Below are 137,005 nucleotides of genomic sequence, written 5' to 3' on the forward strand. Positions count from 1 at the left end.
CTAGGTTATTCCCTTGTCACGAGTCACTTCTGGCTAGAGGCAATGCTGGCACCTTTCTCACCTTCTGTGTAAAAAGACTGCTATTTTTGCTAGCTTTTCTTGGTGCTTCCACTTTTGTTCCAGACATTGAATTTTGTACAGAGGCTTCTGTATATCTACACTATCTGAAACTAAGCATTTATGCGGTCTACAATTTTGTTTCCAAGCAGAAGAAAATGAGAGGGCAAGTTACTAGTGAAGCAGCTAGTTCACACGGGGATTCTGGCACAGGAACCAGCAAGGTTTCAGCCATATCTCAAAACGAAGCAGGTCATCCATAGCAATGAATACATTACACTGGTATTATCGTGGACACTGTGTTGGTGTGCCAGCATAGTGAGAAGCTGCGTCTGTAATGTCACGTGAAAGCCATCTGTGAAGTTAATGCATGTGCATTGGAGATAATTGTAAGCATAGTTTTATGCTGCGAGGTCGGTACCATTCACGGTTATTTCAATCTTCCCAAATCATTGATTTAAAAAAGAAAATCGGTGTTTTTGAAAATTGACACAAGACCTGTTCTGATGTGGCATTGATCCTCAAATATGGACCCATCTCTTGTCAGCTATATAGAGTTAAGTAACAGTAATAAATATGTATGGTCCAGAAAATGCAATAATTTGAGCCATAAAAATACCGAGTGCAAGTGAAATGTGCAAATTACGCAGAGAATTGTTTGTACACTGGCCACACGTGGCATAGCGAAAGCCCATGCTTGCTTCAGAAGGAAAAAAAAATCTGTTATTGACACTAACAAGACCAAATTACCTCAATCTGCTACACCAAGATAGTGCATGTGAATGGCAAATTGAAAGGGTTGAAATTAAAACTAGACTAATTTTGCTGTGTTACCTTTTTTTTTTTAATTTCCAGGAGAAAGAGTCCATGTGGAGTGTTCTGAAGGCGTGTGACAAATGCAACGGGTATATTTTCAGCCAGTCCGAAGAGCAACACATGATGAATCTAGCCATGGGATCAGACACCCAATCTCAAGATGCAATTGCCAGGCTTCGCGAGCGTTTGGAGACGTCGGGAACGACTTGTATTGTTGAAGACGAGGAGGCCATGGATGACATAGACTAAAATAAGTTTTTAAATTGAAGCAAGAACTGCTGTCTTGAAGTATCACCATAAATGATGCCTGCATGTTACAGCAACTGCATTTGTGCTGGAATGGAACAGCCAGGCCATAGTCCTTTTCTGTTTGTTTCACCGCTCTAAAAAGTTCTATAGTCAAAGTTATGTAGTGCAAGAATACCAAAAAGATTAGGGAGGTTTAGCTTGAACGTATACTTCTTTACGTTACCATTACCGGATTACGTTTACCGTTTTACCGGAACTCAGAGTTTTAGTACAGTTTTTTAGCTGCCCAAACGTAAACCTTTATGTTTGCGCAAACCACTAAATGGTGATGATAACTGCATTTAAACTAATTTAATTTAGATAATATTGAATTGCGCTGCAGCAAAATCATAAGAGAGGTTTTTAGCATGTGCAGTATCCCGGTATAAGCGAAGGGGTTTAGCAATACCGGGTTACCGGGCGATGGTGTCGACATCTTGTGACGCTTCATGCAACCAGTCATGGACACGTTTGTTTTCATTTAGTGTTCTTGAGGGGAAAAAATGATTAAAAAGGCAACTCATTTGTAATTATGCCGTTGCAAGGCATTTACATTAGAAGTAGAATGCCCGATGTTTCTACAATAACAATTTTGTGCTTACCTGGTACACCTTGGCCCCGCTAGATAGCGCCACCTATCCAGCCTGTCAGCGTCTTTAGGCCTCTCACGTTAGCGGATTCGGTATTCTGGTCGCTCTAGCCTCAGTAATCCGGCTGAAATAAGGTGATCGTAAGTGGCACTCGCACTTTGGCTCATTTTGACTCGGCGACTGGAGTCTCTGTGAAGCGGATATCGCGAGTAGCCACGAAACGAAGGTGGATTTGCAAGATAGGGCCGTGAACTTAAAGCCTATCCGGCGAGTAGTTTACGTTCCATAAAGGTTCGCGCATGCGCAGATTCCATCCAGTATCTGGTAACGTAAAGAAGTATACGTTGAAGCTAAACCTCCCTATTGTTATATGTGGTACAACAGCAACTAAAGCAGTCGGCTTTTTCATTTTGTCTATTACTGCTCCAAGTTGGATGTGCAATGACATGCATTTGATATTCTGTCATTTAAACAAGTTGTGAAAACTCTTAGACTCTCAAACGGTTTTGCAACACGTGATTTCAGTAGCTCAGTAAATTGCACGTTAGCCATCGACAAACACTTTTGGCAAACCGGGCAAAAGAAAAGGATCTGAGCATATCTACCTTTACTGAGTGTTTGCATGAATAAAACCTGTACATATAAGTATATGTTCATCATTGTACAGTGAAAATAAAGTTGAAATGTTGGCAGCTTACTTTTAATGGGCTCACGTTGTTCTAATGCCAACTCTTATGAATGGACTTGTCTAGTAGGAGTAAAGCCCCGTTTGCATCGAAACATTTCAGGTCGGTGACACTTCACGATAGAGAAAAAGAACCAGTCATGCTGATTGGTCAGACCGATTTTCATTGCCAGGAAAAAAAAAGGCATCGCTTGTTGCAAGCCATTCAGAACGTGGCATCACAACAGAAGAGAAGGCGTGCATACCCGTGCTCTCCCGTGAATGCTGTCAGTGTGGCTGCACAAACAGCAGTAGTGCAGTAACACTGCTGACGTTCCAGCACAGCCATGGTGGTACTGCACGCCTTGGGTGCGTGGGCAGGCGCAGTGTGCGAGACAGCTCTGCTGTGAATGCCCCCCTTTTGTCAGCTACAGTGCCATGTCTATTTGCCCTAGAGAATGCTTCCCACTGTGAAAACTTAATTATTTGTGAGGCAACAAATAATGACCCCTGACGAAGGCGTGTAAAGCTGCGGTTTTATTAAAGCTCAAAACCTTCGGCACAGTTCAATGGTGGTTTATATAAAAGGAAAGTTTTTTTGTCTTAAGTATTCAAAAAGAATATTTGGGAACGTTCAAAGAGGTTGCCATCTAGCAGATGACAAACCACACAGGGAAAATGAAGTGCAGTCTGCTGGCTTTCATAACGTCGCTGCAGTGTATAGTGAAGTGCACTGCTTTCAACAATGTGGCCTTTCACATTTGTTTATGTGCCTTCTGCCTAAACACCAGCAGGGAAAAGCAATGCAACGCCACCCGACTGCAAACATTATGAGAAGGCAGGACCAAGGGCTTAACTTATACAAGAACACAACCCATCGCATTTTCTTAAATGGTGGGGCGTAAATATGAACATTGTACACATTTATAAAATACAGGGGAGGCGTGGTGGAATGCAGAGCTACGCCGAATCTGTGGCCTTGTAGTGCTCGTCATCCATGGTCGTGAAAATGTGTCCCTCGTTGGCAAGAAACTCCACTACGTCCCTGAAAAAGAGAAGCATTTCATAATGACGTGAGCTGTAGCTCAGTCCGCCACTAGTTGCGCTTAATCTAAAGACATTAATTACTCTAACCAAAACCAGACGGTTATTGTTACCACCACACCCGGAGACAGGAATTTTTTTCGAGAGGGAGCCCAGTGCTGAAGGCCTTGATAATTTGTGAAAGACACCCCACTCCATAAAAATTTCAAAAGAGGGAAGGGGGCTAGCACCCAGTCCCCTTTCCGGCTACGGGCCTGGCTATCACCCTCAATTCTGTGCACAGGTATATCATCACATGTAGAGCACAAACTCTCTCCTCGCATCCTGTTTCGGTTTTTGCTGCTATCAACTAGCCTAGTTGCTCACCATATTCATACTAATATTTGTATTTGTTTAAATATGAAATGCTTAAACCAGCTTGCATGTTAAGCTATGGGAGTATACAAACTTGACAAATTTCAGCAAGCGATTCTCAGAACGCATGTACTCAGCTTAGCACTTTTGTCTGATGCTCCAAAGAAAGCTTGCGCCCTTTGCGACTTTAGTAAGCCCTCAAGAAATAATTGTCACCACTTGCACGCCTATTTGCCTATTGCATGATTATTACTTTTTTCTGCATGCTCTGTACTTCCAGCTCATGAATTGCATGTGCGCTTAATGGCGTGATAGGAAAGTAGCCAAGGACACAGTTATTAAGCAAAGGGCATTCAAGGCACACAATTCTTGTTTGGGGACTAGATAAACGGCCAAGAGTGCAACCTTTTTGTAGAGCTAATGCTTTAATGATCAAATGATGCTCTTAGTTCCAAGAAGGGGCAACAGAAGTGGAAAATGACAATTATGAAGTAAGTGAACACTACTGCTATATATTCCCTACGCACGTGTGGGCCAGCACACGTGCAGTGGTGGGAATGCCTTCCAGCATTTTGGAGCAGCCATTGGAGCAGGCAAAATCTGCTTTTGGAGCAGCCACCCCTGTGTTTGGAGCAGGCACGGGCTTTTCATAAAGCACACAGAAGAAAATGTAGCTTTAATTTAGTTTAAAGTTTTCGTTTAGTTTACGTGATCATTTCTACATATGCAGCAAGCCCACAAAATAAGCACAAAAAATAAACAAAAGTAGGATTATGTACAGAAGCGGCGACACAAAATAGTGAAAGCTATTGCACCAACATGCTGGCTGCAGCATGAAAACTGTTCATAGCAACACAGTGAACGCACAAATATACCGGGTATCCCAGCTAATTTGTGCCAAGGGGCTAAAAAATGCAATACAGTAGAACCCCGCTGATACGTTTTTGAAGGGACCGCAGGAAATAAACGTAAGAGACGGGAAACGTAAGAGCCGAAAAACAGGAAAAACGGCAAAATATTTAGTGGTACAGAATTTTATTTCAATTCTTACGAGCAGCACGAAAATCGGCGCGCTCAGCCGCGATCTAGTCGATGGATAGAAACGCGGAGCTTAGGACGGCCTCATCCACAGAAATGTAATGAACGTATGTGATTTTTTTAACACCAACAGCTGTAGGTATGAAAGAACTAAGCACACGCAATCACGACCGGCGCGGCGAGTCCGACCGCGAACCGCATGCACGACCATGCGAGCTCCAACCAGCTCGAACTCCTCCTGTTCTCCGACAAATAACGATGATGATGAGTCTACGCCAACGCGATGGCAGAAGTGAATGCCAATCTCAAAGGCCTTGCTTTCGCAAGCAATTACGTCATACACGCCATGTTTGTGCAATACAAATCTCAAAGGCTATGCTTTTGTTAATAGTAAATGCCAATCTCGAAGGCCTTGCTTTCGCGAGCAGTTACGTCATAGACGCCATCTTTGCAATTTGAATCTCGAAGGCCATGCTTTTGTTTGCATCAGTTGAAAGGTTCTGTTGCTTGCGCCTCTCATGCGGCTAATATTACGGTCAAACGAGGCCAAGCTGCGTGAAAATGCACCATGGCTGCTCTCTTTGGTAGTCACTCGGTCGGCTCCGAGCGCACTTCGCGACGTATCATACGGGAACGGTCCGACAGTTATGACGTAACAGCGGGGTTCCCAATACATTGTATTCTATGGGAGCTATGCCGGGACTGGCGGAAAACGACGTAACAGCCGGGAAAACGCAGCAGTGAGGAACGTAACAGCGGGGTTCTACTGTATTAGAGGCAGGCGAGTGAAATCAGTTCCATACTGTTGACCGCCACCTTGTGCACTACAGACAATTTTTGTTTTTGTAATTAGTTTGTTAATTAAGATAATTAAACTATACTGCTAAATATTGACTTTAGGCAAGAAATGGAATTAGCAAAGTTCGAGAGCGTTTTCAGAAACTCCCAGTGCATTATTTGCGATAAAGGAAGTTTCACGTGTACCATTTTTTCCAAGCTGCAAGAAAAGCCCCCGCGAAATACAGAAAACACGTGGCTAATGCATTCACGTGCCGCGATCATGCCGCTCTCAGCAGTGGTTTGAGCGAACGAAATCAGTTGAGGCTGCGACTACTTATCGGCCTACTGCATCGACGGAGCTGGAGAGTCCCGCACTATGCCTTTGCGGGTACGCATAGAGAAAGAACAAATGCGAGGTGATGGCCACCGACGAACGCGCCAGTATGACTTATCGATGACAACCTTATCGCAATAAGCATCTTCAGCTGCATTCTTGGGCACGCGTGTCGCGTAGCGCTACTTCAAGTCTACTGCACGCTTTTAGCCGCCGATCGCTGCTGCCTCGTTGTGCGGGACCGCGTTCAAGCGCGCACCGCTTTGTAGAAACGAAAGCAGCTCGCTGTTGCGGAGCTAAGCGTTGCGGGTCGTGCACCTAGAAACCTTTTAAATGTGAACATATTCGACAGAGATCTGTCTGGCTGGGTGAAAATTCACACGAAAAAATAATAAACTCTCCAGCCACTTATAGTGCAAAGTTGCTAAAGTTAAAATTTGAAAACTATAACCTTGCTGCATTGACGCTATTACGATAAACACACGCACATGGCACAGCAAGCGTAGCGCTGTTGTAACCATAATGCACGTTTTTATTAGGCGACAACCTAAACTCACCTCCGTCCACGGCTAGTACACGCTGTGCATCGCTTGCAGAAAGCTAACGTTGCGGCGTGGTTGCGACGTTGCAAGTGATATTGAATTGGACTGCGTCGGCTGTCACAACGGCTGGGGCTCTAGTGGCACCATTAACAAATGCAGCAGCGCAAATGTACAACATGGCGACCATGACGTACTTCTGCTCACGAAGCGCGCTGTCCGCGAAACATTATTTTTGGCTACAAAACCATGTGGCGCAGCAATGGCGCAAATTAGGCAAAAAGGACCCTTTTGGAGCAGTCTGGAGCAGTAATTTCCAGTTGGTGCAGATTGGCGCAATTTGCGCACGTGGAGTCTTAAAGGAGTGGTGACACAAAAATTTGGACAGAATTTGACTGTTGAATCACACTAATGGCATATAGGCCCCATCTCTACAATATTAGCCACAAATGCAGCCTAAAAAGCATTTTAATTGAGTTTTGAAGTTTGTGAAAGTGCGGAATCAGGAATAGAAGCAAAAGACGATGAGGTCATCGAGCGGATACCACGTACGTCACGAGTTCTGGCCGGGTTACCGGAGGCGTGTACGAGACGGACAACGCTGGTAGCGACACCTGATGATGCATAGCCTAACCAGAGACCTACAATATAACATCGCAGCGACTTACCCGCTTACTGATTCTATGTAAAGCATTAGCGGTGAGATAATTAGCAACTCACAGTATTCTCATTGCTTTTTTTTCCCGACAAGAACAGCAACGTGACGGAAAAAAGAGGAAAAAAATTACTGTAATGGACAAAACACCACAAGATGTCGCTACAGGCTCCGCAGTTGCTGCTACTGCTGCAGCCGTCAACAGCTCCGGTAACCAGGTACCCGCAAATGTTAGGAAGTCTACAGACGAACTAAAGCACTCTGCTGCCGGGATCATATTGCGTAGTGGACAAATAACTGCTTCGGCCCTCCGACATGCGTACGTGTGATTGGTATGCCTTGAGAACGCGGCGTTGCGTGATGTAAATACGAGTCACTAAAGCGTACATCACGTCACTTGCATGTTACGCATAAACACTGTTACAGAGCTCCAATGTTGTGATTTCACTGCTTCCTTTGTCACTTCTCATCATGCTACTTTACGAATGATCGGAACGAAAATGTTTCAGCGTCTAATGCTGCGGCTACTCCAAGCCTGGCGGGAAACGTTGCCTCAGTTGGACGACGACGACAAGAACAAAATCGCAGCTACCGGTGAGATTCGCAAAGTGAATCGAGCTTTTCTTACAGATTTTTACACTCCTCCCAGCTCTTTCGTCCATCACTGTACTAAATAAGCAACATAGTTTGACGATCGAGGAAACATGCACTCGCAACGTCCAACACCTGCTCAACACAGCAGACGAAACAGCAGCGCTGACAACATGGCAGAAGCTGGTCACTGGCTCTCGCGATCACCTGATCGAGTAGGCTGGCTACGTCACGGGGCCACCGAGTGCTCTTCGAAATCGAAACTGCCTCCGGTCGTAACATACGAGCATATAATTAAACATTCGCCTCATGCTGGGGCAAATGAGTTTCGATACCGCTATTATCGAGTCAGTAGGCATTGATTAAGAGGAAATAACAGAGGTTCACAAATTTTCTGTCACCACTCCTTTAACGCACCACACAGTATGCACATGCATGGTCTCCTTGCTCAAAGGTTTACTATGGATTTAAATGTTTCCATATATTATGAGAGGAGAGGAAGAATTAAAAAAAGGGGTCGAAGATACCTTATTGTGTTCTTGGGCATAGACTTCAGTCTGGAGCAAACTTCATCGAAGCCGATCCCAATGTTTGTTGTGCACTCCCGGATCACTTCGTACACCTGAAAGATGGGGGCATATCGATGTGGTCACATTCATCATCTCTATACCTATTTGTTGGGTATACGGCTGACTTTCATTAGTTCAACCCTGAAAGGACTGACAAAACTGGTTGAATTACTATTAGACAGATTGAAAAGCAAGACGCAACAAAAAAACACACAGCTGACATATTTGTAAGCACCATTTGCCACAACTGTAATGCGCTCCCAAACCGAACACCGGTCAGAAAACAATGCCAAGTGGTAGTTGAGACTCCTGTGAACATGTCAGCCAAATATTACAACACTGCATGCGCCAGGGGATTCACAATTAGGTTCCAAAGACAGCTAAAAATTGCTCACTCTTCTCGACAAATTACGTCGTGGTAGTCCCGACTGTGTCACTGAGTGGTGGGCTCAGCCACAGGCTAATTTGAGCATTCCTGTGCTGCATAGTTACTGTGGCTGCAACAGCGCTGCCCTCTGTAGTGTCAGAATTACACACCAAAGAATTACATAAGCGATCACACTGTAAGTGAGCACACGCATTCAAACAAACAAACAAAAAAAGTGCTCAGGGTCATGACACGCACAGACTTAGCTTCTTGCCCCTTTGTCACCTCCCCTCCCCCCCCACCTTCCTGAGTAGATTTGAGTACACTTGTTGGGTCAGAAGGAGAGAGAAGCGCTTAAAGCGTATGAGAAATCTCTGTAACTCTGCTCGTACTTAAGGGACCCGAAAAACTTCTCCGGCAATTGATTCGCGAGGCAATAAGCTCTGATAGTGAGGTCATTCAGTGATTAACTTGAAAAATTGTTGCAGGACCCCGTTAATGGGCTCAAAATATAAAATAACATACATAGGAGTGCCTAAACTCCATCGAAATCTAACACACACCCAAATTCTTAGCTAGAAAAACATATATCCCTAATTCTGGCAAAGGGAATAAATATGCAACACCGGTATAATTTATCTGCACAGAATGAAACATTATTTGTTTAACGTCTGTCATCATCACACTCTGCAACACTTTGCCACTATGAAGAACAAACATGTTGTCTTCCATACAGTTGTTCGTATATTTTGTGTCCTGCATTTTTACTGCTTAGCAACCGCTACGGGATTCTGGCCCAAGCCAGACCAACCACTTTGCTGGCCTGTCCTGCAACGTGTGTGATTCTACCAAACAAGAACATATGATACAACTCATTGTTGCCAGCAGAACAAGTAAAATAACTCGTCATTCGAAAGTGTGCACTCGTAACTGGACTGAAAGCAGCATGTCACAGTTGTTATACTGTACAGACTCATCACCCATAGACTATAGTCGCCATGTTGTGATGGCAATGGTGATGACACTGACTAGGCTGCTGCAAATGCAGTTTCGGTATCATACTGCATTGTAATGCTTGAGGAATTAAGCGAAGCTTTAATGAGTTACAGATTTCTGTGGTGGTGGCATCATTCACAAAAAACCCAGCACCAGTCACATGCATATTTGTATGCAGCATTTTCCAATAATTGATTCTCTCTCAATTGTGGGCTTGTCGGTGATCAGCCATTTCTGATATGGCAATGTAGTCATTTATCGAGGTAACTTGCAATTTCACACTGCCACATTTCATTGCAGCCTTTCATTGTTTCACGAATGACTGTCATAATTTTCTGTAGCAACAGAAGTGTTGTGCCGCTAAGCATGCAGTTGAAGGTCCATTGCCAGCATGGAAGAAGGAAAAAACTTAGGAGGATGCACTGCGCAATGCGACAGAAAGAAAGAAAAGAACGTTGGCATATGCCAGGCACGCACACGCCAAGGTTCGCTTGCCCCCATTTTTCTAATCGGGGAAGGGCTCCTATTAGGGGCGAAGCACCTTAGGGTCTCGGCATGTCGGCGTGCATCATGCATTGTCGTCTGCTGCCGCGGCGTGCATCGTCGACGCTGTCGGGATGGTCCATTTGCTTGAGCGCAAGAGAGGGCACCACTGCCTCAGCGCTTGCTGTGTGGCGAGAGACAGCGAACGGCGCGCGTTGACTATGAAAACGCTCTTTCTGCGATGAACGCTGAACTACCAGCTCGCAAGGAACGATAACGCGCCCTTGCCCGCGAAAGACAACACCGACGCAGGCAGTGTCTGCTAGTGAGTTTCTTGATTAAAAAAAAAACCGACTGCTGACGCTGCACAACCGTTCACCGGCCACCCTGTATATATAGGCACTGGATCTTGACCTGCAATGATGCGCCAGCGGGAGATTTCTCTGGTGCGTAGTTGAAAAATAAAGATTCGCAGCATGCACGTTAACTAAAAGCGGACTGTGGGTCTCTGTGTCTAATCTTTCTTCCGTCTCTCATTGCCCATTTGAAGTAATTTTGCTGTGGGAAACACCAGCGCACACTGCATGCTCCGCCCCTCCACAGGTTTCACATTACAGTGAAATCTCGGTATAACGAACTTCAGGGGACCGCGCAAAAATGTTCGTTATTCTGAAAGGTCGTAATAGTGAAAGCCCAAAAATTTACCATAACAATAGAATTTCAGTAACGCAAACGCCCTACCTTTGCAACAGTACGTCCTTGAACTCGTTTCTCACAACAATGCACACGTGAACGTCAGACAAGGCACGTTTATTTGAAATAGTCCGTGACCGTTTTTTGACGGGTGCAGCACAAACTCTGCGTCACGAACGATTCTAGACCGTCCGCATTTTTATGCGCCGCTTCGGTCGCTGTTCCGCTTTTTTCTATGAATAAGCGGAGTTTCCTCAAGTAGTCCAACGCATCTGTGGCCGACACGGACTCGTCGCGACCTTCGGGTGCTACCGTGACATCGTCGTACATGTCATCGCTGCAATCCTTTAAGGCCCAACTGCATGCACACGAGTTTTGAGCGACAGCCGACAGGATTTGCTGCCGTGGAGGGCCATCCATCGCCGTCGCTTGTCGCCCTGAAGTGAGCATGATGATGTCGGCAAAATGGCGGCATCTCCGACCCTCGCTTCAGTTGCAATTTGCTCGTGATGCTTCCAATCGGCGCGTACTTCAAGAAATGCAAGTTATAGACTACCTTCTTTACAGCCCCATCTCACGCGGAGAGCGAGGCAGCGGCCGTATTTTGTCGTTAATATTGATCGACGGATCGTTTTGATGTTTCGTTGGTAGCTTGCTGCATTGGTGGTAGCTTGCTGCAATGTCAACATCGTCGTCGTGTGAGGTAGCCCTTCTCCCTGCGAAGCAACGATGTGAGGCGCTGCGGCTTTTCTTAAACGTTCTATGACAGCGAGAGGAAACGTTGTCGAGATGCGCCTCGTGGACTAACCCCAACATAACGCAGTTTGCAAAGTACGACGTAGCGTAGGCAGCGTACGCTTCCGGGCGCCCCATGGGATCACAGCAGATACTACTGTCGCGGTTAAACATAAGATTGCGAAAAAAGAAAGTCACGAAACGCTTTTATGGCATCCTTATCTCAAACAAGACAATAATAAATTTGGCATGTCGTCATTCATCTACTCTGTAATTCTTTTTCGTAATTTGCCTGCGCGCACGCAATAGTTTTCAATTGAGCAACCGTGACACTTCGTCGCGAACATGTGGGTGCTCCCGTCGCGATGGAGCCCGTTTGTCGCAGCCGCCTTCGCTCGAAAGTTGCGTGCAATGCATGCGGTTGGGCCTTTACAAAACCTGATGCGTTGTCGCCTCCTCAACAGAGGGGAAAAAAAAAAGTTCTCCGCCCGCGTCTTTCTCCTCCCGCGCCATCAGGTTTTTGCGGGAGGGCGTCCGCTCTTCACGCTGTGTCGTCTGCTACCTTACAGCTCCGACTGCCATGACCGATACACTGAAATCTAAGAATCCCCGCATTTCGGGATATAAGTTCGTAGTAATGAGGTGTTGTTAAGATTACACGGGAATTAAATAACGATCGTTATTCTGAAATGTTCGTTATTCTGAAGTTCGTAGTAGTGAAATATTTTTACATTGAAACTATAAGCAGTCGGCACGGGAATTCTTAAAAGTTTGTTAATTTGAAATGTTCGTTAATGTGGTGTTCATTGTAACGAGGTTTGACTGTAGTGGTGGAGCTGAAACACCGTTCCATACATGCTTCGACCCTCCCCCAATTTTTTTTTGATGAATTTTCTCAGGGAAGAAAAGAAGAATAATAATAATATCTGGGCTTTAACGTCCCAAAACCACAATATGATTATGAGAGACGCCGTAGTGGAGGGCTCCGGAAATTTCGACCGCCTGGGGTTCTTTAACGTGCACCTAAATCGAAGTACACGGGCCTCAAACATTTTCGCCAGGGAAGAAAAGAAGGCATGTTAGAATTGTCAGTCCTTTTAGGGTCAAATTAATCAAACTAAACTCATAAAGGAAAGAAAAATACTAGGGATGTGCGAATATTCGAAATTTCGAATATTTTTCGAATAGTGTTTGCTATTCGATTCGCACTGGAATTTTACTATTCGAACTTCCCAAAAACAAATACAGTCAACGTCCAATTTAAAGTGACCCCTTCAGAGTTTTAATATGCTTCACCTGATTACGCTCTCGTATTGCGGCAAAGCTGCCTTTCAAGCTCTGTTGCGGTCGAACTTCCCTTACAAAAATAGATTTAGACAGTCTATAGATAGCCTAAACCCATTTTTAGACAGTCTATAGACTCTCTACATACATTTTTGTACGGGTTGGCCAAAAGACAGTCAACGTCAAATTAAAAGTGACCCCTTCAAATTTTCAATATACTTCACCTCATTACACTCTCGTATTGCGGCAAAGCTGCCTTTCAAGCTCCGTTACGGTTGAACTTGGCTAAGACACAGTCAACGCCCGATGGTAAGTGGTCCCTAGATTTTCAATATGCTTCACCTCATTACACCCCGGTATTGCGGCAAAGCTGCCTTTCAAGCTCCGCTACGGTCGCCAATGTATTAACTCAAGAAAACGCTGGTTCCAACTTAGAGATGAAAGATGTGGCAGAGGTGGGGGCTCAATTAATGCTGTTTTGGACCTGAAATTTGGGCAGGAAGTCTGAAAAATCGGAAGCCGAAGCTTTTTAGCATCCAAAATTTCAGACGTTCTTATATGTCGACGTCTACGAGGTAGATTTGGAACTCCGGACTTGAAGGGAGCACACCCTTGTCCGCCTGATCAGTTGGGCTTCCACAGAAGTTGAAAGAGGAGAGGCTGAGGACATAGGCGTGCGCACAGGGGGGGGCAGGGAGGGCGGCCGCCCCCCCTAATCATCTAAGAGGGGGGGGGGGGGGGGGCGCAAAATCCGACCCGTACATTGACCCTTCTAGTCACCTAGGAGTGGGAGGGGGCGCAAAATCTTCCCCATACATTGACTTAGTAGGGTGGGGGGGCGCTGCGATGAACCTTTGCCCCCCCTAATGGGGAACCCTGCGCACGCCTATGGCTGAGGAAATGGCATCTTTGCCTATCACGTGTGAAGTGTTGTCGGCAACACTTTGGTTGCACCAAATCATGTACATAAATACAATTCGACCTCTACATTGCCTCATTCTTGATAAGACAACTATGAAACGCCAGCGCTTCATCAACCTAGCAAAAAGAAACACTTTCATGTTGCTATCTCATAAGAATATGCTTAGGAATCCTCTCTAACTTTTTTTCTGCAATTACGCTTCGAAGTATTCGAAAAAATATTCTAGAAATATTCGAAAAATATTCGATTCGCACTCACACTCCAATATTCGAATTCGCTTCGCACCCAAAATTTTGCTATTCGCACAGCTCTAAAAAATACACAGCAATATACTTTTAAAACAGATGATGCTTCATTGCACATGGAAAGAAATGTCACACACCAGTTTCTGCTGCTGGTTCAAACCAAGATTGCCAGCACCAGCACCAAGAAATGAATTAGTGCTTGTGTCCATTGGCTCAAATTTCACTGAACTGGGACCAGTAAAGCCCTGTTGGGAGAGGAGCACAATCAAGAATTAAGAGAAAGGAAAACACGTTACACAGACTATATACACTGTTAGGGTTTCCCTAAGGAAAAACATGCGGCTACTGCAGTTACATTTTAAATGTTTGTAACAGCAAGTGGGAAATGTCGAGTCTGCAATGAATGCACTCATGACAACTGTGTAGTAAACAGGCACTGAACACGTCTTCCCAATCATACTTTCTGTAAGATCTCCATAGCTGTCAACGAAAAATCCTGCAGACGTGACAATTAGAGGAGTGAGCACAAGTTTATCGTTAAAAGTGTGCCTTGCAGCACACATTTCATAAGAAACATTTCCACTTCATTCATGGATATTTCACTTTGTTAAGCTACAGTCGCCGACCGATAAAACGGACACTGATAATTCGGACATGCTCGGTAATTTGGAAAGTCGCACGGCACCGCCGATGATCCCATAGAAGTAATGTGTGAAGACGACCGATATTTCGGACAGCTGCGAGATCTACATTCGATAATCCGGACCCTGTCCGAGACTGTCGCGCACGCCGAATCGCCAGCCATTATCTCCCTCGGCACCCGTACCATACAAAGTATGGCCTCAGAGATCAAAACGAAAGCTAATTGGTGATCTATGAGGCTTTATTTCGATCGCTACTTTATGCCTCAGAGATTTAAGATTGGAAATGCCGATCTTGGAGGCACTGGTCAACTGTGGGAAATCGTATCGACATCGCAAACATCCTACATTCCGGTTCCTGTATCCCCGCGCTGCATTGCTATTGCTGCCATTCTGCCGAATGTGTCTGCGGTAAAGTGGTTTGCGCGCGCATTCATTTTTATCTTGAGACTTGCTTTATTTTACGCTCTGCTGTCTCAAAAGATCCGAGTTAAATAGCGCCAACGGTGCCCTCACAGCCAGCGCCGAAGGCCGCGCCGACGACAATGAAACACTGCAGATACAGTCAACTGCGTTTTTTTCGGACGCCCGATTTTCCGGACATGCTCGAAAATTCGGACGCTTTCGCGGCACCGTCACCAGCCCCATAGATGTCAATGGTCAAGAACGTCGGAAATTTCGGACGGTAGAACTCTTCGGCATCCGATTTTTCGGACTTTCTGCCCAAATTGCAGGTCCGAAAGGCGATAATTGAAGCCCCCACCTCTGCCTCGTCTATCATCTCATAGGTTTGAACCAGCGCTTTCGCGAGTCGACCTGTTTGCGACAGTAGCAGAGTCCGAAAGTCAGCTTTGTTGCGATGCCGAAGTGTTATGGGGTGAAGCGGACCGGAAATTCAAAGGGGCCGCTATCACGGCACCGTGCGGCGATATCTTTACGGATAAGCAGTGGAAATGCATGGAGGCGTGATGGCGGCAGGTGGCAAACGCGTCAGTACGGCTCAATCGCTGACAAGCCTTACGATCAACTGCTCGATAGTGCATGTGGCCTGGTGCAGTTGCATGCGTAGTGCACGCGTTTAATAGGCGAGAACCCAAATGCGCCGCGCTGCCATTCATGCTGCCTCTTTGTGCGACCGCTAAGTGCACCGCACAGACGCGTTGCCTTCACGAACGAAACCAGCTCGTCATCGTACAGCGATCACATCACACTGGCGGAGATACAGGCAGACTTGGTTGCACGTAAGCGGAAGTGCGGGCAGCAACGCATTGACAACTTTTTTCGGCCACCGGGACCCTGAAGTGTCAATAAAAGTATTTTTTTTCCTGACGCATTCGTTCTTTTTTCGAACATTCGATAATTCGGACTTATTTACGTTCCCCGTGGAGTCCGAATTATCGGTCGTCGACTGTACTCTGTGTAGGCTAAGATTTCAAGGTAATGACCATTGAATTGGCAGACAATTGAGGCCTATCCAGAAATGGATCAGAGAACCTGGGTTACAGACGAAAAAGGAACTTCCCAGAAAATAAATTTCCCATTTTGTGGAGGTCAATTGCACTTGTATCTCTTTTTTTTTCTTCCCCCAATTGTTAACATAGGTGCATGTCAAGAAATCTAGTCAACATTAAACCTAGGTGCACTTTTACTTCCATACTTTGAACTTGTGAAAGTTGGGTATGCGTTGTGGTTGTGTAGATATGGTAGCATGTTTCGAGCTGCATAGCAGTGAAGCTTACTAAAGCAAATCCGTTATTATGGAGTGCAAATAAAACATTTGCTGCAGGAGCCATCTATACATCGAGACATGCCCATTTTTCCTTCCCTTCAGATTCAGTGCCTTGTTTAACAGAACCTGACAAAAACTGCCATCTTGTTGGCACGACTATAGTTAGAAGAGACTTAGAATGCCATATAGTTAGGAAAAGCACAGTTGCAAGGGAACAGCTTTTGATATAATGAAAATAACGGTGAATGTCTTTCGCATTACACACAGTACCGTCCCATACTGTAGCATGAGATTTCCGAGGGGATGTTGCAATTGTTTGATATATTCAGGCTTGACTTTGTAGCGAAGCGTTGCATGGAAAAATAAAAAGCAATGAGGGCAAACAACACAGAGAAAGAATGTGTGCCAGACGTACCACACGCAGAGCCATGCCGGCATGCACCACTTCGGCAAGGTGGAGAGTTAGCTCATTCAGATCAGTCACCGGGAAAACCTTGAAGGCCTTGAGCTGGCGCTTTCCCTCAGCAGAACGCACCGGGCCCACCACACGAACGTAGCTACCTTCCACGAGGTGGCTCAGGACACGCAACTGCTCCTGCATTTATGAAGACGACAGCTGAGAGCAGAGCTTTCAAAGTGATGCTACCGTTAATACAGTCATCTGAAAAATCGTGCAGCTTCAAAAAACGAATGAATGCCTTTTTACTAGGGGTGTGCGAATATTCGAAATTTCGAATATTTTTCGAATAGTGTTTGCTATTCGATTCGATTCGCACTGAAATTGTACTATTCGAGCTATTCGAACTTCCCAAAGACAAAAGCAGTCAACGTCCGGTCGAAAGTGACCCCTTCAGATTTTCAATATGCTTCACCTCATTACACTCTCGTATTGCGGCAAAGCTGCCTTTCAAGCTCAGTTACGGTCGAACTTAGCCAAGAGACAGTCCGGTTGGAAATGGTCCCTAGATTTTCAATATGCTTCACCTCATCACACCCCCGTATTGCGGCAAAGCTGCCTTTCAAGCTCCGTTACGGTCGAACTTAGCCAAGAGAGAGTCAACGTCCGATTGGAAGTGGTTCCTTGATTTTCAATATGCTTCACTCCATCACACCCCGGTATTGCGGAAAAGCTGCATTTTAAGCTCCGTTACGGTCAAACTTTGCTAAGACACAGTCAACGTCCGTTTGAAAGTGGTCCCTAGATTTTCAATATGCTTCACCTCATCACACCCCCGTATTGCGGCAAAGCTGCCTTTCAAGCTCCGCTACGGTCGCAAATGTATTAACTCAAGAAAACGCTGGTTCCAACATGGAGATGAAAGATGTGGCAGAGTTGGGGGCTCATTTAATGCTGTTTTGGACCTGAAATTTGGGCAGGAAGTCTGAAAAATCGGACGCCGAAGCTTTTTAGCATCCAAAAATTTCAGATGTTCTTATATATCGACATCTACGAGGCAGATTTGGAACTCCAAACTTGAAGGGAGCACACCCTTGTCCGCCACATCAGTTGGCCTTCCACAGCAGTTGAAAGAGGAGGAGAGGCTGAGGAAATGGCATCTCTGCCTATCACGTGTAAAGTGTTGTCGGCAACACTTTGGTTGCACCAAATCATGTACATAAATACAATTCGGCCTCTACATTGCCTCACTCTTCATAAGAAAGACAACTGTGAAATATGACCCCACCAGAGCTTCATCAACCTAGCGAAAAGAAGCACTTTCATGTTGCGATCTCACAAGAACATACTTAGGGATTCTCTGCAACTTTTTCTGTAATTTCACTTCGAATTATTCGAAAAATGTTTGAGAAATATTCGAAAATTATTCGAAATTATTCGATTCGATTCGCACTCAATCTTTATTATTCGAATTCGCTTCGCACCCAAAATTTTGCTATTCGCACAGCTCTACTTTTTACTTGTTGATACTGTTCGTAGATTTAAAGTGTGAATGTACTATTAGTGATATTTTTATGACAGAAGAGGTGGGAGCGTGCGTGTATAATTAAGGAGCACGCATGTCCCATAATGGTGGCCCCTTCCAAGTAAGTCCTGGTATGATCTACTGCAATATGTTGAGTATACTTCACAGCGTAACACCTGTGTATTGCAGCAGCGCTGTCTTTTGAAAAGTGCTTTGAACAGAACAATGCACAAGAGCACTGGTTTGAGGCTGTGAGATAATCAACATGGCGGTGGTGGCTTCAAATACTAATGCCATCAGATGTGAAAGTAGAGCAGAAAGACTGAAGGATCTGAAGTTGAAGGGTTTCAGCATCCGTAGAATCAGTTCCACAACGATTCCATAGAAAGCACCATAGCTCAAAACTGAAATGAACTAAAGCATTAGTCTATCGATTTACGATGACTAAACAAATGTTCTTTAACTCCTGCCTGCCTGTGCAGGAGCGTGCACAGGTGCATCAGAGACTTGCCTCTTCCTGGGCAAAGATCAGTCCTTCAATTGGTGGCCCCGTCCGATCATCCAGGGTGAAGTTCACACGAGTACTCTGCTGGTCAACACTTGTTACCAGTCCCACCAATGACACCTGTTGCAGAGAAAAAACAAAAACAATGAGCTACATCTAACGGCAAAACGGCAACGACTTGGCACGCGGTGCAAAATGTAGCCCTACGAAAACTTTCATGTTAACAAAATTCAAGAGAGAGAGAGAAAATTATTAGAAGAAGGTGGAGAGGTTGGCTTGCACTAGTACGCACTGGCCTGCTACTCTGCAAAAAGGAAAAAGGCATTTCAGAAAGTAACGTAGCGCTATTTCTTTAAGTGCCCTCAGCAACCTGCGTTTAAAAAGATGCCTTGCAGGACAATCTTTTATTAGTAAATACGTGCATTAGGCATCAATGCTGAATAATTTGTTCTCACAAATGTGAAAGCCACAAAGCTTTCAAGCACTGGAAGATTGAACTTAACATCACATCAAAAAATGGGCAGACCCCACGTACCGTGGGAATCGATGTTATGCGAAGCATGTGCTTTATGGTGACTGTGGCGTAATTTTTCACATTGAGCGAAACGTTACAGAATGACGCTAGAGAAACATGGAAGTGGCATACGCACGCTAATATGTTGAGGAGTCGCATATCTCTTATATAAACAGTTGTTTATAATTGCGTAACGATGGTAACAACAACATGGGTGTTACCAACAGCAGACGCGGTAAGCTGATATGCAGTGCTTATATTCTTCATTACTGGATAGCGCGAATCCGAACAGGCCAAAGAAGAAACAGATGCACAGGACAGGCGTTACTGGCAACTAAGCTTCATTCAAGAAAGTTTCTCTAGATATAGGCACAGCCGAGTGGCACGTGCAGGCACACTGCACCTACGTTACAGTCACAGAGTTGTTATGCTTATACTTGTCCGTTATGACGGAGAGCGCACACACGTTTTACGAACCCGAGTGTATGTGTTGAAGGGGTTCTTGACAGTTCTTGAACAAGGTCATCATCACCGTGATCAGTGAGCATCAGCAGCTAGACGAGATTTGTTAATCGTATCCATTGTTACTTTCGTGTTACTTTCGTGATCGCGTCTATGAGGAGTCTAAGTGTAGTGAAGTGCGAGGTATAGTGCAGCTGGTGGAAATCCTGGATGCCTCTTACGATGAAATGATCTATGATGCCTCTTGTCGTGGACGTGGCAGCGAGGTCTTTTGATGCCCTCTCCACATCCAATCCGTCTATCACGCAGTATAAGGACCAAGCGTTGTTGGGTCTTGATAAATCAATGTTGATGTCACCGGTAGTGATGAGAGGCCTGGTTCTCTCAGCAGATTTATTGTAGGAAGCATTCACGCCGGTTTTTGCGTAATCCACGTGGTCCCCGTTGCGGACCACGTGGACGAGTGGATGGTAGTTGAGCGTCTTTCAGGGTTGTTCTGTCTTCAGTTTCCTCACTTTCTTTGTGTCCGCCGCGGTGGTGTAGCGGTTAAGGTGTTCGGCTGCTGACCCGAAGGTCGCGGGTTCGATCCCGGCAGGGCGGTCGCATTTCGATGGAGGCAAAATGCTAAATGGCCGTGTTCTGTGCGATCTCGCACACGTTAAAGAATACCCGGTGGTCAAAATTTCTAGAGCCCTTCGCTACGGCGTCTCTCATATCATATCGTGGTTTTCGGAAATAAAACCTCAATATTATTATTAGCACTCCTCTGCGTGTCAACGTATTGCGCTCGTTGGTTCTGTGTTGGTTGAGACTTGCATCCCGGTGGAACATACCGCATACATTAATCTGGGTCTCGGGTATGTGCCAACGTGACGAGAGAAAGCGGTTTCAGGAAGTTAAGGCGACATCTTATTTGAGTTATCATCCTATGACAGGAATATGTCGTCTACCTGATCCCTGCTGTGCCAATTTTGGTACATACAAGATGGAGACGACAGGAGACCACCCAGACTTAGGCGGGATAGATAGACTAGAGAAGATAAGATAGATAGAAGATAGATAGATAGATAGATAGATAGATAGATCGATAGATAGATAGATAGATAGATAGATAGATAGATAGATAGATAGATAGATAGATAGATAGATAGATAGATAGATAGATAGATAGATAGATAGATAGATAGATAGATAGATAGATAGATAGATAGATAGATAGATAGATAGATAGATAGATAGATAGATAGATAGATAGATAGATAGATAGATAGATAGATAGATAGATAGATAGATAGATAGATAGATAGATAGATAGATAGATAGATAGATAGATAGATAGATAGATAGATAGATAGATAGATAGATAGATAGATAGATAGATAGATAGATAGATAGATAGATAGATAGATAGATAGATAGATAGATAGATAGATAGATAGATAGATAGATAGATAGATAGATAGATAGATAGATAGATAGATAGATAGATAGATAGATAGATAGATAGATAGATAGATAGATAGATAGATAGATAGATAGATAGATAGATAGATAGATAGATAGATAGATAGATAGATAGATAGATAGATAGATAGATAGATAGATAGATAGATAGATAGATAGATAGATAGATAGATAGATAGATAGATAGATAGATAGATAGATAGATAGATAGATAGATAGATAGATAGATAGATAGATAGATAGATAGATAGATAGATAGATAGATAGATAGATAGATAGATAGATAGATAGATAGATAGATAGATAGATAGATAGATAGATAGATAGATAGATAGATAGATAGATAGATAGATAGATAGATAGATAGATAGATAGATAGATAGATAGATAGATAGATAGATAGATAGATAGATAGATAGATAGATAGATAGATAGATAGATAGATAGATAGATAGATAGAGATAGATAGATAGATAGATAGATAGATAGATAGATAGATAGATAGATAGATAGATAGATAGATAGATAGATAGATAGATAGATAGATAGATAGATAGATAGATAGATAGATAGATAGATAGATAGATAGATAGATAGATAGATAGATAGATAGATAGATAGATAGATAGATAGATAGATAGATAGATAGATAGATAGATAGATAGATAGATAGATAGATAGATAGATAGATAGATAGATAGATAGATAGATAGATAGATAGATAGATAGATAGATAGATAGATAGATAGATAGATAGATAGATAGATAGATAGATAGATAGATAGATAGATAGATAGATAGATAGATAGATAGATAGATAGATAGATAGATAGATAGATAGATAGATAGATAGATAGATAGATAGATAGATAGATAGATAGATAGATAGATAGATAGATAGATAGATAGATAGATAGATAGATAGATAGATAGATAGATAGATAGATAGATAGATAGATAGATAGATAGATAGATAGATAGATAGATAGATAGATAGATAGATAGATAGATAGATAGATAGATAGATAGATAGATAGATACGTAGATAGAAACGCCCAAAGTGCCTGAGGTTCGCTAAGAAATGCTTCGCATTTAAAAGTGTCAAGTGCTGCTGCATTTCTTACAAATGGAATGCCTTTCATGTCTGTTCAACTTTTTCTCTCTCTCTTTCTCCTTTTTCCAAGCTGTTTCCCAATCCCTGCGGCGGGTAACAAACTGGAAACACATCTGGTTAACCTTCCTGTCTTTTCCTTTTCTAAAAAGAACGATAATTGGGCTAGCGGGTACATATTCATTCAGTGAATTGGGAGCGCGGAAACAGACAAAGGTAGTTCTTCGTCGTCCTTTGTCTGTTTCCGCACTCCCAGTTCCCTGGATGAGTTTTCCTTTTCTCCCCTATGAATGGATTGTGTTGTACATGGAGGGAGAGAGGATGCCTTTTATTAGCCCAGTATTGTTGTAAATGTAAATGTGTGTAAATTTTGATAATTAGTTTCTTGAGTTAAAAATATAATAATGATTAATTAATAAAACCTCATCAACAAAAATTTGTTAGTCGCTACTCCAGTCTGCTGGGAACAATATGTACTAGGTTTGCTTCGCGTAAGACCGTTCCTCGCTTTTAAAGGGACACTAAAGGCAAATAGCAATTTATGTCAGAGTGAAAGCTCAATGTATGACAACGTCTAAAATGGCAGTATTATCGACAGCAGGGCCCTACTTACCGAGAAATTAAGGTAAATGTATCACACGATGAGCGCCACGACTGGGACATTTTGGAAGTGATCCCGATGACGTGGGAGAGTCTGAATACAATTAATCACTCGTAATCAAACTAGCTGCAATAAAAAAAGAACCTTCCGTGCATCAAGACACGTAATAAAATGCAGCTTGTTTGTTTCTGTTTGATTCATGGAAAAAAGAACCCCTTTGGCGTTGCCATGGGGAACGGCGCGCGTGGTTCAAAGGTTCCATTTTCCCCGAACTGCGCTTCGCCCGGCGCCCTGCTTCGCTCACGCAGTCGCATCTCAGTGGTAGTTTCGGGATCGCGTACTGCCGCGTGTTTTGCATGCTCGTGAAAGTCGCTCTGACAGAAAGTTCGACAAAATACCACATGCATGTGATGTTGCCGGATGCCCGAATGGTGCACGCTGCCGCGCAGTAAAGGCGGGCAACGCTGGGCACGGCAACAGTGACGTGCGAAATACTGCTTTCAGGCGGGTGATTTGAAGTGCGCTAATGTGATGCGGACCACTAAAACGTGATTTTATTTCAAAATAAGCACTTCCTTGGCAAAAAAGTAGCACTACGAGGTTTCTGGACCGCTATTTCAACAATCAACGTCGACTTAATATTTGCCTTTAGTGTTCCTTTAAATATCTTGCTGCATGATAATTGGGATACCCTGTACATAAGGTACTCAATTGTGGAAGATGCAAGAGTGAAGGATTTAGAAAAAAATTGGGGACCCTTAAAGGGGTCATGAAGCACCCCTTGGGCTTGTTGAAAAAACACATCCTGCGGAAAGCTGACACGGCTATGAACTGCTCTGCCAAATACTACAGTCGTGCGCGCCGCGTAAAGGCCACAAGCGGAGCGCGAAGTTGCCGTTTTCCCAGGCGCCCTCTTTTCAAACAGAGGCCGGTTCTCACTCTCGTCGGTGGGAGGTGCGTCTGTCAGTTTACGTCGCGGATCTGTCAGTTTACGTCGCAAGAGACATAGCATGCTTATTGGCCGATAGCCGACATAAATCGAGAGCGGCGTTCGGATCAAATGCGCTTCTTGCCGTGGGGTGCCGCCACTTGCCGGCGCTGCACTCCTCAGTACACGGTAGCCGCACTCGCGCAAGCGAATCACAGCGGGAGAGCGATCGCGTTCCATGACGCACACTGACGTAACTTCTTTCCCCCGTGTCATCCCTCCCTGTCTAGCTTCGAGTGCGCTCGTCGGCACGAGAAAAGAGAGAAAGCGCTGGGAGCGTGCGCCAAACCCCCGTAACTCCGCTGATTCTTGGCGGATTCGAGAAATTTTTGCGGCAATTGATTCGGGAGGCAGTAAACTCCGATACTAAGGTCATTATATCATTACTTGGAAAAGTGGTTCATGACCCCTATAAGCTTCGCCTTTAAGAGTTGAACGCAATAGCGAATTCCGGCCCCTAGTGCGCACTTCAACCACTAATGTGCATACTTATTAATGTGTGTTGTTACACACACACGCACACAGACACACACAGGCGCGCGCGTTGTATCTATAGTAATGGTACAGGTTTTCGATCTAAAGCACTTCCCTGTGCTAGAGTGGAGACATATTTCTCACAATGCCTCACAGATGGCAGCACATTATCAATCTTTGTTGTTTGCTTGATCAATGCCTCCTCTAGAAAGGAAGCGTTGGCTTGATGTTTTCCACTAGATGGACATAGTTGTCCGTTGTTGGAGCTGTTTGAAAGTTCGTGTGTTTTTAGGAGCGATGGCTGCACTATCCCGGCTTTTTTCGAAGCATGGCGTTGCACATAAAACGTAGTTTGATGGCCTCACCAATGCGCCTACAAATCGCCGAATGGGCTCATTTTCGTCGTGACACCTGCCGAACAAAATGCGTCGAGACTCCTTCCACTACATGGCTTATATGTAGCGTTTTTTTCCGAAGCAATTGCGAGTAACATCGTGGCTTTGTGGCAGGACATTTGCTTGCCACTCAAGCGGCCCGGGTTCGGTCCTCAATGGGACCGAAGATTTTTATTGTTTATTTTATTTGCATATTTCTTGATTTTTCGGTCACGGATGATTTTTCGCTCACAAGCAACGCCGACACCAACGGCGGAATTTCTGCGAAATGAGCTCTCTAACGCTATCGTGTTAATAAAGAAACGTGGCTCGCAGTCTTCTGTAACACTGTAAGAAATGGGAGGGTAACTGATGAAAAGAACAATGTCAGACTCAGCTGCTAGCCACACCAGCTTCTTGGTGGCGATCTTTGTGATCTCTCATTTCGACTAGCCTTCATTTATATTCGCAACAATATAAGAAAAGAGAGTGAGTGCATTATAGACATCATCAGACACTACGATGCCTAGAGACCACACTGCCATGCCTTCTTACATAACCTCTTTGCTCACAACTGAACAGAGCCACGAAGAATACAACACATGACAATGCAAATAAATTTCGTTTTGAAAATACTTACATATTGCACCTCAAGATCTCCTATAGTCAGTGTGTCCTGACCCATCATGTGGATCTGGGCTATTGTGCATGGAACGACATTGTCATGACGGCTTGCCTGTGAGTGCAAACATAGAAAAAGAAAGGCACCAGTTCATCTGGAGAACAAGTGGCTTTTCAAAAAGAAAAACACATCCTGATCATTCAGTTTCCGAGGCAAGCAATACACATAATGCTACATGATGGCAGAGACATGTTAACATGGCTTTGTGTCAGAATACCGCAGCTTGTACGCCAGGAACAACAGTGCAGGTAGGTGGGAACATTTTAGGGAGATTAATATTTTCTGCCTTTGAGCTGCCTGACGGGCCTTTTCGTACTCAAAACCCCACACCCCGTTCATGGTCTGTAAACTTGTCGAGTCCGCCTGTACGCCTGCTGGCTTGTGTACGCAAACTTGCGGTACCCATGATCGCTCTAAGGGCAGTGTACACAACAAAATCAAGCAGAACTTTCACTTTGCTGACCGGTCGTGCTCACCGTCTCTGCTTTCGTAAATGTCTCAGCTGCGATGAAATAATCATGGATGTCTCCCTGTCTTTCTTTTCATAATGAGAATAAGAGTGCAACAAAGGAGCGTTACAATGTTGACACGAGTGCCAAAATATACTGCGCTGCTGTTCTTCGATCTCTCTTCCCGTATGCATCTCTGCTCTATAGCTTTGGTGGTCGTATGAAACAAGTATGAGCCAGCTTTCTTTGGAAAAAAAGAAAAAAAGCATGCTTAGTGTTGGTTTACACTGCAGATATCTATTTTGTCGTTTGCTGGTTTTAGCATGGCCTTTGTCAACACCTCATTGCACCGGATTCGAGTGTAAAGTGACATATTTTCAAACGTACGAAAGTAAGGGAATGGTCCGAGGGGCTCGTTTTCACAACTAATGAAACCGACAGACAAATAAGCCAAGGAGAGGAAGCTTTCCTTGGCTTAATTGTCTGTCGCTTTCATATTAGTCGTGTATAATATTTACAAATGAGAAATTTATCGTCGACACTCACAAACTTGCGCTGAGGCGTGTCCTGCTGAGAGTCCGGTGGCATGAAGCCTCCACCTGCAAGATAAGCGAATGTAATGGGCTTTGCATTAGTTGCGATATCGTTGGTAGATGAAGTCCGCTGGCTGAACCAAAACTTTAGATTCACCTACCATCGCCCCACGCTGCCATCGTAAGATAGGGCGACACAACACAGTTAATGGTTCCTAGAGGCGTCTATCGTAACTTCAAGGCCTTTCAGCCAATTAAGTTGGCGTGCTTTTAATAAAAAGATACTCCGGCAACACAAGACGAGCTCACAGACAAGCACAGACAGGAGCGCGCCAGAATGTATCAAAGCCATGGAGAAATGAACTGCGAAATCGAGGCGGTGTTGGTGTTCTGTGGTTGTTCCTTCTTATCAGTTCTTATGCCTCAAAAAGAAAACCAAGGACGTCGACGATAAAGTAAGATGTAACAGTTAAGCTGGAGACTAATAGCGTCAAGTATTTTAAAATTCTGGTAATTAGAAAGAGCGCAATAAGCACGAAGAAAAAAGGAGAATTTCGTAAAATAGCCGCTAGTCGGCAGCACTAAACATTTAATGCAAGGTTATTGTTTTTATTCGTTTGTCTAGAGCCGTAGTGCCCATTGAAAAATGGCGCTGTAAGCTGTCGTCGTGTGTGGTTTCTCTGGTCAACGTCCGTAGGCCTTTCCTCGAAGGTGCCGCAGACACTCGCCGCCAGTGATCGTGGTGGGCTCGTCGGGCGCCTTCGAGGAAAACCCCCCACAATGCCAAAAGTCGTCGAGAATATGCAACTTGGCTTTGCTGGCTGTCGCACCGCTTTCCGAAGGGTCAGTGTGCTTCTTCGGAGAAACAAACCTGTATCAACACAGTTGCGTTGTCGTACAAGAGTTTGAGCTCTTCCTGCTTTACGGAGAGTAACTTGCTGCTGCCTTCGGTGTGATGTGAACTGCGAAACGTGAAACCGACGTCGATGACTTCCATTTTTGCGAGCAGTTTCTTTTTTTGTCTTATCAAAGGTCGCGGCCGTCGACCTTTCAGTGTCACGGTGCGAAGGTTGTTTATATATTGCCGGTTTGATATAACTTCCGTGTCGGCGGCGCTTGATACACGCGGCAACAATTTGTTTTGCTTGTTCAGCTTTAAATGGACTGATTTTGCGCACTTTGTAGTCACGATCACGGCTTTTCTTGGCGTTCATACGAAGCGTGCGTTGGTTTCCCATTGTAAGCTTGTTTACATCTGTACACTACTGCCAAAGAACGGTGTACTACTCATCCGAATCTCGTTTTTTAATTGGGAGGTGGTGGCGGTGAAAGAAAACAAAGCACACCTGTTGCTTTCTGCTGTTCCCGGTTTTTTAGAAACATTTAATACAAAAAGGATCATAAAGTGTGCAAGATTAGCTAGAGCCCCAGTAAGTTCGTGGACTCTCTCTGTTGCATGTGCTTGTGTAAGACTTTTGTTTGGACTAGTCTCACTCGGTTTTTACGCATTGCACCGTGAGCGTACTGACAGCGCATCATTTCATATCATGGCTCATACCCACTAATGGGAACTTCCTATTAATTGAGTGGATAAAGCAAAATGAGTATAGAATTTTAAACGGAATCGTAGTCGCTAAACTTTAAATGAGAAAGTATGCACTATGACAGAATCAATAATATGTTATTTGTCAAAAATGGACGACAGAAAGAAAATGAATGGCTAAGCATCAATTGTAATGTATGAAAAAAAAAGAGGAAGAAAACTTGCCAGGTCAGTTCGTTTGAACTGGTAAGAAAATTCTAGTTTAGTTGGCCGAGCAATGATCCATGTAAATGAATCCAGGTGCTCCCCCACCCCCCCAGAAAAAAAGAGGAAAAGTTCATAACTATTCTATGTTTTGCAGTTTACTCTCATTTGATACATTTCATTAAACATGGGGGTGGGGGAGATCTTCATAAATGAAAAGTAATATTTGATGCAACCAATTAAACAAGTACTGTGCACAAACTGTTGTAGGAACGCTCTAAAACTGGTTATAGAAAAATAATCAGAAAAGTAAGGGTTTGAGTGAAGGATAGCCAATTGCAGTTCACATAGTTGGTTAAGGGTAACTGAATGAACTCATGCTGTAATAATAAGTGGATCTTTATAGACTGAAGAAGCTGTAATTGTTTATAAATAGCTCAACGAGTTAAATATGTCATTGTAAGACCTTTTACAAAAACTTGCCTGGTGACCCAAATTGTTCATCTTATCCTTGCATCATTGCACCAAACACTGACCACAACTCTTGGGCTACCGTTGTAGTTTCCATTGAGAGTCACTGATATATGCGAGTTCTCTTGTGCTGTTCACCAGGAAACTTTGCCATGCAAGAATCCTTATGAATGTGGGAGTAACACTTCGTTAATTGTTTTTTTTTTACTAGGTAAGTTGATGTCCAGTAAGCAACGAAGTGACTAAACGATACATTAAGTGGCATTGAAAAATGAAAAAGACAACACGTATTTGTAGCATGTACCACTGGATCCCAACTCGACATGTTACAGTTTGCGTACAATTTTGCGCAGGTTGGATAGATGCATAAGTTGTGTATGTGATGGTGTGCTCTGCTTGCAGTTGCTTCTTGCGTGACCTTGTTGATAAGTACTTCGAAATGATCAAACAAATACTGAGGAAAGAATCAAATCAACTAGACTTGGTAGCTCTTGAACTTAGAACGTGGCATATAGGTTAGCACTAATTTCTCTTTCTTTTTCAAGAAGTAAGCATTTGAACCCCGCTTTCATTCACTCAGCCTTGATAAGTCTTTGTCTTAAAATCATTCTGCAACCTTTCAGTCTTGTTTAAATCACCGCTGAAGAAAGTATTGATCCCACGGCTACCTTTTTGTGCATTGCAGTGTTGCCGGTGGCTAACGTGCAGCGGGAGTGTTCCGGGTCGAGAGCCACGTGACCAGTACGAAGTGCTCTGCTTGGGTCTCACGGGTGCAGGCAAGTCAACAGCCTTGGCCACACTGGTAGGGGAGCCCTGGGATGCTCTCGAACCCACCACAGGGCTTCAACATCAAGACGCTGCCAGTCAATGACACTGTGCTCAATATCAAGGAACTGGGTGGTACGCGTCACTTCACTGGCTTTTGTTGTCTGCCAAGCAGCAGTAGTTTACACTGAAGCAGCAAAAACACAAGTTCTGCCAAGGTTAAACCTGTATTGTGCAATCATCTCACCCTCTCCTGATCTTATACTTATTGTACACCTCCCTTACATTGGCATACCCAGCAGGGAGGTCAGTGGTCGTCAACTACCCCCCTCTCTGCCTCTGCACAAATGTTCACAGTTTTAAGTATATAAACGTACAAATTCAAGCACACATCAACATACATGTAGAAGAGTCTGACTCCCCTCCTTCTCCCTTTTGTGAGATGAAATCCAGACTGCATACCTGCTCCAGGCATCAGTAGCCTTTTAACTGCATTAATATGCGCCTAAACCATTTTGAGTGAGAATAGCTGTTATATAAGGCCACATGTTTACTCATCCACTGTGGACTTAGTCACAATAACTTTTCAAAGTGGTGCTGTAATAGGAAAGTCACCAGTGTTTCACGATTCACAATGCATGTGCTGCTGTTTCTTGCTTGCATTCATTACCCTCACCAAAGGTATGCTTTGGTCCTCACTGCATACTGTTTTAAGACATGTAGCGTTAAGACATGTAGTCATTATAATCAGCCAAAAGAAGACTAACCTCAATTATCTACCTCCGACCACCATTTGTGCAAAACCGACCAAAGAGAAATTTTGCAAAAAATCAGCATAGCACACACGGCAAGCTCCTGTCCCTAGTCAGTCACTGAACCAACAGCATTTACCTATGTAGCACCATGCATGTCTGCTGGTGTCACAATGTGCAAAGCAGAGACCAGAAGAACTAAAAAAAAAAAAAAAACAAGAAAAACAATGTAGATTAATTGAATTTGCAGTTTCTCCACATTGCATGGTGCTGCCATGTTTGCCAAAGGTTGCCATCATGGCATTCTGTACCCAATAAACAGGTTTGCTTAAGATGTATTCAATATGTCAGGTGATCTCGGGGCCCTTCATTACTGGCAAATAATAAGTGGTGCTTGATGCCTTGTCATGCAGGCTCGGTACGTCCATTTTGGCAGGAGTATTTTGGGGATGCACACGGAGTGCTGTTTGTGCTGGATGCTGCCGCCGGAGAAGCCTCAATACAGGCGTCTCGTCAGACTTTGGCAGAAGTGCTGCCGCACCTGAAAGGGCGCCCCTGTGTTGTGCTGGCCACTCATGCTGATCTTTCAGGCTGCGCCACTCAAGCACAGGTGGGCCTGCTTGTTGTTATACATGGGGCCATAATTTACTTGTTCCTAAAGGAGCACTTGGTGTGTGGGAGAAAATAAAAAAAAAATGTTAATGGATATCTTAGAAAACTGCGACAAAGCCTTGAACTAAAGTCACATATGCAGTGTGCAGTGATTCCACTCCTGCGCCAAAGTGCGCCAAATTGTATTTACTGCGCCATCCTGATAATATCGACGAAATTTGCGCCAAACTGCGCCAAAGTCTCGGGTTTGGGGGCGTCTATCACCGGCAATCGCACCGCCGGCGCGTCAGAACATGTGCAGCTCGATCTTGGGGCTGCCAATAAATCGCAATCATGGACCAAGAATTATTCCGCTGAATAAATAGCGCTCGCGCGTGCGTTCCGAGTAAGCCACGATGCCATGCACGGTGCCGACGCAGCTTCTGTTCTGGAAGTCGGCTCGACAGCAAAACGCGCTCTCCGCAGAGGCTCGTGACGTCTAGGCCTATCGGTAGCGAGGAAGTCCGACGGCGATTCATCGGCGGACGTCGTCTGTTCCAGAAACGCTGCTGATAGCTCGTTTAAAAGCGTCGCATGTCACATAAGGAAAGCAATTTTCAGTAATAACTACATGAGTGCCGCTAAATTGTCTGTCACTTCTGTTCCGGACATCGCGGAATGAAATCTGGGATCGCTCGCAGTAGATATATGGGACATTATCGAATTTTCCTTGCTTCGCGTTATGGAAGAGCACGCGAACGGTGGAAACGCGTTGACACTTTTCCTCAGATATACTTTATCCATGGATCTTCATCCAGAACAGCTTTTTCCCTTCCGCCAGCACGCGTCCGAGTTTCTGATCACTCTGCGGTAAATACCCCCTAAAGGCCCTGCCCTTTCGAGCTCACGTGCTAGGGTTCCAATTCGAATTTTTTGCTTGCTTTTTTAAAAATGTCATCTCATTAGTAAAATCATACCTCCTGGTCGGAGCAGCCGCAAATGCGCAGCTGTCAGTAGCGGGCCCGTCGCTGACTGCCCACAGTGAAGCGGCTAGGCCATGTTACACGTCCGCCCCTCGCTTTCGCGGGTCAATAGCTAATGGTTAAAAAAATTCAGTTTCGCTTAAGAGCGAAGCAATGAATGCGATACCAAAAAATTGTATTGTGAAACGAAGTAAGACTAGCAGCGAACTCTTTTGGATCCGATCTCGCGAGCTCGACAAAACGCTTGTTTAAGCGAATATGGCCCCTCCAGGAACCGAAGCGTTTTCTTGCTCTGAGTTCTCTAAACGCGAAGTAAGCGTTGAGAACACAGCAAGTTTACGAGCCGTCTCCTGATGCCTCGAGATAGCGCGCGCGCAAGCGACTGCGCCCTTCGAACGATGCGCTCGCCCCCCCCCCCGCCGCTCCCCTGGCGTCCCTTCATGCTTCTTACGAAAGACGGGCAGGGCGTTTCCTCTCTGTTTGATGAGCAATCGACGGCAGGCCCGCACGCGGGAAGATGTTATCTCATGCGCTGTCCGTGCGGCGGAGACAGACGGCCGGCTAGTTTAATCTCCGCTTCAGCCGCGTTCGTCGCCAGCGCTCGCGAGCTTTTACCTGCGGCTAGAATGCGCGTGATGATGTTATTAATTTGGACTTTATACGAAAATTACAGCAACGGCGACGGCAAAAATCCGCCGAGAGTGTCCATATAATTGATATCGCAGCGGTCAATGTACCCCCTGCCCCCCCTGTGCGCACGCCTATGCTCCTGAGTTGATTTTTTCCATGAGATTTGCAATGAATCGAAATATTTGTAGCCTTCATAAGAGCCCCATAATAATACTCAGGTGCTTGAATGTTAATGCAATATGCTTCTGTATTGCACTCCAGGATGTAAAATTCGCTGCTCCAAAGTGCTCCCAGATACAAAATTATCTGCTCCAAAGTGCTCCAAAATGAAAATTTTGCTGCTCCAAAGTGCTCCAAAACGGAAATTTCGCTGCTCCGAAAATTGCTCCAAATCAGAAGTCCTCGGTAGCATCACTGAGTGTGCAAGATCCAGTGTGAAGGTGTAATTTCTAAGAGCTTGCAAATTAAGCATGCGTTTCTGAGCTCTCGATTTCTGTGCACAGAAGCAGTCAACCATCCGCAGGCTTTCCTCAAAGGCATTAAGAAAAGACCGAGCTCTTACATGGCACTGTCGTTGCCTTGGGCTTTATATCTTGAGCCGCCATGATTTAACTGGAAGTCTTGAATATGTTATATAATAGAAGCTGCTAGCTTAGTGTATGGTACCTTTTGCAGTACGTTGTATTAACTGTACATGTGTTTCAACAGGTGGAGCAACTGTTTGAAGGCCTGATGCATGGTCGGAAATCAGCGGTGTTGTCTTGTTCCCGGGGCCAGCGTCAGGAGGTGCTCAAGGCGCTTGAAATGCTTACCGGCTACATGACAGCATCCATCAAGTAGCATCAAGCCACAGGCGCACCTGCATGAAATGCTCAAGGGCGGTGCTTGGCCTTACCCCCACCGTACCGACAGATGTGTTGCGGACAGATGTATTCCTCACCACCCTGACCATCATCCTCCGGCACAGTTGTGTTTTCCGTGGCAAAACTCACTGGTAGTTTCTTTTTATACAACTTACCTATCGAGAAATGACACTTAGGGTCTCCTTACCGACACATGGAGTGCCCCCTGACTCCAGGGCGACTTGCCTGGTTTTCTTCTGAACAGACTTCATGCGATCAGTGCTGCCAAAGCTTGGCATCTCATCTGCCTGTCGAAACATGTGCGGGCGTTGACAAGACATATGCAACGAGATTAACAGGGTGCACACGGCGAGCCTTTGTTACAAACAGCACCTTCTGTCCGCTGCCACTGGGGACAGACTAGACACGATGTTGGTACCTGTAAGCACTCACTAGCAAGTGCTTCAGTAGTATTTACCAATATACTGTTGGGGAGAGATGGGCAGCCATGCAAGGCAGATATAGTCCGACCTAAATGGCTTTGTTGTCATGGTGACTGTACTGGGTCTTACCGTGAATGCCTCATTGGAGCACTATATTGCTCTGCATGGCGTTCGGCATTGCAGTGAACGTTAGACTATGGTTGGGAGAGTGGTAATGGATAGCTGTGCATTGACAATGATGTGTTAGGAGCGAGACATTTTTAAATATGTTTGTACCAAATCAACAGACAGTGAAAAATGCCACATTGTAACCATTTCCTCAATGCGGTCAGTCAAGCTTAGTCGCAGATGGCCGTTTGCGCCCCTCATGAGCTCAACGTGTTCCCACCACCTCCTGAAGCTGAACGCTTTTCAAAAAGCCTGGTGTCATTGTTTTGAGCAGTGAACATTGTTTGAGTGGTCTTAATGTTGTACTCGGTAATAGCTACGGCATGCAGTTGTGATAGTCCCATTTGAAGGCCCTACAGACATCGGCATTAATGACACGTCACTGTGTGTGTCGGTGCGGCTGTAGCGTTTTCTTCCTGGCATGTTCCGGTGAAGAGTCCACATGCAAGCACATGTTACTAGCCAACCCAAAATGCGTGCTCACATGTCCCGCACTGCAGGCATTCCTCTGCTCTTGAAGCAAGCCTGCAGGTTTGGCTTGTTGTATGCTCTTGACCTGCAGCTCACTGTTTGTTGTCACGCACACTGTTTTGTCATTGCACAAACCTGACCTGGCTTGCATGCCTGCCCTGTGTATTGTGTTCATGCTGTGTGGTAAAACAGCGCACCAAAGATTGCAACTGGGTGTACTTACTACTGCCATGGGAAAGCAGTGCTAACAGTTTTCTTGCGTGTGTGTGTGTGTGTAAAGCTTGTATGTCACAGTTTTGTTGTTTGGAGCTCAAAATTCATTTAGCCTTGGCACGCACAAACTAAATATTAAAGCACTGAGCTTTCATCCTGGTTATTGCTACAAGCCAAAATACTCTCTAGGGCTCACGGATATTGCTAAGAAGCCTGCTATTGGACCTGTGCCCTTCCAGGCTTATTCGTTAAATTGTGAGTGTTTGGGCACTCAGACTAGCACTTGAGAATGGCTCTGTGCAATGTTTTCTCAGAAGCTTATATTTCTGCTTCGTGGCAACGTCAGGTATGTTCATTGAAAGTGAAAACTAGGCTAGTTGGTATGCATTGTGCATCTTGCAGAAACCAACGATTTACATGTCACAGAGAGAGCGGAGCGTTGTAATATTTCACTTCAAGATCCCTTGTTGGCTTCCTATTTTTCTTCACAAGTGGAGATGGCACATTAAAAGACAGAGATAATACTGTGCAGATACTGTGCAAGGATTTTCTTTTGGTTTCCTTCACTTCTTGCCACTCAGTGCACCGAATGGCCTGTACCAGCAATAAAGGTGCAACATTATTGCAACGCATAACAGAAAGTATGAAAAACAAAAAGAAACATTACATAACAGCAGTGAATGGCCTGTTTCAGTTATACAGTATAGACCGCTTATAACGTAAGTCGCCGGAGTCGCGAATATCCGCACTATAAGCGGTACCGCACTATAACCAAAACAACCTTCTTCAAAGTCTGCACTAGCGCAAAACGTGTTGAGCATGTGGCCTCGCGTGTCCGATTATCGACATATGCGATTTGGGGCGCTTACAACCACTTAAATCTCCGAATGTTCAAAAATTAACCGCCAAAGACCCGCATTGCCAACGAAATGAACACGGGGGAAAAAAGCAAACAAAACAAAGTGCCATCGCGGAAATTCGCCGACTACGTTTCAGGCCACCTCGAGGTATGCGCATTACACAGAAACCATGTCGAATCGCGACCGAAATTTCACGTGCTGAGCGGTACCGATCGTTCGATTTCACGGGCGCGCACGCGATGCCCAAGACATAGCAATCGAAATCCGGAACCACCATTCGAGAGTTGCATGTGCCAACCATGCCCTCGTTTTCATTAACGATATGATTCCCTTCCCTTCAAGTGCAGCCATCGGAAAAAGTTTCGTTGATTCCGCACCAAACCGCAACTTTTATCGCACGCGACCGCTACCGAAAAGCAACCAACGTTGATTAGGCCTAGCCTGCGGTTCAGCATGTTGTCGCGGGAAGTTTGTCCAAGACAACAAGAAGATCGGAGGTCGAAAAGATCGCACTCAAGCACTAACCCAAGAACAGCGCGCGTGATACGAAGTATGTGTTCGCGGCCGGGAGATCAACGGCGACAAAAGCCCGCCAAGCTCGTTTAAGTCCGCGCACTGGCAGAAAAGGCGAAAGCTCGCGTCATGAAGCCGCAAAACTTTTCAATTTGCGGACGAGGTAGCAAAACGCGATATCTACAGAAAGTGTGATAAGCGTGATAACGACGAGTCGACGGCGCTTTTCCCGACAGGAAACTTACTTTTAAGTGCACTTGATGAGGGCGCGATCGTCGACAAAAGCCCGCCAAGCTCGTTTAAGTCCGCGCACTGGCAGAAAAGGCGAAAGCTCGCGTCATGAAGCCGCAAAACTTTTCAATTTGCGGACGAGGTAGCAACGCGATATCTACAGAAAGTGTGATAAGCGTGATAACGACGAGTCGACGGCGCTTTTCCCGACAGGAAACTTACTTTTAAGTGCACTTGATGAGGGCGCGATCGTACGTTCCACGCGGAACGCGCTGCCGGCAAGCGGGCCGCGGAGCGGCGGAGCCTTGCCGCCGCCGGTGCAAAGGCTACTCCGTCGCCTAGGCAACCACCATCCTTCCCCACTCGGCGAGCCCGCGCAGCGCTGCCGCCGTCTTTTTCCTCCCTCCGCCCCTCGTTCGTTCACTGTGCGTGCCCTCGCCCTTCGTAACGACCTCGTCGCTCCCTCCCCAGCGGCGTACCTCCTTTGAGAACCGCACTCGCTACCGCGTTTGTCAGAAATATTTTCCCGCAACCGCATTATAAACGGTATTTCATCTTGGAGGACTGCACAATAAGCGGTATGCGTATACATGCGGTTCTATGGGAGGGTAAACGGGAGTCGAAAAAGACCGCATTATAACCGGTCCTGCACTATATGCGGTTACGTTATAAGTGGTCTGCACTGTAGTGAATATGATATTATGTCAGCTAATGACTCGTCATAAAAGATAAAAATCTTTACAATGCATGGCCTCTCTAGATTCACATCATTTGCCTTCATTTATTTTACTGCACAACTATGTAGAATTTATCAGCATGGTGAAAGCCTTAATGGTTCACGTTCGTTTTTGGTTGTTCTACAGTATAGCTTAATTGCAGTTTCTTTCTCTTAGCACACTGTTACCTTAGTAGCACCTAATTACGTTGAAAAGTCCACACTTTAATTGGTGATATGCCCAGAAAGTGTTGTTTTCATAGGGGTCTTTGAAGAATAGAGGCAGTCTTCACTTCCAACAGTAGCAAATTGCAACAGAAAGAAACACATGAACCACGCATTCTGTTAAACACCCTCTCTTCTTTTTTGTGTTAATCACCAAGCGTGACAACTTGCACCTGGCCCAAAACAGCATTACATACTTTCACAACATTTCTATTACAAGTATGCATTCCATTATTGGAAGGTGGTTGAGAAAGACAAGGTGCACTTTGAGAGGCACTAAAATTTTGAATTTTTTTTTGCAGCGTTTCATGCCATGAAAAATTGGGCAGCACTTGGATATATGCTGTCTGGAATAGATATTCCCTAGACTGCACAATCGATAAAGAAGTCTTTCTGCGTGTGCTCGCACAAGCTGAAGTCAAAAACCCATTGTTCTTTTTGCTCTGCCATTTGAACCGAGAGTCTGTGCCCTTATGCACATATTTATGATTCAGAGTTCGTACTTGTATTAATTGGTTCGGGTTTGCAAGGAACATATATTAATAAATAATAATATTTCTGGGGCCTTACGTGCCAAAACCATGATAGGATTATGAGGCACGCTGTAGCGGTGGACTCCGGATTAATTTTGACTGCCTGGGGTTCTTTAACACAAAACTGCTAAGTACACGCGTGTTCTTGGGTTTTGCTTCCATCAAAACGCAGCCACCGTGGCTATGAACCGAACCCACACCCTTAAGCTTAGCAGTGGAACACTATCTCCTTGGCTCTCAGGTTGGGTGCAAGGCACACAGAAGCCATATGACCTCCATTTTGTATGATGGACAATTGGTGCAGCTTTTTTCCTTTTTTTTTTACCTAAATGAGATCTGAGTTTTGCACAATGGTGCGTACATGCGTAGTTGTCTACCATTTCAAACTGCTGCAATCCTTTTCTGTCATTGCATGCAATTTGGGTAGTGCCCTTCATTTTCTTTAGAAACCAGCCACCACAGCAGGCTTTAAGAAACAGCTATACTGTAATACCTTTGGATGCTTTGAAGCTTAATTGCCATGTGAGCAGATGATGTGAGACGAGAGTAGCTTTATTCATGACAGTATTCACGGTGTATTTACAGCTTGATTTATCATTTCTGTTTAATTAAGCTGTGATTTTCTCTGTGAATATTTGTGACAGGCCACTTAATGTCACAAGGGTGAGTGAATACACAATCTGTGTAGCAGTTCAATTCTCCGTAAGCAGACGTGGTTGTTCACACTTTTGTTCCACAGAACACCTCTGATGCACGTTTCATGGGGAGATTTAATAGCCCTCTCTCTGACGTTTCCGGACCAATCTTCTGCACCTGGAGGCCGATGCATAGCTGCATTCTGCACTTCTTGCTACGCGACTTAAGCAGCCAGGATTTGAAACCTCAACATTGTGCCCCGCAACGAGTACGCTGTCGCCACTTAGCCCCCATCGTAGTCACACGACAAGCCATAAGAATACGGTGCGCTGACCTGAAAACATCTTGTGTGAACACGTTAGTGTCATGGGAACCTGTTGCAACCATAAAGTGTATTAGTGGGGCACTAATGTGAACCGACTCCACCTGTTGATTAATGTGAAACCAAAAAGATGTTTTCTCGCGCAGAAGGTGCCAAAACGTCGGTGCCCAACGTGGCAACGCTTCAAGGGATGCTGCATTACGCATGCGTGATGCTTTTAAATTTTGCGTGGACAATACTACGCAGGCAAGAGGAATCACATACGTGCTTACTTGCATGGCACTGTTTTAAAAGGTAGCGAGTTACTAAGGGCAGCATCGTGTCTAGTCTAGTCTTCTTTTTATGCTCTGTTGCTGCAGAAGCAGCCTTTTGTTGGCTACTTTTCTTGGCATTTATTTTAACATTCTCGTGTTGAATGGATTGAACCTCTCTTGTCTACTGCATGGTCCTGTTTTACATGAATACCCTTGCAATTTTTAAACCCCAAGTGTGCTGAGCTGAAACATGCTGCAAAGATACTGCATATTATTCTCAGATGAAGTAGGTCGCGATGCAACACTTGCATCCAAGCCATTGACCTGCCCATCACTTGTAAGGCTTTATTTGGATGCTGCTGAAGATTCTGTCAGCGTGTTGAACATGCTGCCATATTTTGTGCGATAAGCCATTTATTTACTATGATATACCAGGTTGTCTTCCCCTGCCCAAATGTATGATAGAAAAAGAAATTATGATTGTGGCATAGAGAAACATAATGGTGATGCTTCCCAAGCTACTGCCATTTGTGTTCTCGGAAAAGTTTTGTTTTACGTCACCATATTGAAGGCTTCACTCAAGAGGTCGTCATTTGAATGAAAAACTACGCAGGCAAGAAAAGAGAGACATCAGTATTTTGGAATACTCGGGGTATTTCATGCTAATAAAAATTAGGCATATTTGACTGAAAAGACTCTTAAATAAACTCCTTGTGACTTCCGATTTGTCAAAGCGGGTGTCAGCGTGAAAGCTGCAAGTTGGAGACTTCGGTGAAATGGCCTCCAACGTCATGTAAATGACTTGGGTATGTCGTTTCTTTTCACATCTGTTAGAAGAACTGAACCTGTACGTATACAAGATCATGTGCAGTGACATTGGAGCCGTCTAAGGAACTACTTTTGACAGTGTTCTCATCAAACTGAGCCAGGTTTTACTTGGCACCGACATATCGCCATAGACTGAAATAAAGCATAACTGCATCTCCTCTAATCTGACTTTCCAAGTTTAACCGTTTTATTTGCAGAGTCCATACGAACACTGGACCAAGACCTTGTTTATGAAAATCACTTATTTCTCCATGGCATGTTCTCATCTCCTGCATTTATGCCTTCAGTCCGTTGTGGTCAAGACCTGGACAGAGTCTGCTTGTTAAGCACAGTGTACCTGCAAGCTTTTTTTTTCTTCTGCTCTAAAGAATAGCTGTCACTGTGTTGTGTGGTGCCTAGCTTTGATTAATAGTAATTTCTGCATTTCCTCTCCGCTGGCATTGTGTTTCTAAGAGGATAAACTGGGATACGACAGTTGTCAGTTGTTAAAAACCTACAGGCTTCATCGTGTTCAAATAAAAATGCCAATCAAGACTCCTCCTATGATGTTCTTCCCTCTGACATTGTCATTTGTGAATATTGGTGTATAGTTCTTAAAGCAATGCCTTGAACCAAAACAAGGAATGGGGGTTGGGTTAAACACAATCCGTTTCACGCAGATTCAGTTCCGCCAGAAAGACTCTGGTTTCTTGTTCGAGAAATAGGATCTACAACAGTTCCCGACACTGAAATGGTCCGGCGCGGTAAACTGCATCTTCAATAATTTATGCAGTGCTGTTGACTTAAACGTACCAAGCTGAAACACTACACGCAGCAGAGCTCAAGAGACTGCACTCACAAATACAAGCATTCTTTAATTTTCCATTTAAATTCCTTCTTGTTTCCAATCATGTGCCGAGCGCATGAGGCATCTGCAAGTTTTGTCAGGAGTTGGGAGAAATCGGCCTGTTGGCAGATTAGAAACCGCGACCAGTGTTTTTAATGAAAATTTAACGAAAATAGCTACAGCAGGCACACTCGTAAACAAGGCCATTATGAGTACTGTGCACATGGGTGTGGCCCTTTAATGTGTCCATCAGTGAGCTTTTTTTTTTCGCCAAGTGTTTCTCTATTGCTAATTGTACTGAGAGCCGGTAAAACAGTAGAAATTTATACAGATAAACGAAAAGCTACATTTTTCGATTCGTGTTGCATTGCAACATAGACAAAAGCGAATTTTGAATATTGATTGAAGTAATAAATGAAAAGTTTTGCAGTCTGCTTGGCAACAAAACTTTTCATATAATTTGATACGTGTATGCTACACGTGACATGACAGAATTACATATGGTGCTTACTCGCTGCTAGGTAACTAATTTGCTTAAAGGGACACTAAAGGCAAATAACAATTTATGTCAGAGTGAAAGTTCAATGTATGACAACGTCTAAAACGGCAATATTATCAACAGCAGTGCCCTACCTACCGAGAAATTAAGCGAAATGTATCACACGATGAGCGCCACGAGCGGGACATTTTGGAAATGATCCTGATGACGTGAGAGAGTCTGACTACAATTAATCACTCGTAATCAAACTAGCTACAATAAAAAAAGAACCTTCCGTGCATCAAGGGACGTAATAAAATGCTGCTTGTTCGTTTCTGTTTGATTCATGGAAAAAAGAACCTCTTTGGAGTTGCCATGGGGAATGGCGCGCGTGGTTCAAAGGTTCCGTTTTTGCCGAACTGCGCTTGGCCCGGCGCCCTGCTTCGCTCACGTGGTCGCGTCTCAGTGGTAGTTTAGGTATCGCATACTGCCGCGTGTGTTTTGCGCGCTCATGAAAGTCTCTCTGACAGAAAGTTCGACAAAGTGCCGCATGCATGTGATGTTGCCGGATGCCCGAATGGTGCACGCTGCCGCGCAGTAAAGGCGGGCAACGTTGGGCACGGCAACAGTGACGTGAGAAAGACCGCTTTCAGGCGGGTGATTTGAAGTGCGCTAACGCGATGCAGACCACTAAAACATGATTTTTATTTCAAAATAAGCACTTCCTTGGCACAAACGTAGCACTACGAGGTTTCTGGACCGCTATTTCAACAATCAACGTCGACTTAATATTTGCCTCTAGTGTCCCTTTAAGCGATGGCCTTTGTTCGGGAACTTGGTTGTCTGTGCAACATCGATACACCAGAACCTACTACACGAACCTCCATTCCAAACAGCCTCTCTGTGTGGACTGTAATTGTTGTTTATGCTATGAACCACCTCCGTTCGAAGCTATATATTTTTTTTTTTTACTTGAGATTTGGTCCGGGTTTAGGCACATTCATAGAATATCGCTTCAGGTTTAAGTATAGAAGACTAGTCTGCTACTGAAGGTGTGTTAGCATTTTGAAAAGCACAAAGCAAATATTGGATGTGTAGAACTTGTACTATGCTACAACTCTTTCAATAGAGCACAGCAACCAGCTCATTGGATAGACACAGCTATGAAATCACCAGTGCAAGCAATAACTTTCACCCCATTGCTGCAATACTGTCATTTTGCACTAGCAGCAACACTCCCAACCCATAGCTGGAAGTAAAAGAAAGCGGATACCAACAGTTACCTTTTTGTAAGTTACGTGTAAATGTTGGTGCCATCTGCAACGCCATGCTCATAGATCTTGACACTAAATCATTTTAAACTGATATTCTTTCAAAACTCTACCTTAAATAATTTTGCAGAAAGAGATCCTCCACTAGAAGGGGAAGTCAAACTTCCACTTTTGAGTGTCGCATGGAAACCCCCGTGCCAGTAAGTCAATGTGACATCATGAATTTCGAAGTGTTTTCTTGAATTTGGGCCATGGCAGCCCGGAAACTTCACTTGTTGCTTCTTTTGTAATGTAACATGACGGTTGCTCATAACGAAACTTGCTTTGCAATTGGCTTCTCTAGCAACCCAGTATGATGCTGCCATCTGTAATAAGAGTGACAAACAGATTGGGCGAGCTATTCAAATCAAGCACTTAACAGCACATATAACCTGTAGCCGCACAAAACATGAAACGTGCAAAACAACTTGCACAGCAAACATGAGACGTTAAACCCTGCCAGTTGCTATTACTTAAAGGGCCCCTAAGCCACCTCCGTCATTTTTTTAACACGCGTGCATAGAGTTCAGAATGCTATCATGATGAACAATGCCGAACGCGGCAGCGCTATGAGCCGTGGGCGCCCCACCAATTCCAAGAGACAATCCCTTCTTTACTCCGTGCCTTTCGGCATTCCTCGTCCCCTCATTGTTCGCCGTGACGTCAACATGTCGTCTGCTCGTCATCTACAACACCTGTTTACCTGCTCGCAGGTATACGTCCGCTTGCTGCTCTTCCTCTTCGCATGGGGAGGAGGAACACTCGACCAGGAGGAGAGACGAGCCGACGAACGGAGCATAGCGAAGGAAAAAGTGAAAGGAGCGAGGGCATCTTTCTTATCATCAAACACACGCGCGTGTAACTCCGCTATTACGGCGCCGTTCTGAAAAATTCTTGCGGCTTCGTGTTCAGTGTAGACTCGTGCATGACTGCAACACAACTAAATTTTGACCTCTGGGTGGTTTAGGGGTCCTTTAACAGCAACAATAATGGCTTAATATCTTCGAATCACTCATTTTAATAATAATTAGAACTAACAGACAATAATGCCAAGGAAAGTATAGGGGATGTTATTTGTAGGAATTAGGATATAAATGTGAAGCAAGTGAAGTGGACGAAAAGAGAACCTGCCGCCGGCAGGGACCGAACCTGCAACCTTCGACGGCAGGTCACCTTTTCGTCCACTTTACTTTCCTCAATTATATCACAATTACTACAAACAACATCCCCTATACTTATTGTCCGTTACAAGGGGATACCCAGGAGTAACTGGAACAGCGTTGCATTGGGCGGACTTACCATAGCCCACAATCCTCCCACTAGGCGAGCATCGTGCTCCACTTTGCAAGCTCATTGCATCCGGTGAATTCACCCAGAAGCTTTTGTCTAGATAAAGTGATTTTTTTCATGAAATCAGTTTCGTGCTCTCGGCATTTTTTGTGATGGCTGATTTAAGTGAACTGTGTTCGGTTGTGAAATTTTGTTTTGGGGTGGTAACAATAGCACACTGACTGGCCACGAGTGGCAAGCTTGAGGCGAAAGTCTGGGTTGCTTAGGAGCTGTTTTTTCAAAGCATGGCCTGTTTTAACTCAACCTTCTCTTTGCATGTTTGTCGAAATTCGAGGCAGAAATTTCTCAACGGCACTTCTCATCCCCAAATCTTCTGTTAAAGTTAGCTGAACCGAGCTCCATGCTCTGCCAGATAACATCTCCAAGTCTTCAATGGTCCGTCGTCACTGTTCAAGCATAAGTGCACAAAATTGTTTGATATTTTATGTTAAAGAGACAAAGAGAGAAGTCAAGACACCACAATAGTTTGTGGTGTCTTGACCTCTCCCTTGTGTCCGTGTTTGCACACACCGTTTCTTTAACATGAATACTTACCAACTAGCTCATCTCTCTGTTGTTTTGATATTTTAGTCCGTTCGTGAAGTTGATGGACATCCAGAATGAGGTTTGTCATGAATGGATTTTTCCCCCGTTTTTAAAAAAAAACAAAATTACTCTTAGCCTTAAGTCTTTTCCATCGCAGCGTCCTTGTAAAGTGTTTATTATCACAATAGTTGCCGAGTCATTTTGCTGGAGCATGAAACAAAATTTCACAGCCACCCGCAGTTCACTTCAATCGGTCATCACGAAAAAAAAAAAAACACCGAGCGCACGAAACCGATTCCACGAAAAAAACGCTGTACCCAGAGAAAACCTTCCTGGGAGAAGCCAACGGATGCAATTTATTTGAAAGGAGTTGCGTGACGCTCGCCTAGCGGGAGATTTGCGTACCATGCGCCGAGCGGCTAGCGCAGCGCTATTCCACTAGCTTTTGGGTACCCCCTCGTAGTTCTCATTAATATTGTGCCTAACAAAGAAAAATGAGCCCTTGAAATTCCCCTTCTTTCACTCATTTTAATAATGCAGGTTAAAATGGATAGAAAGTTCACTGGTTATGTACAGAAGAGCCAAAGTCCCTCCTCCCCTTCTTCCCAGAACTACTCAGTCATCAGCCCAGTGTCACCCAGTGTCACCCAGTGTCATCATCTGTTGTGTCATAGAAGATGTCAGTGAGGTCGGTTGATGTCTCCACTGGCTTTGGTTGTTGGGGCTTGACAACGTAGTCATCCACAGTTGTTGGGATCCGCACGCCATCCTTCTCTGCCTCTAACCGGCTGTCGGCCACACACTTCCTGAGGAAGTGAAAAACAGTCAGTGTCCGAGGCCTCCCTCTCCAAGCCAAGCTATTGAGTAGCTAAGGTTGCACTGTAGCTCGAGCCACACTGCAAGGTAGCTCTACGTAGCTTGAGTAGCTAAGGTAGCACTAAGTAGCTTGAGTAGCACTGCAGCTATTGAGTAGCTATTGAGTAACAAGATGACAAGCGCCAATAAAGCTTTAGAAAAATTGGTTCTGCCAGGAACAATAAGGGAAGGGTGTTGAAAGAATTTCAGTTACCGAGATTCGCCCCTTGGGAACACAACCTACTCTGACAGCCTCGATCTAACAATGCATGGCACTTAAATGTCGCAAGACTATGTGCAACCCTGTTCCTAGCGCTGCAGTCCAAGTATATAACAGGGGGACACCGTAAGAACACCATGAGTCTAAGGCCCTTGCCCACATTTCAACCTTCTGATCACTTGTCACTCTTGTTCCATAAGCGAATTGTACACACTCTTGAATGTGCGAGCAAAGTGCATTTGCCCAATGCTGGGCAAAAGTTGTAGGAAGGATTGTGCGCGATCCAAACATAGCAAACATTGCACTGACCGGATTAACTTGCTTACGGTAATGAAAAGTGGCGATAGCAAAAGCGAAAAAAAAGAATAATGGTTGTGTCAGTACGTGGCATCGCAGGAACCAGATTAGGAAACAGTCAATACCCATTAAATTATGCAAAACTGTAGTAATTTTGATGCCTAGAAACGGACTGTTTCACATTATCTTGGAGTAAAAAGTGTGCAATATTTGTTCAGGGCATACACAAGAAAGCCTGGTCTCAGTGATACTCTATCGCTTACCCTCAACATTTTCGCACAGGATCTTCAAGCAGGCAGATGTTATATGCAGGGTAGTAAGAAAAACAACTTTCTATTCATTGCTGATAACTTCTATAATATTTAACCAATTGTAATAAAACAAGCATCTTGTTCCTTGCACACTCAGCATTTATTACATATTCCATTGATGTCATTGAAGGTACTAGTGACACGACCCCCTCAAGGGTCGCGGGCCCATACGTTATTCAGGACACATTTTCCAGGACACTGATTCATTGGGACGATGTGGACCCCTAAGATGGCCTACGACTTCTTCCTCTGGGCTTGGGCTAAAAAGCAAGTTTACTGCGCAACACCAAAAAGTGTTGATGAATTAGAGAGATGAATCAGCAAGTTTTTAGAAATGCACCGCAGCGATATCTAACGAAGTCAGTCACAAACATCTCCAGTCGTTTACAAAAACTAGCGAATAATGGTGATGCTTATGTGGAATTTTAGCAATGCTTAATGAAAGGAACAAAATGCTTTTTGTTTCGTAAAAAATGGCTAAGTACTTAAAAAGCTACACATTTTTAATAGTGAGTTCATTTCCACCCAACCTGTGTGTGTGTGTATGCGTGCGTGTATTATATATATATATATTATTGGAATTCAAAGGCTCCAAAAGGAAGTATAGCTCAGCTTTTGCTGCTTCTACAGCATTCCCTCCGTGGCATGAAATGATGTGAATCATAATTTTGCTGAACTGTTTTACAAGCATGGATCATTGTTTTAATGGTCCAAGTTTGAGATAAGACTTAAAAAAGAAGTAATTTGGCCCTTCTTTAAGATTTGAAACACTTTGAAACGAGTGAAGTACCTAAAGGAAATATATTAAACAAATAAAATTTGAAGAAAAAAAAGGAGACTTAGTAGAAGGTGTGACATTATGAAAACATTTCTCTTTCCCATCAGTGCTCAGCATTTTCCATTCTATAGGTACTGCATTTCATTCTTATTGAGCAGACACAGTCAAGCGCAAGACAGAGCAATACGTTTCTCTTCATCGTCGTCACTAACAGCCAATGTGATGTCCACTGCAGCAAGATCCCCAACAATCTCCAATTCGACTTCCCCTGCGCGAGCGGATTCTGTTCTATTCCTGCAAATTCCTTTATTCCATCGCCCCACCTTTGCCATTTTCACCCACGCTTCTCGTCTGTTGTTATCCATCACATTGCTCCAAATGACTATGTATCCGTTTGCAGTGATGGAAGCGACATTTTGATTTTTGGAGCACATTCTGGAGCAGAAAAAATGCTAGTTTGGAGCAGCTATTGGCATTTTTGGAGCAGATGGCAAAATATTCCATACTACTCCTGGAGTTTAAAGCATTATTTAAGCGTCTCATAAGTATTAATACTTATTATTGAACATATTGCACATACAGTTATCCCTGCAAATTGCATAAACAAATAATTAAGCAGATGGGTGGCCACTGAACACTAAGTAAGATGAGCTATATGCTTAAATTTTTGGGTACTTGTGGCAGAAATAATATAAAACCAATAAAGCTAAGCCGAAACGATAAAAGAAACCACAATCACGTACAGCAATTTATAATTGGTAATAGAGCAAAGCAATCTATTATTTTCATAATTGACCAAAATAGCCTGCATTTAAAACTAAAAAAAAAAAACAACAAGAAACTAAGTGCAGATAGGTTGAAAAAACAGCCTTGCCATTTCTTGTGGCAAAAATGAGGCCGGAGCTGACAAAGTGACAAGTGTGACAATGCAACTACTTGTGGCATTGTTGATATGCTAGTATGGAGCTAGTACAGAAACTCCATACTAGCATACTACACATACTATACTCGCAGACTTTTCTTGGCAATGAAGGAAAGGCTACGAGGGCGGAGGTACTGCACATGTACTGCTCCACGAAGTAGTCCGGTTTGGCACGCGTTTAGAATTTAGTTTCAGTTTGTGAACCATCCGTATCTCCTGTGACGGCTGTTCGATTATTCGAGTGGCCATGGTCGAATAGTAACATTGCATACTATTTGCTTCGTCTGCTTAGACAGCCATTTGTTAGTGAAATTTATCACAAGCTCCTTTGGCGAGTCATTGGGAAAGCTAGAGGGTGACAAGTGCTCAACTGAAGAAGAAGACGCTATTTTGATTGTGAGGTGCACGTAAAAGGTGCAACGTTTTCACACGTGCAAAAACATGAAATGACACTGCGTCAAGTAAAACAAATATAAATTTTATATCTCCTTGGTGCGTGCTGCGCCTCCTTTCAAACAGTGTCCCGTATAAAATAGAGCAATGTTGTTGTTTTTAATTCTCACGCAGAAAACGTGGACGCAATTGTGGGACTATATTCTTCAGTGGTAGCATACGCGTAGTTTGGCTCTGCAGCCTTCTCTTCATTGCCAAGAAAAGTTGTCCACGAGTATACAATGATAGTAGACAGCTCGTTTTTTGTTTCGTTCAGGCTCGCTGGATGATCATGTGCTTAAAGTTCATTGTTTTCAGTTTACCAAGACCATTTCGGAGCAGGTCCGGAGCAGTTACTAACAATAATTACGGTTTGGAGCAGCATGGAGCAGCATTTCTCTTTTGGAGCAGTTTGGAGCAATTGGAGCAGCACTTCCACACTGGTTTGTTTCCTGATGCACTCTGCTGTCTTCCAATCTCTTAATGTTACGCCTATCATTTTTCATTCCATTGGCTGCTGGGTGGTTCTTAGTGTCTTCTTGAGTTTCTTCATTGTTCTCCAAGTTTCTGCCCCATGTGTTGGTACTGGCAAAAGCAAAATGGTTGCACACTTTCTGCTATAGCGCGAGTGGCAAATTGCCCGTTACTAGTTGAGAATGTCTACTGTATGTGCACCAGTTCATCTTTATTTTTTGGTGAATTCCTTTTATATGAGTGGGCTCCCTTTAAGTATTTAACCATTCTAGAGTCTGGCTGTCTATTGGGAACTTTCACCCTTTTGTTGGACCACCTATCATTGTCTTTGTCTTCAGTATATTCTTCAACCTTACCTAATGCATTCTCAGTTTATGTCTTCAAACATTTTTTTGCGAACTCCCGCCGTTTCCCTTGGAAGCGCACAATTAAGATAAAAATTCTACACGCAGATGTTTTGCTACCACAGCCTGTTAACAGCGTCGGTTAAATATACGCAGCAACAGTAAGAAGGGATGCACCAATTTAAATGTCCTGCCTGCTTCCAGTAGACTATTGACCAATTGCAGCCCTCTACGCGAAACTGCTGTACAGCCAATGTGACTCAGCCGAGAACAGCCACCACCAAGTGTATGCTTCTACTCAGAAAGAAGGTGTCTATGAAGAAGTCAACTCCGCACACTGCGTATGACAATGAAATTTTGCTGAGATGTCCTCCGCAGCTCCATTTTCCACCTGCTGAATGTGCTTAGTCCACTCAAGACCGACCGGTGGTTGAGGGCCCCTTTAATTAATGAGACTCCAATCCAGCTGTGTGCAGATGTACTGACCACTGCACTACACCAAAGGAGTTTTCTAGGATTTTGGGAAAGGGCAAACAAAAATGCCAACTTTTCAAACGTTACGACAATTCTGTACCTTCCGTCTCTCCCCCTTAACTTTTCCACAGAAACTCTGTAAACACCTACATGAACATTGTACCCGGTTAAAGCCAAGATGCTATGCCAAAAGCTGCACATGCTCAGCCTTAAGGATGTTGGTTTGCTTGTTATACAATGAAGTGCAGTGCGCAAGCAACAGTGAGTGCCCAAGCTGGAATGGCATCAATACTATAAGATTTGAAAGGTGCTACTCCTGTCTTGTTCACTGGGGAAAATGTTTGTCCTCTATGCAACCACTGTGTGCACACTGCATGCACTTCTGGGCACGATCGCTGCTGTTTGTACCTTCCAATCTCTGAAAACTTGCGGTGAATCCACAATGTTATGTTTCAACTGGTCAGGTGGTGAGAAGACTACATGCATTTCAGTGAAAAATTTCTGCCCTTTTCACTGTGCACACGAGTATTATATCTTGCAGACAAGTGTGCTGTGCCTGTGGAACACATCCGTCGAAATTCACTATCAGACATTGAATCCTGGCAAGGTGCTCTTTTATGCATAAATTTAACGGGCTCCTGAAGCTAAACATAATCAAGGCAAAAGCATGACAAGTCCACTTTTGCATTAAACAAGTGAGAGATGTATCCATGGTGAGTCTACTAAGGATAATTGAGAGCTGTTGTCATTCAACTTTCAGTGCTTTCAAGTGCCGATGATATAAATCGACCTATGCGGTTGCTGCTTTGCCAGATGTTCCCAGCTTTAATGGTGGCAGAGCAGAAATAATGTTTGAGACATACACATGAGCACGTCTTTCACCACTTTATTCTTAAGTCACTGCCTTCATCTGTGTCTTCATGAAACTTGCAGCCAACTAACACACCTTAGCACTTTCTTGCATCACGCGCACCGGCAGCATATGTGCGTTTGAAAAGACGGCAGAAAGCATTCAGACAGGTTCCACTCACAAACAAAATAAAAGACAAGAGAAAAGTTAACGAAACACTCTAGCTGGTACTTGCACACACAGGCGTGGCGTCATGTCTATAAATAGTCCTTAAATAGCTCAGAACCAAACCGACACAACAAGAAACAAGTAAAATGGCTTGAGAAAACCTCAGTCTCGCAGACGCATGATCGATGGACGTTGTGGCCTGCGTGACGGTCTACAGCAGCAGTGGATTGGGCTGGCCAGACTGACTGTGCAACCTTGTCAAAAGCGCTGACACCACTGCCCTCGCGGCAAACACTGTGTGTACCACATGTACTCAAGTATTAAAATTAAAAGCGGACAACACAGAAGACAGGTGTTGACAGAGGCGCAATGTGACGACCGACCCTTCTTGCCTGCGCACACGTGGGGCAGGGGATGGTGCCCACCTCAAGTGCGACCCATGTCCCGAAAAACGAAATGTCATCCCTGAACGGAAAACACAATCCCCTGCTGGCTGCTGCACTGGCGACTGCTCTTGGAGACAGTTGGACACCTCTGCAGGAACCTCTCACCAGTGCCGGCAGCAACGGTGGCGCCTTCAGGTCGTTGTTGTTGGTGTCGCCGTGGGGCAGGCAATCAGGACTCACCGTTGCCCGAGTCATCGTCATCCTTGTAATGAGGCGGTCCTGTGCTACGGCGCCCAACCTGGTGGCCGTCACCGCGACCCGCGTCTTCTTCCTCTTCTACTTCTTCATCTTCCTCGTCGTCTTCCAAGTCATCGTCGTAGTCGTCATCATAAAAGTCAGTCATGTCGGCTTCGGCAGACATCGCAGAGTCGTCGGTCACTTTCTGCCTATGCTTGACACAATACTCGTCGATGGTAGTTGGCACGGTCACGTTGTCACGATCAGCCTCGAGTCGCGTGGCTGACACTTGCTTCCTGTGGGCGAGCACGTGCGCAGGTGGCACATAGAATAAGGCCAACATGGAAGGGAGAGGTAAAGGTGGGACCAGGAGGTGGAAGGAGAAGAAGGGAGGGAGGGGCACCATTAGCAATCATCACAACGCAGGCACGCCAGGTGCTATAACATGGCTGCAAAATGTGCTTTGAGCACAGCAGACCAATCAAAAGAGCCATGCAGGGATAGGATTTGGATGATAGCTCCTGCAAGCGCTAGAGAGCAATTTCAAAGACAGAAGGAGAACTTAGAGGTAACTCTTGCAGAGAATATCAATGCACAAGGCAACCAGCACAGATGGGGCTCAAGCCTTCAACAAGTATTCTTTTCTACCGTATATGGGCCTCTAGCATTCTGCCTTCATTGAAATGTGACCGCCGCAGCTAGGATCGAACCTATGCCTTTTGGATCACAAGCCTAGCACTGTAACTACTGAGCCACCACAACGGTGCGCCAGCCCAAATGCAATACCAATGCACGTCAGTTACAACCCCATTGATTTCTCTGGCATTCCTCTTTATATAAAATAACAGCACAATGAAAACACTATTACAGCAAAGCCGAAACTGTCGCTCACAAGATTGTCCCAACACTGAATGCAAGCTTGTATCATCAGAGAGTATGAATAATTAGAACAGTTTATGAGCCACCGCCATTTCACTTTACAGGTCGCTGCCAACATTATTGGTAGCTGAAGAAACATAAAAACCTAGTTCTAGCCATTGACAGCTCTGCACGTCCAGAAGATACTGGCAACACTTTGGCCAACAATACAGTTGTTGCATTGAGTGCACTGAATTTCTGCCACACCTCACTGGCCCATTATTGTAGAGAGGTGGTTAAATGGCAAGGCAGCCACCATCCTGTTATCTTATTGACTAACTCAAGTTTGCTCAGTATTAGCAGAGTCATTCAATTCTCTTTATGGTCACGAAACTGCACCGTCACGCTATGGGCGAGCTTCATACGCTGCTCGAAAATGCCGCAACGCGCCGCCGCTGCGCCACAGAGGCGATCGTCTGCGCCGTCCGCGTATTGAAATACTCGCGCAGTGCGAGACAAGCTGCTGGATATCATATGTTCAAGTTTGAGGAAACGCTGTCGCAGGACTAGGATGCCTAACAGATGTTGCGTGCCGGGGTGCCATTCCGGCTACAAGGGAAGCAAAAAGGTGTCGTTTTGTTTGCCGTTAGACAAGCAGCAGCGCGAGAAATGGAAGCGGGCCATACCGCTGCAAAAAAGCGGTGATAATTAACATTGAGTCGAAGTATACACGTGTGTGTGCGAACCATTTCGACGCCTCGGACATTATCACGGCGTACGATTTTAACATCAACGGCGACTCCGTGTCGCAGAAACGCGACAAACCAACGCTGAAGGCTGACACCGTTCAAAGGATTTTTGAGGACTTCCTTCGTATCTCACAAAGCGCAAACCTCGATCTCGCTCATCTACAGTGCGACCACCATGCAAACGACCACGTGAGTCACCCTGAGAAGAGCTACGAGCGTAGCCAACGTCCTGTTTAGACCGCACCGTAGTGCGTGTCGTGCGGAAACGCCTGGCAAGAAAGGGACCAACGGGGAGTGTAACTGCGTGCCGATCACCTGCTAAGTGCTGCACTGCTCGGCCCTGTCGGCTAGACGAAAACAAGTCATATCGGTTGTACGCCAGAATGAAAGCGAAGCACTAATACAACGAATAGAAGCTGTTATGAGAGTCAAGTGCAACTCTCGCTGGCGCACGCAGCGAGCGAGCGAGCGTGTTCACCCACGTTTCTTCACTATCGAGCTTCCGGACCCAAACAAATGCAAGCCTTCGAGCCCGGACGCCACGGATAACTCGCTTCAATGTGCCGAATGTGCAGAACTACGAAGAACACTGCCAGCTTTAACAAAAGTAAGCTGTTCGTCAGCGGTTGTATTCCCGCAGAGTTACCTGCCACAACTACGAAGCGATACGAAGTAGGCTTCGCTACGTCGTCGGCACCAAGCCGGCCGGCGGCCGGTGTGAGTGCGTTGCCGGTGCAGGTGAAAGAAACGTTGCGTAGAATATGCTTCACAGAGAATAATGTCTTCTGGAATAAAGTACAGGTCAAACTGTGTCTTTCTCTGCATGCCACAACTGTTGTCAAACATCTAGCATGAAGGCGAGACGAAGCAACTTGCGGCCGGCGGCGTACAGCGAGCGAATTACGAGCATGGTGAAACAGCTGTGCCTGCAGGTGCCAAAAGTCATACAGAAGTCCCCTGCTACGGCGTTCGTAATTATATATCTTGGTATTCTGTCGTTAATCCCCGAATTTTTGTATTTTTTCTGCTGATACCACCGCGAGCTGCATGTTTTAATTGAGCTGGTTTTTTTCCTCCCGGGTGCTCATTTTAAAACAGAAAACGCGTTCAGAAATGTATTTATGCATGCTGAGTGCTAGAAGTAAAAGCGTGAAAGCAAAGCGACCGTTGCGGAAGTTTAGAAAGTTTAAACACCGAGGCTTCCCACACACAACCCCAGCGATAGCAGCGTTCGCATCGCCTCTCAAGCACAGCTGCGCTTCTGGCGGCGGCCGCTGGCTCCATATGAAACTGACGCGGCAGTTTCGTGACCATAAGAAGCATTGAATGACTCTGGTATTAGCTACTAGCTATACAAGACATCTCAAACAGTGTTCACAGAAACTGCACTTAATAAAAATATTTTCCCACCAACAATGCTTACCAACCTTGGCATAGATCACTCTTTTATACGAAGTTTTGATAATGCAGTGTCATTACAAATGGACTGTAATGTGTCAAGACGCAGCAGACTCACCGTATGATGTTTTCATACTCTTTATCAGCACCCTTAGAATCTTTCCAGCGCCGATACATGACTGAGGCATCTACGTTGGCTGGAGAGAAAGTGTTGGGCTCGTTCAACAGTGAGATGACGCTGAGCAAGATAGTCCTGGAAATAAAATAATAATAAATAAATAAAAAAGAAACGAGAATAATGCAACATCCTTTAGTTTTCACTTTGGAGCCTAGTGATGACTAGCTTTACACCGTACTTCTAACCCAAGTAACTGCTCTATAAAACTGCATGCTACTGCTTGCCTCCGCAAAAAAAGTTACAAAGGAAAGTTCACGCTACTTTCCTGAAAATACTGGTTTGTATGTGTTTGTCCGTTTACACTAAGAATACAGTGGTTTATGTTCCAGTTTTTCCATGTGTTAAAACCAAGATATATTGTATTTCCTGGTCTAGTCTGTGGGCTATACTCTTAGGATGCTGTATTTCTACTTCCTACAACGCGATCACCACACAGTAGATGACCATGCAAAATAAATCCTCCAACATTGTGATGAAAACTTCGAACTTTATGCAAGGTTCATTCCAGCAGTATACTACACGACTAGAGAAAAATGCAGCTGGTGATGGGGCTGCTACGGTATGTGGTCCAAGAAGGGGTCCGACGGCTGTTCACTGTGAAAATACTAATACACACTTACACCTGTCTTGTGGCAATCTGCAATATGCGGTTATTCAGTGGAAGCACAATGCAGAAACTAACTCCACAGAACATCATTTTATTAATACCACAAAATAGGCTCGCGTAGTGGCTACACAGCTCATGACTTCCTGTAATTTGGAAAGCCAAACTGGAAAGCCATCCCAACAGGTGTGCCCTAAGAGTCAAGTTAAAAAGGCGCATGTGCATGATTTCCGGGAAGTGATACCATGCACACAATGTCCTGTTACATGTATTCTCAGCATGTAGCTTTCTTCAGTGGACTTAATCTGTTCCAAATACTTGCCTGACATTCTGTGTGGGATTCCAACGTTCACAGGGCAGCTCACCACTCTGAGGGTCGTCAATGGGCGGATGAAGAATAGAGATGCACAGGTCCCCATTCTGCATTAAATCAGAGGATGCCATGCAAGCTACTTAACCATTACAGCAGCAATTTGCAACAAGAACACAGCTCTATCACACAACATGAACATTGTGAGCTCAGTCTCACTCAATAGACCTATCCAATATCAGAAGCTAGAAAGTGGCAAATGCTCCTTTTAAAAATACACAAATCTGTAAGCTAAGTCAACACATCAAATTGCTGCACACAAACAATCTAATGTAGCACAAGGTCTGTAACTTCGTACGGAAATTTATATTTAAAGAAATTTTGTGCAGACTCCACACAATGTGGAAAACCAGTGCACGTGATGCTGTCACGAGCCAGCATGGTGAGATGATGTGTTAGAAGAGACATACTGCAGACAGATTTCAGTGATGAACCCATCTCTCAGCCACTGTGGTAAACACTGTGCATGTTTAGTATTATGCCCTGTTGAAACACGATGGGCAACCTTCCGCTGCCTATCCTCTTCTTCCAACTTTAGTGATGAGAGGATAGTCCACCAAGCTCCAGCAAATATCTGATGCCAAAAACACAATATATATACTAATGTTACAATATGGACTGAACCAGGGGCTCCCTTAAATATGACTGAGGAGTGCCACACCACGACAGGCAGTTGACACAATAGACAACTATCTGACTGCCACTGGAAGGCAACCCATTCTGGAGAAGACCTAGTTAATTTTCCTTGGAGGTGTACCACAACAAAACAGGGTGGCATTGAAGCTCGACTGCAATGACAAACTAACTTCGAACAGACAGCTAAGAATACACTACACGAGGGGAAGGAGCCAAGCCTTCCCCTCGTGTAGTGTATTATGCACAGACGTGGAGGAGCCAGTATGTACTGTATCGTGCAGACTACGCATGCGTTGTACGTATCTACTAGTTTACAGTGATGGACTGCAAAGATTAGCCAGCACGTGCCTGTAATGTCGACGGCTATATATGCTGCGGGTGTTCCTAAATAAACTGCTTTTTGGTTCTTGCATCCCGGCTGAATGATACATGGTGTCAGAAGTGTGTTCGCTCGATGAGGGTACGACAGGTTGTCGTTGTCGTACGTATTTGAGGCAATGGAACTAGTTAAGCCACCGGAGCACCTGCTACTTTCCGGCAACATCGCGAAGAATTGGGACTTGTTCATCCAGAAGTTCGAGCTGTTTCTTCAGGCGACAGCATCTGCGAAAGAGCCAAGGTCAGAAGCTGTGAAGGCTGCGCTACTTCCGAGTGTGGCTGGCGACGATGCACCTTGAAGTGTTTCAACAACTTCACCTTCCTGGAAGCGGAACGCAAGGATGACTACGCGACGGTTGTGCGGAAGTTTAAGGAATACTGTCAAGAACAAGTGAACGAAGTTTATGAAAGGTACATATTCCGCTCAAGAACCCAGGACGAAGCTGAGCCCTTTGAGCATTTCCTGCGCGACCTGCGAAAATTGTCCCGGAGCTGCAACTTCGTTGAATTGACCGAGTCAATGATTATTGATACGAGACCAGGTTGTGTTCGGTATACATCACCCAAAGTTGCGGGAGAAGCTCCTGAAAGTGAAAAGTCTTACGTTAGACAAGGCGGAACAAATTTGCAAAGCCGCTGAGCTGGCCAGTCAAGAGAACGAGGCGTGGGCTCAGGCCGAGAAACATGTCGCGTCGGTAAAAAAGCGCCCGTTTAAGTGCATGAAATGCAACCGGCTGCATGAGCGAAGCAGGTGCCCAGCGTTTGGAAAGAAGTGTTTTGTCTGTGGAGGTGCAAATCACTTTGCAGTGTGTTGCAAGAAAGGGCCTACAGTAGGCGAAGTGGTCAATGCGCAAGACACCTTCGACATCCTCGACGTAAAAACTTGCAGTGTGAGAAGTTCGACGGACTGGATCGTAAACACTAAAGTTGCCGACCAGGATGCCTTCTTGAAGGTGGACACAGGCTCCCAAGCAAACTTGCTGCCCTACTCGATCTATCGGAAGTGCAAAGGTAAACACATTTTGAGGCCAAGCAGCTCCACTCTACGGTCATATAGCGGTGACGCTATCAAACACTTCGGTGTCGCGACCTTGCCAGTGGCCATTAAGAATCAGTCCGGTCAGTTCGACTTCTTTATAGTCAAGAAAGGTAACCAAGCTATACTCGGACTGTGTGCAAGTGAGACGCTGGGATTGGTCGTGAGAACGGTGGATGCAGTCGAAGTTGGCACTAATGAAGTACTGGAGGAATTTCCTCACCTGTTCCAAGGAACGGGCTGTGTAGGGCGTCAGTATCGGATGGTATTACGTACTGGTTCGGTACCTGTAGTCCAGCCAGCACGACGCGTACCCTTGACACTGCAAGAACTGCTGCGGGAGGAGCTGGACCGCATGGAACGGGGCGCTATCATCACGAAAGTGACGGAACCAACGGACTGGGCGAGTCCCCTCGTTATTGTACGTAAAAAGTACGGCACACTACTGGTATGCATTGATCCAAGGCATATCAATGCATGCCAGAAACGTGAGCACTATCAGATGCCTAAACGTGAAGATATTGAGGCCGAGCTCGCTGGCGCTAAATACTTTTCCCGCCTCGATGCTAATTCCGGATTCCACCAAATTCTTTTGGATGACACCACATCAAAAATCTGCACATTTGGTACGCCTTTTGGTCGCTACCGCTTTCTGAGGCTGCCCTTCGGTATTGCATCGGCTCCGGAAGTGTTTCAAAAAACACTGAGCGAGGTTTTTGACAGGGCTCCTGGGGTACGGGTGTATGTAGATGACATCCTCATCTGGGGCGCAACTAAAGAAGAACACGACACGCGCCTTCGGAATGCATTGCAACTGGCGAAAAACGCCGGCTTGACCTTTAACGCGAGCAAGTGCAGGTTCGGGCTAACTGAAGTCGATTTTTTGGGTGACGTAATCAGCCATGATGGAATAAGGCCAAATGGCACACTGAGTATGTCCCTAGCCAAAATGTCGCAGCCAACGGACAAAGCTGCGGTGCACAGGATGTTAGGCATTGCGAATTATTTTGGGAAATACATTCCGCATTTGGCAGAAAGGACGAAACTCTTGCGCAGCCTCATCAAAAAAGACACCAAGTTTGAATGGTCCGGGAACCACGCTAACGAATGGACAGCTATTTGCACATGGCTCAGCAGCGCACCTTTGTTGGCCGTTTTCGATGCTGCCACGAAAACAAAAATTTCTGCGGATGCTTCTAAACATGGACTGGGCGCCGCACTTCTACAGCGGCACGGTGACAGTTGGCGGCCTGCTGCGTATGCATCGCGCGTGATGAATGAAACTGAACAAAGGTACTCGCAAATTGAGAAAGAGGCGATGGGAACAACATTCGGTTGTGAAAAATTTCATCGTTTTGTATACGGGCGCAAGATAGTCATAGAGACAGATCACCGCCCACTGTTAGCCATTGCATCCAAAGGAATCGGTGATATGCCGCCACGTCTTCAGCGTTTCTTCCTGCGCTTATTGAACTACGACTATGTGCTTGAATTTGTACCAGGGAAAGAATTGCTGCTGGCCGACATGTTCTCGAGGTGGAAAAACTGAGCGATACCACGTCTAGCACAGTCATTGAAAAATTGAGCTGCATTTTTGCGCTATATGGAATCCCAGTCGAGGTTTGCAGTGACAATGGCCCTCAGTTCACATCTCATGAGTTTGCTACCTTTGCATCCAGGTACGACTTCAGGCACGTGACATCTAGTCCTGGCTTTCCGCAGTCCAATGGATTGGCGGAAAAGGGTGTCCAAATAGTAAGACGGATTATGAAAAAGACACAAGAGAATCGCGACGACTTCTGGCTGGGCATTCTCAGTTACCGATCTACACTACTGGAAGACGGCCGCTCCCCGGACGAGCTGCTGCAAGGCCGGAGGCTACGAACCAGGCTTCCCGACTTCAGCCCGCAAATGAAAAATTCTGTGTTCAAGCGTAGGCAAGTCGACAACCGAAGGACCTACCAGTGCTCAAGAAAGGAGAAGTGGTGAGGATTCGAGATAAAGCATGGACCTGCAAAGCACAGGTCGTGGAACCTGTAGCGCCAAGGTCCTATCGCGTCATTACCGAAGATGACAAAGTGCGTCGTCGGAACCGGAGACACCTGATTCCAACGCATGAACCCTTTCGACACGATGGCCTCGACAGCGACGAGCCGGAAAGCGAGGACGACCAGCCGGAGGTGACAGCACCAACTGGGATGCACGCAAACACGGCTCCAACCCCTACACTGTTCCCAAGACGGTCTCAGAGGGCAACTTGCCAGCCAAGACGTCTGCAGTACGACCATAACTTCCATCAAGTTCATTGTGTATCTCGGCTTTAAGAAACTGTTAAAGAGAGGAAGGTGTATCGTGCAGACTACGCATGCGTCGTACGTATCTACTAGTTTACAGTGACGGACTGCAAAGATTAGCCAGCACGTGCCTGTAATGTCGATGGCTATATATGCTGGGGGTGTTCCTAAATAAACTGCTTTTTGGTTCTTGCATCCCGGCTGAATGATACAACATCAACATCAAATGAAACCCGAACAGCGGCAAGCCTTTGCAATGGTATGGTGCGCGCCGTCCTGTCATTACCATTGACAGGCGCGCGTCTGGTTTCACCGCAGTGCGCATATGCGCGCCTGTCCATCGTGATGACTGGACAGCATGAACTATACCACTGCGAAGGCTTGCAGCTGTTCGGGTTTCATTTGACACCGATAGTACACTTTATGTACCCTGGTATAAGCTGTGCAATCTTGCAAAGCTTGCTTATGGTGCAGTTGGCTTCACTATGTCAAGACAATGAGGACAATGACATGTTTGCCAACTTGCCACCGATCAAGCAGATTTTGCATTGCAAGAATGAAGGACACGAAGTCAGACAGGCACTGTCTGACTTTGTGCAGTCTTGAGCTGGATGAATGACAAATGGACGGCGTACCACATGGAGACGTGAACGTTTGAATACCCCTAAAAAGATCAGCGGCCCCAATCCTATTCCTCAAAATAGTAGCAGGAACCACAATGACAAGATCAGGGCAGTCCTCTCAAAAATTGTGCAAACGATGACCCAAATGGTGTTTACACCGACACCCCTTGCAATGGCTGTGTGAGCTCAGGAGAAGGCCTCTTTTAGTATGAGCAAACTACGCTGACATGCCACAAGAGTCAAATGCAATTCACCTTGCAGCTGAAGCATAGGCGTGCGCAGGGTTCCCCTTCAGGGGGATGGGGCGAAGGTTCGTTGCAGCACCCCCCCTCCCAATTATGTCAATTTATAGCGCTGACATTGCCCCCCCTCCCTATTATGTCAATGTGTGGGGCTGACTTTGCACCCCCCCCCCCCCTTAAGGTGAATAGGGGGGGAGCTGCTTTGCTTCACTCGTCCTCTCGTAAAATATTGTGGGCCCCGAGGGACTTTGGGCTTTCTCTTGTTGTTGGGTCACGGCCACATAATAGAAAACGAGGTAATTAAATATGTCCACATAGGTCGTGGCGGGCAACAAGCCGGAGTCCGCGGAGGCATCTCTGCTGATGGAAATCCGGTACGGGTCGATGTGTCACACATCTTTATCCTATAGTCTCATATCGAGCGAACAATCGAGGTCTTCCTGGTCCGATGAGCTGGTCGAAGTAAGACAACAAAAAACCGCACTGCTTGATTTTCAATATCGCGCACAGCAACAGCCGACAACCCCTCAACACATTGCGCTGCAGCACGTGAACTGCAGTAGGTACCAAGCAAGAGATGGTGGCAGACGGCGGAAGTGACGTCACATGAACACTATGTATAGTGAAGGAAGCGCCCAGTTCTAGCCCATCAGTTCCTGTGCTACTACAGCAACAATGCCTCTCTCCTGTGGGAACATCTGGGGCTTGAAAGGTCTGTGCCAGAGATATAAACCTGAACAGCTTAATTTTCTAAATGAATGCATCTGCTCTCAGGCACACCTGAACACCCCTTCTGTTATTCGCTCCCTGTGGGAATTTGTGAAAGTTACACACCTACATTGATCACTTTTACCCATGGAGGCCCGTGTGACAGCGTTTATAACGAAGATTTTCTCTCGTGCCCTCAAGATTAAATTTTCAACCTTGTAGACACAGGCAAGGTGACAGAATAGTGAAATTTCGCGACAAACGTATTCCATAACTTCCATTTTTATCATTGTCCTCACTGGTGCCCTTATTTTGCTATAACAATGCAAGTTCTGAAACATGTGGCAGTGTTTTTCCATCAATATCACAAGAATGATGGCAACGATTTGTCATCTGGTACTCTGGGACCCTCGTCAGTATACATTATGCATTGTAATTAACATGTTATATAATAATAAAACTGATTGAATAGAATTATGGTGGTGCCTAATATTTACCTATTTCATTCCTGCGTCTGAGATGCACTCCCGAAAGGGTTGCAGTAAACAACGCCTTTTACACTCCGCAATAACTTTTTTCGCACTCGCTCTTGGGTGTAAAGGAAACCGGCGCGCGCCGGTGTGCTTCCTCGCACCCGGACTACGCAATGTGAGAAACGCAACGGCGTATATCTCAAAAAGATAGCTGGCGTTACAAGACAGAAACAAATTTTATTTCTAAAAAATGCTACCGTGGTCGGGGGATACCGGACGGAGCACTGCGCAAGGGCACGGGAAGCTCGATCCCACCACCGATCAAGGAATTCAGGAAAGCCGCACGGTCAGTCCGAAACATTCGCTGAACAAGCTTCACGTAAACTGCACACCAGCGATACTTCTTGCTCCCGTCGGAACCACGCATCGTCCATGTAGCAACGATATCATTTGGAACGTTTACACTTTATCTTGCCGGTTTTATAATATTTCTGGGGGGTCTAGAAGTGATACGCGAAACGCTAATAAACGCTCTACCTAGGGGAAGTTTACATTACACGAACTTCACTAAGGTCATTCGGATGAAAATTGGCAACGAGTTGACAAGCGGAAGGGAGAGAGGGCAAAAAAAAAAGATGACCTGCACACAAGGCCATCAGCTAAAGCAGGTTACTGCTTTCGTTTACGCAGTACAAATATTTACACGTAAGGCATTATTCGTCGATCAAACCTGCAGGTTCACCACATTTAACGAAACAAACCAAGGAATTCCGTCGAAACTTACTTCGTAGACGTTGGGATGCCAAACTTTGGTGAGGAAGCGTACCGTTGGAGGAGAGTACGGGTAGTCTGGTGGAAACTTCATGTGTGCCTGCGCATTTGACGACGGCAAGGTTTTATTCATACGCATCGCTAGACAGCGTGCCGCTTATCTAGACGGTCATGCGCTGCGTCCATGCAGACGCGCAATTTACTACTACACACACTGATCGACTAAACAAAGCCCCGCCGTTTCTAGTTCATTGTGCAAGAGCACCGCACTGTACTGCAGTTAAAGTACCCTTGTATCGCAGATCGCGTCACCCCTCACAGCTGACACAATCCCGTACAGCGAGGCTTTCGCAAAAAAGACGCGCTTCCCAAAAATAGAGGCGCGTGATGCAGCGTGGCGTAGGCCTATTTAAGCAAGTCCCGTTGGATGCAAAGAAGTGCTGGCGACCGCTGAGTTAGCGGTCAAGCTCACCTTGAAATATCCACCCTCGTAGAGCGTGTCGGGCGGGCCGAAGATGGCCACTTCCCATTCGAAGAGATTGTCATCGTTGACCAGTTTTACCCGAAAACCTTCAACGGGTTCCTCCTGGAGGCTCTTGAATTCTAGGCCCAGGGCTCGTAGTGCACTACTCGTTGGCTGCTGTGCCATACTACCGAGCCTAAGGTCTGCGGCACAAGGAAGGAGAGCTCGGGCCGGCAGACCTCGCGGTCACTACCTATCCTCGCAAGAACTACAATGAAAAAGCAGCGAACTCGCTGCTAGCTATGTCAAAACACCACAAAGATGGTTGCCCGTGACGTCAACAACCGGAACAACAGCTGGAAACAGTAATGAGAAACCGCAAGCGTTTGAGATAAGTCGCAAATAAAACAACCCGTAAAGTGACGGAACGCAAAGCTAGTGTAATTAGAGTTCCAACAGAGTCAAATAACGATAGTTAAGAACCTGTGTCTTTTTTATAACGGGATCGACATCGGGTTTGATGTCACGTGGAGTCGTGCGTGCTGCAAGCGAACGCGTAGCACGTCTTCTTTAAACGCACAACTCGCGAATGTTTTTGCAGTGGAAGCAGCGAAATCTCCCGTGCATCACGCCATAGACGTTGTTTCTTCGGGTGCAACTTGCAGCGCCATGGATTCGATTCACGAACCCGAGAACCGGCCTTGGATCGGCGAGGTGATGTCACCGGTAGACTTCAAGAGAAAGTGGACGGACGCTTTGAAAAACGAGCAACAAGCCGACGATCAGAAAATGCGAGAAGCTCTCATGAAAATTATGAACGTGCCAGATGCGGTGTTAAAAACTATAGAGGCTGACTGCAGGTGAGAACACTACGCAGCGTCATTCCCCTGAGGACTTTTGGAATGGTATTCTGGGCTATAATCGCGCGTTTGACTCGCGAATTCTGGCGCGTTTAAGTGAACGGCAGTGTGCCTTTAGAAAGAATGCCGATCTCTGCAACCGATAAGGGAGCACGGCGCAGCGTCGTGTGGTTGTAGGGGGGAGGGGAGTGAAAAGGACGGCCGTTTTTCAAGATGAGTGCGCGTACACTAATGAGTGCCAAGACGTAGTGCCTGACTCCCCATTATAAAACCGGTGGGTGCCCGGTTGCACTGGGAGTCGAACCCAGTACCTCTTGCATTGGAGCCGGAAGCTCTATCACCTCACCACTGCTGCGACGCCGTTACCGACGCAGCGTTCACTGCATTCTATTGCGGTTTACAAGCGTTCGAAAAGTTCAGTACATTTGAAACCGGCATAAACCGGTTTCAGTATGTTACTTCGCCAACTAGCTCGGAGCCAGACTCTAGTTCAGTACCTTTCATAGGCGCGCGCAATAGAGCTTCTGTGGCCTTGTGCATGAATGTGTTGGCCGTCTCAGGATCTTTTCCTCTGAGAACGATCCCTCATCTGAGAAGGGATTGAGTCTAGGTTCCGCAGTTGAGCGTAGAAGTTTCACGCCGCACTACTTATCATTCCTGTTGAGCATGAATATGTGACACCCAACTACGTCATGCCATAAAGCAAAGTCGTTTCGCGACGGTAAAAGCTGATGGTAGGCAAAGTCACATGGTAATTTCAAGAGGACACAGTAGAGAGCTGGAGAAATGTCACAAATAAGTGTCATTAAGCGTGGCCCAAGTGGGGATGCTGAGGGGGCAGGATTCTGACTGGTGTTGTAGAAGTCCCAGAGGGCTCTTTAAATTGCATACATACACTCTCCCCAAACACCATGTTTCACATCCTAAGAACTTGGCACGAGTAAATCGAGCTGTCATTTTCATCTGACAGGCTGTGAGGGAAGCAAGAATTTGTGCTAGTAGTAATTGTAGATAACATGCTTTTATTTGTTGCTTTAGCAGTGCCTCCAGGACACCAGAGGGACAACACCAAGGTCTCCATGTGTTGGGGATGTATAAGCTCACAAACAGCCAATCTTGTATATGAACGGCCCCTGGCATACTCAGGCATAAGTGGTGTCCATCCAATACTTGCTATACAATGACAGTGGCAAGCATGGTCATTTGTTGATGAAACACGTCTTTTATACATGTGTGATCAAACATTTCAGCATTATGACTGGTGCTTGCATCAGTTCTAGAATAAACACCATCATATGTGTTGTGCGTACAATGGCCCTGAATGCAGCAATAACACCTAGCAATAACATGTGTCCGAGCTTTAAAAATGAAAGCGGTTCACAATAAAAGGAAAGTCGAGAACACATGCCAATACATTTGCTTTCATGATATTTAAAGAAATTGGCACATTACTGTAGAGGCCATGCTCTTTGCTTGTGTAGTTGATCACTGTGCCACCACATCTGGTGCCACAAACCCACTGCTCATGTAATCTCCTCCATTACAAATGCTAAAAAGGCAATCAAATCAGTTGCACAAGGACACAAAACACGCTACGTCCCAAATTTAATGCAGGGGCTGCTGAAAACTCTGTGTCTGATCAGGTGAGATGCAAGTATTTAAAACCTTATAATAAATTACTTTATGCAGATCACTTAAATAGGTGTGGTAATAGCCCAAGGTACTTATGCTACCGGCTCAGTCGGTTTGTACACAATCGTCAAGGCTGTTTCAGAGTCCCTTAAGGAAAAAAAAAGTTCAGCAGCATGTTGCCTCATATGTAACGCTGGAAGGCAAAAGCCTGCTCCACACTCGATAATGCATTATGTTTTAGAATCGAGGACCAGACTTTTTGCGAGATGTAGTGAGCCGCAGTATGAGAGACGCCAATTAAGTTACCTTTATGTTTTAAGTCAATTGAATTGTTCCTTCCCACTCCCCTGAAGATTTCTGCACCTTGCATGGTGTTGCACTACCTATGGGATTGGCCCACCTTTGACAATGCGACGATGTCATGTGGTGACATCGTCATATGGCGTCACTAATTGTGGTGACCTGTGACATCATAATGTCAAATCAGGCCAATCCATCTCTCCACACCGCTCGCTTGGAGGTCACGTAGGTTTGTACCACTTCATTCGCCTGTTGTGTTTCATTGAAGGTCACCACACAACGAGGTGTTTAAGGCTTTTAACTTAGAAGTGTGACTGGTTGTGCGATCAAAGCTATAAAAGGTCTTTCACCGCAACAGCCTGAGGTTTTAACGATTAGGCCGAGATTTCATAGGTACTTCTTTCATGTCAAAGCAGCTCTTTGGGAAATTGGTCTGTGCACTGGATAGCCAGTTGCATGCTAAGTGCTTTGCTTTGCATTGATTCTCACAGTCTTTAAGAACTGCATAACTTTGTGGTAATTACATTCCCTGTGTCAGTTATAGGCTGAGAATTTCGTTTTCTTTTCCAGCCCATCTACTCTGTGTTGTGGAGAAGAAAGCATGGATACAGCAAAGCTCCCTAACCATGATGATCTTGTTACCTTGAGGCAAGTCCACATGTTCCTTCAGTTCCATATACTTAAAAACCTGTGCAATTGTGATAGCTGTGCAAGTGCAGTTGTACATGTAGATTGACACGTTTGGATAAATAACAAAGAATGGCCACTCCTTCTTCAGTGGTGAAGTCGGCTCATGCGCTCTTTGTCTGCAGGCTGCAAAGACAGGACCTTGAGAAGCGAAAATCTGACGAAGCGTATCGCATGAAGATGTTCCATCACTTTCGCAAGATTTGCTTCCTTTCAAAAGTGGTGAGCACGTGAATCCTAATTGCATCTGCTTTTCTAGAGCCACACCACATAACTAAAGTATTTCAGCATATACATGAGATTAATTATGTAAATTATAAACTACTTTCTTGCGCACATGCCTATGCTTTAGAAGTTACATAATTTTATATGGCACAACTCTGGGTACCGAGAGGGAAGTATTGTAGTAATAAGAAAATCCAGAAAGCTCAGGTGGTCTTTTTGCGATCAGAGCATTACTTTTGTACTCTGTAGTTCTTGTTACTATGAACAAAACTCTAATCATATGAAGGCAAGTCAGAAATAAATAGTATTTATACGTTCACACTATGTTGCATTTATGAAACCAGAAAATAATTATGAATTTATCGGTGCCCTTGCGCATAGCTACAGTACCACCATGACCTTTGAAACTGCAGGCTTGTCCTACTTTTCACTTGTGTAAGTCAGTGTCAAAATGCAAATGAAGCGTAACCTAAGAATGCACCGTATCGTATTGTACACTCTGTCATTAAGTAGCTGTCACCCTGTGGTTCTGAGCATGAGGTCAATGGTGCGATTGCTGGCTGTGGCGGCCTCATTCTCGTGGAGTCAAGGTGCACTGGGGGCGCATATTGTAGAAGCTTGTGTGGTTGAAATTAACTTGGAGCTCTCCTCTACAGCGTCAACTGTCACAGGCCCTTTAAAGGGACACTAAAGGCAAATATTAAGTCGACGTTGATTGTTGAAATAGTGGTCCAGAAACCTCGTAGTGCTACTTTTATGCCAAGGAAGTGCTTATTTTGATATAAAATCACGTTTTAGTGGTCCGCATCGCGTTAGCGCACTTCAAATCACCCGCCTGAAATCAGACTTTCATACGTCGCTGCTGCCGTGCCCAACATTGCCCGCCTTTACTGCGTGGCCGCCGACACTAGTAGCAGCAGAGCGAAAGTAGCGGGACCCACAGCAGCAACAAGGGCCATCGAAGCCATCGAAGCTTGCAGCAATCGCCGCAATGGATGTGGACAGAGACCTTGACAACGAGACATTGGCTCGCGACGCTGGGCTCCAATTCAGCGACTTGAGCCCCGATGAACGCGGTATGCTGCTGAGGGCTCGTTGTACTGGCGTCATTGCATGTGGCATTTTGTCCAACTTTCTGTCAGAGCGACTTTCACGATCGCGCAAAACACACGCGGCAGTACGTGATCCCGAAACTACCACTGAGACACGTCCGCGTGAGCGAAGCAGGGCGCTGAGCGAAGCGCAGTTCGGCGAAAACGGAACCTTTGAACCACGCGCGCCGTTCCCCATGGCAACGCCACAGAGGTTCTTTTTTCCATTAATCAAACGGAAACGAACAAACGGCATTTTATTACATCTTTTGATGCACGGAAGGTTCTTTTTTTATTGCCGCTAGTTTGATTACTAGTGATTTATTGTAGGCAGACTCTCATACGTCATCGGGATCACTTCAAAAATGTCCCACTTGTGGCACTCATCATGTGATACATTTAGCTTAATTTCTCGGTAAGTAGGGCACTGCTGTTGATAATATTGCCGTTTTAGAAGTTGTCATACATTGAGCTATCACTCTGACATAAATTGTTATTTGCCTTTAGTGTCCCTTTAATGCTTTGGAGTGGTAGAATTATCAGTCGTACTTGTTCACTAATTAGCACGTGTGGTGTGCGAGTTCTGTTTGCTTTTGTAAGATTGTACAACTAAACGTTGACTGCCTGTGTGCCACTTTCTTTTTTTTTTCTGTTCCGAAGAACTGTACAAAACGGGGAGGTCTGGTGAAATTCCAAAAAGAAGACCGTGCTCCTAGCAACGAGGTGGTACTGATAGTACAGGTCTTCAAGCCCATCAAAATGCCTGTAGGAATGAGGAAAGTGCGCTTGGGTGCTCAGAACTTTTCTTTCAAGGCAAGTGTTTTCGTTATGTGCGCCTGTTCGAATTAAAGAGGATTTGCATTTATTTTGGTCCGTGAGTGAAAATCGTGCAGTATTGTATGTAGGCCACCAGCATTGCTTAGTGCGAACGCCAGAATTCCGGCAGAAAAAGAAAAGCGGGATTTGTGTGCTCAGGAGGCGTGATGATTTTATCAAGCAGGAAATCTTTTCGTTCAACTTTGTAATAGGCATATTTTCTGAAGAAAAGCTGCCTTGAGGCTGATCGCCATTATTTGTAAACAATACCATGGCGGCGCCTATAGTAAAATACTGGTAGTGCAGAGTGTCTGTGCATATGTTCTCACTCATCCAACATTTTGTTTGCGTGATTACCTGTTTGATGGCATGCAACTTCTGCAGCTCCCAGTATGTTAGTTATTTGATCTATCTCCTTTTCTAAAAAAAATTTAGCTGCACAAAGATTGTTTACCTGCATAGCTACTTATAAAATAATGCAAAAACCTATCACCACCTGTTTATTCAAAGTTCGTAGTGCACCGTATGGTTTTCTTAAAACTCAGCACTGGGAGGTACATGAAAACCATCTTTGCAGATAAGTTATGTATCCAGGGGGACACAAAATGAGACAATACTTTTTTCTGTCAGCTGCCCAATAATGTTAAATAATGAAATTTTTAGTGACTGCAGCAAGCGGGCATGTTTGTATTGAAAAGCTGGAGGCAGTTGCATTTCTGCACAGTTCCACTTGGAAGAACTCTTCTAGCATGTCTGTGCTCCGAGTTTATCCCACTGTAAAGTTTAATTGCACTTTGCATGATTACACGTGCAAGGTGGTGAGGATTGGCACAATGTTCCTCTCTAATGTGACAACCAGTCGTTCCTTGCTTTCACGAGCCAATAGTAAAGGGTAACCGTTATCATCTTTGCCTATGCCTTCGACCCATTAAACGCCGCATGCAACTGGCGCGGCACATCAGGGAGGAGCTTTGCGTCAATCTTCACTCTCTTGTATGTGTAATCATTCGAACCGCAATGAAATTTTGCAGCCAGATAACTCGAAGCACAGACATGCTAGAATAATCCTTCCAAGTGGAACTGTGCAGAAATGTGACTGCCTCCAACTTTTCAATACAAACATGGCCGTTTACTGCAGTCACTAGAAAGTTGATTATTCAACCTTAGTTAATTGGATGGCTGACAGCGATAATTATCGTTTCACTATGTGTCACCCAGGATACATAACTTATCTGCAAAGGTGGTTTTCACGTACCTCCCATTGCTGAATTTTAAGAAAACCATAAAGCTTAATTTTGGACACCCAGTATGTACCCCAGAACACATTTTGAAACAAGCTTGCTGCATTCTTTGTAAGAATTCCCGAGTTTCATTATATGATATTCAGCAGTGGATGTATATAGTCAAACTGCACCACGTAGTGCTTTCACAACTGCTTGGGCCAGCTGTTGGTAGTGTTAATACTATAGCTGAACTGTAGCAGTGTCAGAGAACGAAGTATAGCAAGTAACAAAGTCAGTGTAGAAGTGCGATCAGCTGGGCTAGATAAGCTTACTTCTATAGTTCATATTTAGCACAGCAAGGATGTGTGGGAGCAGAATTTAGAATGGAAATATTTGCACCAGAACTTTGATATACCGAGCCAGCAAAACATATTTCTTTAGTTGTTTTTATAGACACAGGTGTACAAGGCAAGGAGCGGGGCAGATGGGCAACAACACAGATTTTATTCATGCTTCACTACACTTTTATTGCAATCAGCAAATATATTTTCCTTACCTGATGACGTGAACACCATTTTCTACATTGTTGTTTCTTAATGGGCAGATTAATGCTACATGTTTCTAGTGTGCCTTGGTATAGTACGCCACCACAAGGCGTTGTAACCAATTCCAGTACACGTGTAGCACATGCCTAGGCTGTACATGATAAGTTCAGTATCATGTTACCTAAGCCTTTACATGATCATGGTCACTCTTGTATTCTTTCTTTTCTTTTTCAGATTCAAGTTGAGCTGGCAATGCTCAGTTCCCAGTCATTGCGCAGCTTGCGTGAAAAAATTACTTGCATATCAGATGCTGCTATCGTTGGAGACTTCAGTGAAAACCCAGACAGAACATCAGACCAACGAGCTATTGTAAGACTATAGTTGACTTTGCCTACTACTGCTCTCTTGCCAAATAGGCACTTACTCCATGTTGCATTGTCTGTACACATATGCTGGTTTCCATATGGTAGGAATGGAGCAGAAAACACATTTAGCCAGGCTTACATTCATCTTTCGTGCCTTATACCTGTCCTCACCATTCTTTTATCTAGAAACATCGCATCTGTCCTCATGACATCACTGCATCGATGTCTCACAGTGTGTACTTGCATTAAATACTATTTGTACTTCAGCTTATCTTGCGAACTGTTCAGTGCATAAACATAAACAATACATGAGAAGACATGTTTCATAGATTACAGTAGAGACAACTGTGTATATTGCATTTAGTTTTATATAAGCATTCTACTCGCCACTTCATGAAAGCAGCACTTTGCATAAATTCAAATATTCACATTGAATCAGTATAGTAACCTGTTTTTATTTTGACAAGTGAGCCCAAGCATGCCATTACTGCCGACATTTTTCTTGTGGCACATCAATGTGGTGAACAGTTCAGAGCATTGTGCAAATAGACTGGCCAGGTATACATGGCTTTTCCAGCTCAACGGCTGTCAACAAGAGTAGCAACGTACGGTTGTTGGTATTGCGTAACTTCGATACTGGTTCTAGTGCTAAAAAGGGGCATAGAAGAAGAACCAGGTGGATACATAACATAGACGGTGCTGTGTGTGTGTGTGTCTCTCTGGTTCTCACAATTTGCTGCTGCTAGGCACGAAGTCACCACATACGTGATGTCATGGCCTCTGAGACTCAATCACACGATTGTGGAGGCCATGGTGATTCCATCAGGGCAGGCTTGGCGATCAAATGCCACAGTAGCCCCTATATAATATCAATGGCCCGTGGCCGTTGGGCACTGCAGTTCTGTACCATCGATAAGTGAAACATGATATCTAGAGCTGCAAATATTTGAGTCAAGGCCCTCAGGTAGCTCATTTTGCCTGTACATACTTTTGAAGTTTATGCAACCCAAAGCTTGGTTTAGTATGCACTTACAGTCGAAGACCATTCGTAACAATACTCAAGTGCCATGAAAATTTCATTGTTATAACCGATAATTGCTATAAACGGGTTGCATGAAAAAAAGCAAGATAGAGGGATGGCAGGCTCTTGTGAAAAAGCTATAATATCGGATGGGATATGCCAACAGACATCAGTGATAAGGATGACGAAGCTGCCAATTTTTCAGACATACTTGAAAATTCTAGTGCTTTCACAGTACCACCACAAGCCCCATAGAGCCAATGTATGACGTCTAAAGTTTCAGATGCTGAAACTCTTCTAAGTCTCAACCTTTTACTCAAATTGTATGTCCGAAAGTGCATTAACAGAAGCCACCTCCGCTCCTGCGCCATAGTGCATTGCAAGAGTCAGCTTTGCCGCAATGCCACATTGCTATGCGGTGAAGCATATTGTGAATCTGAAGGGGCGCTGAAAAAAAAAAAGGACATTGGGGTTGTAGGTGGGGCTTCAGCAGCTTGAATTTCTCGTTTTCTTATTTCTTTTCAAGGTTATGACGTTCCGTTACCGTTCAGCACGGACACCCAGCAGCCAGAATTCATTGTTATAACTGATAATGCAGCAGACAGGCATCACTGTAAGCAGGTTATTTCACCATAGAAAACATACAAAATTTGACGGTGCAGCAGCTTCTCATTGTTCTAACTGGTATATTGTTAAAACCAGTATCGTTATAAGTGGTTCTTATAATAATCTTTCCTCTTCTTTATCATGCTGGCTTTAATGTGATGTAGTAAACATGCTTAAATGCTGTAATGCTTGTGTGTGTCTACTTGCTCTTGTCTGTGCACATCACTGCCCTTAAACATTCCTTACCAAGAAGGGCCGAAGCTCAGTGCTTGTTAAGCATTTCTTCTTTGACTCTCCTGCAGGAGCTGTACAAGTCGGGCTTTTTTTACATAGGAAACACATTCTACAACGACATGAGCGACCCATCATGCAGAGACTACAGCGAGTAAGTGTGCAATTTTTGTTAGTAAGACAGCTGGGGTTCTTTTTGGTTAGGTGGTTGACATTGGCAGAAGAAAAGGTCTCAGGGCTATAGCTTCCACTTCTGAAAGCAGCAGTGCATGTTACAGCTGTAGGTTTCACTAGTGATTATTTCATTATGTTCGTAGGCACGTGCACTGTGCGGGCTAGGGGGCCATGGCCCCCCTAATAAGATGAAGGGGGAGTAGGAGGGGAGGTGTCTGATGTTGCTGCATGGACGTCTTGTGGTCGTGTAGAAACTATTCAACATGTCACCGCTGTTTCTTAAAGGCTGGCATCTTTCCTCCTTAGTGCACCATGTTGTTACGATATCATAGACTGCACACAGAAGAATAAACCTTGGGACTCTAGGTTTTGTCCTTCAAAAGTGGTGTGAGTGTATACTCCATTTCATACGTCAGATGCAACACTGTGGAAGCTATGCGAGAAGTTCGGTCGGCAAAATGTGCAAGTCCGCGCGACTTGCACTTGGAGTTCGTCGTTGTAAACATGGCCTCCGCGATTGGCCCCGGCTGTGCGCTACCATAACTAATCGCGGAGGCCCCAATACGAAAATAATGAAACACTAAGCGATCCAGAACGACCTATTTACAAGCACACAAATAACAGGGTTTGTTCATTCCTAAGGCACGCAGCATTTTCGTTTATTACTCAGTCTAAAAACAAAAAAAATGTTGCAGTGGCTTAGCTCGGCTATGCTAGGATAATGTAGCGTTAGCAAAGGTTCAGCTGATTATTCTTAGCTTTCCTGATTGTCTAGGATTAGCTTGATTATCATGCTTACTGCTGCTCCAATAACACACACACGGTATACGTATTATGTGGCACATGTATATTTATTTTGCCTGGCAACTACTTCGGGATCCGATGAGTTAAGCTTCTCCGCTCTTCTGCGTCGTTGAGCAGCATTTGCACTCTCCTTCTCCATGGCTATACCACACTGGCAAACGCCAGTCAGAGGCGCTATCAAGCGGCTCCAGCGCAGTGTCAGACGGCGACTGCACAGTGAAGGCGAATAGCTGCGCGCGCGCCGACGCCAATATGTCTGCCATGGCTACAACGTCACTCCTCTGGAAAGCGCAGACCGGCGGCGGCGACTGCACAACGAAGGTGAATAGCTGTGTGTGCGTCGGCGCCAATACGTCTGCCATGGCTATGACGTCACTCCTTTGGAAAGCGCAGACCGGCGGCGGCGGAGTGCGCAGGAGGTGCCGGCTCCGGTGCGTGACATCACTGATCCTTGCACATGCGCAGCACGGCTCTTGAGGAAGCACACGAAACTGGCTCGATCGGCTAGGCCAGTGTAGCTAATGCTACAAAAAAAAAGTGACATTACGGGTGGTAAAATCATTGAACTATTTCTTGGTGCAAATGCATCTACTGCAAGAAGTCTTGCTAGCTTCCATAGCGTTGCACCTGATGCATGAAACGGAGTATAGACATTCTAGCAATGAACAGCAGATGGGAAAATGCAAGGACACCAACACTTCAGTGCATGGAAGTCAAGATTCTGTAAAGTGACTGAAGACCCAGTGCCACATCTTGTCCTATCCCTTTATCAAAGTTCCCCAGAAGACGAAACAAATTCGTTCTCTAAAAGTTCACACGAACATGCACTGTCAACCATTGGACGTATAATGAATGCATGTAACGAAGCAAATATCAAGACCTATATTGACAATACCAGCAGGCACTGAATACACGCTTACAACAAATATCTGATTATGAAAGTAATATTATGTTTGAATGACTTAATTATAACAAGTTTAGACTACATTACCTTGCTGGTTACACTGGCAGATGGTGCAATAATCACTGCAAAATAGCCTTACATTGAATCTTCTCTCTAAAAAATATACCCATTTAAAAGACACAAGCGGTGATAAAAGGCAGCTTACAGGAAAAAAATGAAGCACACTTGATTGTAAGCCTATGAGGGCTTTGGTGTCATGTGCTGTTTACTGAACTGACACGAAAGCATATTGCTTCTCTGCTGCAACTTTTCCTGTTGCTTGAAATAGCTCTTTGCTTCTGTCAATAGATAGCAATATCTTTCTTAAAGGGACCGACAACCAATTTTCATGGTACCTATTTTCTTCAGCGCAATGGAAAGCTCACCGGTCAGAGTGCCTAATCACGGAATGGTAACGTGGAAAACGCCGCGAAACATTTGTAATCAGAATTTTTCAATCTGTGGCGAATATGAAGTCATTACACACACGAGATAACATATGCTGAAAAACTCGTGCATGAGTGGTTCGTGTTCGAGCGCGGTGAGTTACTGCGCATGCGTCCTTTTACCTCGTAAGCAGCACAGAATTGAGTGGGGCTGGATAATAATATACATACTCTAACTTTGAAGTTTAATTATGGCACTCATGATAGCATCAGACTACGTTCAGCAAAGTGATAGGCTTCATATTCTAGCTTCAAGGCTCTTCCGCTAGGCTGTGTGACCTACTGGTTTTTGTTACTTTTACTCACAATTTAAAAATATAAATCCTACTCGCAACGCGAAAAGGATGCTGGAATTGGTCACTATATTTTATGGTCTTTTCATTTATACCAAGATCTAATCCCACGTTCTGGCCAGTTGTCGGTCCCTTTAACAGTTTTTCAAAGCAAATTTTCTCTAACCGTTTACCTTAAGAACTAGTTTTGGAAAAACATTACCATATTACCTTTTCTTTCAGAACTTTTTAGATGCATCGTATGACATAAACTCAAGAAATGCATTAAAAACAAGAGCTTTTTTTTTTTCTTGGAGAATGTAGAGGAAAGAAGTTGTGTACTGGAAGAAAGTTATGTACAGGGAACGGTAGCTTCACTACATTGCTTAATTAGTATTTTTCGTGATATATTTTATATTAATATATTACGAGTTGTGGAAAATTACAGTATAGTATGTAGACTCCTCTGTGCATGAAAAAGAGAACTTCAGTTGGGTACAACTTAAAAAAAATTGCAGTGGCTTAGCTTGGCTATGCCAGGATGTATGTAGCGTTAGCAAAGGTTCAGCTGATTATTCTGAGCTTTCCAGATTGTCTAGGATTAGCTTGATTGTCATGCTTACTGCTGCTCCAATGACACACACACGGTATGCGTATTATGTGGCACATGCTTATTTATTTTTGCTCAACGTCAGGTTGCTTCTCTATTGCCACAAAGACGGCTCGGTGGTCAGTGAAGTAACACGCTGCCATCGCTCAGCATCCTGGCGACGCCGCTTTGCTAGACGTTCCTCCCTTTCCTCCAGTGTCTCCGCAGCACATTTAGCCTCCTTCTGGTCATTCTTCGTACTCTGAACCGCTAATTACCAGGCAACTACTTCAAGATGCGATGAGATAAGCTTCTCGGCTCTTCTGCGCCGTCGAGCAGCATTTGCGCTCTTCTTCTCCATGGCGTTACCCACCTGCAAACGCCAGTCAGAGGCGCTATCAAGCGGCTCCAGCGCGGTGTCAGACGGCGACTGCACAGCGAAGGCGAATAGCTGCGCGCGCGCTGGCGCCACTCTGTCTACGACGTCACTCCTCTCGAATGCGGCGAGTCGCGCGCGGCGGTGTCTGAAAGCGCATGAGATGCCAGCTCCGGTGACCCACCTGTGTGACATCACTGATCCTCGCGCATGCGCAGCACGGCTCATGACCCTCCACGCGAAATCAGCTCCAGCTAGGCAAGTGTAGCTAACGCTACAAAATCAGTAGAGACCCCGCTGAGATGACCGAAGTGTGGCAGCCAATCACCTCCACACTAAAGAAGACCCCCCCCCCCCCTCATGCAATTGGCAATGTTCTCCAAAGGTGGGGTCATCGGCCATCTGGTTCATGCTGTCAGTCTGGAGTGCGCGCCCATTGGTGCAGGCTTGTGTGCATCCGTCATTGAGGAGTGAATGCCGTGGACTTCTCAAGTTGTACCTGAATGTGGATGCATGGACTTGCTCAGATCGTCTTTGGTAGAATGAATGGGAACCTTTTTCTGTGAATGTGCTGAGCTCATCCGCCGGAGGTAAAATACTAAAACCCTTTTCCTTTCTTCTTCAGAGTGATAATAAAATGGGCTAAGGACCCCAGACGAGAAATAGGCCCCTTTAATGTCGCGGACATGGAAGACACCAAACTTTCAGACCTGGAGCTGCGTCTGGGATACCCCTACGTCTACGTCCACCAGGGATACTGTGAACACCTGGTGGTCTTCTCCGACATGAGGTTGGTACTAGACTTCGGCGATTCCGTTTACTTCACCAGTAAAATGGCTCTTCCAAGTTTTTTTTCCATTCATGAAGTGAAAACCAGCATTACTTCTTAAGGGAACACTAAAATCAATCATTAAATCAGTTTAGACACACAGCCCAAGACTGGAATTGCCTTCTTTTCGACATCGCTCTTATCACTGACTTTTCTCGTTTAAAAGTTGCCTTTGAAGACCATCTTTAAATTCATGCCTCATCACCTTACCAGCCATTTTTCCGCGTGCCCATGCCTCATTTGATATCCTGTTGGGACCTTTGAGCTATTATGAACAATGACCGAGCCATACAACATACTGCTAAATTATTCTTTGAGAACTTCGATTTCATAATTAGGTGTAAGAGAAAACGAAGGTCTAAGTTCTGTTTTTGAATGCTGCGCTGAAACCCCAGCGCATAAGTGTTAGTGTGGTGTCATAAATTTGTCTTTTTCATTTCCCCCAAATTTTGGTTACATTGGCTTAATAAAATTTTCTAAAATGTCTTTGGCCCTCTTAGAAGACAGTGTAATTTATTCTTAGGGATTAAAAGTTATGTAGACCCTAAGAAACGCTCTCGAAAATCTATATGAAATGAGAAACAACACAAACTACAGGACAGAGACGGACTAAGCACTTTGTCCTATTGTATGCGCTGTTTCTCGTTTTCTATGGACATGTACCAACCGGCCCAAATAAGCACTCTAGTGAAAAAATCTAAGTTGTCGTAAAGAGTTGGTGCTGGAAAGTGCATTTGGTGCATTTTTTTAGCATGTTTTCAGGCTTATTATCGAGGGTCTTGTGGCAAGAATGGTGTTTTGGTGAGTTTTGTGGAAGGGCTATTAATACAAGCGGAATAGTTTTTTTTTTCTCTTTAGTGTCCCTTTAATGTGACCGGTCCAGAATACAGTCCACAGGCTTTCTTAAGAAATGCTTGTAACTGCTTTTGTAGCCACAAGCATAAGTGGTGACTGCAGGCCTGTAGCCAGGAATTTTTTTCTGGGGGCGGGGGGACTTGCTGAAAACCATGACTATTTGAGAAAAAACACCTATTTTCATTATTTATTTTTGGTAAAATCACCTACTTCGCGAAAATTTCGGGGGGGGGGTGGGGTGGGGGGCGAGCCCTTAGCCCCCCCCCCCCCCCGGCTACGGGCCTGGGTGACTGTGAATGCAGTGACAAAAAAAGAAAAAGAAAGCTTGTGCATTGCAGCCTAGGCATCAGGCACGTAGCCAGAATTTTTTTTTTTTTTGGGGTGGGGGTGGGCAGGTTCAGCCATGCTTTATGTTACTACGTGCATTTGTATGTGTGTGTATATGTACACACGCAAAATTGGAAAATTTTAGAGGTTTTGAACCCCGCACCCTTTCGGCTACGCCAGTGCTAGGCATGCATGCTAGAATCAAGTGGTGCTGTCCAAGTCCACCTGTTGAGACAGTGTGATGCAGCAAGACAGTTCTAGGTGCATCGTGGCACTAATAAAACAGACTATGGCATGGTGTTTAGATGTTATGTCCCTATTGTACTTGACTAATTTTAACTCGTAGTGTACAATTAAACCTCGAGCCCTCAAGACTCTAGTACTGTCAGTGTCCGTATACATGTGAAAGTCGTACATGCATGCTCTGCACCCGTTCTCTTGACAGGATGCTTCATCCGCACGACAGCCAATGCATATCGGACTACCCCATAGCATTGAAAACCTTCCCGTGTGGCAAGAGGGTGTTCTGCATGCTCTGCCACCAGAATACAGCCAAGTAAGCATTTGCGGGTCGCATCATTTTTAAGGCAAAAACCTTAGATGCCTCATCAGACGCGAAAATTGACTATTGGCAGCATCAACACAAGTGCTGCAAAAAAGTCATGATGTCACATGATGCCGTCATCACTTGACATTTGTCACTCGGTCAAAGGTGGTCTGATATGGAGGTAGTGCAAAACCAGGTTAGGAGCAGAAAACTTTTGGAGGGTGGGGGAGTATCAATGCATAAAAAGAAGATGGCTTTTGTTTTTGTGTCATCTTAGGTGAGTGCATAGGGAACCCAGTGAGTTTTTAAAGTAAACCAGTGGGATTACAACGATAAACAGACAAGCTGATTTCCAGTAGACGTGGTCGGCGGACACCGACATGTGGCATTTTTCTACCACCGTAACCTGAATTGGCACAAGATAAAAATGTCCGGGCTGAATGATTTCTGACAACTCCCATTTCTGCCCCTAATCTTGGAATATAAATGGGACTCCCCCGCATTACAAGATAATTGCATTACCTCAAATTTTGCATAGGTGTAGATAAGGTGTACTTTGGGCTTGTGCGAGTACCAATTTTTTTGGTTCAAAGAGAACAGTATTTCCTATTGAAGAATTTTGAGGCGAATTCAAATAGTAGCTGGAATTGGATAGTAGTATTGTGCAAGTTGTATGTGGCAAAATATGTTGCATTTTAAAAGTTGCCATACTTAGCCTATATAACACACTTTTAAACTGAAAAGTTAATCAGGGTGCAGGTAATATATGCATACTTAGCCTTGAAGTGTGGCTTCGCTGCAGTGCAGATTTCCCTTGAAGAGTCAGTTTCACAGCATAGCGGCTGTCCGCTGCAGTGAAACCACTTTTTCAGCAGGTTACCTGTGGTAGTCTGCATTCGTTTCGAATACTTCGAAAATCTTAAATTCACGTCATAGCGGATTCGGATACTATAACATTCGTGCGGGCCTAGTGTGTAAATATTTGAAAATTTCCAGAGATTGAAGTGAATTGGGTGGGGGTCACTACACCAGAAAAAGAAACACATACTGGTGCAAAACTACAATAAGCTTCATCCCCAAGTGCACAGCACAAGACAAAAGAGCAGTTTTGCAGCAGGCTGTATGTCGCTCGGGGAGGCAGGCTTTACCATTTACAAGGGCAGAAGCTTGGACAAAGTGGTTGTGGTTCACAATGGTGTAAAGCACAGCACATGAATACGCTGTTATACTATCAACATTACGGGCATTTGCACGCAAGCAAGAAGTATGTTCATTTGTTTCTAATGCTAGACACCAGGATGTGAACATTTTTTTTACAGGTTGTAAAAAATGGGAATATTCCAAAAACTATTTGATGTGCAATTAGATGTGCTTCTGGCACTGTCTATCCCTTAAGCGACAAAGGTGCTTTTTAAGATATGGAACTTGATGTGCCACTTGCACAGTTGCAGCATAGCAGGATCCATTCCTGATGTTTAACTGAAATGATGTGATTTAACTTAAAAAGCTCAGCGACGATTGTTTTTAATCTCTCAAGCTTTGCATTCTCAAGAATTTTGCTTCTCAGCTTATAAACAATTAGTATTTTGTGCATGCTGTGGCCACTGCCATTTACCAGCACACGGAGTACAGGTGCAAACTTTATTTTTCTAGGTGGGTGACATACGAGAACGAGCGCGTCCTCTGCGACCCATACTTTTTCTGCGACGCCTGTTTTCGGTCGTACAACTACACTGCCAACCATAAGAAGATTGGCAAATTTCGTGCGGCCCCTTTCCTGGACTGGAATACAGTGATCTGATGTGTACTAGTCTTTTTTTTCTTTTTCTTGAATGTGGAACTATGTGTCGCACTGTAGGAATATGTGCTCCAATAATAAATCGTGTATAACCAGTGTGCTCGTTTTTCTTAGCAAAGCAAACGAATAAATTAATCACTTCAATGTGTAGGTCTACACAAACTTAATTCAGCTCTAGAATTCAAATGGTATGCCCAATTTCCTAGCCTTTTGGTCACTGTTACACAGTTTCTTTAAGTCAATTAAGTCCAAGGGTTTTATGTGTCAAAACCACAATTTGATTGCGAGGCAATAGGGGTGAGGAATTCCAACGTAATTCTCACTGCTGAGTGACTGTGTCGATAGCAACCATGGTTTCGTCTGCAACGGTTGAGGCAAACAATAGTTTACTTTTGAGGTGGCACCCGTTGGCTGCATGATCCTTATCACAAATTCACTAATGCATGATCCTCGTCAACGATCATGTCCATGGCAACCACACGATTTTGTTCAGTGCTTGCAGCGAGTAGCGGGGCTTGAAACAGGAAAACTGGACGATTCTGGAGTCTAATCTGGTTGCTTCTAGGTTGTTGCTAGGCCTCAGTTAGGTTAGTCACGACACAGATGTCCAAACTCCAGAACCGAGAGTTCGCACCTCTCATAGAACGACCCTTTCTTTCTCTCTTGATCTATTATTTTTCTATTTTTTTGTCCTTTATTCCCATTATTTTTCTATATTTTTCTCTTTTTCTTTCCCTTTCTTAGTGAACCAGTGGCGAGTACAGTAAAACCTCGTTAATTCGAACTCTGTTATTTCAAAATCCCGCTTAATTCGAAGAGTTTCTGCGGTCCCGTATTTCGCAATGTAAATCTGAGTGGATAATTTGAAGCGGCGGTCATCGCCAGCCCGGTTAATTCAAAAACTTTGGGTGCCATGTGCCAATTCCCGATCCCGATTTCGCCGCAAATCCACGGAAGCGATGGCCCTTAGGACCACAGGGCAATGCAATGTAGCGATATTAATGAGTGACAGTTGAAGCAACCCAGCCTCGTTGCTGCTAGCGCAAAAAAGAAAGAAAAAAGAAAGAAACACGGTCTCGTGGTCAGCTAAAACGTGCGCCTGCGGAAAAGACGTGCTTCACTGCAGCACAGCGGTGACACGCGGGCAGCATGTCGCATGCTTCTTGCAACGTCGGCGCGTCACGATTTACCCATTCTTTTTGGGAAAAGAAAAGATAATAAAGTACGGTCTGCCGGAATTCATGATGTATGCGAACCTCCGATTGGCGGTTGCTCCGGCAATTTGCGCACTTGCACTGCTGGCGGAGTTCTTGCCTGTAACGCCTACTTCGAAAACTCAGTTCGAAAACTTAGTGATCATGTTTTCCAGCCAGAACACATTGCGGATTCCGTCAAACTGGCCATTATCACATTCTTTATTTTACCAGAAAGAATGGGCGAATGGTCGCATCATGACGCGCTGAGGCTACGAGCAGGTGACATGGTGCCTGTGTGTCACCACTGTGCTGCAGTGAAGCACGCCTTCTTTTCCGCAGGCACGCATTTCAGCTGACAAGACTTTTTTTTTTTTTTTTCGCTGACAGCAGCGAGGCCTGCCGTTTTCCCGGGTTTGCGGCAAAAATGGGACCGGGTATTGCTAGAAAACAACCCTTGGAGCCGCAATCTAAAAGGCCAAACGACCACCTCCGATTACTTTCAGTAATTTAAAGTTCCTTGTATCCCGCTTTTTGTATGTTCTGTTAATTCGAAAGTTTTTCACAGTCCCAGTGACTTTGAATTAACGAGGTTTTACTGTAGTGGGATTTGCTCAATTTCTGTGGCACATACCCTTGATTATAACCATTTCTGGGGCTAATTGTTGCCTCCATTTTTAGTGGACCATTTGTGAGCAGTGGGATTTACCCAATGCCTGTGGCACATACCTGTTTCATGATAGTTGTCTGATAGGACGCACAAATCATGGCTAGTTTAACACTTCACTGTTAAAAACTTGAGAGGATGCTTGAGCTTTGCCTTCAAGAGTAGAACGTGATAGCGTAATCGGACCCTGTTCCCATTGCCTTCTCAATCGCTTGCCTGATTTGGCTTCCCGATGGACACCCAAGCCTGGCCACAAAGAAAGGAACATCTGTGCACCTGTAAATCGGCTCTTTCAAACCATTCTAGAATGCCTATTGCAAGTACAGTTGCGAAGTGCGCACTACAACATAATTATTCCTTTTGCGAGTTGGTGAGGTACCCACTACATGTCCGTAGGGCGTGTTCAGCTGCGCAGCTGCACACGTTGACCGATTGTGAATTACGACTGTGTGCTTTGCAATTTGTGGGCCTTTAAACTAACCACTCGTAGCTGAATTCACATGTTGTGATTCTATGCTTCTGCCACGCAATATTATGCGTTAATGATACTCCTCGCACTGCACAAGTTCTGGGTCCGATTCCTGCTTGAACCAAAGATTTTTATTATTTCTTTGTTTGGATCTATCCCAAATTTTCGCTCACAACCAATGACACAGATGCCGGAATTTCTGCGAAATGAACACTTAGAGAATAAATTTATTAAAATAAAGCAGTAGATGGCCCCGCTGGCTACTGGGTGCCTCTTTGTCCCACAACAATAATAGGCATCTGGCAGCCTTTTCTTTCTTGAAAACCCTCCGCTCATTTTTAATGCTATATCACGCTGATGGTGCACACATTGTTCGTGATCTCCAAGTACAGGGCATGCGACGATAATGCAAAATTTAAAAATGTAGTTTTCTTTTTTTCGACTCTGCAACGCACATGCAGTATCACAAACACGGCAGAAGCTGTAGTGAATGAAGAGATCCCATTGACCCAATGTGTTTGCTCCCACTGGCAATATAGTAGCTATACATGGATACACAAGCTGTGTCTGGCGAGGCTGATGATGGAAAAATAAGCGGTAATGAAAAGTACTACGTCTCAAGTGACAAGGATCTAGCACTGCAGCCGCACTGCGGAGGAAGTCACGAGGCCTCCGCCACTGCAAGTGCTAATCTGTCGCCAAATGAAGAGTATTGTAGCTACTGCACTGCTTTTGCTTAAAGTAAAAATGGGAATGCAGTCGCTTTTGCCACAATGGATAACGAGAACCAGCAGCGCTATCTATAGCATGGCCAGGCTTGGCTTGCCGCGTGCGGCGAGATTAGCGTAGCTCCAGCGATGCCCCTTTCAATACAAATAGTGCTCGAAGAGTCAGCTTTGTTCCCGAGAGCTGGAGCACACACTTCAGCGTACAGTGGGTGCAGATTTGCCATATTTTGAATAAATGTAGCAGGGCGTGCACTTCGGCACAGTCTAGAGCAAATGGCACAGCCATTTCAACTGCTTGTTCACATTACATGTTTCATTTCCTCCCCCATGATTCCATGAAGAACACATGAGCGGGGTTCTTCAGCTTATGTCAACGTGGACAATGAACACCAGTCGAACAAGAGATTGTGTACACAGGAGACACCTGGCAGTGCCCAAAACATATTTAAAGAGCTTTTATTCCTTTTTCTTCTTTTTGTACACAGCATCGAAGATAAACTGCAGCACCTTGGAAACAACTAAAACAGTCTGGTAAAATAAAAAAAAAAAGCATATTTGCACTGGAAAGGTGCCATGCTGCAACAAGTGGGCGGATGACATTTTGACGGCTTCAATTCGCTCTGAATGGTGTGAAGAATCTGCTGATCGGCTGTAACTCCACTCTGTCAATACTTATGAGGTGTGCAATGAAGAAAGAAAGAACAAAAACTAACAAAAAAAAAAAAAGGAAACAATGATGATCCCTCCAGCTGCCAGCCAATACCCCCTGGGTGTGAACAGGCATGTAAGTCTGCTTGTTTAAGTGAACGACACTGCAAAACAACGGGCAGGCAGGCAGGCAGGCATCCCGAGGTGGAAATATTCTCAGTGCCAAAACCTGTAACAAGACAGAAAAACAAGGGGGCAGAGCAAAGAGCATTACATGTGGCTATAGGTGTACAGAAAGCTCTGAACAGGCTATTCAAACAACTGTACATAATTATGAATTTTACGTGGATTGAGTCAAAATCTTGCCATGCAATTGCTCCCTGACAAAGAATTTAAATAGGAGGAAAGCTAGAGCAAACTGCACTGCACAATCTTAACAATCCAACATGAATGCACATTATTAAAAATGGTTCCACAGTAACTTCTGCTGCCTCAAGCACATACGAAAACCATATTCACATCTTAGAGAGCAACATAATACATGCAACATAAGAGGCGGTGCCAACAACGCAATGTCAAATTGCATGAGCAACTTACTGTGCAATGTGGCTGTTTTTCTCTGTACTTACTTCCCACTAAAAAACGTTAAATAAAAGACACTTGGCGAGGTGTTGCCAGCAAGCTGCGCAACTCATGACACCATCTTCATATTACGGCAATATACCAACATGTGTTTAAGCTAATGCTTCTTATTGTTAAGGTATGTTTCTAGACTGCTGCTTCAATTGGTGAAAACAAACATTCAAGCAATATCACTTAAGCAAGCAATATTTAGCAATACTTAATCGAGAGCCTTGGACATGATTAGGTTCTGCAATCTTACTGCCTGTGTAATGAGCGTGTACCAAGTGTACCAAGCGAAATGAATTTATTACGAGCAACAATATTTGCATGCAGGATAGCTTACAAACAACTTCGGAAAGGGCACACATTAGTCAACTGCACGTATAGTTTCCCTAAGCTTTGCGACGAGGACTGTAGTCGAAGAAGGGGCAGCCCACTGTCCGAAGATAGTGATTTCTTGTTTCCCACATAACAGAACAACAAAATCACTAGTCTTCCAGACAGGAAGTGCCGCAGAAGACGTGGCCGGACCTTCGACGAGGCGATGGCAAAAAAAAAAAAAACTTGTAAAGGAGGCGGCTCCTTCCAAATCCAGCAGATAGAAAGCACGACAATAGCTAATGCACATACATTCACACATGTGGAACAAAACAACAGCAATGTTTTTTTGTAAAAGAAGAAAGCGTCATTTGAGAGGCATGCTCCTCACCTTTTATACCAACAACACCAGCCCAATTTTTTTTCCCGGTTCCTGCCACAGGTCTTTTTTATCTTCCTGCATAGACAAGAAATTAAAAAATATATATATATTAGTGTACATATACTTCAGTAATTATAGCTATGAGGCAAAGTGTCACTTCACAAATATGCAGCGGCACAATCTCTACGCGCAGGTAGAATACTTTTGTGGCTGAAAAACAGTGTATGAAAATGGACACACACGACGAGGTGGCACAACAAGGTGCCGACTGTTCACTGAACTTTACTGGCATATGCACCAATGTGTGCAACTGACTAGATTAATCTGACCCTGAAGGAACGGACGAAATTTCTCTAATTAAACAGTAGGCAGAAACGCGCATAACTCATCTGGCAGCATTTGCCCCAATGGCAACATGACCCCGAACCAAACAGGAACCCAAATTTTATGGTTCAAAAGTTAACACAAAATGGCATTGGAGCACCTAAGCTACGTATCTGTGGAGAAACACTTGGCATATCTCCTATTGTGGCGATAAGACAAATCCAGCTAATGTTATCTTGAAGGAAAAAGATTATTTAATGTCTATTATCACCACTCCTGAGCAGCAATTCACTATGAAAAATACATTGTCCTCACTGTCAACAGTGCCTTTTAGGCTATCAAACAACTACTCAACAATTTCTAATGAGACGATGGCTAGAGGCCGGACCCCCCCCCCCCCCCCGCCGAAACTTTTCGGTTTTGCATGCGTATATATGCACGCATGCATACAAGTGCACTCGCGAACATACATAGAGTATGGTTAAACCCCCCCTCCCTTCAGAAAAAAAATTTTGGGCTACGCTGATGCAGTGAACACCTTACAAGTTAACTTACAAAAACAAAAGCCCCGTGCACATCATATTTTCCTTTCTTTTTTTTGCTCTTCACTCTCCTTTCTGCTCCACGGTCTCGCATTCGCAAACCGCGCACGCCATGTCTCTGCGGGGGCGAATGTGCGTGTCCCACTTCACGGCTGCTAGCAGTTGTTTCCGGGAGTTAATTGAACTACAGGACTAGGTTGAACCCCATAGTTCCGAACAGTCAGTCTTGTGCGGTAGCATGAATAACGGTCTCAAACTGCTCCCGGGTGCGCAACTTGAGGCTAAATAGTGTTAATACAAGCGCCAATTTTGAAAATAGGCATTTATAGGCTTTGTGAGCATTTAGGCACAAACGCCAAAAATAGGCATTTATAGGCACTCTAAAAACACCATAAAAGCCTTTCTTAACCTCTAATTCATGCTCATATATCAAAGTGGCACGATAGGAGCGCAAGGAACAAAATAGGCATTTGCCTAAAATCCAGTCTCTAATGATGGCCCACGCTAAACAATCCACTTTACTGTTCTGTCCCATGATGGCTGCAATTTTCTGGAATGCCGAGAACACCACCGCGAATATTTCCGCTCCAAATATATACAGTGGTACAAGAGATTAAAAACCACGTTGCTGTGGCTTTGTCAGATGAACCTTGCTATCAACTTTACCGTAATTAAGAAAAAAAAAGGGGGGTTCTGCTGTTGCACATACATACACGCACACCTAAGGCAAGGTCAGTAGTGCGAGTGTTAGTATTTTCAACAGGGAATAACAGGAGAGGAACAGTGGATTTGCACGGAAAGGCAGATGCAGCAGTATGCAAAATGTAGTATGACACTGCAAAGGTATGGGTTTGAGGAATTCTTTAATACACTCAAACCTCGATATAACGAACACTGATATAACATATTATTGGTTATAACGTAGTAAAGATGAATAATCTTGTCGTAGATACAGTGTTATGACTATACGTTTATAACGAATTTTTGGATGTAACGAAGCTATTTTCGTGCCAGATGTCACTTCGTTATAATGAGGTATGAGTGTATTATTTTCTTTTGATCTGTCAGCTATCATGAGGAGGAAGTCCCTACCCTTCCGACATGCGTGCACATTTTATGTCAGGTCATAAGAATGCACAATAACGAATCACCATTGTAGTTTCCCCTGCCGTAGTTGCCAGTCCTTGGCATGCCTCCTCCTCCCCGGTACGAGCGCTGCAGGTCCCTGCAAGAATAAAATTGAAATAAAATTGGATTCATAACAGCACAGCTTGAAAGCCACATAAGTCTCCTCTGAAACCTAAGCTTTACTATCCATGGTAATTTTACGGCATACAAAGAGCAATTGAGGTGACCGAAAATACAAAGATGGAATTCTTGAAGTGCCAATGGCTGGAAATCGGTAGAAACAGCATTCCATTAAAGTACATGTCATTCTCATCGCCGCACTTCTTCACGAAAGAATTGCAGTTGTCCTTCTGAAGGGCTCCTGTTTTCTTCTGTACTGCATGCTGGCTACTGTCCTGTCAGTAATATTTCAACATGCACCATCTGCACTGCATGTCATTGAGAAGTACAAGCTATCAAACAACACCGTTCAGAAACAAAGGTATAAAATCAGTATAAAGGTATAAACATATGAAATCAAAGGTAACCATTATAGACCTAATCTTTGTGACTAGAACAACATGGCTCCTCTAAACTCACTACAATTGCCAACAAAGTGCATGGCACCCTGGCCTTTGATGCAAGTTCATGCCCGTTGCTTTGAGCATTTGAAGCATTCAAAATGGTGTGCCTCTGTGCTATTGTAATGATGAAAATTTTCATGGCGCTAGCTAGCTAATTACTAAGCATGGGCACGTCCCTGTATTAGGATACAGTAGACTCTCGACAATTCAAACTTTTCGTTCATTCAGATGAATTTTAAATCTTTGGTTGGCACGCTACGTTGTAAGTGTATTTTAGAACTGCTCCATTGCATAAATTCAGGTAATTTACATTGTTATGTCACTAACATTCAGAAATAAAGTCGATTGCCTGCCTGCAATATGACCAAACTATCCAAACCATGTGCACCAACGATTGCACGTGGACTAAGGAAGGAGGGAGAGGGGAAAAAAACCAAGGTCTTGGTCTATCGTGTGCCAAATGCTTCTTGGATAACTGAGCTGCACTGGTGTCATGCGGAAAAGCGCACCAAGATTGGGAAGGGGCCACCAGGTGTCGCACAATGCGGCACATTTTGTCCCTTAATCATACACGCGCTGTCTTATTAAGAATTCCAGTACAACTGCTGATGTCTGAAAACATTACTGGAAGTCATGCAGAGCTGTCTATGATGTTGCTGCGGCCCTGAGACACAATAGATGGCAACACAAGTTGGTATGTAGCCCCGAGTCATACTTATGAGAAGTTCTGATAATTCAAACAAAATCCTGGGGCCCTTCGAGTTTGAATTATCGAGTGCCCACTGTATAAACAAGTGCTGCCAAGGATGTACCAACAATGTTAGGAAGTGGCCAAACACAGCACACATCTAGGGAAAGAGAGAGAAAAAAAGACAAAGGTCAAGCCAAAGAACAGAAGTACAGGCGTGCAGCGGCATGCTGTGACACCACTCCCAGAAGCACATGCACTTAGTTTCCCAAGACACATTAAGTTTCTTTTGTCACATATATAGACAGTGCAGATAAATATATATACATACGCATAGCCCTTGGCATCAGCAAGGCAAGCGTAAGCAGAAGACGGTGCATGTATATGCTGCACTGTCATTTGGGGAGGGCCTCGTCAAATTTAAAAACTGCCTGGTATGAGAGCAACTGTGCCTTTGATGCAGCTGTTTGATAAAAATGTCATACCTCATTACGCATACTAAAGCTGACACAGTATCGTTTACCATAAAGTCACATGGAAAAAAAAATGCAGGGGCCAAAATTTAATGGCTGTCATGCGTTGGTGCAAGTGTGACAAGCGGCGTGAAACTGCCATGTGAAAGCAGGGGGGAGCAGTGGAAGGGTGTAGGTCAAGTTGTGCTGGTCCTCTGTGGGGCGGAGGGGTGTAACAGCATACCTGTGCATGCCACCAGAGCTAAGCGATGGCGGCGAGTGCCAGGGGCGCGTTGGCTCGTCCGCGAAGGCGTGAGGAGGAAGCTGTGGGCTAGCCTCCCCCCAAGGTCCGCGCTTGGGGCCTCTGCCTCCTCGGGCAAAGGCGTCCACAGGCTCATCACGCCAGAAGGACATACTGCCACCACTTCTGCTGCTGCTGCTGCTGCCACCGGTGACCACAAAAGTGGTGGAAGGAGACGAAAAAAAAAAGAAAAAAATGGGGGGGGGGCACGAGAGAGAGATAGTGAAACATCACAGCAATGCACATTTATCGTAACTTCGATGCACTTGGAGGACACCTCATCTAGTGTTAAACCTTCAGTGAAATATTGTATTTACACGATTGTAATTCTTATTTATTCATTCATTCAATTAAAAAACTAAAGTGGGCAGGCAGCCTTACAATTAAAATGAAAGCACAGCAGTGCCAACAAAGGGGACAAACACAAAAGCGTGGTTACATTTTATGTTTGTTTCTGGAGGCTTTTCGTTTCTTTTTTTGTTAGCCGTAATTTTCCGTATGAAGTCCAAATTAATAACATCACCACACGCATTCTAGCCGCGGGTAAAAGCTCGCGAGCGCTGGCGACGAACGCGGCTGAAGCGGAGATTAAGCTAGCCGGCCGTCTCTCTCCGTCGCACGGAGAGCGCATGAGATAACATCTTCCCGCGTGCAGGCCTGCCGCCGATTGCTCGTCAAACAGAGAGGAAACGCCCCGCCCGTCTTTCGTAAGGAGCATGAAGGTACGCCAGGGGAGTGGAGGGGAACCGCATCGTTCGAAGGGCGCAGTCGCTTGCATGCGCGCGCTATCTCGAGGCATCAGGAGACTGCTCGCAAACTTGCTGTGCTCTCAACGCTTACTTCGCGTTTAGAGAACTCAGAGCACGAAAACGCTTCGGTTCCTGGAGCGGCCATATTTGTTTTGTTGAGTTACGCGAGATCGGATCCAAAAGAGTTAGCTGCTAGCCTTACTTCGTTTAACAATATAATTTGTTGGTATCGCATTCATTGTTTCGCCCTTAAAGGGACCGACAACTGATTTTTCTCGACCCAGTTTCTTACGGCGCGACAGGAAGCTCACCCTTCGTAGCGTTTGTAGCTGCAGTGGTTTATCCGAAAAGCACGTAGTTATTTTATAAGCAGTATTTTTCGATCTGAAAGGCTCCAAACACGCATGCAGGCTTGCTCCAGCAACGCTGAGAATCGATAGCGATGCCGCTAGCCCTTGTGAAAGCTGTCGTTCTCCTTTCGCAGGAGTTACTGTAACTATGCTTAACCACCTTTATTTTGAGCTTTCCAACCATTTTTGAAAATAGCAAGCTGTTACAACGAGATGTGTGGCTTTATACACCTTCCCGGTATTTGTACAGCATTGTGTGCGCCTGCACCCAAGGTTGCCTGCGCCTGTGTCATGGATGGCTTGTCCCGGCGTCGTTACTCTCTCGATACACGAGCAAAGCCAGGTAATCGAAAACGTAACTGTGCATATGCACGGCCGCACAGAGTAGCAGTGCGCGTCATTTCTGCGACGAAGTGTAGGTAGCAAAACTATGCCGCTCCAAAATCTTAGCGACCTGGAAACTGCGTGCACGGTTGCATGAGCACGCTGAAAAGTTGCTCAAGACGCGCTGACGAGCATGGGATCATTACGTCACGCGAAAGCAGCGCCACTTTCATGCATACTACTAACACAGGCCTATATGTACATTATTATGGAGTAATACCTTTTAATATAAAGAAACGAACGATATTTCAATACTAACAAAAAAATCGTCGACCGTGTACAGCAATCAACGGTCACGTGGCCGTCTTCATCGGATGATTGATGTTTTTGCCGCCAGAGGCGCCACAGGTCATTTTTCGCGACTTTCAATTAAGAAATAAAAATATAAATCCATCTCTCACGAAAAAAAGAGGATTGATTTGAGTCAGTGCAACGGACAATCTTTATATCAGTGGAGTCAGCTCATTTCATATTCTGGGCAGTTGTCGGTCCCTTTAAGCGAAACTGAGTTTTTTTAACCGTCAGCTATTGACCCTCGAAAGCGAGGGGCGGACGTGTAACATGGTGCAGCCACTTCACTGTGGGCCGTGAGCGACGGGCCCGCTACTGACAGCTGCGCATTTGCGACTGCTCCGACCAGGAGATATGCTTTTATTAATGAGATGACATTTTTAAAAATGCAAACAAAAATTCGAATTGGAACCCTAGCTCGTGAGCTCGAAATGGCAGGGCCTTTTAGGGAGTATTTACTGCAGAGTGATTACAAACTCGGATGCGCCGGTGGAAGGAATTACGGAAAAGCTCTTCTGGATGAAGATCCATGGATAAAGTATATCTGAGGAAAAGTGTCAACGCGTTCCCACCGTTCGCGTGCTCTTCCATAAACGCGAAGCAAGGAAAATTCCATATTGTTCCATTTCTACTGCTAGCGATCCCAGATTTCATTCCGCGATGTCCTGAAACAGAAGTGACAGACATTTTAGCGGCACGCATGTAGTTATTACTGAACACTGCTTTCCTTAAGTGCTGTGCGACGCTTGAAACGAGCTATCAGCAGCGTTTCTGGAACAGACGACGTCCGCCGATGAATCGCCGTCGCACTTTCTCGCTACCGATAGGCTTAGACGTCACGAGCCTCTGCGGAGAGCGCGTTTTGCTGTCGAGCGGACTTGCAGAACAGAAGCTGCGTCGGCACCGTGCATGGCATCATGGCTTACTCGGGACACACACACGAGCGCTATTTATTCAACGGAGTAACTTTTGGTCCATGGTTGCGACTTTGGCAGCCCCAAGATCAAGCTGCACATGTTTTAACGCGCCGGCGGTGCGATTGCCGGTGATAGATGCCCCGAAATCCGAGACTTTGGTGCAGTTTGGCGCAATTTTCGTCGATATTATCAGGATGGCGCAGTAAATACAATTTGGCGCACTTTGGCGCAGAAGTGGAATCACTGATAATAGCAACACTTTGCAGTTGCCAAACTGTTTATGCTACCTCTTGATATACCTGCTTGATATACCACACCTCACGTATAAGCTGCCCTTAAAATACAGAAAGTTCAGAGCTAAAGTCGGGGTGCGAGTTATACGCTAACTTTGCTGCAAAAATTAGCTTCATGGCACGGTTTCACAGTAATGTAGAGAAGGTGACCTCACATCAATACACAAAATCTTTTTCTAATTTCTATTTTTTTCAAGGTTAGCAGTTAGGAGGGTTATGTGCATGGGCGGGTTATACATGAGAAAATATGGTATGTCATATCTTGAACAGAGCAGCACAGCAAAAAATCTTGGGTGAATGTCTTCTCACAGTAGAATGATTGTAGACCTCATAGAAGCAAGATGATCAGTACAGTAAACCACTATTTTCCAAACTTTTTTCTCTCCTTTTCTTGCCTTTCTTTACATCGCTCATTACAGCAAAACAGTAGCAGGATCCCCACAACTACCAGCACTGGGAACATGAGGGGGGGAGGGACAGTAAGCATATGAAAATTTGTAAAAAAGGAGCGAAGTTCACTAATATGTGTTCGCAGAAAACATTCTAAACTGGCACATCAAAACCACCACATATTTCACAATAAGTGAACTGCTAATGTTAAATGGCAGATACGGTTGGTTGGTTGGCTTACGGAGTTTGACATCCCAAGGAGACTCGGGCTATAAGACATGCTGTAGTAGAAGAAGGCTCCAGATAATTCTGACTACCCGGGGTTCTTTATTTACCCAGGCTTCCGATGTTGCACAGTACACAGGCCTCTATCCTTTTACTTCCACCAAAATAAGACTCCTGCGACTGGGATTGAACCCACGCCTTCTGGGTCAGCAGCCGTAAATGCCAGATCTATTCTTCAACTTAAGAGCACGAGTCAGTAAAGAGTCAACTTACCCGCGAGTTGGACCCACGGACATCCCAGAAAGTGATCCACCACCTCCAGAGGCCCCACCTGTGGCTCCCTCAGGAAAGCCACCATACTCCTGGGCAAACTCAGGGTCAAAGTTGTGGGGGTCATACGGCTTGTTCAGACCCTTGATAGGAGCCTGCGAGTGGAATGGTGCACACAATGTTCAAGTGGGGTTCAGCATGGAATGAAGAAATTCAAAGCACAAACAATCTCCAGGCAACTTTTCATTTCTTTCATATTTAGTGGTGTATGCTAAACCTTGATACAACAAAGATGGTAAAATTGCCATTTCCTTGATTATACACAGCAGACTCTCATTAAACGAAATCTGAAGGGACCAGGAAAATATGTCCCGTTTAACAGGAGTTCCGTTTACCGAGAGACGAACTGGGGTGCAGAATTCGGATACAAAACCAATCATATCAGAGGCAGTTGTTCCATTTAAGCAGCAGTTCTGTTTAACAGATTTCCGTTTACTGATATACTGTATTTAAATTCACCCTTTTATGTAAAATATAGTTGCCTATGGATTCTTTTTCTCGCATCTGGGGTTTTACGTGCCAAAACGAAGTTATAATTATGAGGCTCGCCGTAACTGGGGCACTAACGAGAGAGTAACTAGCCTTTTCGTTGACATCTGTTTCCTGAACCATCGGGTTAGCTTGCAAGATAAAAGAGAGGTCATGGTGGTAAGTACCACCACCTCTATGGCTGGCTACTCATGCTTGTCACTTGCCACACGGCGACAACAAAAACACCAAATCTTGGCACCTTTCCCACAATACCGACGGTTTCCTCAAGAATTTCCTTCATGCAAGTTGGCACACTTGGTATGTTTTTCATAACACTGAAGGAGTGTCGTCGAGTTCATGGCGTTATAACTATGGGGGTGCGAATATTCGAAATTTCGAATATTTTTTCGAATAGTGCTTGCTATTTGATTCAATTCGCACTGGAATTTTACTATTCGAACTTCGCAAACACAAGTACAGTCAACGCCCAATTGAAAGCGACCCCTTCAGATTTTTATTATGCTTCACCACATTATATTCTCGTACTGCGGCAAAGCTGCCTTTCAAGCTCCGTTACGGTCGCACTTTGCCAAAAGACGTCCGATTGAAAGTGGTCCCTAGATTTTTTCAATATGCTTCACCTCATCACACCCCGGTATTGTGGCAAAGCTGCCTTTCAAGCTCCGTTACGGTCGAATTTTGCTAAGACACAGTCAATGTCCGATCAGTGGTGCGATCTTGTACGCGTTACAAAATAACCACGGAGGCGTGGCATTACATCCAGCCGCACGTGACCGCACATGCCGCACGCGAATGGCCCATTTGAACCGCGACAGACGTCACGGCTCTGCATTGACCAATCGCGTGCGGTCACGTGCGGCTGGTTGTCATGCCACGCCTCCGTGTTTATTTTTGTAACGCGTACAAGATCGCACCACAGAAGTGGTCCCTAGATTTTTAATATGCTTCACCTCATCACACCCCCGTATTGCGGCAAAGCTGCCTTTCAAGCCCTGCTACGGTCGCAAATGTATTAACTCAAGAAAACGCTGGTTCCAACATGGAGATGAAAGATGTGGTAGAGGTGGAGGCTCAATTAATGCTATTTTGGACATGAAGTTGGGGCAGGAAGTCCGAAAAATCGGAAGCCGAAACTTTTCAGCATCCAAAATTTCAGATGTTCTTATATATCGATGTCTACGAGGCATATTTGGAAATCCGGACTTGAAGGGAGCACACCCTTGTCCGCCACATCAGTTGGGCTTCCACAGAAGTTGAAAGAGGAGGAGAGGCTGAGGAAATGGCATGTTTGCCTATCACGTGTAAAGTGTTGTCGGCAACACTTTGGTTGCACCAAATCATGTACATTAATACAATTCGGCCTCTACATTGCCTCATTCTTGATAAGACAACTCTGAAACACCACCTCGCCAGCGCTTCATCAGCCTAGCGAAACGAACCACTTTCATGTTGCTATCTCATAAGAATATGCTTAGGAATTCTCTCTAACTTTCTTTTTCTGCAAGTTCACTTCGAAGTATTCGAAAAATATTCTAGAAATATTCTAGAAATATTCGAAAAATATTCGATTCGATCCGCACTCACCACTTCAATACAGTAGAACCCCGCTGTTACGTTCCTCACTGCTGCGTTTTCCCGGCTGTTACGTCGTTTTCCGCCGGTCCCGGCATAGCTCCCATAGGATACAATGTATTGGGAACCCCGCTGTTACGTCGTAACTGTCGGACTGTTCCCGTATGATACGTCGCGAAGTGCGCCCGGAGCCGACCGAGTGACTACCAAAGAGAGCGGCCATGGTGCATTTTCACGCAGCTTGGCCTCGTTTGACCGTAATATTAGCCGCATGAGAGGCGCAAGCAACAGAATCTTTCAATTGATGCAAACAAAAGCATGGCCTTCGAGATTCAAATTGCAAAGATGGCGTCTATGACGTAACTGCTCGCGAAAGCAAGGCCTTCGAGATTGGCATTTACTATTGACAAAAGCATAGCCTCTGAGATTTGCATTGCACAAACATGGCGTGTATGACGTAATTGCTTGCGAAAGCAAGGCCTTCGAGATTGGCATTCACTTCTGCCATCGCGTTGGCGTAGACTCATCATCATCGTTATTTGTCGGAGAACGGGAGGAGTTCGAGCTGGTTGGAGCTCGCATGGTCGTGCGTGCGGTTCGCGGTCGGACTCGCCGCGCCGGTTGTGATTGCGTGTGCTTAGTTCTTTCATGCCTACAGCTGTTGGTGTTAAAAAAATCACATACGTTGATTACCATTTCTGTGGATAAGGCCGTCCTAAGCTCCGCGTTTCTATCCATCGACTAGATCGCGGCTGAGCGCGCCAATTTTCGTGCTGCTCGTAAGAATTGAAATAAAATTCTGTACCACTAAATATTTTGCCGTTTTTCCTGTTTTTCGGCTCTTACGTTTCCAGTCTCTTACGTTTATTTCCTACGGTCCCTTCAAAAACGTATCAGCGGGGTTCTACTGTATTCGAATTCGCTTCGCACCCAAAATTTTGCTATTCGCACAGCTCTAGTCATAACAATTATCGTAACGTGGTTTTTGCCGCAAGGTATTTCTTACCACTCCAACGATGTCGCATATCTGCTTGATGCAATCCACCACCACTGAAGGTGAGCCAGTGACTTTGACGATGCGCTCGGTGGATCCAGGACAGCAGCTGCCATGGACTTTGATGTTGGCACCTGTGGACTGCAATGTTACAAAGAAAAAGAGAAAAGAAACTCGTCAGGCAGACTTGCAGGTGAGAATAGCTTTACAGTACGTTCAGAGGTTTTAAGAAACCTTCCAGTGTTTTGCATACAGCAAAAATTACTGCTCTAATGTTCATTACACTTTATGAGGACACAATCGAACAACTGCACCGCTTTTACGTGGCAGGCAACGATGTGTTGAGGAAAATGCCGTGTAGCACACAAGCTGTTTTTCCTACGTACTGTTAGTTGTACTTGCCCTTTGTATGCTGTAAGGCGAGCCAGGGAAAGATTAACTGTAGTTGATTTTACCAAAACATTGCAGAATACTCTACTGCTGTGCATGAGTAGATTGTTAGTCCTTACTAAGAGTATCAGCTGCCGACTCTACTGCTGCATGTGAGCGGTACAGTAACCCTTTGCAACATGGTGTCCTCATTCAGAGACGCGACTTACTTTTGCCATTTATGTGTGCTAGAGGCAGGGAAGAGATCGCAAAAACTGAGCTAGTCGCAAATAAACATTCTTGTTGCATGATCTTCCTTTATATTACTTCCGGTTGAAATATTTTGCTACACATGATTGCTCTGGTGAAGGCAGTGCAGTGTTTAACGATACATTGGATGTGGGGCGGTTCGGCAAGAAACATTGTTACCATTTTACGAATGCTCGCTGCCACCAGGTAACTATCGCATGTAATTTGAAGCGCGAATAGCAAAATTTTGGGTGCGAAGCGAATTCGAATAATAAAGATTGAGTGCGAATCGAATCGAATAATTTCGAATAATATTCGAATATTTCTTAAACATTTTTCGAATAATTCGAAGTGAAATTACAGAAAAAGTTGCAGAGAATCCCTAAGTATGTTCTTGTGAGATCGCAACATGTAAGTGTTTCTTTTCGCTAGGTTGATGAAGCGCCGGTGGGCTCATATTTCATAGTTGTCTTTCTTATCAAAAGTGAGGCAATGTAGAGGCCGAATTGCATTTATGTACATGATTTGGTGCAACCAAAGTGCTGCCGACAACACTTTACACGTGATAGGCAGAGATGCCATTTCCTCAGCCTCTCCTCCTCTTTCAACTGCTGTGGAAGGCCAACTGATGTGGCGGACAAGGGTGTGCTCCCTTCAAGTCCAAAGTTCCAAATCTGTCTCGTAAACGTCGATATATAAGAACATCTGAAGTTTTGGATGCTAAAAAGCTTCGGCGTCCGATTTTTCGGACTTCCTGCCCAAATTTCAGGTCCAAAACAGCATTAATTGAGCCCCCAACTCTGCCACATCTTTCATCTCCATATTGGAACCAGCGTTTTCTTGAGTTAATACATTTGCGACTGTAACGGAGCTTGAAAGGCAGCTTTGCCGCAATACGGGGGTGTGATGAGGTGAAGCATATTGAAAATCTAGGGACCATTTCCAACCGGACTTTGTCTCTTGGCTAAGTTCGACCGTAACGGAGCTTGAAAGGCAGCTCTGCCGCAATACGAGAGTAATGAGGTGAAGCATATTGAAAATCTGAAGGGGTCACTTTCAATCGGACGTTGACTGCATTTGTCTTTGGGAAGTTCGAATAGTTCGAATAGCAAAATTTCAGTGCGAATCGAATCGAATAGCAAACACTATTCGAAAAATATTCGAAATTTCGAATATTCGCACACCCCTAAATTTGAAGTGTGTTGAACTCTGTGAAGAAATATGGCGTGACTGAGAGTGCAATTATTAGATTGTTATTTACATTGTATTTACAATTAATTGCAGTAATTGCAGTAAAACACGCTAAAATTTATTCGAACACTTCTGCTTGCTTGGTCTCCTGAACCCTGGCATCAAATTATGAAAATTTCACGCATTTATAGATAGTCGATCACATTGCGTATTGCAGGGGGGCAAGATGCGATGCCGACCTAGTAAGAATGAATGGTCTACTTTTATACCATATAAGCATGCCTACTTCTTTTCCATACTATGAACAAGTTGACCAACCTCACGAAGTTCCTTGATGCGGCATCCTGCGCGACCGATAATGCAGCCGGCATGGCTCTGATGCATGAGCAGGCGCATTTCGCTTTCCGACCCTCCATTCTGGCCGGTGTGTTGAGCAAACTGCATGGAACGCTATGCAAACATAGACAAAAACGGTCACAGCACTGGTTTGTTCGAAAACAAGACATCAACAGAGATGCCACGGTGGCGTGCTCGGCATTCATTTCAATCAGCTGATGCTAGTTATTACTCGAGCCTTTTTGTTCTCTGCTGCTATCAAAATATGGCTGTCACAGATGGGGAATGTAATTTATGGTCTCAATTTCAAAAATCCATGCAACGTACAAAAACAATAGAAAAAATGAAACCCGTAAAAATGAGAAAGCAATTTGCATCCTATGTTCACACGATGGCCTGCAATGACTTTCGACGAAATAATATTTATGCCGTGTGGTTAGACAAATCTAGCAAAAACAAACTTTTGTCATGCTTGCCCAGCACTTGTGGCTTTGTTTATTTGAGAGGCTACTGACAAAGGCAATAATAAAAACGTTCTACATAGTTATGCCATTGCAAGGCCAAGTAAGCTAACTGTACAGGTTGTTTTCTGTATTATGAAACTTGATTCCCTTCTAGTGAAAAAAAAAAAAAACAATGCTACATTTTGGCAGGATGACTTATTTATAATGAAGTTTTGAGATTTAAATTTTTGTTTCAGTTAGATAAAAGTTATTTTAAGTTAGCCGTATCACAGATACTTCATTTCTCTAAATATATGCCACAAGGCAGGGAGACGCCTTTACACTCCCCCCCGTAATAACACTTTTAAATACTTCTTTTTCCCTAGGACAATTACCATATGGAATAAACTTACTAACAAAGTTGTTTCACAACCATCCTTAAACCTTTTTGCTGTGCACCTCCTGTAGCGATTATCCGAATTACATTTCATGTGCTTGCACTTGTTTATTTTAATTAGTGTAGCGATTATCCTCCAGTAGCGATTATCTTGTAGGTAGTGCTGATTTCCTTAATGCCCTTGGGCCTGTTCCTTGCGAGCCATTTCTTTTTTTTTTTCGAAAGCGTATACTTACCTCTCCTGCATTTATTTTTACTTGCTTGCCAATTTGTAAATTCAGCAAATGTATATCCACTTAGCTAAAGCCCTAAGTAAGGGTTGCATTATACATAAATAAATAAGAGTGTTTGTACCACACTCTCCAGCCAAGGATGATGTCATCAGCTGGAGCAGTTGGTATGTACAAGGATAATGAAACACTGCTGCTTCTCCGCATGAACTATTAAGCACACTGCAACGTCCACTGCACGTGCCAAACAGTACTCACGTCGTCCAACTTGGGAATGATGTTGAGCAGAATTTCTCCGAGAGTGTCCAGGTCAGCCACGATGGAAAGGATCCTGGTGTCGCAGGAAGGGCAGCACCCGGGGCAAGAGGGTACAAGACACACAAAGGGATGCAAGGACAAGGACACAGAGGCAGAGAAAAAGAAAACACCAGCCGCCACACGGGTGCTACAGGAAAAACAGCCTGCCTTTCCGCCTACTACTGATAAGACCACCCTCCCTGTTCACTCCACGAAGGCCTGCATAACCTTTTTTTTTTTCTCCCCTACTTTATTTTTCTTCCACAAAAGCTAGTTCACTAACCTGTTCATCCTGATGTTTAATTAATCATTTTTCATAATGCACAGAGGGTCTTACTCACGACCAAACAAATTCTTACTTATTGCAGTCAAAATGCAAGCTACCACCCACAACTATTGTGACCTTGACAAGATTCTATCCCTGAGGTTACATTAAAACACAGTATTCGTTAGGGCTACCGCTTTACATGTCCTAATTTACAGCCTGCTATCAGTGCAGAGTCCTTTGGGTATTAAAAAAAAAATGCTATCACCCGAGCGCCTCCTGCATAATGCTTGGATTTAAATAATGCACAAAAAATGCCTTACAAAACTGAGAACTACAAAACGCTGCAAAGACTACAGGCCTGATGCACCACAGGAGCAGAGTCCCCATCCTCGTCCCTGTTTTGTTAGTAAGCTTGGGGCACACATAAGAAAGGATTGTAAGACACCTCGATATTGAGAATTGGTTAGTCTTTCTTAACCCTTTCCACTTCTACAGAAAGGAAAGCAGTGGCAAGTAAAACATTCTGGGCTAAAAATTAGACTTGTCTTTGCTTCAAGTAGAAGTTAAGATTATGGCAAGTACAACTGCTAGACAGCTACTACTAAAAAAAAAAAAAAATTCACATTTGCTCAATAGTGCCGCCAAGCTACACATGGTAATATGAATGTCCAAAAGGGAGAGCGCGGGGGCATATCCACCGTTATGGTAACAGGATTGATAAGATGATACGATCAAATCTAACAATGGATATGATACTCGCTGTGCCTATCTTACAAGTATCTGATATGTATCTACCCTATACTATGCTGTGCTTTATGAAACAGTGTGCATTGGGAAAATATGAACCACAACAATTTCTGCAGGCAAGGTGCTATATAGGCGTTACATTCAACAGGTCCAATATCTTGTAACTATTATTCAACTGGAGTGAACTTGTGTGTCTTCTGAAAGCAGTATAATAATAACACAGTGCATGGATGGGCGGCACTGCAATGCTGTTAAAAAAAAAAAGTGCTTTTTATCAAGCCTCAAAGAGGAGCTCGTCAAGCCGGCGGCCCGAGTGGGGGGCTCCGCCGGTGGGAGATAGCGCAAGAAGGGAAACGGATGAGTTCCTACCGTTCTGGGCCGGGGCAGTCTGGCACGGATATGCTTGCTTTGAACTGCCCCCCGAGGGCAGGGGAGGACAGAGGACAGATCGGCACAGGGGCACGTTCGGCGTGTTTGATTTTCGGGGTCAGAGGGGCGCAACCGAGAAGAGGGGGTCCGCCATGGAGAAACGGGGAGGGAGAGAACACAACACGTTGCAGGGGAAACGGGGGACTCGGCACCTGCTCCCACCTTTTTGTTATTCACTACACACGCGCGCGCTACATCTCAACTCTTTCCACCTCCTGTTCACTTTTGTCTCACATCTCTCAAGACATGAACTGTGCCCAACTCCCTCCTCCTTCCAACCGTTAAAACTCGGCCACACCACTTACACCACCAATGCTGCCACCACAACCACCACCGCTGCCATCACCACAAGCACCACCACACTTTTTTTAAGCACACGGCCAACTGCCACACACGATCACTGCCTGCAAGCAGTTGCACTGTTTCCACGAGGCTTTGGCTCGTATAAATTCAGAATGAAGCAAATATATCAAGCTGTGGAATGGTGCATGCTACTTGCAAACAGCAGAGTTCCCCAACAGAGCTGCCAACTGGCTGGAACCCTCGACCCGCCCGCTCGCAATCGGGCCACAAAACTGTAAGGAGTGTTCTACAAGCACAGAAATCATCTCGCTGCTCCACACTAAACATCCACAAAATGAGAGCGAGGCTCTTAATAGCACTGCCATTGTCCTTCAATGGTCAGGCTAAGTACAAAGTGAATGCAGCAGCAAGTTGACAGCTCAGAGGGACCAAACCTAGCACTGCATGTCTGAGCTCTCTCGCAATGCCCGTAGACAATCCGTTGCATCGAGTATGCATGCAATTCTAGGCAAAAAGGCTAGCCACTTCATTTATGCAATAGCCAACAACACCATTGTTACTGGCACAGAGCCCAAAGCTAAACATGTTCACTTGGGTAGTGCGCCCAAGCCTGTTCCTAAAAGGTGGTTAGAATGCTACGAGATGCCATAGCTAGTGTGTTATTACTAACACAAGGCAACCTAGCACTACATAGAGCACAAAGAGCAAGTGCATAGAGAAAAACAAATGCATCACAACAGGCAGTGACGGCCTTGTTACTGCAGAAGCGTGCTGTTAAAGTACTAAAGGAAACTCCTTAGCAGCCTTCAAATTGATCCTGCAAACCCATGCAGCTCTTCCCACTGCATTTAAGGCTTTCGTACTCACAAATTTTCTGCAATTTATAAACAGTATACGACTTGCAACAACTCAAACTCAAATTGGACAAATTTCAGAACTGTGATTGGCAACAATAACGAGCATTCTGTGCTTTCAGCAGTTTCCTCTACATAAGCACAGTAACATAGTTATAGCTAGCCATTTTAAGGAGCTGATATATCTCAATATGTAAGGTGATAAGATGGCCTCACAGCGCATTCTTAGCCATAATAACTGACGTTTATGTCTAGGTACTTATCTTCTGTGCCGTAAAGTATCTTTTGGCTTTTCCATCAAGTAGGAAATTTCTTTCGAAAGTTGTCAAATTGGTTGCATGCTTACCTTCGTTGTACAATGGCTAGTAATCTTGTTTTAGAGCTTATCTTATACAAGTATGCATAATTTAAAAAAAAACATGCACTCCCAAAAGTTTGAACTGGCATGAGCAGACTGTGACTTAACAAAACAAGAACAAATACGAGCTAAAATTCAGCTTTAGTAATGCAAGCAATGCTAAGAGTGCATATAACAGCTAAGCGATAAAAGTTGCGATTCTGCTTCTTTTATCACGACTTAACTAAGCAACAAGGTGCGCCGCAGTCTTTAGCTGCACAGTGTTCAAACCAAAACAAAATTTTGCAAGTCTCAATCATTCTGATGGCTGTCATGAGAACTTTCCAAGCATGCTACCATAATCCACTACTATTATCAGCAACCATAAAATGTCATGCACATTGCAAAAATACATGCAGGCATGCAATGTCGTCAATGGGCAGACTACACACACACAGCTCGACGGATACAGTCAAGGACAAACCACTGTTTGCTTCTGCGGCAACATGAAGTATTAAGAGGGAGTTTGCTGTATCTTATACAAGGAATGCTACTACTTAAGGGTCCTTAAGGCGATCCTCCTCACCTCTCAGTGAACACCTATTAAAAGGTCATTAAATAAGTCTACCATTGTACTAATTTATTCTTGAAAAAATTAGATTAACTAGCAGAGAAAACATTCAATTTCGCTTTTTAAAATTCTCCTGCACCCAAATGTCAGAGTGTAGTCTCAGATTTCAAAGGACCTTCTCACATATGAGGCACACTGCAGTGAACAAGGGTTTTTGACACTTGCTATGTTGAGCCGAATTCTTTATGACACAATGTAGCCTTCCTTTACAATTACACAATTGGCAAGAATTAAGCGGACACAGTCAAGATCCCTGACGTAATGGTAATACACTGCAGGAACCTCATGAAGGCAGTGCCACCTGTCTTTCGTTATGTTATGGCTTGACGAGCCTCCTGTTGCTGTTACGAGTGGCTCTTTTCTCAATGCTTAAGTGTAACTCTGATACAGCCAGACCCCACAATACTATTTAGTGTCCTTAGAAGGTTTCACCATATAGCACTTAGGTTCTGCATGTGTATAACAAGTACCAGTGCCTTTGGCATTGGTTTAATTCACTGCGAGTGCACACGATGCGATAATGACTAATTAGGTTACACGCATGTGCCAGTGCAGTTATTTCCTATTGTTGCCTGAAAATTTCTTGGCACAGGTAATTACGAGGGCTGAGCATAGAGTGACATCGAGTTAATTAGTAAACGAGAACGAAAAACTGTTATGCAATCGGCAGTTGGTACTGAGTGAGTGAGTGAGTGAAACAACTTTATTCGGTCCACAATAGACGCAAGTAAACTCAACGTCACCTGGCTAGGCCCGCTCGGGGACCATCAGGTTAAACCCGACGGCCCTCGCGCGGGCCCTCTGGACGGCCAGGTAACACAAAGTAGTTCCCATTTGTGTACGAACAACCGCGTTCCGTCAAGGGTGCATGGTAAGGTGCCCAAGTGGCCATGCAATACAGGCAGCCAAGATGCATGCCAACTGGAAAGCCAGCAAGAATGAATGAAGAAACGCAATACAAAAGTGAGCTCACCTCTTTCCTCAGGCTGTTGATGTTGGAACCACCTTTGCCAATGATGGCACCGGCATTCTGCAGAGAATATGTAAAGAGAAATACAGTTAACTTCTGCCTAATGTATGTAAACTCATATAGCAATAAGCTGAGCATGCGTGAGAAACTACTATTCTGCTTCATGTACGGTGACGACATCAAGTACGTTAAGCATGTTGCAACAAGTGGGAGGAGAGACCTCGTCTGCATTGTGCTGAAGTAATAATAAAATTCCCAATCAACTGATGACATTACTATGCACAGGTGACATAACGTACATATTACCATTGTGTAATTGTTTCTAAGGTAGACGCTTTAGGCTTACATGTTGAAGGAATAAGTAAAATACTAAATTATGGTCAGGAGTCTTGACGAAATTCCACCTGGTCGGGGAAAAGCATAGTGAAATTTAAAAAAAAAAAGCCGACCAAGGTAAAAGAGGATTTTAAGATTGCTAACAAGGTTCCTGTGTGGGTGCCGAAATGTCATAATATATTGTGTCTTTTAGCTAGGTTGGCGTTTTCTTTTATTTTACAAAATTATGGAGTAACATTTTTCAAGCTGCACATTATGTTATACCTTTGTGGAGAGCTTTATGCAAACTTTGACCTCCTGGGTTTCTTTTATAAGAAAATGTGGACACTAAGTGACATTTCACTGCCATTGGAATGCTGCTGCAGCAACCAGAAATCGAACCTGCAACACCTTGCTCAGTAGCAGAACGTGCCCAGCAGTCACCATGGCAAGTATTGGTAGTAAGTGCCACGCCTAAATGTCTGCATACATGCTCGATCCAACACAACATAAAAGCCAAACAGCAAAGTGATGGACGTCTTACTCTGCTCTGGAGCAGAAAGCGCACATCAACAGCACGGCCTCCGCCAGTGTTCCTTGGACGCTTGCTCGGAGCCTCACCATCAGCTCGCCCGTCATCAGTCGACTCCCGTTTGTTGCTTCCACTTCCTGCATTAAGCAATGCGAAGTCTCCACTGCATTGCCAGACATCTGACCAACAAAGCACACCAGAGCCAGAACAGACACTAACAACTTTCTTAACCCCTTAACTGCTTTGGACGAGCAGAGCTCGTCCTGCCCAAACTGTCCCCAAAGTGCTTTGGACGAGCAGAGCTCGTCCTAGCGGAATAGGTACTCCCCTCTAGCGTTCAGGACAAGAGGCGCTCTTCTATAGCTTAGATTGCATGTAATCCACCAGATGGCAGCATTTACTTGGCAATTTATATTTTTCTCCTGCGGAAAGAGCGCGGTTTTTGTATGAAAAGATGGCTTGTGGTGGCGGCCACCCATCCATAGCTGGCTCGTCAACACGAAAAGGAATCTTTTCATTTTCTGTCTTCTTCGAGTGATGATGATTCGGTACAGATGTTTATCTTGTGTCCGGGAGCGAAGACAGCGATGGTGGTGAATTGTGCATCTCCTCCGGTGATGATGAAAACAGCTCGGAAGCGAACATCGCGATGCTCGCCAGTGGATCCTGCGTGATGCGGACAATCCCCCTGTGAAGCCTCCTGGCTTTCCATTCTTGGCCATTCCAGACAAGACTTTCCACTTGTCATCGCCAGATGACCTTATGGAATATATTCAGCAGTTTCTTCAAAAGTGCTTCATTTGGTCTCGGAAGCGAGAAGAAAACGGGAAAAAGTTGAGAAAGGAAACGCGCTTTTGGTGCAGCAGCTGCAACAGGTCTCCTTGCGTTATTCCGTGTTTCGATTTGACTAAGTATGTGGTACAAATATTTTTTCAACATCGACTAGCTATTTTTTAGAACAATCAGATTTGAAATCAGGAATTAAAAAAATAGGCACTTTCGGTTGGGAAATTTTCAAAAAAATAAAGCACTTAAGGGGTTAATGCAATGACTGACACACTGTATTTCTTGAATCTATTTAGCCACATGTCTAGAACGAATGAATGGTTCTGGTGGGGGGTGACAGAGTTTTTCCAGCTGTCTGTGCATGTACAGTACTCACGGATTCAAACGTGACATCAAATTTTTTTAGTATAACCACTAGTATGTACAATTGCTCGAGATAACCACGCCATGTTGAGACGAATCTGCTCTCTAAAGATAACGTTGCCTGTGAAATACACGTTGGAGTCAAAATTATGCCAATATGACCCGAACTGAAGACGGTGGAAACAAAAGAATGTGCGTTACTTAGCCCTAAATTGTCCTGTTTCAATCCGTGAGTACTGTACATAAGTCTAAGAAGATGCGAGTTTTTGCCTTTCAACCTCGCCAAAATGCAGCCACAGCAACCAATATAACCCACGATCTCAAAGCATAGCGGTGCAGTCTCACAGCTAGATACACCATAGCTTTAGCAGTTAAGCCAGGTGTTTAACCCTACAGCAGCACTCTACTGGAGGGTTTCAGAAACAATGTTCTCCAGTTGAGTGCTGCCACAGCCATAGTGAGACCGGAGTTTCCCACACGTCACAGCTGTCTTCATCCCAGGATGTTCTGTCAAGAGTAGTGTCAGGTGATTGCTACGAAATAAAAAGGTGCCAGCAGTACAAGGCACAATGCTTACGTGATCATTTTATTTACATTTTCAAACAAAAGTGGTTTCAGTAGACACGTCATGGTGTAGTAAATTGCATATGCTGGTATGCTATGCAAGAAACCTGGTCTCGGTTGTGTTCTGCCACCAAGCCTTTTGCCTGGCATTTAATGGGTTATAGAACTAACAAAGACACAGGCTCACATGAAAAATAACTCGCATGGTCCCGCAGCAGACATTACATACAGTAGAAGAGGTTTCCAGTCAGACCAACACTAGGCCCTCTTCCACATATTAGTCATATTACTTTACCATTAATGACACTAGTGGAGGCAAGACAAAAGACAAGGCTGTTAAAGGGGTAATGCACTGCACGTAAACTGAAAAGAGATGACCCCTAGTGTGGGGGTTCTATCACCCCCGTAGAGCCGTTTCTCATGGCGCACTCGCGTAGCACGGAGAGGGCACAGTTAGGTTAAACGGCCGGCGAGTGAGCAGTGGCACTGTGCTCAGGGGTGTTAGGGTTAGCGCGATGGTGCCAGCAGCACCGCCTGCGGGAAAAGCTAGGCTGGCAGACAGAAAGCACCAGTGAGCTCTTTGGGGTTTGGTAGTGCGCGTGGGGGACAATATTGCGGCTCGTTTCCCGCGGGCCACTCGTGGTGAGTCGAACATCGGCGACTCCGCATTCGCGGTACCTTGGATGTGCGTTATGTTGTGTTTGTTATGTTTTCTGTGTATTGAATTGACATTGCATAAGGTTACTTAGCATGCTACTAGTTGTGTATTAGATTTGGCCTGGGCGAGCTCGCCGTGATGAAAAAGAGGTTAATAAATGTGTACGTGTTTGTTGTTGCCCGACGGCGTGAACTGTCTCCGTGTGTTCTGAGAGCGGCTCATATCATGAGACCCCACACTAGAAAAACTGCTTGAACAGGCCCTCTAACACTTTTTCAAGCCCCTATTTTTATTCATGGATTTGATAGACTGAAGACTAAATTTTAATATACAAGGAAAAAGAGAGACTGCCCTCAACCCGAATTTCACAAAATCGCATGCCTCTACTTCTCTCAGCGCTGCCAATGGCAGAGCTGGAAGGGCATGTGTAGTGCAAGTTAGCGCCCCATGGTTGCCTGTTTCATCCAGTGCATTGCACCCAAGGGAAAGGGTGAGACAAGTACAGAGCGCTGATGTGAGAAACATTTGCCTGTCAAAAGGACCCTGCAACACTTTTGAACATGGCCCGAAAATGCTCTGATCGGTAGCCTAGGCTCCTGTGAACATTTGAGCCAAGCATTATAGCACAGCATGGAACTTACAATCAAGTGTGGCTTACAGACATTGCCTGATTTGAGCATCGTAAGCTGCATAGTTACCGCAGCCGCCGTGCGTTCCGCAATGTGCTCGTGCTGCTATGTGCTCGTGCTGCTCTCTATATAGCGCTAGAATTACACCTGTGCGCTCGTGATCACACTGAAGTGAGCTGCACGTTGGAAAAAAAAAAAAAGAGGCAAGTGCTCAAGTTCATGACTATGCTGCCGTACGGACGTAGCTTCTTGTCCTATTCTCATGTTCGTCTTATCCTCTTGTCACAAGTTTATTAATGTTATTAAACACAGCTACCCTTCACACCACTGTCTATTAACAAACATTTTGTCGGTGCCTAGAGTACAGACTCGAAAGAAGTAACTACACTTAACCCTTTCAGGCCCAAATTATTTCTTTGCAGTGTAAGCAACTGGTTTTTCCAATATTAGACGCACATGATCGTGGTAGTCCAAAAAATGAAAAAAAAAAAAATATTGTGATCACACTTTTCTTCCATGAAGAGTAATTAGTAACTGAACTAATTTATGAATTAATTATTTCAACTCAAATGTTCGATATACAACTAAAACCCTACTTGTGGTGAAAGAAGAAGCTGCCTCAGATAATTCAGGGAAAAGCGCAACCGCTTCTGCAACTTCTTCGCACAAACATGACCTAACTTTCTTGTGTGTACCAGGTTGACAGCATAATTAGAGGAGATGCTAAATATGAGTTCTGGCAAAAGAGAACCCCCCCCCCCCCTTTTTTTTACCAGGTGGTTGCTGGCTGACCTATAAAATTGACGATTCCAATTGGAATCATTGGGTCTGAACAGGTTAACCAGACCGGATTTCCAACACGTCAAAACGTCTTACACCTAGAGGAAGCCAATCCAGTTAGACCACAATGTCTGGCTCGGAACAGGATTCAAAATGGGAACTCATCCTCTTTTTGCTGAAAGAAGTGGGCCAGTATTTTAGCTTTCAAGATGGGACAACAAGATCCTATCTGCACCAGACATCTCAGCAGTGGGCATTGCACAAGAAACCAATTTGAATTCAAGTTGTGTCTGAACGTTATGCTAATCAATTCCAACAGAGAAACTTGCTCGCATCTGCTCAGGCTTTTTCTTTCAACTCTGAACACTTCAAAGAGGAGGAGGACATAGCTCATTTGCATAACAGCGCATAAATGGTATATGTTATGCAAGGCTAATTTAACAAGATTCAACTTTATTGCTTTGCCAACTTATACATTAAGACTCTGCTTTAAGCAAGAGAAACTGGCCCAGGGTAATATTCCTGATATGCTAGATTGAGTTTATAGTTTTCTATAGTTTAGTCAACAATTGACTATTAACACTTCACTGCTCTACTTTTGTGTGGATGCATTCTCCATTGTCAGAATTAAAGGTAAGCAACATGTTCCAATTTTTATCAATGTGGAATGACACTTAGGCTTTGTGCTGTGAAAATTTTGATTTAAAGCACCCCGAAGAAGCTGAAATAACCTCGACTGAACATTTAAAGATAGAAGATTCCTCCGAGTCTGCCTTACAAATTCCAATTTTCTAGAAAGACCTTTACTATGGCTCACCCTGAAGAAATCACATGGCAAGCACATAAACCTACACACCAAGTTTTCAATGCCACGAATCAACAAATTTCTTATCGGATCGGACACAGGGGTCTATTAGCAAAAGGTGCAGAGAAGCTGGTTCAAAAAGACCTGTTGCTGGACTAGTAGTCCAGCCCGTTCCCAAGTGGGAATAAGTTGTTTCAGCCATGTCTTGAATGACGAAAATGTAAGACCACGTTCATATGGCTCCTCTACAGGTAGTGGGGATCTATCAGATTACACAAGCAAAGTCAGGAGCAGTGTATGAGGAGGGAATGAGAGGGACGAAACCGTGGTTCTGTCAGGGAGAGCCCGGCACTCACCGTCTGTGTGATCCATGGCTTGTGGTCACTGTGCTGCTGCCTCCGCAGGTCGTATGAAGGCTCAACGGCGATGACCCCTGCACACACGCACGCACAAGATCGGGGTGCTCAGTCCAGTTACCGTCTGAGAACGCGAACACGCGTAAGTTCGGCAATACGCCCCAGAAAGGATCGCGCACGAAAATAGGGGGTATCCGAAGGAAAAAGGGGGTCCGCGAAAAGGGGAGACCCGAGAGCGCGCGGGGAGGGGCGGCCGACCCGCGCGCCAGCGACCACCTGTTGTGCCCCCCGCGGCCGCCGCGTCGAAAAAAGCCGAGAGCCGTTGCCGCGGGCGACGGCGGCCAAAACAAAAAGGGCACCCCGCGCGTTGCCCAGGGATGGCCGCTCAATAAGCAACAGTGCCACAATCGATGTTGGGGGCCACAGCCACCCGCCTCCACCGGCGCTCGGGACGCCCGAGCGGCTGCGGGCGGCGGCGACGAGGGAGGGGTGGGGTGAGATGACCGTCCTGGTACGAAGTACCACCGATGTCCCGCTAGCGGGAGCGAGACCGCGCACTGCCTGGCAGAGACCGCTGCCACGGGAACGGTACCGCGTCCCCAGCGCGACCAATAAGCGACCCAGGGTGGTACCTCAAGCGCCGTGCGCGGCCAATGATGGTACAGGACCGTACCGCGCCTGGTAGACGGCGCACAGTAAGACAATGCGGAGGCAAAGAGGCATCAAATATTCGATTAGCAAATAAAAAAGAAAGAGAAAGGTTAGAAACATACACGCGCGTACTACAGCTGTCAGAAGTGCACCTCGTAACAGTAGGCAAGGCGCCACTGTCATGACGACCAGCGAGAGTGGTTTGAAATGTGGGAAAAAAGGAAAAAGAAAAGTCGAGTTGCTAGGCACGATCGGTCGCCTTCTTCGTACACTTACGCACGCGCGAACACCACACGCACCATTTTTTTTCGTTACCCCTTCTCTCAAGTTACCGACAAATAAAACGAGGATGCGCCTAGCGTACCGCGCAATGGAAGAACACACACACCGATCCAAGTCATTTTTTCGGCGTCGTATCGAGCCGAGCATACGCCACGCGACGGCACACGCACACACCGAGCTAAGTCATTTCGCGTCGTATCGAGCGGAGGCACAAGCTTCCTGCACAGTTTTCTGTTTTCGCCGCGACAAACCGACTAGAAGATCGAGTCGAAACTCGCAGTGGTTCCCAACACTACCAACAGCGACGCCAGACCGAGTGCCACCCTCCACAGCCGCTCACGCCGGCGGAAGGCGCATGCACGATCTCGTCACGATCAGAAACTGGCGTGACAGCAGTAGCGGCAGCACGCCACGCGCGCTATACACAACAAACGCATTTGCTGCTGCTGCTGCTGCCTGCGAAGGGGGCTTTACTGCAAAGAGCCCTGCGCGGTGGAAGTATTGGCTTGCACTCATCAGCGTTTGGCAAAAGCGGATTGATCCTTCCATGACGAGTCCCATAGCGACGACGACGGCAGAACGGTGGCAAAGATAAGCACAGACGAATAAAATCAATCCTAGCAGCCGGGACGACAAAAAGAGAGAACATGACAAAATGCTTCGCCTTCCTTTTCGTTAATTGCGCTTATACGTGATGCTGCCATACACGCTAGTCAAAGCCAAGGCCGTGGAAGATACACATATACTGCTAACCTTAATCGGGATATCGGCTCACCTTGTTCGAAGAGCTCGTTAGACGAAAGAAAACCAAAAGCTAACGACGGAGGCCGACGACTAAATGGATTAATGCCGGCATGTGTTAAGGTTGACCAAACGGCTTTATTTCGTCGCCATCTTGTCACACGCAAGGCGGAACACGGATCGAGACGTGAGAAGGAGGCGCTACGGTGTACTGGAATATACGGTGCCGGAACGTCCACGGATCGCGTGTACAAGGTATAAATACAACAGCAGCATACTCCAGTGATCGGGTACAAGTTTTTGTTTCACTTGCGCTTATACCCGCGATACTGAACGTTTCAAAACGCATCACGTAGCTTGAAGAGAATACGGAAGCGACGTCGTACGCAATGCTCACACCCCCACTTAGCCAGTGCTCAGCGCCTGCTGCTATGATCTCTAGTACACCTTTTTATATGTGCTTCTTTAGAGCAAAAACGGACAACGTAACAGACAAAGACTGGGCGCTACCAACTGACTCGTGCTTGTTGCTCGGTTATACAGAATATGTAGGCCTAAGTAACACATTCCTGCACCTATTCGTCTATAAACATAGCTGTGAAGTTAGTGAAGCGATAATGGCAGCCGTTAGACGGTCCTCTATATTGGCATTGTATATGTTACGCGCTAAATTTAGTTATTGGTTCCACAGACATACCTTGATTATACTTCACAGCTACGCTTGCAAGCATTAAAATAGGAATCTCATGTTAGTGCTGTGCACCCGTCAGGGCCGTAACTAGGGAGGGGGCGGGGGGTTGAAGGGGTTTTGACACCCCCCGAAATTTTTTCACGCTTAACTTTTCGGGTGACACTAAAATACTTGCACGCCTTCACAGCGACCACTAGTTGCCAAAGTGAGCCGTTGTACACAGAAACACCCCCCGAAAAAAATTCATGGGTACGGCCCTGGCACCCGTTGGTCCTGATGCTGGTTCTACCGACGGCCAATCTACCGTTCCAAGATCCCAGCAAGGAGTAAGCATGTAAAACTGCTGGAATAACTTCCTTTTGAGAACCCAGAGACCCAGATTCCATCCTTCCTTAACGCTGCTCCCCAAACACATCACCGAAAAAAACGACAGCCTCCTCAACGTCCCTGACATTTAAAGAAAGACAGCCAACCACGAATCGTTTTCATTACAACCGACGACGGAAAGGCGTATACCTCGGACCAACACGCTGATCGAACTCGGGCTGGGCCACCGCCGGGATTTCCTTTCCCTCTACTCCGTTTGCCAGGGCGAATGTCGAAAATGTGAGGACCGAAGGGTCACTCCACCAGCGTCACATCTCGCCACCATCTTTCGGGAAACAAACAGATCGGCGAACACTTGCATTATGCGCGTTCAACGAGATGCAATATCATTGTGCTGTAAATGCTAAAACGAAGTTTTTCAAACCACGTCTGTGAGGCGATTCGCATATCACTTTCGATGGAAGCCGCCGCGGTGGCTCAGTGTGGTTACGGTGCTCGGCTGCTGACCCTAATGATGCGGGTACGATCCCGGCCGCGGCGGTCGCATTTCGATGGAGGCGAAATGCGAGAGGCCCATGTACTGTGCCATGACAGTGCACGTCAACTAAAGAACCCCGTGTAGTCGAATTATCCGAAACCCTTCAATACGGCGTCTCTCATAGCCTGAGTCGCTTTGGGACGATAAGCCCCATAAACCAACCATGAAACCAACTTTCGATGGAACGGCACCTTGCGTTCTTCCATCCGTCTACACAGCATCTAGGGCACGAATCCACAGGCGTTACACCGCTCGCCCATCTCTTCGCTTGCACCTTATCGCCTGCGCTCGTTTTTCATATGTCTTGTTGTCTCACTCTGCTCATCTCACGACATCCTCTGTCGGTTTTTTTGTGCTCCGGTGGCCTGAATTCGGTCCCTTGTCGGCATTTGCCTGAGCCGCCTGTAAGCGCTCCCGTAAGTCCCCGCTTGTCCCTTGTTTTCCTAGACCGCTAATACGTAGAAGGAATATGCTTTAAGCGGGGTTCTTGCGAGCACCCTCGTATAAAGAAAGTATACAGGCAAGGGGCCCCAACCCCAGCAGGGTTGGGACCCTTTCCAACATACTTCCAAGTGCACGTATACACGTGCGTTCGGATGAACCATCAAGAGAATCAGCCTCAAATTTGTGAACGAATGAAGAGGCAGGCGTTTTGATGACAGCGATATGATTATGAGGTACGCGGCAGCGGGAATCTCCAGACTTCAGAAGGAGTTCCTTTTGGGAGAGTTGGTGTTTAGATTGCTTCACAATTTGCAGATTTACATTCGTTTACATTCGAACACCTGAGCTTAATTAAAAATGGCCCTGCAACACCTTTTGAACCTGGTCAGAAAACGCTGCCGATCGGTAGTCAAGGCTCCTGTGAACGTATGAACCAAATATTGTGGCAATGCACGAGGCAGGGAAGTTACAATTTTGATTTAGAGATAGCTAAAATAGCTCGCTCTTCTTTCGGCACATTACCTTATGGAAAAGCCCGACTACGTCAATGGAGGGAAGGACGCCGCCATTGGCTGATTTGAGCATTCTTGCGCTGCATAGTTGTGCAACCTTGCGCTCAGCAGCACCAACGCCGAGTACAAAGCTATATGAAATATGTTGAGAACTTGTTGAATGTGGATGTTGCTTACGCAAAGTAGAACGCTGAATCGAACCACGTGCCTTGCAGACAAGTGCGACTATCATAAACTAACAAATTCTATATGCGAAAGCAACTTAAAGATAGGCTTAGCTGATAAAACGAGCGCTAGCTGGGAGACGGTCGCTGTGGATTCAATCTCCGCGGAGGAGCTTCGACGTTTTTTTCGACTGGCTTTCACTTTCCGAGGAAACCGCATCGGCTTCCTTTGTGAGCTTCGTCACATGCTCAGGCTGACGCTATCTTTCGCCTTTTTCCCGTTCCTCGTATGCCGCTTTCCCCAAAGCCGACAAGTTTTTCCTAACGTGCGCACGTCGCCTTACTGCGATCGGCTATCTCTCTATAAATGCGAGAAACACGCCTCAACAAGCACCAATTTTCTCTTCTTTAAAAAAAACCACCTCACGCAACGCAGCCCTCATTTAACCCGAAAGGCTGCCGTCGCCGCATGTACCCAAAGCTACGCTTTTTCAGTTCTTGTACGCGAACCCTGAAGGGGGCAACGTCACGCTGTACCTCGCAGAAAAACAAGGGAAATAAAAGCAAAACACAACACTATAACCTCACTTGCGCCGGGGTATGTAATAATAAGGGCCACCGCGCTAAGCAAGCTCCCGCGAGTGATACTACTGCGGAGAAATAAACAAATATCGCCAAAACCGGAAGCTAACAACGAAGCGCGGTACACAAAGATGGAAGAAGAAGAGGCCCGAAAGCCGTGCGTGTGGCCAAGGCGTAAAAAGGGGATGTGGAGCGATGACCGCGGCGATGAAACAGCCCCGGGGGCTGTTGCTCTTTCGCCACAGCGCTGCAGGCAGCAGCAGTCGTGGCCGCGTGTGACGCGGCGATATTGACAAACCGCCGGCGAGGCTATCCCCAGGCGGGAGCAGCCGAATGAAAAAGCAGGCAACAGAAACAAATTGGGAAGGGCCAGCCTTCTTTCCCGCCTTCCTCCTCCTTTCTCAGCTTCCCTCGCGTCGAAACACACACACAAGCACGCTTGCCGAGCGGCCCAAACAAGGCGCAAAACACGCGCGTTGCCCCGGGAGACCGCAAGCGAGCGACAGACGCGTCCGCTGAACCACACCGCCAAGCTTGCTCAAAGTACTCGGTAGTGACGAAAACAGGCGAGAAAAAAAAAAAAAGTGATGAGGAAGCAGAAGAAGAAAAACGCGTGACAGCGAAAAAAGACGCGCAAAAGCGGGCGGCAGTCGGTGTGGCACACCCGGCTTCTTCACGGGCCACTGCGAGCAGCAGACCACAAGTATACACGTACAACAGCCATAGGACAATGTCGAACACGACGACAGCCGATACGCCTGGTTACGTTGTAATCGCATATAAAAATAAGGGGCGGAGAACCCTACAGAGTCGTGTATCTCGATCGATTACCCTGAGAGAGCTTTCTCTCGAGGCGCGCAGACTGCGCCTACAAAACCACAGGAAGATTGACAAACCTCCCTTTTATCACTCTTAACAGCGTCGATGCCCAACACTTTGGTGAGGCTGGATCTCGTTACGTCGAGCAAAATTTAAAGGGCCATGACACTGTCAGGCAACGACTTGCGGTTCTCAGCTAAAAATAGAAGCAGAGGGTCTATTGTGTCTATGCACATATGAAAGATAGACTCCAGAATAACGTTTCAGTGCAAAATAAGCTCTGGATGTCGCCAGCTATAAACCCCGTCCACCGCCGGCGACCGACATTTGGCCATGGCGTATGTGGCGTGATGTGCTGCATGGAACACAGCCGTCGGCGCCTACGAAACCTTCAGCCACTGTAAATCGTTCAATTTCAATGTCAAGCTGAACAAAGCTGAAATAGCTGGATTGCACGCGCAGCTGATCACGGAACAAAATCGTTCACCGGAGTGCAGACGCTCGCAAAACATGCAGCTCGTTACGTCACGACTAGCGAGTGCGCCAGTGTTGCCGGATTCTAAGGCCGCTCGCATGTTTATATAAAAAAAAACATTCAATTATTAATTCACTGCTCCACCAAACACGCTAAAATTTCGCCAGCTTGTCTGTGAACGCACGAAGAATAACCCACACATAATAAAGATAATGCCTAAAGAATGGGTGTCGTGGCTCCTTTAAAAGAATGCCTGAAGGTAACCGATCAAAATCGTGGTCACCCCCGAACTTTCATATATGATGATTATGATAATCATCAGCCTATTATTCCCTGTGCACCACGAAGACGCGTCCCAGCAAGCTCACACCGTGCTTTGCATGCAAGTTTCCTTACATGATAAAACCACCTAATTATTAGCCATTCTTAACCTGCGTTTCCCTTCTCTTGGCCCCCATTCTGTAACTCTTAGCAGACCAATGTTTCTGCCCCACGCTTTGCATGGCCTGCCCACCTCTACTCGATCCTTTTAATGGCAGCTAGAACAAAAATCACTTGCGTCTGCTCTTTGACTCAAACCGTTTTCTTCCCGTCTCACCGCCACGCGTGATGAGCATGCGAAGCCTTGCAAGCCAGCGCGGAACAGTCGGCCGTGCAAGCATCCTGCGGTTTCCCGTTATTGGCGTATCGCGGAAGCAGCCGCCGGCCACGCCATCACGTGACCGCCAGTTCAAGACCACGGGGAAAGAGGCGTCGGAGGAAGTGACTAAGAACGGAAAGCAAGGAGATCAGCCAGACGCCAGCCATTTCCCACAGGAGTATATAAGAGCAAATTTGCACGAGCACGAAGGAAACATTACGTCACGCAGCCAGCCTTGTCGAGAGCACTCTACGTGAAGCCATTATCTTCGCTTCTTTATTTTTTTCTCGTAGTACAAGCCCAACGTAGGACCCCTCGAGAGCTTACTGGCCGGGAATGTTTGCTCGGCTGCTTTGCCGAAGCTCTTCTTTCACTGCACGCGAGCTCTGACGTGGCGGTCACGTGCTATGCCGACATTTTGTCTTTCTATGCGTGTGTGTATATCCAAATCGTTTTTTCGTTCATTCTTGGCGCGAAAATAGTTTCCGGGCAGCACCGCTAGATTGGCAGATTCGCATCGAGATCGAACTTGCGACACGAGCGCGCATAACGCCACCATCGGCTGGCGATGGCGGCTTCGCTGTAGGCCGCCAGGGTGGCCAAAGCCACGCAACAATGTGTGCGAGAGGCTATTAAAAGCTGCAATACAGCTCGATACTCCGGGGCTTGGCGAGAAAGGAGCCGGAAACGGTAGGGGCCATTAAGTGAAAGATAGAATCCCTAACGACGACCTGAGAGACGATTCCTTTGTACAGACAAGCATGCATAATGACCGCGTGCCTCAGCCGTCGCCCAAAGTCGCACAATGACGAGAACTAGACATTATTTTCCCGTTCATCAATAGTGCAGCCATTTAACGCGTCTATCTCTGAGCAGCGCGCGTCACTCGCTCTCGACGCAACGCGCGCAGGTAGCTAGCGCGTGCATCGATCCCACAGCTGCGAGCATTTCTTTGTCCGGACGCGCTAATTCCCCAAGCGACGCCACAGCCGCGCTGCGAGTTCGCTTGAACGCTATTCATTTATTTTTTTTTTCCCTTAAATGGAACATGAAAGCTTTCTAAAACAGCCGTGAATTTTTAAAATGATTCGCATAGCGCAGATATGCTTTCGCATTCCCGCTACACGCGCACGTGGCTGGCACAGCTACGCAGGTAGATGTAGAATTAGCGGAGCCATACGACCTGATAGACACACGCACATTGCCGAGATGGATTAAGTTTGGGGCCAGTGTTTTTTTATGTATAATCCCAGGTTCCGGAGGTCTGCGGACTCTAAAGCCTAAAACTGGGGAACTCCGATACTCCTTTCAGCGCGGCTGTGACCGCCATGTACAGCGAGTGACGTCACACACCACGGCGAGTCCGTGCGTAAACTGCAATTATTGACGAACTGGTTACACTGAACTGTTTGCACAGCACCTAAAAGTAACTATCATAATTCTTCCCGGCAAACTGCTGAGTCGGACCATGTTGGCCTTGTGTGAAAAGTGCGACTGCTGCCATTCAACTTGACGCTGCCGCCAACCGCGGGGCACAGTGGTCGCTTTTGTGAAGGAAACACAGCCGAAGTGTTTTTCTGCATTCATCGAACGCTATACACAGGCGTGTCGCTACGATGACAGTTATTAACGACCCCTTTCATACGGGGCGGTAACCAGTATTCACCTAGCCTGTTTGTTACTATTTGTCGCTCCATATAGTGCAGCATTTTTTTGTTTTCTTCGAAGCTTGTCTTTATAGTCTATCATTATCTACGCCTGTAACGACTAATGTTCTATAGATCCTATTTGCTCACTATGCTCAATGAGTCACTACGTGAACAGTGAACGTATATGGAAACGGAAGCGCAAATGGCGGCACTCTGACATTTACCTCATTCACAGTCAACAATGTGGCCACAGTCGAGCGATCACATGAACGAAATGAGCAGCTATAGGGCGCGAGCGCTACCACTGGACGCGCTGGCGCTGCTGTCGTTGTGACGCGGAAAGTTGGATTACGCGACGCCGCCTCTACTCAGTAGCGCTCCCACGACTTGCAGCAGTCCTTTCGCGCGGTTTATTGGCGGCATGCTTTCGCGTTTTGTGTTTTCCCCTCTTGTAGTTTATGAGCGCTGGCCAGATCATACTCGTAGCAAAGGCTGCTTTGGCACCCTCAGAACGCTACATCCCATATGTAGTACGCGACGATACAATTCAGACCGACCGTGACAATTTCACATCAAATAAAATTGTCACACACGCGCACACACACACACACATTGTTATTTGAGTCATAACTTAATAAATATTAATTATTAGTTTTCTTTTTTAACTACCCAAAATTGAGATGCATCCCTAGCGTTATCAGAAACAGCACTATAGGTTATGCGTTGTCTCCCGTGCTGAAATCAGAATTTGGAGCTCTCAAAACAGCTAACATACCATACCTTAGACAATACAGAGATACACTCAGTTGCCGTAGACCCATAGCGTCAAAGTTACCTCTATAGGTTTTTTACAGCGAAAGCTGTTATGAGATCATTTCAACGGCCGTTTATGGCGCCGCAGTTGTCCGCCGCCGCCGCCACCGCCGTCACCGATGTCCGTAACCACTATCGCTCAAAATTAGAAAAAAAAAAAAACGAAATAAGAAAAAAAATTCCAGGATGGAACGGCGTTCGAACCTGGGTCCTCTGCGGGGAGCCCAGTGTTCTACCTCAGAGCCGTGCCGGTGCTTGAAACTGCCTTGCATAAAGACGCTACACAAGCTTCATGTCCGGAAGGAACCACATTAACATATGTAATTTAGTGTGGTAGAAGAGTGAAATAACAACCACGCATCACACAACGCGAATTCTGTAACCGGGCATCACACAATGCCAACTGCACAACGAGTGGGCTGTTGGATGCTTCCAACCCATTACAAAGAGCTCTGCAATAATTCATTGTCATCAGGCACAACACCAACAAAGTGCGCATAATGTCTTACATGTTTTTAGCGGTTACCACGGCTCTCCGTTGAACGACGAAAAATGGCATAGTGGCTGCTTCCCTACTTCACAGAAATTATGATTTATAGCGTAGTGGGTTCCTCGCAAGTGCACTTGCATTGGTTGCCAAGGAAGCCCATAAGCTCATGATCCATTTCCTCAGGGTCCCAATAAAGTTTCCCCGCCCCCTCTCGCTGTCTCTCTTTCTCACGTCAACGTATGTTATATTGCATGGTGGGAGAGTGCAATAGTGACCAGCCGTCACAGAATGCGAATTACTTAACTGGTGAGTCGTTTAAAGCTTCCAACCCGTTACAAAGGGCTGAGCCACAATTCTTCGTCATCAGTCGTCAGTAAACAAAGTACACATAATGCCTTACAGATGTGTAGCTTGAACCTCGCTTCTGCGCAGAATGACGAATAATGGCCGTGTAGGTGCTTCTCAACTTCACGAATATTGTGATTTATGGCGTAGTGGGTACCTGGGCTGCGTACTTGTATTAGTAGCCCCGAGAGAGTTTACAACGGGCTCTAGAAATACCGCTCTTCCAGCTTTCGCTGTGACTGTGCTGCGCTTTCCGCGCAGGCCTGGCGTTTTTTTTTTTTTTTCTTCGCATGAGGTTTAGTGCTTCCGATGACGTAGCTCTCCACGCAGCTGGCTGGACATGAGCGACATTCGATTCGAATAGCCTTCTCTCGAGCACGAAAAGGCGCTCTGCACAGCACATAATAGCAAAAGAAGAAAGGGAAGAAGGTCGGCTGACTCACTCCCGGCTCAAGCGCGCTGACAGAAAAGTCGACGGAGAAGACAGCGCGGTGCAAGGCTAGAGACGTCCGCCGATTTGCTGCCGCTTCGAGCTGTCTCTGGCCGCACATCGCGCCGCCAAAGGGCACACACCAATGCACTTACAAAACGCGATGCGGTACGAGCGTCCGATGCGTGGGTAGACGTAATTAATGCACGGGCAGCGTCGTCAACAGAATACGAAGGCAAGATTCGACGGCCCTACTGCGATCTTGACCTTCTTCCCTGATATGCCTAGCGTACAATTTTATATAACGCTCAGTTCAGGTTGCAGGCACAACCTAAAACGCTGCCGCGTGCACGTACTACGTGAAAACAATTTATTGGAAGAGGTTTCGCAAAAGCAGCCGCGTAGCGTCGACAGGGAAATCTTATCAGCCGAGCGTCTCGGGCAAAGCCTTCTCACGAGCTTTTTTTTTTTTTTTTACTCTTTTAAAAACAATGTCTTGCTGGGGCTCTTCCACCCACACTCTGTAACGATCGCAATGATGACCTCCGATAACGATAATTGCTATTCCAATGCAAGTACCCTACGTACTCGCGCACTAGTGGCACTGGCTCATGTCGACATAACAGCAGCAAGATTGTCTCAGTTTCAATCCAATATATGAGTTCTATTTGTTTTCTTTTGTCGCCAAATTGAGGAAAATAAGTTTAAGAATTTTCACTAAAATAGGAAGCAATGTGGCAAGAAATTGTCGCTTGAAGTTGACTCGAGAAATTAATGCAATGCAGAGGCGTTCGGAACGCTAAATGGCGCTAAGTCGTGCGCGCGTAAAGAATAATCAGCAAATTTACTGCAAGGTGTATGAGGATGTTGTTTTACCAATATATTCACGCTGCAGGCGGGACGAAAGCGGCAAAGCGCCGAAGGGTCCTTGAAGAGATACTGAAGCGAAATAATTAGTTTTGCGCCGCAGATTATTTTTTATAAACAATATTACGCCAAGTTCGTCATCATAGCTTCACTATTACTATTGTGAGATAAAATAATGATCAAATTTCGCGCGAGAACCCCGTATTCGGCCACATGACAATAAAATTTCCTGGCACTTGCAGCGTTAAGTGCCTCGATCCTTCAGAACACAACGTGATCAAATATTTTTACCAATCGAGAACTACGCAAGCCCTATAGCAGACACGCAATCAGAACCTATGACCTCATGTCGAGTTGATGCGGAAACTTCAAGGTGGCGTCGCCACCTGTGTTTTATTTCAGCGCTTCCTCAAAGATTACCAAGCGTCTTGTCGCGGCAAAGAGTGGTGCTCTTGGTATTGTGGAAGTATAGTTCACTAATACAAGATACATCGTTGTTTCCTTTGTCCTTTTAAAAATGTGAAAGTGTAAAAAAAAAAAAAGCGGCGCACTGGGGTAATTGAACCGACTTCAGGCTGCTGTCGCACGAGTGGTCTCTTCGCACAAAGCTCCAATGGCGGCGTCATGTTTGACAGCGTCCACGACTGTTTTTCCGATTAAAAAAGGCTGACGAAGATGAAAGACCAGAGAAGGAGAAAAGGGCGGGGGGGGGGGGGGGGGGCGTACACACGCGCTAGAAATTCGACGAGAACAAATTAGGCGTCACTGACATCTTCAAGGAGGCCTCGCGTTACCGATGTTTGCAAAAGGTCGCGGTACGCGGAAGGAAACCGGGAACCCCACCTCGCAAAATCTCCGTCCGCGAGTCCTTTTTCCCTCAAACTTTTTTTCTGGATCAGCGTGGAGGCGAAAAGTTGAACGCTGCGCTCCTTCGCCACGATCTTCCAAGACTTTCCCCGGCTCATTTATCAAGCCCCGCGACAAAACAAGCGCGCGGCTGCTGTTCGGAGATGATTCATCTTATAGTAACTAAGATCAGCAAGAAAACAGACCAGTCCGACGACGGGTGTCAGAACTCCCTTTATACACAGCTTTGATATCTTTTGATGTTATCAGTTGTTCAGAACGACCCACATCTGCGAAAGGCTTTCATTTTCTTTTTCTTTCTTTTTTTTCCCCTGTAATGGGGCCTAAACGAGCGGTGGCCCCGACCTTAATGCGACGGCGAAGGAGAGGAGCCCTTCAGCGTTGTGTCGCAGTGTGTTCGCGGAGGTTCGGTAACGACACAACGTTCACGAAACTGTTATTCTACTCTTGTTAATAAACTACAGCTAGGCAACTAGAGAATGACGATGACGCAAAAGTGCCCGCTCCGCCTACACCGATTCGAGCCAGATAAAGCTCAGGGTTGCGTGCACAAATGTGGCCAATTAAGGCCTCCGGTTTCCCCAGATCGCGACTGATGTGCCAAATGGCCCGAATAGATAGGCGGCTCATAAACCCAACGGCGACATAACGCGAGCAACGGGGAGTTACTCCGGCAGATGAAGCAAACAACAGCTGTCGACGGCGCCCGTGTAGTTTGATACGCCAGCTGTGTCATCCGTTTCGCTACGCGGCGCGTATTTGCGCACGGTGCGCAAGTGCATCGCGCTGGGTGCTGCGCATCTGTGCATACCGCGCACGGTCTTTCCGAGGGTGTCGAGAGAGAGAGAGAGAGCGCTGGCGTGGAAACGCCGAAGTGCAATGAACTTTTTGCAGCTTTGCTGGCCAGATACCAATTCGGAGCAGTTGCAACTCGAATGCATATATTAGACGACACAGTCCGTGACGTGTGCTGCCGCGCAGAAGCCGGCATAATGTCACGATTCGCATCCAATGCTATATGCCTAAACTCGCACCTCAGCGTGGGTTTCCTTTCCTCTAGCAGCCACGATCTCGAAGGCTCTGCTTTTGGGTACCGCAAGCGCCGGATTCGATTGCGGAAGCCGAAGCATTCAATGCCCACCTAATCATTCGTAGGTGGTCCGAGCGGCGCCCCATCCACATTAACAATGGACCCAACCCGCAATACACAGTACGAAACAGAACAGAGGGAAATGATTCTGCGAAATTCAGCAAATTCAATTAATCAAACGAATCAGTGTCATTCCGACTATGGACCCGACCACTTCCTATGCATGAAGCCCACATCAGGGACCCAAGAAATACCACAAAATGGCCCGCTTCACGGCGAATGCTATACAATAAGCAGCAACGCTTGGCATTACGTCAATAACCTAACCCCAGTGCCAGAACCTTGAATGTAAAGGATTAAGAAACCAGCGTTGCTTCCGAATGCACGGAAATCGCGCATTCCCCGGTTCCAATCAGTCTTCTGTGACATACCTAGCTTCGTTCTCTACAACATAACGTATGCTTGCACCGAACCACACCTCGTGCAGAGAAGGCGTTACTCGTGCTGAGGGCTGTGCAAGCGCCTCCGTTTTTGAATGCGCTACGCCGTGGCGACGCGGTTGATACTACAAGAACGCTCTTGGTTCGTCACCACAGACACGGACGGCAAAAATATTCAACTGTAAGCCGTCTTTCTCAAGCAACCCATGAATAAAAACTGCAAAAAACGGACCTCCCTTTACTTGGCATCCGCGTTCCTACCTATACACTTGATGAAACACTGTAAAACCACTAAGCGCCGGCAAGCGTTACGACGGAGTGGCCACTAAACAGGTACAGCGGATTCGGCGATCGGATGGCACAGCGCGTGCACCGTCCACGAGGTATGCGCATGGGACATGGTACATAAAGTTATGCACAGCGCAGTTTTCCTGTTGTGCAGTCGGCCAAGCGGAACGCTGGGTTTTTCGGCGCGATCCCGCTCGCGCTTTCGAATACACACGGGCGTTCACTGTCGGCAAAAAGGTTTCGTGCTGCCACGCACAGTGGAATCCCCTATCCGCGGTGTGCCCTAAAGTGAAGCCAACACTCACTTTACAACGAAAATTGTGAAGAGGACGTACGTGGGAACTGTGAGAAACCTCTTGAACACTTGAACCTGCGGTGCAGTGGCGTATGTGCAACAGCGGGGGCAACTCGCGCGCTGCTGCCACGCGCACGGTATAGGAAGCTCATTACAATAAACACACATTTTCTAGACAAGCCGAGCCCCGCGTCGAGGATTCAATACATGCACGAACAGTGCCAGTGTGCGATGAGTGTGTGCACAACCGCTTAGCCGAAATGACAACACAAGCGAACTATGCCTTGTTACATTTGTATAGGCACTTGACCGCTTACTCTATTGTACAATATGTAACTACATAGTCATAAATACTGGACAGCGCAGATACGACACGGGACAAAGAAAGAAAGAACACTGAAGCACAGACAAGCTCTATAGTCGCAACTAAGGGCTTAGCTGCGAGTAGCGCTTGTCCTGTGCTTCAGTGTTCTTTGTCCCGTGTCACATCTGTGAACCAACTACCACAGCAACGAATTTTGTTAAAGGGACACTAAAGAGAAACAATGAATTGGTTTAGATTGATAAAGTGTGCTTGGAGAACTCTTGTGTAGTTTATTTCACCAACATAGGTTTATTATTAGAGGAGAAAACCAAGTTCAAAGTTTCATTTTAAAATTTCGCGCCGAACTTTGTAATTCGTGACGTAAAAGATGTCAAAGAGCATTTAACGTATTTTGGCGCCACTGACTCGACGAAATTTCCACAAACTCGCTATGTCAAGTCTCTAGCCCCCTCACAGGACATTGTACATCGATTTAACCGATTAGGAACTACGTAGGCCCAAGCAGGCGCCGGCAAAAATATGTGACGTCACGGCAAATGGTGCGGGAATTCCAAGGTGGCGTCGCCACCTGTATTTTTACAGCGAAAGCTGTTATGAGATCATTTCACCGGCCGTTTTTGGCGCCGTAGTTGTCCGCCGCCGCCGCCGCCGCCGGTGTCCGTAACCAGTATCGCTCGAAATAAGAAAAAAAACTAAATAAGAAAAAAATTCCAGGATGGAGCGAGGTTCGAACCTGGGTCCTCTGCGTGGGAGCCCAGTATTCAACCTCTGAGCCATGCCGGTGCTTGAAACTGCTTTGCTAAAAGGTCCTATACAGGCTTCATGTCGGGAAGGAACCACATTAGCATATGCAATATAGCGTGGTAGAAGAGTAAAATAAGCACCGAGCGTAGCACAACGCGAATTCTGTAACCAGGCGTCACACAATGCGAATTGCGCAACGAGCAGGTTGTTGAATGCTTCCAACCCATTACAAAGGACCCTGCCATAATTCTTCATCATCAGGCACAGCATCAACAAAGTGCGCATAATGCCTTACATGGGTTTAGCAGGTACCAACGCTCTCCGTAGAATGACAAAAAATGGCAGAGTGCCTGCTGGCCTACTTCTCAAAAATTACAATTATTTATAGCGTAGTGGGTTCCTCGCAAGTGCACTTGGATTGGTTGCCAAGGAAGCCCATAAGCGCATGATACACTTCCTCTGGGTCTCAGTAAAATTACAATGATTTATAGCGTAGTGGGTTCCTCGCAAGGGCACTTGTATTGGTTGCCAAGGAAGCCCATAAGCGTATGATCCATTTCCTCGGGGTCTCAGTAAAGTTCTTCGCTCCCCCCCCCCCCCCGTCTCTTTCCCACGTCAACGTATGTTATACAGCATGACGGGAGAGGGAAATAGCGACCGGGCGTCACCCAATGCAAATTACATAACTGGTGGGCCGTTTAAAGATTCCAACCCATTACAAAGGGCTGAGCCATAATTCTTCATCGTCATCAGTCGTCGCGTGAACAAAGTGCACATAATGCCTTACAGACGTGTAGCTGGTGCCTCGCTTCTCCGCAGAATGACGAATAATGGCTTAGTAGGTGCTTCCAAACTTCACAAAAATTGTGATTTATGGCGTAGTGGGTACCTTTCTAGTGTACTTGTATTGTAGCCCCAAGAGAGCTTAACGGGCTCTAGAAACGCCACTCTTCCAGCTTTCGCTGTGACTGTGCTGCGGTTTTAGCGCAGGCCTGGCGTTTTCTTTTTGCGCGTTTTCTCGCTTATTAAGCGTCTTCTCGCAGCAAGCGCGGTGTTTTCGGTATCGTGGAAGACAACTTTACTAATGCGAGACAAAAATCGTTTTGCTCTTTAGTGTCCCTTTAAGCTATGTAGCTAAATAATTTCCTTTCCGCTACTGAATCCTCCATCACTTCTGCGGGACGTGGAAACTTGCCCGAGATGAACGAGTGTTTCACACAAGGGCATCGCGAATACGTAACGTCTCTGACAAAAGACGCCTTGTCCGACCGCTACGGGTTATGCGCGGTCTGAAAGCAGCCCTCACTTGACGGATGCCCCACAACGAAACTCTACACGGAAACGTGGCTCGCGACGCATGGAGAAACCGAGCGATGCCGATTAATGTTCCAAGGCTGAAGAAAGCTCGGCTAGCGAAGAGACGGGATGTGGCACGCCCCAAACGTCACGCGAGTGATAAGCGAAAGGCACACACGAGGAAAAGGGCCCTCCAGTCCTTACGCAAATTGCTCGCCGCTTCTGAATTTCGCAACGGCTGCTAGGGAGAAGAGCATTCACGGCGCGACTGACCGAGCGAAACACGAGCTATATCGTACACTAGCGTATATACTACATAAGACACTCGTGCCTGACACGGCATTATATGCACGGACACGGCGCGGTCCGCCCGGCACGAACGATCAGATACGATAGAACGGCCGGTATAATATTACGCGCAGTGGCGAGTCGAGGCAAGGCACGCGAAATGGAAGGGCGCACGTACTCGCAATTTCTTCTCGTGTTCCGAAGAAAAAGCCCAACACTACTCGCCATGCCAGGCTGGCAGGAGGAACGAGAAATACGGAAGAGTCCACGCCTTGCATATATAACAGCGAGCTTTTCGTCTTTATGCATGCACTTGTATATTGCTATGTTTAGGGCCGCGGAGTCTAGCATTCCGATTTACACACACACACACACACACACACACACACACACACACACACACACACACACACACACACACACACACACGAACATTAATTACGGCGACAATGACCTAATGTTGAGATTCTCGCCCGCGCTTTGCTAAGAAGGAATCGAGTATTTGGAGAGTATTTCTGCTACGCAAAAATAATGTCAGTTCGCGTTTCCTTCTTAGAAAACTCGGCTCTCGCAACTTGCCAATCAAGAACTATATGTCATGCTGATAGCGTGCGCGCTGTTCGTGACCGAGAAGTACCGGGACCGCGGTGATAACGCAAGGAAAGCACACGAGGTAAATGACGATTATAGTTGCGAGGCAGAAATACTCCCCAAATACTCGTTTTATTTCTGAAGTGTATAGCCAGCAACCGGTTACTATGGGATACTGAAAGTGATCGAAGTGATGAGCCGCAAGTCCAAACACAGACGACCGCCGTTCAGGAGCCCGGAGAAGACAGTTATATACAGTGCGGTGAGCTGCAAATTTCCTTTTATTTATTAATGTCGATATAATTGTCTAAATAAACGAACATTTATTAATACACAACTCGTCCCATCAAATAAATATCCGACGACGCGAAGTGAAAATAACGCTGGACATAAGCATGAAGGCCCTCTGGGTCACTTCGACATTTCCGCTACAACTGCCCGACCGACACACAGTGGCCGTTCACGCTGGACGAGAGTGGCACCAGCAAGGGGTGATTCATAAAAAGTACACGATCTCAACGGCGGGTAGCGTCACGAAGCTTAGTTTCGCAATTTGTCAATGCGTGAAGCCCCCCGTGGACTTTTCTCCTCACTCCTTTCAACCATTCAGTGTAGCTGCTCGACTGGTGTGCTCGACTGGGCGTGCTCCAATTTGACACACGAGCCCTCCGAAAGGGTGACGTATACAGACGTCTATAGGCTGGTTTGTCATAACATTCGAGACCTATAGCTGCGAGGCGAAGAGCGTCAGCAACCCTGCTGGTCGTGCGCGAAAGTGCGCATACTGTGCCGAGTCACGCGATACCCCGTGAAAATCATCGCTAGAGAATACCGCCCCAAGTGGCTACGTAGACAGAGAGTTTCAGCGTATCGAGCATTGCAGTATACGCAAAGGCGTTGAACGCAATACAGGATAAGTGAATCAGTGGACGATGGCAGCTACAGCTATATATGTAGAAGCGTCGTCCAACCGTAATTATTGACACGTTTGCTACTGCCGGTGAATGTTCTACGAGTGTTAGCGTGGAAAAAGAATGACATGAAAGGACAAAATGTTCCCGACTACGCCGCAGACCAAAATTTAAACCAGCAGCGAAAGCGAAGTTGCTGCAGTAACATCTCTAATGATCCCTCCATACTGCTCTTGTGCGCCTGGCAGTAGACGCGATGAAAAGGCTTTCGCCACCGGGTAGCGCCAGAACCAGTGGCGGAGCCAGGGCGAGATCCCCCCCCCCCCCCCCCCCCCACGCAAGAACATATATAAAGGGGGATCGGACCTGTACACCCGGAAAAAGATGTCTGGCTACGCCCCAAGCCAACCTCCTCCCCCCTCCCCGCCACGGCTCCGCAAACAAGTTTGGGCAGTTTGAGGTAAAACTAAAACCAGGATCCTTCAATAAGTATTGAAGCATCCTGATAAAACTCTATTAACTGTATTTGCTTTGCAGCACAGTACTCGGGCGCGCTCTGCGGGTGTGGACCTCTGCACTACCAACCCCGTTTGCGTAAAAGCGGCCCTCCTCTCTTAAAACGGGCGACGTTGCTCTATCTCGTCCGCGCTTTGGAGCTACTGCCGGATATGCGGGTGCTCCCAAAGGGCGTGGAGAACGACTCTGCTTTGCTCTTGCGTGGCACTCGTGCAATCGCTGCCGCTATTTGGTTTTGAGTAAAGATTGCACACCGGGCACTGCGAGCGCCACGCGAGAGCTAAGGTCGTTGCTTCCGCCTCTCGCGTTTCTGCGCTTGTTTCGACCTTTTTTTTTTTTTAACACATTCTTTCGCAGAGCAAATTTTTTCGCGACCAGCCTGTGTGTGTGCGTATATATATATATATATATATATACGGGGGCCAGAAGAGCCCGTATGCGACACATCTGCCAAAAAAACGGTGAGTCGACAAGGACATGTATACACGGGCACATACTGGTTAACCCTTAACCTATGATCCAACCGTTCCTAGGACGAAAAACGTCTCAAATAAGCATCCTTATGGAACTGTAGCTCAGCGCAGGAGCGAGAAGGAATAAACGCAAGATATTCCACTACTCATATTGGCGCACTGCGTACACACAATGGATTTGAACGGAGGCGTTTCCTAGCTGTATCAGGGGGATGAAACTTCGCGGTTTTTCTGTCCCGTGACCGCAGCGATCCTAATGTTTGGGGGCTGTACTACATACGAACATAAATGAACGTTGTTGTTCCATTTTATAGTAATTACCAGGTTACTTATTAACTCCGGAGTTTTTAATACGCAAGTGAATCTAAAGGTTGCAGTTCGAGGTTGCGAAAATTCGAGCGCCACCCGGAGTGTAAAACGGGAACTGCGCCATCCTATCTCTCACGGCGAAAAAGGGGCGTTTCTTGTTGCGCGCCCATGTGTGCTACGGCCTACGGCGTCCCAAAGGCCGCTTTTACCACCGTAAGGTTTGTTTCAAGGAAACTGGCGAAACCCTTGCAAGCTTCAGCGAAACAGACGCATGAATGGATTCGCGCCGTTATCACAAATCGTGCTGTGCTGAGGGTGTCGAAATTCTTCACGCCACACCGGCATAAAATTCTTTAGGATCCCGGCGGACGAAAGGTACGATCTGCATGCTGCTCTCTGTTTTTCTACGCTTGCACGGCATATCAGGATGCGGTTGCAGCAGTAGCGTAAAATATTCAAGTTGTGCTTTTACTGTATGAATGGTATGTTTAGGCAATAAATCATTCAAACAAACTCTGCTCTTTATTCTTGTCTAATTCATGTGTAGACGTAAACAAAAACAGTCTTACTTAGAATAAGTGGTGCAAAAGTAGGTGGATGGGTAAACCTTCATCCATCAGAACGCAACGATTGCCGTTTTGATCATGTGGCGGGTTGCGCAACTGGGAGAAGCTCGCGTGCTCGCCATCTGAATACCTTCCACTCGCTCAATTTGGCTTGCTGGTGCATCCCAATTGAATTTGGTGCTAAATCGACCCCCCCCCCCCCCCACCACTCCGCAGTCCTCATCAAGATGGCGTCCCCCAGTGCGTGTCAGCAATGCGCCGCCATGTTTTAGTACCGCCCCCAAACACCAGGCGTTCGTCCGGCGCTGCCAGCGAATAATGCGTTCCATGGATGGTATAGGAAGTTTCACCCCCCTGGCTGTATCGCGGGCGCTCGTGTTGCGCTCGCAATATCTGAAGAACGACGAGCATACCCCTCCTCATCACTTTTTGCAGCTTTCGGTGGCGGAAGGGGGATTGCGGTTTTAAGCAAAGGTTCCCAACATAGAGCGAATTTGAACCTGGCGTGCGCGTATATCAAGTAGCTTTCCTGGGTCGAGTGACGAGCGGGAGTAGGCGAGGTTCTACAGAAACAAATGGCGTTGGTAAAAACGGCGTTTTTATACGCAATGCAGATAGACAGCCGGAAGTCCTACGCAGTTACTGCAGTTGCAAAATAAGGGCCAATGGAAAGGAAGCACAGATATGCAGGCATTTATTTTGGTCACGTCATAAGCTATCGGTTCAACGGAGCGTCGATTTATGATAGACCAAGTGGAAAGCATGAGACGACGGGGCACCCTCGCGCGATGTGCTTAGACGGGAATTCTTCAGGCCACAGAGAAACGGTAAAGCGTGTAGAAGGAAGATCTCCCTAGTGTTAAAGGAGTACTGAAGCGATTTTGAGACATCGTAAAAGGGACGTTTTTCGTTTCCTTGGTGTGCACTGTTAACGCTCGCCAAACACCGGAGTCAGACAACACGTATGAAATATTTTACTTTGATTGTAAAGTTTCCGTCGCTGAACATCATAATAATAATATCTGGGGTTTAACGTCCCAAAACCACGATTTGATTATGAGAGACGCCGTAGTGGAGGGCTCCGGAAATTTCGACCACCTGGGGTTCTTTAAAGGGGTCATGAAGCACCCCTTGGGCTGATTGAAAAAACACATCGTGCGGAAAGCTGACACGGCTATGAACTGCTCTGCCAAATATTACAGTCGTGCGCGCCGCGTAATGGCCACAAGCGGAGCGCGAAGTTGCCGTTTCCCCAGGCACCCTCTTTTCAAACAGAGGCCGGTTCTCACTCTCGTCGGTGGGCGGGGCGTCAGTCCGCTGTACGTAGCAAGAGACATAGCATGCTTATTGGCCGACAGCCGACGTAAATTGAGAACGGCGTTCGGATCAGATGCGCTTCTTGCCGCGGGGTGCCGGCGCCGCACTCCTCAGTACACGGTAGCCGCACTCGCGCAAGCGAATCACAGCGGGAGAGCGATCGCGTTTCATGACGCGCGCTGGCGTAACTTCTTTCCCCCATGCCATCCCTCCCTGTCTAGCTTCCAGTGCGCTCGCCGGCACGAGAAAAGAGAGAAAGCGCCGGGAGCGTGAGCCAAACCCCCGTAACTCCGCTGATTCTTGACGGATTCGAGAAATTTTTGCGGCAATCGATTCGGGAGGCAGTACACTCCGATACTGAGGCCATTAGATCATTACTTGGAAAAGTGGTTCATGACCCCTTTAACGTGCACCTAAATCTAAGTACCCGTCGCTGAACATCAGCAAGCCAGCCCCACCGCAATGGACATTATCGCGACGAGTCAACACAGGTTGAGAACTCTACGTCCTGCATGCAGCCTAAAATCGCAGAAACCACGGTCGGGGTCACTGGACGCGAATTAACTCGTTGTTTACGTGCACCACCAGCAGGTGACGGATCTGCCGCTAGTACGTTGAGTTAGTCTTCCCGTGACGTCACACTGCCATTACACGTCACTGAGAAGCCGCCCCCTCGATAACGAAACCGAAAGTGTATTTTTGAGGTAGCGCTATTAAACGTACATTCGATGCATTCCCAAGCACCACAATACTGTTTTTTAGGGTTCTCGACACCAGTGCTTTTATTTGGGGCAACAATCCGAAAATATCGAAAATTCGTTTCAGTACTCAGTACACTCACGATCCTACCAGGGCTCGACATGGCCTTGTAAGCAGGCGCAAGACAGGGGTGTTAAAGGGACCGACAACCAACTTTTGTGGTACCCGTTTTCTTGAGTGCAATGGGAAGCTTACCGGTCAGAGCTTCTAATCACGGAGTGGTAACGCGGAGAACGCCGTAAAACATTTGTAATCAGAGTTTTTCGATCTGCAGCGATTATGCAGTCTTAATATCACTTGCTGCAAACAGTGAGAGGTGAGCGCGATAGCGATTATACGCCAGCAGTGGTGACAAGTTATGCCCTAAGTATGAAAAGGCAATATTACGTTTGCAAAGCCTGCGGTGCCGCGACTACTGCTTTCTAGCCTATTAAATTATTTTACAATAGTTATAGCGTTTTTCTGGGGCTTCTTATAGAAGTACTTTGGCCGTACACAGGTCGCTTTATCACATTTTAGTCAAGCCAAGCCAAGCTAAGCCTTCGAAAACGAAACAAGTGGTAGGATACACCAGCAGTGCTGTTCATGAAGTCGTAGCAATCCTCCACAGAACAGTAAGTCGATGGCATTTTGCGAGCAGCAGCGCAAACTCGCGTGCTACTCTTCAAAAGTCCGATACGACGAGAGCAGACGAGAGTCGAGCTACGCGGGAAACGCCGCCGGACGCCGCGCGCATGCGCCGCAGCCTCCGTTTCGCTGGAAGCCACGAAAGCAGCGCCGCATCTCATGCTTTACTTCTTTTACCTTAGAAACAAACGGGAATTGACAATAACATACATATTCAAATTTTCAGCCCTCGTTCTGGTGCGTGTAAAAGCATTAGACTACGTACAACAAAGTGCTTAAGACTGCATACGTCTGGTTCATGGCGCTCGCGCTAGGCTGCGCGACATACCGGTTTTCGTTACTTTTAAACGCGATTTAAAAATATAAATCCTACTCAGATCGCGAAAAGTATTCTGGAATCTGTCACTATAATTCACGGCCTTTTCATTTCTACCAGGATCTAATCACCCGTTCTGGCCAGTTGTCGGTCCCTTTAAGCAAAGATCGACGGATCAGGAGGACATAAAATAGGTTGACGACGAAACGTGCTAGAGACAAGCAAACAAGCTGTGCAAAGCTGACCTTGCACCAACGCTCGCGTCCGAGTTTTCCTTGAGCACGGTTTCCTCGCTACTCTATCACGACGAAGGTGACGGTGACGAGACGTCGCGGAAAGTGTGAGACAGTTCTGTGCACACTTCGACGAACAACTAAACGCCGAGAGGCGTACCGAGGGCCGCATTCTCGGTCAATTTGCGGCTGGGATGCGATCGCTATACAGGGTGTTTCAAGAAATGTGTCCAACCTTGTCAAAAAATCAGGAAAATGCGATATTTGCTCGGGGCTTTCAGAATTGCTTTTTCTGTAGCGGCAGTAACCTTAAGATAGTTAAGGACATCATTTAAGACAATAATTAAGAAAGTTACATTAATTAACTTTTTAATTAGTGGAGTTAGGTGACTGTGTCAAATTGGGTAATTGAAGTTCTTCGTGCCAGAAATCCATCCCAACATTGAGATTTCGAAAAAGCGCCCTCTAGTGATTGTTGTGGCGTAATGAAATTTAACGAAATGCAACGGCTTTCAACAACGAAAGCCATCGAATTCGGTTGAATTGCATTACTTTGTAATGATCAATAGAGGCCGCTTTTTCGAAATCTCAATGTTGGGATGTGTTTCCGGCACGAAGAACTTCAATTCCCCAATTTGACACAGTCACCTAACTCCACTAATTAAAAAGTTAATTAATTTACCTTATTTAATTACTGTCTGAAGTCATGTCTCTAACCATCTTAAGATGCCTAGCGCTACAAAAAAAAAAAATCATTCAGTCGTTTTGGACGTCTCAGAAGAATATGGCAGTTGCGTTCTTCCATGTTTCTGTTTAGGTTTCGCCATTGAATTTGGTTGAATTTCATTACTTCGTAATTATTACTAGATGCCACTTTTCCGAAATGTCAAAGTTGGGTTGGGTTTCTGGCATGAAGAACTTCAATTCTTCCACTTGACACAACCGCCTAATTCCCCTAATTAAAATGTTAATTAATTTAACTTTTTTAATTACAGTCCGAAATAATTTCTTTAACCATCTTAAAATCCCTGCCACTACAGAAAAACCAATTCTGAAGGCAGCAATCAAATATCGCATTTTCTCGATTTTTTGAGAAGGTTGGACACATTTCTTGAAACACCCTGTATAGATTTCGTCGATACTTCGTGCGATTCGGCACCGACACGGTGTCGGCGCGTTCGCGTATGAAGGCCCACGCGTTTCTCCCGGTAGATCAATTTCGCGAAGTTTCCGGGTGATTAGGCACTGGGCGTACTCGTTTAGGTCACGCAAAATCTCGCGAAAGTGATCGTATTCGCCAGTGCTGTCGATAGAGAATAGCGCTCCATTTATAATGTGTATGTGCACCACCAATATGAGATTTTTTTTTAAATAATAATGATATTGGGGTTTTACATGCCCAAACCACGATATGGTTATGAGGCACGACATAGTGGAGGGCTCAGGAAATTTGGACCATCTGGTGTTCTTTAAAGATGTACTGACACGAAAATTTTCCGTTTATTTTGCGTCAAATGAAAGGCCAAGCCGTCAAGAGCATAGAAAATGTAAGCGTGAGTGTACCCTGAAAACGTAATCACAGTATGCTTTTAAAAACCTGTTTTGGCTCCTACTGTACCCTGACGTCGTCAAACGGTATGAGCTTCTCTTCACGTGCTCGCTCAATATATCTTGACGTTTCGACGACCGCTCTGCTCCATGGCTCCGTTGGTGACGCACAAGCGGCCATTTTGAATGTTTTGGTAACTCACGTCATAGCAATTGGTCATACTAGTGCGTAAATTCACCAAAAATGACCCTGTAGCCTGACGTCACGATAGTGTCAATGTCGCTTCTAGCATTTCGCCTCCATCGAAATGCGACCGCCGCGGCCGGTATCGAACACGCGACTTTCGCGTCATCAGCCGAGCACCGTAACCGCTGTACCACCGCGGCGGACTCGCAAGCGCATCCCATATAGCTGCAAAACGTAAACGGGTGCCAATAGTTCGTATTGCACATAGAGCAGTCCGCAGGTAGGGCATCTTGTGGTGGAAAATTGAGCGACAGATTTTCTGACCAGAGCCTTACTTGCTCGGAATCCCCACTTTTTGACGTTTATTTCCTCTCGTCCGACAAACCACCTTTTGTTAGTCAACGTTCGTGTTGCGTCATCTTGAGTTCTCGTCCTTCGCGCCGTCTACCACCACAAGGAGCAAAACAATAAGGCTGCAAAATGACACGAGTGTATTCATGAGCATCTCGATCTCGACAACTGGTATACTCCATCGTCAAGAAAGCCGATTTGCATAAACCAGAGACCCCCCCCCCCCCCCCCCCCCCGCCAACCCATTCTGTTAGCTGATCCGAGCATTCTCATTCGGCCGCAACACAGAGGCGGGCAGAATGGTTTCGCCGCACGCATTCAAACGCGCACGCTGTCGTGCTTACGCATGTGAACTGTCCACTCCTCGTGGATCGTGCGTCGGCGACGTGTCCTTCCCGGCGCTGGTTTATTTGCTTTTACGCGTACAACGTGTTCGATTCGCCCATTCCCGACTCGTCTATACGGAGTCTGACCGTAGTGCCTGACGTGGCACCTTCCGAGGTATCTTTCTCCCCTCTTTATGTGAAGCTGTCACGAGCGATGAGTGTGCCACGTACGGTGCACGTGACGCGCTGCACAGACGTGACGGCCTCGGATGTCGCACAAACGCCTCTCGCTAAGGGCGCTGATGATCAACTGCGCGCTGCAACAACCTGTCACATAGGTGTGGCCGCCGACATACACGCGGTTTCGCAACGTTTTCTTTTCTTTTTTTTTTTTTTAAGAGACCCGATGGCATGTGTGCGCAGCCAAATTACGGCGCGTTTATGTATATGCAGGCTGAAACCAGTCGTTTTAGCATTCACACATACAGAAATAGGGAGAAATGAAAGCGAGCTGGTGAGGGGGAGAGACGCTCGAGACTTCTCGTCTCCGTACGTCAGCACGTCTTCCCTCCTCCTCTCGTCATGCACAGATCCGCGCTGCCGGTCGCGGGTATGCATGGCCGCCCCCGCAGCGGGGCCACACTATGCTCGAACGGCGACGACTCGCGATTTCTGTTGCCCGGACGACGAACCGAACAACAAGTCGTCGACGCCAAGAGAGAGAAAGAGTGAGCAACGCGGCCACCACGGCATCGGCTTGGCC

At 45.7% G+C, this 137,005-nt stretch overlaps 6 protein-coding genes and 1 long non-coding RNA gene across 8 annotated transcripts in view; 3 read left to right on the plus strand and 4 right to left on the minus strand.

Moving 5' to 3' along the window:
- The window catches only part of LOC119387841 (GPN-loop GTPase 2), a 3,685-nt gene extending 2,528 nt beyond the window's left edge, over positions 1-1,157 (plus strand). Inside the window, exon 5 of the mRNA XM_037655374.2 lies at positions 913-1,157. Coding sequence (XP_037511302.1) covers positions 913-1,122 — 210 coding nt within the window. The 3' untranslated portion in view covers positions 1,123-1,157. The remainder of the gene's footprint in view (positions 1-912) is intronic.
- A 1,750-nt stretch (positions 1,158-2,907) lies between these two features.
- LOC119387842 (replication protein A 32 kDa subunit-A) lies at positions 2,908-26,850 on the minus strand. The gene is made up of 8 exons (XM_037655375.2): positions 26,655-26,850; positions 26,507-26,559; positions 25,470-25,565; positions 18,848-18,961; positions 16,830-17,009; positions 14,182-14,289; positions 8,278-8,372; positions 2,908-3,460 (listed from the first exon to the last, which is right to left on the minus strand). Exons 1-8 carry the CDS (start codon positions 26,671-26,673, stop codon positions 3,376-3,378), a joined length of 750 nt encoding a protein of 249 aa, XP_037511303.1. The 5' UTR covers positions 26,674-26,850; the 3' UTR covers positions 2,908-3,375.
- A 278-nt stretch (positions 26,851-27,128) lies between these two features.
- Positions 27,129-40,220, plus strand: LOC119387843 (ADP-ribosylation factor-like protein 15). The gene is given in 6 exon segments (XM_049413701.1): positions 27,129-27,336; positions 29,397-29,549; positions 29,551-29,611; positions 30,642-30,838; positions 33,141-35,270; positions 36,862-40,220. Coding segments are annotated over 5 exon segments (606 nt in total). The 5' UTR covers positions 27,129-27,273; the 3' UTR covers positions 33,273-35,270; positions 36,862-40,220.
- A 4,470-nt stretch (positions 40,221-44,690) lies between these two features.
- On the minus strand, positions 44,691-63,051 carry LOC119387847 (ubiquitin-conjugating enzyme E2 R2). 2 transcript variants are annotated; one of them, XM_037655386.2, is made up of 5 exons: positions 62,714-63,051; positions 62,255-62,341; positions 55,033-55,130; positions 54,047-54,181; positions 44,691-44,981 (listed from the first exon to the last, which is right to left on the minus strand). In XM_037655386.2, exons 1-5 carry the CDS (start codon positions 62,888-62,890, stop codon positions 44,819-44,821), a joined length of 660 nt encoding a protein of 219 aa, XP_037511314.1. In that variant the 5' UTR covers positions 62,891-63,051; the 3' UTR covers positions 44,691-44,818. The 2 variants fall into 2 exon arrangements, with proteins under 2 accessions (XP_037511314.1, XP_037511313.1); XM_037655385.2 differs by lacking the exon at positions 44,691-44,981 and adding an exon at positions 50,153-51,219 and having other exon boundaries at positions 62,714-63,046.
- A 176-nt stretch (positions 63,052-63,227) lies between these two features.
- On the plus strand, positions 63,228-80,358 carry LOC119387844 (snRNA-activating protein complex subunit 3). The gene is made up of 9 exons (XM_037655377.2): positions 63,228-63,564; positions 66,067-66,144; positions 66,309-66,405; positions 68,160-68,312; positions 70,318-70,452; positions 72,378-72,460; positions 76,536-76,700; positions 78,367-78,477; positions 80,122-80,358. Exons 1-9 carry the CDS (start codon positions 63,374-63,376, stop codon positions 80,267-80,269), a joined length of 1,161 nt encoding a protein of 386 aa, XP_037511305.1. The 5' UTR covers positions 63,228-63,373; the 3' UTR covers positions 80,270-80,358.
- Positions 80,359-83,763: 3,405 nt separating this feature from the next.
- On the minus strand, positions 83,764-85,373 carry LOC125757719 (uncharacterized). The gene is made up of 2 exons (XR_007415464.1): positions 85,305-85,373; positions 83,764-84,200 (listed from the first exon to the last, which is right to left on the minus strand). It is a non-coding gene; the product is annotated as an uncharacterized LOC125757719 (long non-coding RNA).
- A 1,907-nt stretch (positions 85,374-87,280) lies between these two features.
- Positions 87,281-110,311, minus strand: LOC119387845 (heterogeneous nuclear ribonucleoprotein K). Its single transcript, XM_037655378.2, has 10 exons — positions 110,120-110,311; positions 105,191-105,315; positions 104,335-104,391; positions 101,177-101,220; positions 99,754-99,826; positions 98,408-98,539; positions 96,293-96,421; positions 93,166-93,317; positions 89,237-89,434; positions 87,281-87,386 (listed from the first exon to the last, which is right to left on the minus strand). The coding sequence occupies exons 1-10, from the start codon at positions 110,133-110,135 to the stop codon at positions 87,281-87,283; spliced, it is 1,032 nt and encodes a 343-aa protein (XP_037511306.2). The 5' UTR covers positions 110,136-110,311.
- Between the last annotated feature and the right edge of the window lie 26,694 nt (positions 110,312-137,005).

The sequence above is a fragment of the Rhipicephalus sanguineus genome, chromosome 3 (assembly GCF_013339695.2).
Source record: "Rhipicephalus sanguineus isolate Rsan-2018 chromosome 3, BIME_Rsan_1.4, whole genome shotgun sequence".
NCBI classification, from domain to species: domain Eukaryota; kingdom Metazoa; phylum Arthropoda; class Arachnida; order Ixodida; family Ixodidae; genus Rhipicephalus; species Rhipicephalus sanguineus.

What these genes read in the sequence shown, in the direction of transcription:
- LOC119387847 (XM_037655385.2), bottom strand. Translation starts at nt 62,890, where the DNA reads ATGGCACAGCAGCCAACGAGTAGTGCACTACGAGCCCTGGGCCTAGAA. An exon ending in AATCCCACACAGAATGTCAG is followed by an intron (nt 54,182 to 55,032) that starts GCAAGTATTTGG and finishes TTTTATTTCCAG; the next exon opens with GACTATCTTGCTCAGCGTCA. An exon ending in GAGTATGAAAACATCATACG is followed by an intron (nt 51,220 to 54,046) that starts GTGAGTCTGCTG and finishes GCTCGCCCACAG; the next exon opens with GAAGCAAGTGTCAGCCACGC.
- LOC119387845 (XM_037655378.2), bottom strand. An exon ending in TCCGTGGGTCCAACTCGCGG is followed by an intron (nt 89,435 to 93,165) that starts GTAAGTTGACTC and finishes CACCGGTGGCAG; the next exon opens with CAGCAGCAGCAGCAGAAGTG. An exon ending in AGCTCTGGTGGCATGCACAG is followed by an intron (nt 87,387 to 89,236) that starts GTATGCTGTTAC and finishes TTATTCTTGCAG; the next exon opens with GGACCTGCAGCGCTCGTACC.
- LOC119387844 (XM_037655377.2), top strand. Translation starts at nt 63,374, where the DNA reads ATGGATTCGATTCACGAACCCGAGAACCGGCCTTGGATCGGCGAGGTG. An exon ending in GATGATCTTGTTACCTTGAG is followed by an intron (nt 66,145 to 66,308) that starts GCAAGTCCACAT and finishes CTTTGTCTGCAG; the next exon opens with GCTGCAAAGACAGGACCTTG. An exon ending in CTCAGAACTTTTCTTTCAAG is followed by an intron (nt 68,313 to 70,317) that starts GCAAGTGTTTTC and finishes TTTCTTTTTCAG; the next exon opens with ATTCAAGTTGAGCTGGCAAT.
- LOC119387842 (XM_037655375.2), bottom strand. An exon ending in CCGGCATGGCTCTGCGTGTG is followed by an intron (nt 14,290 to 16,829) that starts GTACGTCTGGCA and finishes CTCTCCCAACAG; the next exon opens with GGCTTTACTGGTCCCAGTTC. An exon ending in ATGCCCAAGAACACAATAAG is followed by an intron (nt 3,461 to 8,277) that starts GTATCTTCGACC and finishes TCTCTTTTTCAG; the next exon opens with GGACGTAGTGGAGTTTCTTG.